The sequence below is a fragment of the Mus caroli genome, unplaced genomic scaffold (assembly GCF_978045245.1).
Source record: "Mus caroli unplaced genomic scaffold, Mus_caroli_1 scaffold_6, whole genome shotgun sequence".
In the NCBI taxonomy this organism is placed as follows: domain Eukaryota; kingdom Metazoa; phylum Chordata; class Mammalia; order Rodentia; family Muridae; genus Mus; species Mus caroli.
The window spans coordinates 32,882,954-33,019,580 of record NW_028227261.1 but is presented as its reverse complement, the minus strand read 5'-3'; the positions used below and the strand labels follow the sequence as shown (position 1 = coordinate 33,019,580).

At 47.2% G+C, this 136,627-nt stretch overlaps 3 protein-coding genes and 1 pseudogene across 6 annotated transcripts; all 4 read left to right on the top strand.

Annotated features, from left to right (window-relative positions):
* The first annotated feature begins 2,825 nt into the window (after positions 1-2,825).
* On the top strand, positions 2,826-19,728 carry Sf3a3 (splicing factor 3a subunit 3). Its single transcript, XM_021159232.3, has 17 exons — positions 2,826-3,028; positions 3,308-3,355; positions 3,690-3,742; positions 3,848-3,953; positions 4,492-4,564; positions 6,637-6,728; positions 10,044-10,126; positions 11,070-11,208; positions 11,861-11,929; positions 12,726-12,793; positions 13,034-13,141; positions 14,796-14,865; positions 15,881-16,045; positions 16,132-16,242; positions 17,271-17,361; positions 18,616-18,671; positions 19,452-19,728. Exons 1-17 carry the CDS (start codon positions 2,933-2,935, stop codon positions 19,527-19,529), a joined length of 1,506 nt encoding a protein of 501 aa, XP_021014891.1. The 5' UTR covers positions 2,826-2,932; the 3' UTR covers positions 19,530-19,728.
* LOC110292117 (PRELI domain-containing protein 1, mitochondrial pseudogene) lies at positions 6,743-8,599 on the top strand (annotated as a pseudogene).
* Positions 19,729-27,491: 7,763 nt separating the features above from the next.
* Inpp5b (inositol polyphosphate-5-phosphatase B) lies at positions 27,492-90,315 on the top strand. Of its 3 annotated transcripts, XM_085838971.1 has the most exons (24): positions 27,492-27,556; positions 28,104-28,224; positions 28,569-28,669; positions 29,269-29,366; positions 29,507-29,536; positions 31,835-31,945; positions 37,570-37,950; positions 64,521-64,617; positions 67,558-67,725; positions 69,508-69,609; positions 70,985-71,099; positions 71,408-71,524; positions 72,305-72,492; positions 73,656-73,767; positions 74,611-74,720; positions 75,966-76,101; positions 80,333-80,443; positions 81,029-81,191; positions 81,959-82,194; positions 84,149-84,262; positions 86,623-86,707; positions 87,049-87,176; positions 88,559-88,670; positions 89,501-90,315. In XM_085838971.1, exons 2-24 carry the CDS (start codon positions 28,174-28,176, stop codon positions 89,614-89,616), a joined length of 2,982 nt encoding a protein of 993 aa, XP_085695097.1. In that variant the 5' UTR covers positions 27,492-27,556; positions 28,104-28,173; the 3' UTR covers positions 89,617-90,315. The 3 variants fall into 3 exon arrangements, with proteins under 3 accessions (XP_085695097.1, XP_085695096.1, XP_029331955.1); XM_085838970.1 differs by lacking the exons at positions 28,104-28,224; positions 28,569-28,669 and having other exon boundaries at positions 27,533-27,556; positions 87,043-87,176; XM_029476095.2 differs by lacking the exons at positions 27,492-27,556; positions 28,104-28,224; positions 29,269-29,366 and having other exon boundaries at positions 28,570-28,669; positions 87,043-87,176.
* Positions 90,316-91,367: 1,052 nt separating this feature from the next.
* Mtf1 (metal regulatory transcription factor 1) lies at positions 91,368-134,461 on the top strand. Of its 2 annotated transcripts, none has more exons than XM_021159258.3 (11): positions 91,368-91,461; positions 93,465-93,920; positions 109,101-109,339; positions 110,145-110,276; positions 113,596-113,669; positions 114,513-114,649; positions 120,920-120,997; positions 127,388-127,490; positions 127,938-128,536; positions 132,088-132,148; positions 133,695-134,461. In XM_021159258.3, the coding sequence occupies exons 2-11, from the start codon at positions 93,516-93,518 to the stop codon at positions 133,889-133,891; spliced, it is 2,025 nt and encodes a 674-aa protein (XP_021014917.1). In that variant the 5' UTR covers positions 91,368-91,461; positions 93,465-93,515; the 3' UTR covers positions 133,892-134,461. The 2 variants fall into 2 exon arrangements, with proteins under 2 accessions (XP_021014917.1, XP_021014916.1); XM_021159257.3 differs by having other exon boundaries at positions 91,369-91,461; positions 132,085-132,148.
* The last annotated feature ends 2,166 nt before the right edge of the window (positions 134,462-136,627 follow it).

Here is a 136,627-nt window from a genome sequence, read left to right as displayed (position 1 = left end):
TGTCTCGAAAAACCAAAAAAAAAAAAAAAATCTACTTATTTATTTTATGTATATGAGTACACTACAGGTGGATACGAGTCACCATGTGGTTGCTGGGAATTGAACTCAGGCCCTCTAGAAGAGCAGTCAGTGCTCTTAACCGGCTGAGCCATCTCTCCAGCCCAAACGACCACTTTTTGATTGTTGGTTTTGATCCTTCGTGATGGAGTCTCTGTGTGCTGGTCCGGCTGGTCTCACACTTACCTTCTTGCCTCAGTCACTCAAGTGGACAGTCTTGTCCACCCCATGCCTGCTCTCTTTCATTCTAAATGTTTTAATGGTTTTTTTTTTACATTTTAAAAAATTAGGTATTTTCTTCATTTACATTTCAAATGCTATCCCAAAAGTCCCCCATACCCTCCCCCCAATGTTTTAATGGGTTTTTTTTTGTTTTTTTTTTTTTTTTCGTCCGCTCGCCTCCGGGCCGCCCCACCCCCGGAACCTCGCCTCCTTCCGCGCCCCCAGTCGCTCTCCTCCTAAACTTTCTGTTTTAATGTTTTATGCCATCATTATTTTGTTTTTCCTTTTTCTTTTTTCTTCTTTTTTTTTTTTTTTTTTTTTTTAGTATAGAATAGAGTTTATTCAGGGCATGGGGAGGGGAGTTAAGAGGGTAGCAGAGGCAGAGAAAGGCAGAGAGAAGGGGAGAACAGAAAAATGGGGGCCAGCCATGGCAATGGAGGGGGGGAGGGAATTGGGAGTAAGGGGGCAAGAGGCAAGAGAGAGGCAAGAGTGTAATAGGGTAGGAGTCATTTTGTTTTTCTTAAAGACTTAGGTTTATGTATATGACTGTTTTACCTGTGTGTATGGATGTGTGCCATGTGATGCTTGGTACCTATGGAGGTCAGAAGGCATCAGGTCCCCAGGAACTGGAGTCATGGATCATTGTAAGGTGACATGTGAGTGCTGGGAACCAAACCTGGGTCTTCTGGAAGATATTCTTAGCCACTAAGCCATTATACCAGTCCCGTCCTTCTTTATGGAGTATGATGCTCTCGTGGTTCCGTATAGCATTCCCTCACTGCTGAACAGTATTGTCTGATAGCATGGTTATCCACTCATTGATGCATTGGGTGTGTACATATGTAAAAGTGGATAGCCTGAGTAGCGTGGGGTGAGGGTGGGGCTGTTCATCCCTTGGATCTGGAGATACAAATGGCTGTGAGCCACCTGACTTGCATGCTGGGACTGGATTCAGATCCCCGGGAAGGGAAGCAAACGCTCCTCACTGCTGAGCCAGCTCTCCAGTCCCAACTAATGGGCCCTTGGGTTATATAGAGTTTTTGTGAATTGTGAATAACAGAAACACAGGGTCAGTGTTTTCCCTTCTCTGCCTAGAGTAGGAATGGAGTAGAGTCCCTTTTCTTTCTTTCTTTTCTTTCTTTCTTTCTCTCTTTCTTTCTTTTTTTGGTTTTTCGAGACAGGGTTTCTCTGTGTAGCCCTGGCTGTCCTGGAACTCACTTTGTAGACCAGGCTGGCCTTGAACTCAGAAATCCGCCTGCCTCTGTCTCCCAAGTGCTGGGATTAAAGGCATGTGCCACCACTGCCCGGCCAGAGTCCCTTGTGTTGATGCTGAAACCCAGTGCCTTGGAGTGTGTGTGTGTGTAAGTGTATGTGTATGTATGTGTGTATGTGTGTGTGTGTATATGTATGTGTGTGTGTATATATATATATATGTATGTGTGTATGTATATATGTATGTGTGTATATATGTGTGCATGTGTGTATGTGTGTGTATATATGTATGCATGTATGTGTGTATATATGTATGTGTGTGTTTGTATGTGTGTATGTGTTTTGTTTGTTTGTTGTTTTGAGATAGAGTCTTATCACATAGCTCAGGCTGAACTTGAACTTGTTCTCCTCTTGCCTCCGTCTCCTAAGCGCTAGGATCACAGGTGTGAGCCACTCTGCATTGCGCCGATGCCGTCTTTCCTGGTGCATGCTAAATGGGCTCTCTATACTGATTCACTCTCTGCCCCTACTCTGTTTGTTTGTTTGTTGTTTGTTTGTTTATGTTTCGTTTGGTTTGGTTTCATGAGACTGGATCTCTATGCAGCCCTGGAACTCACTACGTAGACCAAACTGGCCTAGAACTCACAAAGATCTGTTTGCCTCTGCCTTCTGCCTCTTCTGCCTCTGGTTCTTCCTTTTCCTCCTCTTTTAAGGAAAGGCAGTCTAAATTTCATTTTCTAAGCCATACAGTGGCTAGGTGTGGTGGCTCATACCTGTAATTCCAGCAAGTGGTAGGCGAAAAGCAGAAAAATTAAGAATCAGAAGTTAACCTGTGCTGAACAACAAGCATGTCGTTGCTTGAGTGTACCACGTTTTTCTTAAAGACTCCTCTGCTAATAAACAAAGGTTGTGTTCAAATATGAATATGTATGAGTTTTATTAAGAACAAACCCACCACCATCTCCACTTTACTGACAAACACACTAAAGTCCAGACAAGGGGAAAACATCACCAGAGGTCACACACTGAAAACTACTGCTTCCAGTTCCCATTTCCGTTCTGTATCCTTCAACTTATCCGTTCCTGCTAGTGTGTCCCAGCCGGCCCAGCTGTCTGCAGCAAGCCCCGGGCAAGCCAGCTGTCTCTCACCCTCAGCCTACAGGATTCTTGCAGGCATCTTAGAGACAGCCAGCTTTCAACGCGAAGGCAGCGCGCCTTCAGACCCCCAGCCAGCAGGGGGCAGCGTAGCTACGGTCGCCGATAGGACCAGCTTGCTCTCTTTGTGGTGTTCCTTTTTTCTTGAGTCCCCCAAGCCACTTCCGGGACACGCGGAACTTTGGTGAAGCCGGATGCTGCGCGCTGAGACGCTGGCGTGAAAGGCGGCAGGCGGTGTTTCCGGCAGTGTTAGTGGTCCGCCTTGAAACGCCGTGGCCAAGGGAAAATGGAGACAATTTTAGAGCAGCAACGGCGCTATCATGAGGAGAAGGAACGGCTTATGGATGTTATGGCCAAAGAGATGCTTACGAAGAAGTCCACGGTGAGTGAGCCGTGGTCGGGGCCGCATCAGGAGGCGGGCCTGGGTCCTCTGCCGAGCCCTCGGCGCTGTATTTGGCCTCGGAGCCACTCTGTGCCCCATCCTCACCCTCCTCCTAAGCTGGCTCGGCGCTCTGGCCTCGTTAACGTCCTCCGAGTGCCCCTCAGCCCTCCTGCTTCAGCCCCTGGGACCTAAACCAATAAGCGCATCACCCCTCGGGTGCTCTTTCCAACTGTTGAACTCAAAGTAACAACGTATGTGTTACCGTTTGCCTTTCTGCAGCTTCGGGACCAGATCAATTCCGATCACCGCACTCGGGCCATGCAAGATGTGAGTGCGCCGCTGTCTGCTTCCCCTGGGGTCGGGCTGGGCGGGGAAATGCAGGCTGGGAAGGTTGGGTGGCCCTGCGTGATTTCTACCCCAGGGTTCTTAGACAAGCCCCTCTAGGGTACCCAGTCAGATGTCCTATCTCTGCCTCCCAAGTGCTGGGATTAAAAGTTTATGGAACCACCTCGGGATCAAGCTGTCTCTTAAAAGTGGTGGAACTTTCAAGACCATGTATCTCATGAGCTTTCCTTGGGTTTTGCCAAGACCTCCTTTCTTGTTTACTTAGCCCTGTGGTACAAATTTGCTCCATTCTGATGGCTTTGCGCTTGTGTTTCAGAGGTACATGGAGGTCAGTGGGAACCTGAGGGATTTGTATGATGATAAGGACGGGTAAGTGACGGTCACATCCCTTCTAACAGTTAGTGCTTTTGAGGAGCCCTGGTGAGACGATGGGCTGTGTGCTTTATGCTCTTCGGGTTTGTTGATATCTTACAGACTGCGGAAGGAGGAGCTCAATGCTATCTCAGGACCCAACGAGTTTGCTGAATTCTATAACAGACTCAAGCAGATAAAGGAATTCCATCGGAAGCACCCAAATGAGGTAAGGCCTCCCAACGTATTGTCCTTAGACCTGGCCTTTAAAAAAAAGGGAAAGATGCAAGGGAAATGGAGCTATGCCATGTAGATGTCGCTCCAAGAAAGAACGTGCCACTTCACTGCATGTTAGGCGACATCCTCTTGGCATCCCTCTGCAGTAAGAGAACACAGTGAAGCACTAGGGCTGCTTCACAAGAATGTCTCCTACTCAATATAATGTGCCCCTAGCTCTGCCCTGAAATCTACCAACACAGTGGTGCTCTGCTCACTTGCAGAGGTCGTTACCCCTTCAGGATTCATGTTCAATGCCAGCTCTTTTGTAAAATATCTCTTGGACTACCTCCTCCAAAGGAGCCCTTCCTTAGCATGCTGTGTTTTGTGCCATAAATGTCTGCCCAGCTATGCAGCAAGGGAAGTGGATAACTCTAAGTAGGCAGCTCCTCTGTACACTCAAGATCAAAGCCAAAGCAAGCCTTAGAAGCCCAGGCCTGTGTGCGCCTGAGACATCGCCAGGCCCGCCTGAGCTTTTCTCTTTCCCTCAGATCTGTGTGCCAATGTCAGTGGAATTTGAGGAGCTGCTGAAGGCTCGAGAGAATCCAAGTGAAGAGGCACAAAGTAAGTAATGGCTAATGTTCCTTCCTGGGGCTTCAGGCCATTCTCAGCTATAGAGCTAGGACCTATGGCTTGTTTGTTTTGTTTTGTTTTGTTTTTTTATCTGTTTTTATTTTGTCTGTGTGGGTAATTTGCTTGCATATATGTTTGTATACCATGTGTGTGTGTGTGTGTGTGTGTGTGTGATGGCCTCAGGAAGCCAGGAGAGGAATTGGATCCACTCTGACTAGAGTTACAAACGGTTTTGAGCTACCATGTAGGGACTAGGACTCAAACTCAGGTGCTTTGCAAGAGCAGCCAGTATTTCTAAATGCTGAGCCACCTCTCTAGGCCCTAGAACGTCGTGTCTCAAAAAAACAAAATAAATAAAGGCTGATTGTGGTGGAGTATACATTTAATCTCAGCTCTCAGTAGTTCTCTGAGTTAAATAAAGGCCAGACCTTTTTTTTTTTTTTAATTGTATGGTGAGTTAACATCTTTTTTTTTTTTTTTTAATTTGTTTATTTGTATCTGCATTGGTGTTTTGCCTGCATGTATCTGTGTTTGAGGATGTCAGATCTCGGAGTGGAGTTACAGACAGTTGTGAACTGCCATGTGGGTGCTAAGAATTGATCCCAGGTCCTAATGAAGACCACTCATTGCTCCTAACCACTGAGCTATCGCTCCAGCCCCATTTTTTGTTTTGTTTTTTCTTTTTGTTTGTTTGTTTTGTTTTGTTTTGATGAGACAAGGTGTCTCTGGGTAGCCCTGGAACTCACTCTATAGATCAGGATGGCCTCGAATTCAGAGATGGCCTGCCTCTGCCTCTGTAGTGCTAGGATTAAAGGCGTTAAAAGTGTGCACCACTGCCCAGTTTGCTTTCTCTCTTCTTTTCTTTTTTTTTTTCCTTTTCCTTTTTTTTTTTTTTTTTTTTTTTGGTTTATAAAACAGGGTTTCTCTGTGTAGCCCTGGCTGTCCTGGAACTCACTTTGTAGACCAGGCTGGCCTAGAACTCAGAAATCCGCCTGCCTCTGCCTCTGCCTCCCGAGTGCTGGGATTAAAGGCATGTGCCACCACGACCTGCTTTCCTTTTTTCCTTTTCCTTTTATTCTTTCTTTCTTTCTTTCTTTCTTTCTTTCTTTCTTTCTTTCTTTCTTTCTAAAAGATGGGATCTCAGGGCTGGAGAGTTGGCTCAGTGGTTAAGAGCACTGACTGCTCTTCCAGAGGTCCTGAGTTCAATTCCCAGCACCCACATGGTGGCTCACAACCATCTGTAATGGGATCCAATGCCCTCTTCTGGTGTCGGAAGACAGCTACACTGTACTCATATAAAGATAAGTAAATCTTTTTTTAAAAAGAAAGAAAGAAAGAAAGAAAGAAAGAAAAAAGGGATCTCTACGTGTAGCACTGGCTATCTTGAAACCTGTTTGGACCAGGCTGGCCTCAGACTCACAGAGATCCACCTGCTCTGCCTCTCAGGTGCTGGGATTAAAAGTATGTGCTAATAATCCTGGTTAGTCTGTTTATTAGTTTGTTTGTTTAATTGTGTATGTGTGGTGTGCATACAAAGGCATATGTGTAGGGGCATGTGTGTCAGGGGGCAACTTTATGAAGTTAGTTCTCTCCTACTTTTACCTGGGTTTTGGGGTATGATCTCAGGCCTGAGAATGATCTAGCTGGCTTTTTTTTTTTTTTTTTTTTTTTTTTTTGGACAGGGATGTACTATGTATTTCATACAGGCCCTGAACTCTGTTTGTTCAATGACACATGCCTGTATTCCCAGCACGTAGGTAGAAGCAGGCAGATGAGGAGTCTGAGGCCAGTGTAAACTATCTGAAACCCTCTGTAATCCCCACCTTCTGGGACCTCAGGAGTTGGTAGCTGGGTTCCTAGGCTATATTGACACTCTGATGATCTTGCACAAAACGCTTCTTTGTGCTCTCTAAGCTCAAAGTGAAAACCTACCTCTGTCACTTGATGAGAGTAGAGAGGACATTAAGTGACGGGCCACCTGGTAAAAAGTAGTGCATTTGAAAGAGCAAGTTCAAGAAAGTAGCCTATAACATCTGAATCATTGACATGTGTGATTCCTTCAGACTTGGTGGAGTTCACAGATGAAGAGGGATATGGTCGCTACCTTGATCTCCATGACTGCTACCTCAAGTACATTAACCTGAAGGCATCCGAGGTAAGGCCTGGAGAGTGGAGAGTGAGTCTCATTCTTGGGACTAAGTCAAGATACCAAGTTAAAGCAAGTAGAGTCCCCACCCCCAAGTAACTTGTGTAAATATTAAGTAAATAACTATTTCATGGATTAAACACTATTTATAAAGAAAGTCAGGGTCGGGGCTAGTAAGATGGCTCAGTGGTTAAGAGCACAGACTGCTCTTCCAGAGCACATGAATTCAAATCCCAGCAACCACATGGTGACTCACAACCATCCGTAATGAGAAACAAATAATAAAGAACCTATGAGCCAGAGTGAGTGGGCCCAAGAGCGAACGGGGACTGGAGCAAGAGGAAGGAAAGGGAAGGGGGGAGAAGAAAAAAAAGAAAACAGAAGAAAAAGGAAAAAAAGAAAGTCAGGGTCTTAGTGTTAATATAGCAAGCCCATTATTTTGTTCATTAATTTGTTCATACAACAAAATTACTTTTGTAAAAATAAACTATCTGGGCATGTCCTGTAGCCCCTCAGGGTGGTTGTAGGCACCTGGGCACAGCATCAGGTGATTGAGCCTCAAGCCTGGTAAGCGTACCCCTAGCCACATGCCCCCTTACCCCTGGGCTCAGCACCCTGATGTTGCATGAGTGCTAAGCTATGTTGGATCGATGGTGTAATACTTCCTGGGCCAGAATGTGCTCCGAAGTTCCTGGGACCAAGTGTTCACTGCCTTCTGGCAACAGTACCCAAGTCGCTATAGCAGACATGTCTTGACCAAAGACACAGTGCACCAGGAGGTAAGCCCTGTCCAGAGGCTTCTGTCCTGGAGACTCCTGACCCAGACCAACAAGATGCCACGTTGAGCAGAGTGACTCCTGCCATTGCTGTTCACTCAGCGTTATGTCCTGGAGGACTCTGTTGTGGACCCACAGGATCAGACCATGGCCACCTTCACCTGGAGCACCAACCGTGCCTGGCTGGTGGAGGAGGAGGAGTGATGTGCTTACTGTTTGAGCTCTGACAATAGCTGCTGGGCAGAGATCCGTCGGGAAGCCTGGGCCTCCTCTAGCTTATTTGGCATATTCAGAGCTGTCTAGAAATTTGATCTTGCCTGGTTCACAAGCAATGTGACCAAGACAGTAAAGGGCTTTAAATACATCTTGGCCAAGCTACAAGGTGAGACCCCCTCCAAAACACTTGGTGAGACAGCCAAAGAGGGCAAAGGAGAAGCACTGGCAGCTACAGAGGAGGGCAAGGATCTGACCAACAAGGCCACCACCAAACAGCAGCAGCAGCAACAGCTCGTATAACTCACTTCCTCTCCCTCTCCTCAGTGTACTTAATTATTAAAGATCAACCCGCAGCCCTCTCTGCTGTCTGGGGTGGTACGGGTCAGGGCACTGTCCTGGTCAGCATCTGTCTGCTGGGCAGAGGGGTGCAATGACTTGCCCAAGGTCGCAGCAGGGTGCAGGTGATAGTCTGTATGCTCCGGGAGGGCAGGGCTTCTTGTTTTATTCTCTGCTGTGTCTCAAGTACTTGGAACAATATTTTGCACATAACAGGCACTCAGCAAACATATGGTTTGACCCCCCCCAATAAAATAAAATAAAATATGGGGGGGGTGCTCCTGGGAGTGTGTGTAGAAGCCAGATGTCAACAGTGGTGTCTTTCTCCATTTCTCTGCACCTTTGTTGTTCTTGGGTTTTGGTTTTTTGAGATGGTGTTTATAGGCCTTGGCTGCCTTGGAACTCACTCTGTAGACCAGGCTGGCCTCAAACTCAAGAGTTCAACCTACCTCTGCCTCCTGAGTGCTGGGTCTAAAGGCGTGCACCACCACTGCCTGTCTTCCACCTTTTTAAAAAAATAGATTATTTTTATGTACTTCTTTTTTAAGAGTGTTTTGCCTGCATGTTATCTACACCATGTGTATTCCTGGAGCCCTCAGAGGCCAAAGAGGGAGCTAGATCCCCTGGAACTGTAGTTTCATTACACATGATTGTGAGCTACCATATGGGTCCTGGGAACTGAACCTGGGTCTTCTATAAGAGCATCAAGTGCTCTTACCAGTAAGGTCCTGCCACCTTATTTTTTGAGACAGGGTCCCTCACTGGACCTGGAGTTCATCCTTTCAGCTATGCTGGCCGGCTAGTAATCCCCCAGGATCTCTGCCTATCCATCATTGGGCTTCTGGGTATGTACCACGTGTCCAGCTTTTACATGGGGACTGGAGACTTGTACTTAGGTTCTTATACTCACACTGTGGTTCACAGAACCATCTCACTGCACAAAGATAAACACCTTGTTTCTTTGTTTGCTTGTTTGTTTTCTGAGACAGGGTTTCTCTGTGTAGCCCTGCCTGTCCTGGAACTCACTATATAGAGCAGTCTGGCTTTGAAATTAACAGAGTTCTGCCTGCCTCTGCCTTCTGAGTGCTGAGAATAACGGTTTGTGCCACCATGCCTGGCACATTTCTAAACCCATAAATCCTTTCAGTGTTCTTGTGTTAGGCACTCAGTATGACATATGTAAGACGTGAGGTATCTGATCCTTCAGAGAAGGTGGTGTTTATCTGTTGTTTGTTCAGTGACAAGGTTTAGAATGACAGTCTCGGGTCACTAGGAAGTTTAATAGTAAGTTCATAGGTGGGGCATGGTGGCACTCCTTTAACCAAAGCACTCAGGTGTTAGAGGCAGAAGGATCTCTGTGAGACCTGTTTCAAAAGAAAAGAAAAAAGTTCCTGATGAGGAAATGTCCCCAAGTTCAGCTACTAACCTTGAAGCTCTGCAGGAAGGTACCTTGTCCTCTTCTGCACCTCCATATATGGTTCAGAGATGCCCAATAAGTGGTTGTGTATATTAACACAGCTACCTTTCAAGACCTTATTTTAGAATGGCAAAAATCTTTAGGCAGGATCCTAGCCCACCCTGAATATCCAGCCCAGGTTTTATTAGGGCTAATGTTTGTTAACTTGATCTTGTAGAGTTGGTTTCATGTTGGGCAATCTTGTACTCGCTTCAGTAGAATCAGCCTCCGGGATTGATTGTAAGGCAGGAAGGAAAGCCCTAATGTAAGCCAAGCCTCGATACTTGGTTAGAGAACGCTCAATTTGGACCTTGATTTAAAAACAAAAGTGTGTGTGCCGTGGCCTTCAAATATGGGGGTCACGGAATAACTTAAGGGAGTTGGTCCTCTCCTTCCACAGTATGGGTCTCTGAAATACAACTCGGATCTTTGCTTGGCAGCAAGCACCTTCATCCCCTGAGCCATCTATCCAGCCTTGCCTGATGTTTTGAAGGTGAGCTGACGTAGCACCTGACTCTGTCATTTGTTTGCTCTTTTCAGAAGCTGGATTACATCACATACCTGTCCATCTTTGACCAGTTGTTTGACATTCCTAAAGAAAGAAAGAATGCAGAGTACAAAAGGTAGGCACTCACAGGTTCCAGGCCGTTTGCAGACTTAGGTAGGATTTCATGGAAAGGGTTGAGGTCAGAGCTGTGGCTTTTGCCTGAATACTGCACATGAATGACTTTGGGCTTATCAGAAGGTAAGCATACTGAGTGTTGTGTTTTAGAAATATTTGTGATGCTGTCATGGTGGTGCAAGCCTTTAACCTTAGCATTCCCAAGAGGAAAAGGGCAGGTGGGTCACTGAATTCAGCTGCTCTGCATAGTGAGTTCCAAGCCAATCAGGGATGCGTAGTGAGAGCCTGCTCAGAAGATAAACATGTGGGATGTTCTGGTTATAGACAGAGGTATTTATGGAAACATCTGTGGTCTTAACACACGCCTTCCTTAATTTTGTGTGATTTCGAAAGAAGTCTGTTTGGGGACCTCTGAGGTCTTGGAGTTTAATGGGGAAAGTGTCCAAGCTACGTGATGTGCTTGGATCAGGTATTAAGCGGAAAGTACTGTAGACTTAGCCACACTTCTCATTAATGTTCCCCAAGGTTGCTCCTTCTCATGTTCTGGTTACCTGACTTTCTTCAGTGAGTTAATTAAGACCTAGTATTTGTCATGAAATCTTGAGAATAAAACGAGGTAGGAAAGGTCAGAATTTAAGTAGTAGTTTGAAGAAAAAAATAAAACTCATTTAAAAATTGGTAGTGGGCTGGGAATATGGCTCAGGTACAGAGCACTTTCCTAGCAGCCATAGGCCTTCAGTTCTAAGTCTGTAAGTACAAATGAGCAGGTGTGCACACAAGACTCTCTCTCTCTCTCTCTCTCTCTCTCTCTCTCTCTCATGCTATGAGTTTTACTTTATCAGCTATTATTAGAAATTAAGTATGGTTTGCAGGGCATAGCAGGATGTCACAGGTAGAATTGCTTCCTTTCTATGATGGCTTCCTTGTTGCATGGTTCTCTGCAGATACCTGGAGATGCTGCTGGAGTACCTACAGGATTACACAGATAGAGTGAAGCCCCTTCAGGATCAGAACGAGCTCTTTGGGAAGATTCAGACCGACTTTGAGAAGAAGTGGGATAACGGCACCTTTCCTGGATGGCCGGTGAGCTCCAGTGGGGTTCATGCCAGGGAAGCGAACTCATTATTTTATTCTTGAGTCTCTGCTTCAAGACGTTGGATGTCAGTCCCTCAGTATCAGCTCCACCCTGAGGCCAGCATTCTTTGTACACTAGGAACAAGATTTGTCAGGACCCACTAGACATTGTCTGGGCCCAGGGTTTTTAACAAACATATCCTGATTGCTCTGTGACTCCTGACCAAAATATGATCAGTTTGTATGATTAGAATCTGTTTGTTTTTAAGAATTGTTTGTTTATTTTATTTATGTGAGTACACTGTAGCTGTCTTCAGACACACCAGAAGAGGACATCAGATCCCATTTCATAAGGTTATGAGCCACCATGTGGTTGCTGGGAATTGAACTCAGGACTTCTGGAAGAGCAGTCAGTGCTCCTAACCACTGACCCATCTCTTCAGCCCAAATTTGTGTATTTTTACTTCTGTTGATAAACTTGAGCTTTCAGGAAAAAAACTAGCTGTCTGATACTTTTTTTTTCTCCACTTCTGTATTAATTAATCATTATTTGTAAATGTGTTTAAAGAAAGGGACCAGACAGTCCTGGAAAGTTAGATAGCTCCCTTACCTTCAGTCTTCTCATTAGCCTGGATCTTAATAAACTTCCTCTTCCTGCCAGAAAGAGACAAGCAGCGCCCTGACTCACGCGGGAGCCCATCTTGATCTCTCCGCATTCTCCTCCTGGGAGGTATGTTCTATGACACTACATGACACTGCTCTTGCTTGGCTGCCTTTCTTTCTGACAGTGCTGGTGGCAATAAATGTATTGTGTAGGAGTAGGCATATGTCTCTGCGTGTGCCACAGCGTGCGTGTGTCTCTGCGTGTGCCACAGCATGCATGTGGAGATGATGAGTTGTGGGAGCTGATTCTCCTCTACCACTGAGTGTTGGGGCTCAAACTCGGGTCACTCCTTCCTTGACTGTGGGCATTTTTTTTTCTTGCTGAGACATCTCACTAGCCCTGGCCATCCTTCAGAGGGACTACTTGCTCTCCTGTATCCGGTGTCTTAGACTTGTCACAATACCACTTCTGAGGGCAGGCATGTACAAGGGATCTGAAAAGATCAGAAGGGAAAAATCTTTTAACATCTCTGAAAACTAGATTTCAGAGACCTGTGATATGATGTCATAGAAAGTCAGAGGGAAGCTGAGGCAGGAACATTGCTGTGAATTTGAGGCTGGCTTTAGAGTAAGATCTGTCTCCAAACACAAAGTCAGTAATTCCAAAACGAGGAGCTAGAGACAAGAGTTCAGTTGGTGGAGGATTTGTCCAGGTTCCGAGTTCAGTTCCCATCTCTGCAAAAAATACTGCTATGAATGGTCTTCCTACAGAGAGCCACTGAACACTGCCTTCCCAGTGCGCCTGAGCCTAGACGTGGCAGTAGTCAGTCTCTGGGAACTGAAAGCTAGGGATGACTGTAGGATGTAGTCTTATCTGAGGAGAAAGCTGATCATGTTGTGTTGTAACTGATTTCTCTTTCTAGGAGTTGGCATCCCTGGGTCTGGATAGGTTGAAATCTGCACTGTTGGCTTTGGGCCTCAAGTGTGGCGGGTAAGAACCTGGTTTTGCTATCAAAAATCCTAGTGACTGTTTGGATGATCCTCTAAGTGGCTCTGATTTTGTTGCTTGATTACCCCAAACTGTCAAAATCATTTTGTGCAGTGCATGCTGGTGAATGCCTTTAACCCCAGCACTGAGAGGACAGGCAAGTCTGTGAGTCAGAGACCAGCCTGGTCTACAATAGTGTCTTTTAAAAAGAAAAAAGATAACCTGTACCCCTTACCTCCGAAGGACCCTAGAAGAACGAGCTCAGAGGCTCTTCAGCACCAAAGGAAAGTCCTTGGAGTCACTCGACACTTCTCTGTTTGCCAAAAATCCCAAGTCAAAGGGCACAAAAAGGTAAGTAGCTGGGACGCTCCACTCTGGGTCTCCATTTGTTCCCCATGGAGTCTGCTTTCCACTTCTCCTTTTGCTTTACTTTTCCCTAAGACAGGCTCGCCCTGTCTCAGATTCACTTCAAGCTTGCTAGTATTTGGGCAGGACCTTCAGCTTCCCCCTTGGCAGTGACCCTTTTACCTCCATCTCCAAAAGGATGCTCTTGCAGGCATGTGCTACCATGCCTGGGTTTGTGTGTTTTGTTTTGCATTTTGTTGTTTTTTGAAATAGGGTCTCACTGTGTAGCTCTGACTGTACTATGTAGACCAGACTGGCTTCAAACTCACAGACATCCACCTGCCTCTGTCTCCCCAGTGCTGGGATTAAAGGAGAGCACCATTAAACCCAGCTAAGGATCATATGTTTTTCCTTTCCTTCCTTCTTTTCTTTTCTTTTCTTCTCCTTTCTTTCTTTCTTTCTTTCTTTCTCAATAGAATTTTTTTCTTTTATTGAAGGTAGATTATTGTCTCCTACAATTTATCCTGATTATAGTTTGCCCTCCCTCTATCCCTTGTAGCTCTTCCCACCTCTCCTCCCCTCCCCTTCAGTTTCACTCCCTTTCTGTCTCTTATTAGAGAAAAATAAGCTTCTAAGAAAAAACAGCCAAACATGACAAGACAAAATAAAATATACTAAGGTGAAGCAAAAACTATGATATCGAAATTGGACATGGCAGCCCAACAGAAGGAAAGGAGTCCCAAGAGCAGACTCAAGACTCAGAGATCCCCTCATTCTCACAGTCAGGGGTCCCCTAAAAATCCTAAGCCAATAGCTGTAATATATGCCCAGAGGACCTGGTGCAGCCCCATGCAGGCCCTGTGCTTGCTGCTTCAGTCTCTGAGCTCAACCGCCCTGCTTTGTCGAGGAGTCAGAGGGCCTTTGTTTTCCTGCTATCCTCTGTCTCCCCTGGCTCTGGTCCCTTTCTCTGTCTCTTCTTCATGGGGTTAGCTGAACTCAGAGGGGAGGGATTTGTTAGAGACCTCCTACTCAGCCTCTCTCTCCACAGAGTGTCTGCTGTGGGTTCTGCATCCATTCCCTTCTGCTGTGGGAGAAAGCTGCTCCCATGAGGACTGGATAAAGCACTAGGGTCTAGGTCACATGTTTTAAGGGCACCCTGAGCTAGATTTTTTTTCTCCTTTACTTTTACTAGTGACAGCTGCATACTTATACAGGGTATTGGTTTTTGGTTTGGCCATTTTCCCCCCTAATTTGATAGAAGAAGCCTGGAAAATGGTTGTTACTCTGATTTTTTGCAAGGACTTGGGAAGCTGCCAAATGTAGCCTTCCTTGCAGTTGCAGAGCAGCCGAGTTAGGACTTTGTATCATTATTTGCTTTCAGGGCTTCCTATATACTGTGTTCCTTTGTAAATTATAGTGTTACGGGACAGTTGAAGTGGTCTTAGCAGATGATTCACTGTATACGCAAAGTCCAGAGGAGACACCCTGGCTTCTTTCTAAGAGGTAACCTCAGGATGTAAGCAGAGAGGCTGCCTTGTGTGGCGTCGCTCCCACGCTTGAGACTGTCTTAATTTGATCACAGAGACAGTGTTCCTGACAGGGAATTAAACTTTAGGTGCAAAAAGAACCCTTAATTGATACAGTTTGTTCTTGTTCTCAGAGACACTGAGAGGAACAAAGACATTGCTTTCCTGGAAGCCCAGATCTATGAATACGTGGAGATTCTCGGGGTAAGTGCATTCTTCTAGAGCCTCGCTGCTGCTTGGGGTGGGATTACATAGGAAGGAATTTTTTTCTTTTTTTAATGTTCACATAAGGAAATGGGGTGGGCAGTAAACTAATTCACCTCAAAATGTGGTTCTCTTGAAGTCCTTGGCTTCTTTGGGCTCCTGTTGTGTTGTTAGGTGATATTTCCAAGGCTGCCCAATTCCCTCCAGGCCAGACATAGACAACAGACCCTACCCCATGTCCCCTTACAGCTGGATCAAGAATAATGCAGCTCTTGGCTGAGCCTCAGGGGGTGACCCAAGAAGTAGGCACTCAAAAGACAGCTCAGCAGCGCTTCAGGTGTGATTTACTGTGACACAGCAGTTTGCCCATGTTGAAATTGTGAAGCCTAGCAAGGCTAGAGGAGGGCCAGTACCAAGGTAGCTGTGGATAATCTCCTCTTGTAGTCTCTTAGGAAGTGCCAAGGGTAGCCCTTCATACCTTCCTCCTTGGTTTGAGGTACCCTCTCTCCTGTTTCTGCTGCACTCGATGCTCCAGGCTAGTATGCCCACGGGCTTCCAGGCGATTCTCCTGTCTCTGTCTCCCGTGGCGCTGTGGGAGTGCTGAGGTTGCAGGTGTGGCTTTTTACATGGCTTCTGAGGCATGGACTCGGGTTATCAGGCTGCCTGACAAGGCCTTTTTTTTTTTTTTTTTTAATGGTTTTTTTGAGACAGGGTTTCTCTGTGTAGCCCTGGCTGTCCTGGAACTCACTCTGTAGACCAGGCTGGCCTCGAACTCAGAAATCCACCTGCCTCTGCCTCCCAAGTGCTGGGATTAAAGGCGTGCGCCACCACGCCTGGCTTTGGCAAATACTTCTAAACTAGCTGAGTTGTCTTGCCAACCTGACTTAGCCTTATTTTACAACCAAAACCTTATTTTTGGAAGTGAGGAGCCAGCAAGAGTTAGAGGAACTGTCCCTTCATGTCCTATACTAAGTGCTCTGACTTCGTTTTGCTTTTTCTTCATGCCTCACCTCAGGAACAGCGACAGCTCACTCATGAAAATGTACAGCGCAAACAAGCCAGGACAGGCGAGGAGCGGGAGGAGGAGGAGGAGGAGCAGATCAGCGAGAGCGAAAGTGAGGACGAAGAGAATGAGATCATTTACAACCCCAAGAACCTGCCGCTGGGCTGGGACGGCAAGGTACGTTCTCAGGGCCCTCTGTCCCCTTCCATCGTGGGCACGCGCCCGAGCTCTGAAAACTAATGCAGTCGCTTGCTTTCCTTTAGCCCATCCCCTACTGGCTGTACAAGCTCCACGGCCTGAACATCAACTACAACTGTGAGATCTGTGGGAACTACACCTACCGAGGGCCCAAGGCCTTCCAGCGGCACTTTGCGGTAAGGAGTTGAGAGCCACTGCTCTTGGGAACTAAGTAGAAACACACCACTTTAGAAAGAGAAGAGGACGGGAGCAGCCTGTGAGGGCCACTGGTATCCAGAGCTGAAAGGCATCAGAGGCGTGTTGGCGGGTGTGGGCCATGCGAGCCCCGAAGCCTGGGCTGCTCTCTGGAGCTGCTGCCACTCTGCTGTGGAACTTGGGTTTGGCTTTCCCATGCTCGTCCTTGTACCTTTCCCTCCTGTTTTTCTGTAGCATCTTGGATCATTTCTGGCTTTTGGTCATTTCTCTACATTGCTATTTAAGGGGGCTGAGCAGGTTTTGATTTTTTCAAGTTTTAAATGGGCCCTTGCTTCTTTGCAGAAGAAGTAAACTAAGCTTTGAGATTTACCAACCTGTTGTTGACACGAGTAGACTCTGAGTACCACCTCGTCGGTGGGCTCCCCCTTGCTGCATTCTGCCCTTCACTTTGGGAGGACAGTTACATAATGGAAAAGACATTCCGTATTAGACAAGCATGGCAAGTGATGTGAGCTCCCCTCTCAGACCTGTTACCAGGTCCTTTCTCTGGGTCCCTGAGTGGCCTCTGAGCTTTTCTTAGCTGGGTGGGGCTAGTGTCCAGGGTAAAGCCTGTGCTAGCTTTCTCTAAGAGCTGAAGCTGTGGCTTCATCTCGCTCTCCTTGCTCCTCCATCCTCCATACCTGCTCAGCAGTTTGCTCCTGAACCTCCAGAAATGCCAGTCTGCCCTCACGGCCCTGCAGGGGTTTCTGGGTTGTGCCCGCTTCTGCCTAGTACCGAGTGACGAGTCTCAGGCATACTTCTCTGACACCACTAATCCTAGAACCTGAAGTTTGTCCAACTGAGATAGTGCAGCACTGCTTGGCAGTGTCAGACTGTGTCAGTCCCAGCCCACTGTGTAGACACACCCCAGGAGGAGTGCTGCCTTTCGCTGGGGTAAGGTCTGTGGTAGAATAAAGTGGGTGCTGCCTCAGCCATCCCTGTTTCATGCTGTCCCTCTCCTTCCCTCCAGGAGTGGCGTCATGCTCATGGCATGAGGTGTTTGGGCATCCCAAACACTGCCCACTTTGCAAATGTGACACAGATTGAAGATGCTGTCTCCTGTAAGTAAGCTTGCCGACTGTTTCCTAGCCAGACCAAGTAGCCGCTCGTACAGCTGTCCTAGGACCCTGCTGTCTCCAGGCCCAAGAGCAGGGGTTGTGGCTATAGAAAGCTAAGGCACACATATAATTACTGCATTTTTTATGGGAGTGAGCAAGTCAACAGTACTGATTATATCTCCTTGAAAAGAACCCTATGCTGAGGTTAGAACAGGGCCTTTAGCCTGAATCTATGAGCTTTCCTCTCTGGAGCATTCTGAGTGAGTTATTGTTGCTCTTCTGAAGAGACTTTAATGTGTTCAGAACCACTGATCCAGAAGGTAACAGAAGTGGCTCCATGCTCGGATTCCTCAGAGAGTGACAGCCAGCGAGATACTCATTGGAGGGGGTGGGGGAACGGCGGGGGAATGTGTGCCAGGCGCTTCACCTTGCCTGGCAGCCTCTGCTACTGACACCTTACTGCAGGCTCCTGCTCCTTCTCATCCATCTCTGTTAAGTTTCACTTCATGTGAGCCAGACAGTTGGTTTTATTTATTGATGGGTTTTGTTTTGTTTTAGACAGAGTCTCACAATGTAGCTTGCCTGTCCTGGAACTCACTCAGTAGACAAGGCTGACCTCAAACTCAGAAATCTGCCTGCCTCTGCCTCCCAAGTGCTGGGATCAAAGGCGTGCACCACCACGCCCGGCTCAGCTTACTTTCTTAAAACTTTAAGGACCACCTACCCAGGGGTGGCAGCACCTACAGTGAGCTGAGCCATCCCATGTCAGTTAGTAATCAAGAAAGTGCATGTGTGATGCCTTCTCAGCTATGATCCTGTTCATTTTATCCGAGTTTCTCTAGACTGCTCCACATTGCTTCTTTTGAGAGTGTTTCCTTTTTACTGTTGTAATCGTTTGTTTTGTTTTTGAGGCAGGGATATTCATTTAGCACAAACTGGCCTCAATCTCACTATGTAGCCAAGGCTAGCTTTAAACTTCCTGATCCTTCTTCCTCTGTCTCCCAAATGCTGAGGTTACAGGTGTGTACGCCATCCTGATTTCTAGATCCTTATGAGATTTTCTTTTACAGCAAGGTGAAATCATGATAAATTTCTCAATAAAAGTTTTATCTACAGGTAGTTCTAGATCAGAATTCCATTTGGGGGCTGGCAGTCATTAAGGGAACCTTGGGGGAGCTGGGCGGTGAGGGTGAGAATGATGTAACACTGCACATGTGGACTGTGGGCCCTAATGACTGCTTATCTCCCATCCTGCAGTGTGGGCCAAGCTGAAATTGCAGAAGGCTTCAGAACGGTGGCAGCCTGACACCGAGGTGGGTACTAATGTGGAGAGTGTTAGATGTGGCGTCAAGTGACAGCTTCCTCACCGTGCAGAGGAAATGCTCTGTACTAGCAAGTGTAATGAGACAGTGTCTACAAGGTGACTGTGTGAACCTGCTGTCATGCATCTAAGTCTTTGTCATCAGGCAGTTCTCCCACTGAGGCTGTGGGAATAAGGACACGAGTCTCCTGTGCAACCCTGACGATTTCTAAAGAAGTCTGTCACTCTTAGGTCTCTGAGGAAAGCATCAGGTCAGAGGTAGTTCTCTCTTCAGAGTGGGGATGTGTCCTGGATGTTGGTCTTGACAGGTCTCAGAGGTGACTACCACACATTGAAGGGGTGGCGGTAACATCCTGGTCCTGTGGAGACTGTCAGTAGTCTCCTTTATTCTATGTCAGTATTTCAGTTCTGATTTTTCCCATCAAGAACCCTTCCAGCTGCAGTGTAGAGCTGAAGCACAAGATTGGCCTCCCTGTTGACTCCTGCAGTGGCCTGTGGTCAGAAACCCAGGCTTAGGGACCATTTCACACTGCTGTGTTTGGCCAGCCCTTCCCTGCCAGGCTGCCTTGCCTCAAACACAGGGCGTTACTTGAAAGACTATGTAGGGATAAGGGTGAGCCACAACTGGTGCCACTCTGGATATCTAGAAATAGCACTGGTTCCCTCTTGGAGCTCTGGTTGAGAAAGCTATGTGAAGTTAATGCTGGTTTCCGGGAACCAGAGTTTGCTGTGGAACTCAGTGTGGAGCTAACAGAGAGCCATTCCTTTTCAGGAAGAATATGAAGACTCCAGTGGAAATGTTGTGAACAAGAAGACATACGAGGATCTGAAAAGACAAGGGCTGCTCTAGTGCTCGGCCGTTCCCTGAGAAGCCGGAGAAAAGCTTCCCCAACCAAATGTTCTTAAAGACTTTTTGCTATGTAGTATCTACCTTGTAGAGACCTTGCAAATTGCAGAGTTGAGATGTGTTTTATCTTTGTTTTATATTAAAAAGATCTGTGGGAAAATAAAGCCAGCCCTTGTTGTGGGTGTGTTGTTTCTGAAACCCAGGTTTATGAATTTTTTTTGTTTGTTTTTTTTTTCGAGACAGGGTTTCTCTGTATACCCCTGGCTGTCCTAGAACTCACTTTGTAGATCAGGTTGGACTCGAACTCAGAAATCCACCTGCCTCTATCTCCCAAGTGCTTGGATTAAAGGTGAGTGCCACCACCACCTGGCCCAGGTTTATGAAGTAACTTCGTCCTTTTTGTTCTTTTTTTTTTTTTTTTTTTTTTTTTTAATATTTAATGTATGTGAGTACACTGTTGCTGTCTTCATACACACCAGAAGAGGGCATCTGATCCCATTACTGATGGTTGTGAGCCACCTTGTGGTTGCTTGGATTTGAACTCAGGACCTATGGAAGAGCAGTCAGTGCTCTTATCCACTGAGCCATCTCTTCAGCCCCCATCCTTTTGTTGTTAATGCCTTCTAGCCTTGTTCTCACCAGCTTCCATAGTGGCTTAGATTTAGGAGGTAGTTATTACTGCCTAAATATGATTCTGTATGTGTCTCACTGACAGCCCAGGCTACCAACTCCCATCTACCCTGCCTCAGCCTCCTGTGTGCTGAGATTACAGATCTGTGCTGCCACATTGGGCTTGTGTTAAGTAATTGAGACCTAACATTTCTCCCCGACACTGCCACTTCCCAAATGAGCATCATGCCAGCATGAACTCTGCCCCCAGTTGAGTGCCAGTCATTGGTGTGCATACAAGAGGTTGAGCTAGGCCTTCAAGGTTTGCCTGTTTTATTTGCATAAAGAAATTAGCTATACTTGGCCTTAGTCCCAGCACCTGGGGACAGAGGCAGGTATCTGAGTCCAAAGCCAGTCAGGGTGACAAAGTGAGACACTGCCTTAAAAAATAAAGAAAGTGAGCTGGAGCCAGGTATAGTAGCAGAGACCTGGATTTGAAGCTCCAGACAGCTCAGGCAAGAGGATGGCTGCAAGAAGCATCTGTTCTGGGTTCAGCAATTCCAGATTGCAGAAAGAACTAGGAAGCTCTGTCCAACCTGTGAGGACAGTCACTGAAGGTTGAGTAAAATTACCCAGAGCCCTCTTAGCATGGTGACCCTAGGCTAGTTTGCTTTTCAGGCATTACTTTGAAGAACCCCAACTCTAGCTGGCCACCCTCCATCTTCCTGTTGTCCTTGTCACGCCTCTGGCAGCAAAGGTCTCACCGCTCCTCCTCTGAATTCCATTACTCTGGCCAACCCATTCTTTGTATGGCACCTTATGCTTTGGCTCTGCCAGTCTTTAAGAGTTAGATGAGCAACCTCCCCTGGGCTTGTGCAGCAAGGAGCCCATAATCACATCTAATTGAATCGATTAGAAACTGATTGATGGAAACCAGGCCAAGGTGAAGGGAGATGCAGCAAAGCCTTGGGATAGAAAAGGGGGGAGCTCCCAGGCTACAATTGTAGCCCTACTGGGCTGTCAAGGAATGCTCCATTGCTTTGTAGCTGTCACATCCCGCTGAGTAGGTGCCTGAGACTCCAGGGTTAATGAGATGCCCTGTCGTGGTATGGAGGAGAGGTGGGATCAGAGCCTGAGGAGTCCTATGAATGATGCCAGAAATGACTGGCAAGGAGCCTGAGCTCACTTGTTGCAGCAAAGTCTGCTTCTTCTTTTTTTTTTTTAAGATTTATTTATTATTATATCTAAGTACACTGTAGCTGTCTTCAGATGCACCAGAAGAGGGCGTCAGATCTCATATGGATGGTTGTGAGCCACCATGTGGTTGCTGGGATTTGAACTCAGGACCTTTGGAAGAGCAGTTGGTGCTCTTAACCACTGAGCCATCTCACCAGCCCAGTCTGCTTCTTTTCATTGCTTATATTTCATACATTCGATTTTTTAGACTAAAATGAACTGTATTACCTGTAAAATGAATTGTATTACCTGGCTGTACACTCCTGGGTAGACTTCCAGAGGACTCTTAAGAGTACATCATAGAAATAATTTGCACATACATATTTATTGCAAAGATAGGGAATCAAAATTGCAGACAGGATATCAATCTGGATGTCTGGTAAAAGACAATAAAGAGAATGTATTACAGGCTGGAGAGATGGCTCAGTGGTTAAGAGCACTGACTGCTCTTCCAGAGGTCCTGAGTTCAAGTCCCAGCAACCCCGCAAGGTAGCTCACAACCAACTGTGATGGGATCCAATGCCCTCTTCTGGTGTGTCTGAAGTGTACTCATATACATACAATAAATCTAAAAAAAATATTTCAAATGTGCAATGGAATTTTATTCAGTTATAAAAGAACAAAATAACATTCAGGGGCCAATGAGGTGACTCAGTAGGTCACCTTTTATGCTCTCTCCTGAGAGCCCTCCTCAGCTGTCAGGGACCAATCTAGTCAAATAGACACCTCCCCATTCCAGTGAGACTGGGCTGTTGGTCCTCTGATCTGCCAGGACTGGCTTTATCTTCACCTGATTACAGTGCGGACATCAGCTGGGTTTCCTCATTTGCATGTAGCTTCCGTGAGTCTCCAGAGACACCGTGTCAGAGGATATTCCCCAAAGTGACAATAACCATGCTTTGTCTTAGCATTTTGTCAATCCGAAGCATGGCTTCATCCATGCCGTAAACAGAGGGTCCTTAGTGCAGGCTGCATTCCATCGCCCTGGAAGATGTCCCCAACAGACAGATCTGAGTGTGTGACAGAGGCACAGAAACCTTGGTGGTCCTGGGAATGCTGGGGACCAGGCTATGCTCCGTTTTGAAGGCTTGTGCATAATGGGAATAATGTGTCCCTTCCCATCTCCAGAAGTGTTCTACCCTGCAGGGGAAAGCTCAGGCACGGTTTAACAGATTTAACCATTCCAGGGCAGATCCTATGGAGGCTGGGATCCCCAAACTCAGGATCAGAGACACTTCTGCCCTTGACCCACTCGGGTTTACCTTAGTGAGGGAGGAAAAATCTCCATCCCCCAAACTCTTGGATCTCAGGATAGAGTCTTCTAAGGTCCTCTGTGACCCTGAGTTTTCCTGGCCTGGGTTCCATTCCCCCCAGTTTACCATCCTCCCCACAAGCTCAGATGTTGGAGGCAAATGAATCCCGATTAGAGGCACCAGATACCTACTTCCTGTCCCTGCACCTGCTCCAATGCTGTCTCTATTCAGGCTTGAGATGCTGCTGTTGCCATGACAACATTTAATTCTCAGAGGGGCTGTTTCTAAAATGCAGGTCTCTTTTTGCTTCTGTCTTTTTGTCCCTCTGACAGTATGACTTCCAGGGAGGAAATTGACCTCCTGGGACCTCTTATTCCTTATAGGCTGTCTCCCCTGCTCCCCGGCCTCAATCCATTCATCTGTATAATGCAATCATAAGAACCTCTGCAGCCTCTCCCAAGCTGCTCAGGGCTGGAGCTCCACTCTCTGCAGGACAGTGGTACCTACTCAGAAGACATCTATGGCCAATGGTTACCACAGGACGGCTTTACTCCGAGGTATGAGTCCTCAGCTCTGAGATCCTGGCCTTGCTTGGACCCTGGGGCCATTCCTAGCCTCGGATTTATTGCTAGACCGGAGGATGCTGCTTCTCCCAACTCTTCCATTTAACTCCTGTATAGCTTTTCCCTGACCTGTGATCTTTGATCTAGCCACTTCCTGCTTTGTCACCTGTTCCTCAAGCCAGTTCAACTGCTGGTCTTCCTGGAAGCCCAGAGTCTGACAAGAGGTCAGCTGATCCCTGCTCCAGTCCAAGTAAGCAGCATGTGAAAGAGAGATGCCCTCCACTTGAAATGGGGCCACAGCACTCAACTCAGCCACAGACCTGCTGTAGCTTCCATTGCTTGGGAGCTGTGTTCTCCCAGAAGGTGAGGGGCTCCCACCAGGCGGCAGGGTGGACATCTAGGGAATGGTACTGCAAGGTAGGGGACAGGATGTGATAGGATCCAGAAGAGACACCACTGTAAGGTGAAGGGCGTTAGGGGGTCATTTCAATGGCTGGGGACAGAGATTCTGAAATGGGAGAGAGAAGAGTCCCTCTTGTGATGATGAGAGAAACTAAGATATGCCCTCTGGCTGGCAAAAGCCTCACAGGCCTGGGATCCCACTATGCTTACTTCAGGTGATTCAACTTAATGCTTCCCACTACATACTTGTACAAGGCCTGGTGGGCTCAGTTGTAGGGTGAGAGATGAACGGGGTCTAGCCCTTCTCTGCTGTCCAAGGACTCGGAGTCCAGCCCTCACTCCTGTACTGCTATAGTGGAGAGGCACTCCACCTACTGTTCATTGTGGAACAACTGCCTGTGCTTGTCCAGAGTGGCAGCTGAGAGGGGTGTTGGGTTGTGAGCTTCCTGTACATCCTAGAGGGGCCTGGTAGGGGCTGTGGCTTCACAGAGGTGTTGTACTCCCATCCTGGGGTGTTCCAACACTTCCCCAGGCAAAGTGTCCTGTTTCCAGAAGCAGGTCTCTGAGCATCACAGAGGACAGGCAGCTCCCCATGTCCCCCTTGGTGACCACCACTGAGTCCACTCCTCAGAGAGATGTGTCTTGTACATTGCTGCCTGCTGGGGGAAGTGGAAGGGAGGGCTGGCAGTGGCTCAGACACAGCAGGGCTCCCCCCTACCCCCTCTGTCTAGCATTGACCCTTCAAACTTTCCATTTTCTTTCAGGAAATAACCTATACCCTGGCTTCCTGCAAAAGGGGATGCCTGTTTCAAAGGGCAGGACACTCCAGCCATGTGCCCCAAGGATTTGAACTTCTGTGAAGTGGGCCTACAGTACTTCCTCAGAACTGCCAGACTGGAATAGCTCAGCAGTGGAATCTAGAGGGAGCTACATTTGTGGAGAGCCAGCCTGCCTGGGGTTGAGCAAGCCAGACCCTCTCTGTTTTGCATAGCACCTCAACTTGGGGGAATCAGGTGGAATTTTCCAGAATGTGGCCCCTTATTTCTAACCGACTGGTTTTCTGGGAAATGACAGCCTGACCTCATGGGGAGCTGACCTCATGGGGAAGCTGAGCTCAGCTCAGTTCTAGTTTCACTAAGACTTCTTGCCTTCAAGAGCTGAGGGAAGGACAAGGGTAACATGAATGGTCCTGTCTATTCTTGTAGCTCAAATGGTCCAGCTCAGACTACATCGAGGGCTGGCTGCAGACAGGTCTGCATGACAGACAGGCACACTCAAGAGTCATGGAGCGGGGGCTGGGTCCTGCTACCTATGTACTGTCAAGCTTTGGCCTCAGGCAGCTGCCTCCAGCCAGATGGGACCCTTAACTTCAACAAGGCCACTCCAAGAGTCACCAGGAACCCCCTGCCCTGGATCCCCAGTGTAGCTACAGACGCTCCTCCCTTTGCTCTGTTCCTGTCCCCGGTTCACTACCTGGGCTCAGCAGTTATTAGAAAGTGACATATGAAAAGACTTTGTGGACACTGCAAGCCTTCACATCTCCCTGCTCCAAACCCTGGAGCTGTGTCTTTAGAGAGCATGACTTACCAAGTCCAGGTTCCCCCTTCCCCACTCACAGGGTCTGGGCCTTGAACATGGGTCCTTGTCCCCAATCCCAAGAGGAGGCTTAGACTTTTGGCGGTGGGGAGGATATACTTGTCTGACCTACATTTTGGGAAGACCCCTCCCCCAAATCCTGCAGGGATAGTTCGGTCTGTAAAGACCACCTAGCCTAGCCCATTCCATCCTGCCTTCCTTCAGTGACCTTCAGTGCCTTGATCTCTAACCAGCGCTCTTTCCCCTCATCCTCCATGTAACTTCAAAACTGCAGCCCAATCAACTTGAACTCCAGTTGTGCTGTGGATGTTTCTAGAAAGAGACAACCAGGAAGAGTCTGGAAGGAGTTTGCAACATGCAAGTTGAACTGGTTATCAGAGTTCAATTCAAAACAAAAAGGAGGTGAGGGCAGGTTAAAGGTTACAGGGGTGGGTGTGGGGTCAATGAGACAGTTTAGAGGTAAAATCACGTGCTGCTAAGCCCAATGGCCTGGATTTGATTATTCAGTCCCCATACCACACATAGTGAGAGGAATCAACTCCCACACATAGTCCTCTGACCGCTCTACACACACGCTGTGAGGGGTGTGTGTGTGTGTGTGTGTGTATGTATAAGCAATAAATGCACATAAACATTTAAAATCATTTTAAAAACTTACAATGGCCAGCACTGGAAGCTTGAAACAGGAGAATTATGAGTTTGAGGCACATTTTGGGCCAGCCTGGGCTAACTAGTGAGTCCCTATCTCAAAACAACAGCATTAAAAGTCACAGTGGCCATCCATTCTGCAACACTGGCCCAACTGCTTGCTGTTCCTTTAGGAAAAAGCTGAGAAGCAATTTTAAATCAGTAAAGCTAATTAATTGGATGACCATGTTCTGAGATGTAGATGTGGCTCAGTCATGGAGTGTTTGCTTGGCAGCTGTGAGGCCCTGGGTTCCGGTTCCTAGGTTCCATCCTCAGGACTGCTCAAAATAAATAAATGAAAGTCTCAGAGCCACTATACCAGAAACTGCACAGGAGTGTAAGCCCAGTCCTCAGGGATCCAGCTTACCGAAATAGTCAGCAGTTGAGAAAGAACCAACCATTCTAGACTCTTTCGTCTGAGCTAGCTTCTTTTGTCCTGTCTTGAGCTATATATAGTCTCTTTTTTTTTTTTTTTTTTTGAGACAGGGTTTCTCTGTATAGCCCTGGCTGTCCTGGAACTCACTCTGTAGACCAGGCTGGCCTCGAACTCAGAAATCCGCCTGCCTCTGCCTCCCGAGTGCTGGGATTAAAGGCGTGCGCCACCACGCCTGGTTTAGCTATATATAGCCTTTACCTAGAAGGGAACAATGGAGCCTAGAAGAGAATGGTTCCTGTCAGGGTAAATGGCCAATAGAATGTGGCTAAGGGGCTTGAGGACAAAACCTGCTCAGGGCTGTCTATTTGGGGGTTGTGGTGAGATGTCTCCTTAGTTAAGAGCACATATTGCTCTTTTTTGGGACCCAGTTCCCACCACACACATCAGGTGACTCACAGCCTCCTGTCACCAGCCCCAAGGATCTGATGACCTCTGGCCTTCTTAGGTGAGCGTGCACACACACACAGTGCACATAAATTCATGCAAGCACACACACATACACACAAAAAATAAAAAACTAACAGATCTTTAAAGAAATAAAGAGGCAAGAGGGCCACATCATCCTCCACTGTAAGAAGAGTCCTCCGCGCTGCCTGGTGGTTGTCATTACCGCGTCACAGATAAAGATGCCAAACATTTCAAGTTCCGTGGACAGAAAAGCTAGATAGGCCTTAAGAACATTTAGCAGTTCCTGGACGGAAAAATGACACAGGAATTGGAGTTGGACTTCCCTCTGGGCACCCAACATTTATTGGCTGCGGACTTTGTCAAACAGTTTTGTCTCTCTGTTCCTCTGTTTCTCCACCTGGGAAGTGGAGAAGGTGACTTACATGAAGCCAGGGCACGGTAGTTATCTGGAAGTGTTCTTTCTGCATGTGAAGAGTTGAGGATGGACTTAACTTGAAAATAAAAGTTAACATCATTTTTTCCGTTAGGGTAACATGACCACTTCCTTCTGCCTTGGACAGGGGCCCTAGCCCTTTGATTTAGTGGGCTGAGAAAGGCGTTCCTCACGCAGGCTTTCCAGAACTGGGACGCCCGAGTATGCTTGAAAACAGACTGTAGATTCTAGATTTTTAAATAGAGTAAAGGCGGGGAGACCCACCTACTCGCCCATGACCGACTCGGGCATGCTGGGACTTGCAGGCTGGCTGTCCGTCCTGTGACGCCAGGGCCGCTGGGAAATGTAGTCCCTAATCTGCCCTGGGACGGCGGTGTCCTGCAGGCCCACCGGTGACAGCTCGGGAGGTAGGCTGCAATGACAAGGATCTGAAATAAGTGCAGAGTGGGAGGGGGCTTGCAAGCTGGTTGCTGGGGCCCTTGTCCTGTGGGTGCCAGAATGAACACTCCTAACCTGCTGCTGATGCAACGGGGCCTGTTGGGTGGGGTGAGGGGCAAGGAGCAACGGGACACCCACAGGCTCCGAGGAAAGAGCAGCCGGGCTGGGTTATTTCTCCAGTATAAGACCCTCCTAGCTGAGACTGAGGCGAAGGCTGTCTCCCTATCCCTATTTGGATACACCACCAACCTTTCCCAGAGAAGAGCCAGATGGACCACAACTGCTCCCTGAAGAGGGCATCAGAGCTGTACCCAGAAGCAAGGAGACCAGCGAGCATACCGAACTCCACTGGGAACATCTGGGGCGACTCCGAGCAAGGGGCGAAGGGGTGGAAACCCATTTTCTGGAAACGTTGAGAGACCCATTGTAGGAAAGAGGGGGAAGGACAGAAGGAGAAGAGAGATGACCAGGCTCTCGCTTTTCCCTCCACAAAGGCCCCTTCTTCCATTCCCACAGCCCCCCGAAGCAGCTCTAATACGGAATGGGAGGTTCCCACCTGCCCTACCCCAGGGTTTGACAGCTCAGCATGGACCAGTCTGTGGCAATCCAGGAGACCCTGGTTGAGGGGGAATACTGCGTCATCATATCCTTCCCAGTTGTAGGTTGCCATCCAGATCGTGCCCGCTTCAGCCTTGGGAGGTGGGATGGAGGGTGTGGAAATTTTTCTCTCGAAGCCATATGGGAAAAGGTAAACCAATATTTACCAAGTATTCACTTGGCTCTGGTCTCTCTACCAGGTGCTTTACATAGGTAGCTATTTTCTCAACCAGCTGCGAAGTTGGAGACTATTATACCCATTTTGCAGATGAGGAAAACTCAGAGAGGTGAAGTCGTTTGCCAGTGGGAGGGGGAAAGGCAGTGTGGTGGAGTGAGCCGGATGGGGAGGTTCATCTTTGGCTTTCAGTTTCCCTTCACTCTGAGCAGCAGGCAGTCCAAGGTGTGCTGTGTAAGGGAGATAGCCGGCAGAGCCGCCTGCTCGGGCTGGTGAGGTACCGGCTGGAAAATGACGCCCAGGAGCATGCGTAAGTAGGGCTCAGATTGCCTGTGTGGGCCATGGGTTGTTCTTCAGTATCCTCCAGCCCGACTTCAGTCATTCCGTCTGAGTCTCCTAGACTCATTAACACAATGATAGTGTTCTGGAGCACCGTGTTCTAAGCCTTTAATAATCAGCAAGATGTGATGTGGAAGGTTTTAGAGGAGAGGCAGTTATATCATACTTGGCCAGATTTTGAGTTTGTGTGAGTGCCCGAGTTTAAATCCAGATGCTGCAATCCTATGCAAATTGTTCTTCATAGCTCCATTTACCCAGAGTAAAGTACAGAGGGTTGAACTGGGAACGAGCGCACACACCAGGAAGCTGAGGCAGGACTGTCACAAATTCCAGGCCATCCTGGGCTACATTCTAAGCACAGCCTAGGCTACAGAATGAGACCCTACCTCAAAAAGGGAAGGGATGGGGTTGAGCAGATGGTTGGAATGTGTACTGCTCTTGCATCACTGGACACTGCATGGAAAGGGCCTGAGCCATGCGTATGGCTAGGGCACTGCCAGCTAAGCACTAGGGACCCACAGGTGACCACAAGCACTCTAAGCTGGGCCTTCTACTCATTTCTGCCCTTAGTCTCTTCCTGTATACACACCGGAGAATGGCCATCACAGGAGACGATGTATCTCTGGACCAGATAGTGCCACTCTCAAAAGATTTTATGCTGGAAGAAGGTGCCAGTTGGGCAGGGTGGTAGGCTCTCCTTTGGGTGGCTCCCAACTCATCTCTGCCCTCACTGTAAGGGGGGGGGGTGGCTATGTGGGTGGGACAGGGATGTTCAGTTGCTAAAGACATTCTCCTTTCCTTCCCTCAGTGTCCCCAGATGGTGAACTCTACATCCTTGGTGAGTAGCCCTTTCAATCTGGGTCCCTGTTAGGTCAGTGGGACAGGTTCCAAAGACAGAAAGATGAACGAGAACATGCCTGGATGGGGGTGATGCTAGGTGCCTGAAATCCTAGCATGTGGGAGGCTGAGGCAGGGGGATTGCCTTGAATTTGAGGTCAGTCTGGACTTACATTGTGAGTTCTAGGCAAGCCATAGACTGACAACAAACCAAAAGAGAAAATTCTTGGGTTAGTGGAACAGCTTGGTGGAGAAAGGTGCTTGCTGTCAAGACCAACTTTCCGAGTTCGAGTCCCAGATCCAGCTTCTGGATTTTTACTCTAGAGAAAACTTTCCTGATGTCCATACTATGGTGACTAAGAATCAGATGCTACCCTCTACCAGCTCTTTTTCCTCAATCACCCCTTGTCAGTGCGTTTCAGTCCTCCAGCTGGGCTCCATCATCACCTCAGACACCACAAAGTTGTCACCCTCCTCCTCCTCCTCCTCCCCTTCCTCCTCCCCTTCTTCCTTCTCTTCTTCCTCTTTCTCCTGCTGCTGTTCCTCTTCCTCCTCCTTTCCCTCCTCCTCCTCTTCCTCCTCCCCCTCCCCCTCCTTTTCCTTCTCTTCTTCCTCCTCTTCTTCCTTTTGGTTTTCCAAGACAGAGTTTCTCCATGTAGCCCTGGCTGTCCTGGAACTCACTCTGTAGATCAGACTAGCCTCGAATTCCTCTGCCTCTGAGTGCTGGCATTAAAGGCATGTGCTGCCGCCACTGCCCCGCCAGTTCGCTCTTCTTAAAAAAAACTATCCCATGCTCCTCTTCTCCCCTTCTCTCCCTGTGCCCTTTCTATCTTCCTCTCCCCTGTACCTTTCCCCATGGTGATTTGCCTGGCCTCAGTTCTTTGGACTAGTTAACCCCGCCCCCCCCCAAGCAGCTTCCCAATAAACCTACCTTTAATGTAAAAAAACTTACCACACTATTTAGAGTGTGTGTGTGTGTGTGTGTACTTGAATTACCATGGTGTCTGTGTGGCGACCAAAGGACAACTTGTTCAGGCTTGGCAGCAAACACTTACCTGTTGAGCCATCTCCAGTGGCCCCAGGGTCCCCTGCTCTTGTAAGTGCCACATCTTTCAGCTTGGGCCTCTCCTATGTGTAGTCTTTTCTCCTTATCATGTCATTCTCAGGGCCTGGCTCTACGGTGGATCAGCAGATAGGCAGGTACTGCAGTGCACTTCTGCATGCTTTTCAATTCACAGGACTGGAGAACTTAAATTCACATTACATCCCAATCACAGCAATTTCCCAATCTCCTCTTCCCCCAAATGTAGGAGTGCTCTGCTGCAAGCACACCTACATGCCATCAGATCCCTTTATAGATGGTCATGTGATCATGAGCAACATGTGGTTGCTGGGAATTGAACTCAGGACTTCTGGAAGAGTAGTCAGTGTTCTTAACTGCTGAGCCATTTCACTAGCCCAAGCTTAGGCTTTCTGATTTGCCATTTTGCAGATTCTCTCTCTCTCTCTCTTTTTTTTTTATGTTTTTTTCTTTTTTTCAAGACTTATTATATATACAGTATTCTGCCTGCATGCCAGAATAGGACATCAGATCTCATTATTGATGGTTGTGAGCCATCATGTGGATGCTGGGAATTGAACTTAGGAACTTTGGAAAAATAGCCAGTGCTCTTAACCTCCAAGCTATCTCTCCAGATCCCCTTTAAATGGTTTCTCAAGACAGGGTTTCTCTCTGTTTCCAGGCCTGGCTGTTCTGGAACTTGCTCTGTATACCAGGCTGGCTTTGAACTTACAGAGTTGTGTCTGCCTCTGCCTCCTGAGTGCTGGGATTAAAGGCGTACGCCACCTCCACCAGGCAGAGTCCATTCTTTTTTTTTTTTTTTTGGTTTTTCGAGACAGGGTTTCTCTGTGTAGCCCTGGCTGTCCTGGCACTCACTTTGTAGACCAGGCTGGCCTCGAACTCAGAAATCCGCCTGCCTCTGCCTCCCGAGTGCTGGGATTAAAGGCGTGCGCCACCACGCCCAGCGAGTCCATTCTTTTTTTAAAAAATTATTTATTTTTAACTTATGTGCATTGATGTTTTGCCTTTGTGTATGTGTCTGTGAGGGTGTCAGATCCCCTGGCACTGGGTTACAGACAGTTATAAGCTGCTATGAGGGTTCTGGGGATTGAACTCGGGTCCTCTGGAAGGGTTAAGTGCTCCTAACACCTGAGCCAGCTCTCTAGCTCGCAGAGTCTCCTCTTAATACATTTCAGTATTTAGCTACTGGTGACTGCATTTCTTGTCTCCTCTCTATAGGCTCTGATGTGACGGTACAATTGAACACAGCTGAACTCAGGCTTGTATTCCAACTTCCCTTTGGTTCACACACCAGAACGTTCCTCCAGGAAGTGGCCAGAGCCTGTCCAGGTAGGTAAGAGCCAAGTTTCCTGGAAAGGCTGTGTTGGCTGAGGGCACTGCTGTACTCTCTCGGTAGTGACAATTGACTTTCCAACCCCATTGAGACCATACAACTCAGTTTCCGCACCATCTCAAGGCTGCTGGCGTGGAGTCACAGTGCCTGGGCTCGTTTGTTTTCCCTTTTTGAGATGAGGGTTTTGCTCCCTATTCCTGATCCTTCTGCCTCGGCCTCCCTCCGGAGTGCTGGCCTTACAAGCTTGTGTACCACACCTGGCCGGCATTTGGTTTTCTGTTTCTGGTTACTAAACCTGAATGTTAACTGGGCTGTGACTCTGAGGATTCGGGGCTTCCTCCAAGTTAGCAGAGGGGTCCAAATTCTCCAGTATCCATAGCTACAACCAAGAGAAGTCTGTCAAATGTATTCCGCTCAAACCCTGCTCTGTTCCCCATTGCAGCTGGAGGAAAAAAAAAAAAAAAAAAAGGCTAGCTTTGGCCCAGCAAGAAGAAGTTGGTGCCATATGACAAAATTTGTTTAGATAGGAGATCAGCCAGGCAAGCAGAGAGGTTGTGTACAGAGCAGAGGCCCAGTGACAGAGAATGCAAATTCATGCTGCCAAGTGTTGGGGCTCAGGTGCTCAGCGGGCACCCATAAGGAGGAGTCCCTTTAAAGCCAATGTCTGGTCTCTGCAGGAATCGAGGGTTTGTCTCCTATGACAGCTGCCTATGGGGCCTTAACATCTGGCTCCAAGCATTTCTCTAGGTGTGCCAGGAAGGTGACCGGCTTTGGAGGCAAGTTTGGTAAAAGGAAATCAGGACAAGAATTAATGGAGCCTTGGATGGGTTTAAGTGCTGTCCTGTAAATAGTTAATAATAAATTAATGAATAAATAAGTAAATAAACAAAATGTAACATAATAAAGATAATTTATGATTGTTAGTAGTGGTTGCAAGCAAGGATAATAATAACAATTATTAATATTAATATTGAGATTGGACATCCCTAACATCGAAGTATCAAAGTGGAAATCTTACAAAATCCAAACTTTTTTTTTTTTTTTTTCTGAGACAGGGTTTCTCTGTGTAGCCCTGGCTGTCCTGGAACTGGCTCTGCAGACCAGGTTGGCCTCAAACTCAGAGATTCACCAGCCTCTGTTTCCTGAGTGGTAGGTTTAAAGGCATGTGCCACCATGGCCTGGCATATCTAAAGTTTATCATTGATGTGTCATGCTTTAGACTCCTTCTTTTTTTCTTCCTTTCTCTCTCTCTCTCTCTCTCTCTCTCTCTCTCTCTCTCTCTCTCTCTCTCTCTCTCTCTCCATCCCCCCCATCCTTCTTTCCTTCCCTCTCTCCCTCTCTCTCTTTTGGAATTTTTGAGACAGGGTCTCAGTACACATAGGCCTGGGTATCTTGAAACTCAGTATGTGGACCAGACTGGTCTTGAACTCACAGAGAATCTGCCTCCCAAATGCTGGAATTAAAGGTGTTTGGCACCATATCGAGCTAGACTCTTTTCTAAGCCTGTTAATTCTTTTTTTTTTTTTTTTGTTTTTTTTTTTTTTGTTTTTTTTCGAGGCAGGGTTTCTCTGTGTAGCCCTGGCTGTCCTGGCACTCACTTTGTAGACCAGGCTGGCCTCGAACTCAGAAATCCGCCTGCCTCTGCCTCCCGAGTGCTGGGATTAAAGGCGTGCGCCACCACGCCCGGCAGCCTGTTAATTCTTACCATGCCTTACAAGGTTAGTATTATCAGTGTCTCTTTCTATAGATAAAGGAACTCAGGCCTTAGAGAGGGCAAGGGCCCTGCCTGCCTGTATGGCTAGCAAGCTGGCAAGATGGGTTCCTCCTAGGTGAGGCCAGGATTGCCTGGGTGTCCTCTGCATCCTGAGGCTTTACTTGAGAGCTTCCTTGGCTCGTGCCTTTCTTTTCGTGTTAACAGTTCAGAGGAAGCTTCCCAGAGGAGGTGACGTTGAAGCTCAGACTATAAGGAAAACAAGTACCTCTCCCCCCCACCCCCAAATCAGGCAAAAGAAGGAGAAAGGACATTGGGCATCCGGGAGCAGTGGTTGGTGCTACTCAGCTGGGACAGGTGTGGAGAGCCGTGCCAGAGGATTGAGCAAAGGGCAGCTCGGGAAGAGTAACAAAGTCCAGAGAGGCTTGGACTCTGCCCTGCAGCTTGTGGAGCCCTCCAAAGAGTTTCCAAATGTTTCCAGTAAGATTTGACAGTTTGAGACACTCCACTGGTGACAGGTATGGAAGGCAGTGAGAACCTGGTGCAGGGAGAGCAGAATAGTACGTAGGCAGGTGCCACCATGGTTCAGACATAAAGCATAAGGCTTAGGGGGCTGGATAGGTGGCTCTGCCCTTAAGAACACTAGCTGCTCTTGCAGAGGCCGTAGGTTTAATTCCTACCATCCACGGGACAGCTTATAACTACCTGTAACTCCAGTTATAGAGGACCTGACACCCTCTTTTGGCCTCCTTGTGTACTATTTATGTGAGGTGTAAATGTACAGATTCTGGACAAACATTCATTCCCACAAACTGTTTTTTAAAAATGAGGTTTAGACTAGGGGTGTGGTCACAGGACTTGGGAAGATGGGATAGGTAGAAAGTAAGGAAACGATTCAGATGAGACCCAAGGTACCACCGGGGCCAGGAGTTTGCACTGTGTTGACAACTTCATCCTAACTGGTCAGAACACCGTCTGTACAACTACACACTAAATGAATATTTGCTGAGTGGATGAACAGAATATGGTATTGTTATCTGTGGTCAGGGTCCAGGCTGAGTGTTCCAGGTTCATGGCCTCTTATCCGAAGCATTGAAAAGAGGGGCTCGGGGCTGGAGAGGTGGCTCAGCAGTTAAGAGCACTAACTGCTCTTCTGAAGGTCCTGAGTTCAAATTCCAGCAACCACATGGTGGCTCACAGCCATCCATAATGAGACCTGATCCTGATCCCACTTCTGCAGTGTTGGAAGACAGCTACAGCGTACTTAAGATAAGATATAATAATAAATACATCTTTAAAAAAAAAAAGAGGGGCTCACACAGATTTGCAAAAAAAAAAAAAAAAAAGGCAAGCTAACGTCAGCAGAACAAAGGCATAGGGTAAGTTATAGAGGGAGACACTGTCAAGATGGACTCAAGGGTCCTGGAATATCACCTAGTGTTAGAAGGGACTTGTCACTAAGGGGTCTAGTATTGATTGATTGGTAGGTTAAGTCAGGTACTAATTTTTTCTATTGTGTGTCCTCCTCCCCATAAACCATCTGATTTTAATCATATGCATTCCCAATTATGCATAGGCATAAAGTAGTAAGTAGAGAAATTTCCCCTAAGATATTACCAGAGGACACAATTTTGTTCAACTTCCCACTTACCCAAACTAGTTCAGGCCAGATTAGTCCTTCCATTTTCCATACATAGATTCATTGGGAATAGGATTGAATAGAAAACTGTCTAAATCTGATTGAGGTCAGAGGTAGGAAACCTAACACTGTTGTTCAGAGATGGGTGTTTGTGTATCCCATAGAGATAGGAGGTTGAGGTGGTTCTGAAGTTGCTGGGTGTATTGTTCAGATAGGTGTGTGTGTGTGTGTGTGTGTGTGTGTGCATGGTAAGTGCAAATGAAGGACTTAGGCAGCCAGAGGAATTATTTCAAGAGGGGGGTGTGTGTGTGTGTGTGTGTGTGTGTGTATGAGAGAGAGAGAGAGAGAGAGAGAGAGAGAGAGAGAGAGAGAGATTGATTAAGGATATGTCACTTTTCATGTCTGTCTTGCAGACTTCTCACCTCCTCTTTCCTCTTTCCTCGGGGGTTCCACACCCTGTCTGAGGGTAACCAGCAGGGAAGTTCTGTACCAACTCTTATTGCTCTGACTATCAGGACAGGGCTTCCTTAGGAAGGAGCCTGGGTGACAGGGACAGATCCTTGAATTCCCACCAGCTAACACTTGCACTTTCCATATGAAGGGAGGAGGCTCCAGGGTGAAGGCTCTCCTCCTTAATCCTCCCTGGGTGAGGTAGTGCCTCAGTGAAGAAACAGACAGGTGAGGAAAGGAGCAAGCTCACTTCAAACTGAAATCCTACCGTAAGCCAGACATTTTCCTAGCTATCTAGATGATGCAAAAACAAACTGTGGTTATCTTGTTTCATTTCTGGAGCAAGAATAGTAAGGAGTGGATTTCCTGTTTTATTGATGAGTAAGCTTCTGACCCAAGTTTTAGGACAAAACCCCCCAGTTCTAGGAACCCCAAGAGTCTAGTCTTTCTCATTGACCTCAATTCTGCAATTAAAAAGACTAATAATGGCAAGGTATTGCAACACACACCTTTAATTCCAGTACTCAGGAGACAGGGGCAGGTGGACCTCTGTGTGTCCAGCGTATGCCACCGCCTCCCAGTTTAAAAATATTGTTTTTTTTTTTTAAAGGAGAGGGGCTTTTAAGTATCTTGTACAAGCTGACACAGCAAACATAAGAAACTTATCCTGAGACCATTCATGAGTTGAAGTAACAAGTAGGGTTTTGACACTAAGACCCACAGAATGCCACAATTTTAGTTGAGACCCCAGCTCTGCCACTCTCTGTATGTGAATGTGGATTTTTTTTTCCCACTTTTTCAGACTTCAGCTTTGAAAGCAGTGCCTAGCCATGCCACAACCCAGGACTTGAGCTTAGATTTCCTCAATGCAGTTGGATCTGGTTCATGCAGTTATACAAGCCGAGCAGGCAAGACAAGAAGGGTTTAGCAAGAAGGGTTAATGCTAAGGTCTGAGAGTCAAGACTGGGTTTGAGTCAGAAGTAGAGGCTGCTCAGGAACTTCTGTAGGGGAGGGGTGCACATTGATTAGGAGTACCAGAAGGTTGTCTTTGTGTATGTGTGTGTACAAGGTTTCAACATGTTGCTCAGGTCTGGGATTCACGATCTTCCTTGCTTCCTAAAGCCTGAGATTACGAGTGTAGGCCAGTTTTATGTGGTGCACGCTAGGCAAGTACTCCTAACCAGCTGCATCCCAGGCCCCAGAGGACTTGTCTTAATAGTACATTAAATAACATATGCAATATAGCTTATTTCTAGTTTGTCTGTAGTGGCCAGATTTCAGAAGAAGGATGAGGGAAGTTAAATCTCCAGCCTGTTCTTCTTCTTCTTTTTTTTAAAGGTTTATTTATTTATTTAATAATGTGAGTACACTGTAACTGTCTTCAGACACCAGAAGAGGGCATCGGATCCCATTACAGATGGTTGTGAGCCACCATGTAGTTACTGGGAATTGAACTCAGGACCTCTGGAAGAGCAGTCTCTCTTGCTGAGCCATCTCTCCAGCCCTCCAGCCTGTTCTTTAGTGCTGCATCTGGTTAAGTCTCTACTTTGTGACCTTACATATCCTTCCTGAACTTAGTTGCCTCCTCTATAAACTTGGGATAATAATTCCCCACCTAATAAAGTTTGTTGGATAATGAATCAGTCCTGCTTTGGCAGAGCCCTAGATTCTTCACTTCTGTTAATTGCATTTGGATTTCAGATGCAAACTGAGCAGGAGCGAAGCGGGCTTGGGAAGTCTCCACCACATACAATCTTACAGAAATGCAGCTGCCTTTTCAACCCCGTGGCTCAGTCCGTGCTCCATTGTCCCTGCCACAGGTTTCGACCCTGAGACGCGGGATCCCGAGTTCGAGTGGCTGTCGAGACACAGATGCGCGGAGCCCGATGCCGAGTCGCCGAAACCGCGCGAGTGGAATTCGGACCCGGGTACCCGGAGTGGGCTCGCGCCCATTGGAGGAGGCAGGCATCAGTCTCGGAATGCACGGCGAGGATTGGAGGATGTCTTGCCTAGGGGCCCTGGCTACATTCTGCTTTGGGGCGGAGCCGCTGAGGAGCCGGAATTTCTATTGGCGGAGGAGATGCATGAGGGCGGGCCCGTGAGAGGACGGAGACCGCGCGGCGGGCGGCGGGATGAAGCGCTTGAGGAAGCAGACTGGGAAATGTCGGCAGGCGGCGGCTTTCGGGAGCGCGACTATGCAGGTCGGGCGGTCTCTGCGGAGCCGGGCAACCGTGTTGGGTTTTCGGGAGGACTGGCGGGTTGGCAGGTGGCTGCGTGGGGGCGAAGGTCAAGGCCTTGGCCATTGGCGAGACGGGGATGCTGCGGCTCAAGCTCTGCTGGGAAGTTACTCTCCGCCAGGCGAGAGGGCAACAGGCCGGTGACCAGCGGGTACCCGGGAGTCCTAAGGCAGAGGGGTTAGGGAAGCCCGGTTGGTGGCCGGGTGTGTGACCTCGTGCTGCTTGCTTACTCCCATTGGCGTTTCGGTTTCTCCGGCCGAGGTAGTTCCTCAGTCCTGGCCTTTCGAGGGTGCTGTGTGTCTGTGGGGGTGTGCGCGACGGTGACAGGGTTGTCTTCGGATGAGGCGTGGCGAGTGCTAGCATTTTCTGTGCTCTACAGCCGCTGGGACAGACTGCACGTAGCTGGAGTGCAGGGAGCCCTGGCTACCGTGAGACTGGAGGCCCTCGGGGATGAGGTGAACAGGTGACCCCAAACAGGTTTTTGCCTCTTATCCCTTGGTGGATAATGTGCGGCACAAAGGCTAATTGTTGGACAAGAGAGAGAGAGGCTCGGGGCCGAAATTTGGGTCAGCCCTGTGATTTAGGACTCCCTGGCCTTTGTTTTCCCCAGGGTGTTGTCCATGAAGCGCCAGGCTCCTGAGGGCTTTGGTGCAATCACAAGTACCCATTTCTGTCATTCCAGTCTGTCCTTTGCTAGCGACGAAAGTCCCGTCAAGTAGCCTTGTCAAGTATGGGCCAGGACGTTTCAGTTATGAGGCTTGAAAAGTATGAGGAGTTGGGGCGAGGTGATAGGTTGGGCAAGAGTTTGTAAAATGAGAGGAAACTAGGCAGCAGAGGACTTCCTCAGCCTTCCTCGAAGCTACCACAAGATGCCACCGGAGCCCTTGATGGTGTAGATAGTGTTCATCTTTCTCGGGCTTATCTCAGAGCTCGCTGCACAGCTGTTGCTTCAGTTGTCATGAGCTTCTGGTTTGTGGTACCGGGACTGATGAGTGTTTTAAGATTAACCTCCGTCTCCTGACCTTTACAACAGGCTACCAGAAATGCAGTGGAGCAGAGAACAGGCACAGTGGCAGCACAGAAGAGGTGGCTTCTGTCTTTTGCCCAGGAGCCAGAGCTGGGCTATTGGGAGCTCTTTGGGGCTTCTAGTAGAGAGATATAGACCATGAGAAAGCAGGGCAGCCAGCTCTGAGAAGAGTTATCTGCCCCGGGGTGAAATATGTGCACCGGTCGCAGAAGCATTCATCTCACTTCACAAAGGAAAAACTAACCTCATCCTGGAGAGGAATTACTGTCAAGTACTGTCAAGATTTTGCTTTGACTTTTTGGTTTTTTTGTTTTTTGTTTTTTTCGAGACAGGATTTCTCTGTATAGCCCTGGCTGACCTGGAACTCACTTTGTAGACCAGGCTGGCCTCGAACTCAGAAATCCACCAGCCTCTGCCCCCCAAGTGCTGGGATTAAAGGCGTGTGCCACCACCGCCCGGCTTGCTTTGACTTTTTAACTCCAAAGATTCATCCCCACCATAATACCCAATAGTATCCGAGATTATGGAACTGCTAAGTTGTTGCTGTTGAAACTGGAAAGGATGGTACCAAACCAAACCCCCATTTCTGTTTGGGTCATCTCTGATTCCAGAGTTGCTCTGGTCTCAACAGAGAGTCACTTCTTCTTTAAGAAATGGAAGGAACCCTTTGAGCCACCTCTGGGTGGACACCAGTCGATCCAGCCCCAGGTGGGAACAAGTAGTGGGTTTTAATTCTTCCTATGTGTAGACCATCAAAATACCCACTTCCCCAAAACCTGGGGAACTAACCCAGGGCAAAATGCTGCTTCTCAGGGCTGTTGGTAGCCAGGTGCTGTAGCAGATGCCTGTAATCCCAGCAGGTGAAAGGTGGAAGCTGCCGAGCAAGGAGTTTACAGCCATCTTGTAGGTATACCAGTGAGTGCAAGGCCAGTGGCCGGTTGGGCTACATGAAGTGAAACACCATGCATGTCATTCAAACAAACAAACAAATACCCCAACAACAATGGACTAAAAAACAAACAGCTGTTCTTCAGAAGCTGACATTCTGTTGAGGAAAGGTCTGCTTGGCTAGTGTATAAATAGAACTGAGCGGGTCCAGGGTCAGTGTAGCAGCATGGTGGACCTTGTAAACAGAAGCGTCTTGGAGGTTTGAGTATTTGACTCTGGCATTCAGCCCATTCTTTTGCCTTGTTAAAGGAAGAGCTCACTTTAGTGATTCTCTCCCCCAAACTCCTTTCTTTGGTTCGTCTCAGCTGAATTCCAGAATGCCGAGGTGAGGCTGGGGAGATGCCTGGTTGAGTAAAGTGCTCACCTTGCAAGCACGAGGACCTGAGTTCATATCCCTGGAACCCCTGTAGAGCCAGGCACCATATGGTGGGCATCTATAATCCCAGGGTTCCTGTGGTGTGAGATGGGAGGTGGAGGCAGGAGACTGGCAGCTCAAAGGCCACCTACCTTGCTGTATTCAGGGATGAATAAGGGATTTTGTCTCAAGGGAGGTGGAAAGTGAGGCCTGCATATCCACATGCAGACTCATCACACAAAGATTTAATCAAGAGTTCCAGGGTGGCTTGGCGGGACTGTAGTAGGAAAAAGAGATGGAACTAGTTTCTGACTAAGTCTGTGTCTTCAGGTCATAGATGTGTCAGCGCTGGGCTGTGGAACGGAATCCCAGTGGCTGATGCTCTTGGTTTCTGGAACATTATGGTCTTACTGTGATTTTGGACTGGTCGCTGTTTCAGATGGTAGCTGTTCTGCTTCGTTACGTATCTGATTGCTTTTAACTTTGGGATGCCCCTTTCTTCCTTCCTTAGTAAGAACAGAGTGTGGCTTGGGAGAAATGCCTCATTGTTGCTCTCTGACAGCCTAAACGCTCGGTAACTCATGCAGCCCCACTGGGGATGCTGCGTGGGGCTCAGTAGTGTCCAAGCCCTTTCGCACTTCAGTCTGGGTTCATGGCAGAGTCCTGGGGTTGTATTCTGGAGGATGCACGGGGAAGGAAACAGCTGAAATCCCATGGGGTAATTTAACCAAGCAGCAAGAACAAGAACAGGAGCTGGGGGCCAGCAAAATAGCTCATCAGGTAAAGGCACTCGCTGCTAAGCCTGATGCCCTGAGTTTGACTCCTGGAACTTGTGCAGTAGAAGGAGAGAACGGCCTGGCACACATGTAACATGTCATGCGTGTGCCTGCTCACACCACACACTGACTTCCACACACAAATTCATAATAAATGCAATTTCAAAAAAACCAACAAAGTGGTAATAACAGGTGTCGTCGTCTCCCCCTCCCCCCAAGACAGGGTTTCTCTTTGTAACCCTGGCTGTCCTAGAACTCACTCTGTAGATGAGGCTGGCCTGGAACTCACCTAGATCCACCTGCCTGAGTTTCCTGGGTGCTGGGATTAAAGGCGTGCACCACTACCACCCAACAAATTTTGGTGTTTTGAAGCAGGTTCTTTTTCTTTTCTTCCAGCTGATTCAAAGTTAGGCAGTTTTTTAGTAGCTCAAGTGTGACTGTGTGTGTGTGTGTGTGTGAGAGAGAGAGAGAGTGTGTGAGAGAGAGAGAAAGTGTGTGTGGGGGTGTGTTTGGAAGCTGTAGGTCATCTTAGGTATTTTTTCCTAGGAGCCATCCAGTTTGTTTGTTGAGACAGGGTCTCTCATTGGTCTGTATTTCTGATTAGTGGAGACTAACTGGATATAGAGTCCCAGAACTCAAACTGTCCCTGCCTCTCCGGCCCTGGGATTGCAGGTGAAACCCATCGCTCCTGTCTTTTTACGTGGGTATCTGGGGTTGGAGTCAGGTCTTCATGCTTATGCAGCAGACACCTTACTGACTGAGCTCTCTCTTTAGCCCTGCAACCACATTCTCATAGAAGTATGTTACAAATATTTTCCCCTGGACCCAGGAAGCAAAGCATTAAACTCTGCCTGGCCTGCGAAAGGAAATGACTACTATTTATATCTCAGGGTAGCATGAGGGTAACCTACATCACCAGAGCTGGAGCCAGAGAGAATGTTAGAAAAATAGCCTGCGGGTGGCTTTTCTCTTTCTTTCATCAGGCTTTGTCTGTATTAATAAGTTAAACCTGTGTGACCGACGGATGCAGTCTTTCATCGTGGAGAAGATGAATTTGCCTTTTGTTTATCTTAGAGGTGGAACCCCTGTGTATCATGCCCACTGCTGTAGGAAGTTCCTCAGGCTCCTAAGCAAATTAATTTCTCTGGAGTCACTTGTTTCTTTGGACAGAGCAAAATGATACTCAATCTCTTTCTTTTGTTGTGTCTGTCTGGTCCCATCCAACCTCTTGCTTCTACAACAGGCAAACCTGCTCCTTAATAATTGTTTTCTTACCAAAGTAGTTAGTTTTGGAATGTCTTGTCTGGACCCACAGACACTCAATTAGGAGTGGAGTGTTATGCAGAAATCCTCAAGGCCTGACAGTTAAGGAAGAGGGAAGCATCAATATTTATTAGAGGAAGGACAGTGTTGGGCAGAGACTCCGACTCTGTGTGTGTATATTGTTGTTGTGTTGCCTAAACTACACTGTAACAACAACAACCCAAACAAAAAAGAAAAAAAAATCCCAATAAAACCAAAAGTAGCCAGGCATGGTGGCTCGTGCCTGTATTCCCATCCACCACTTGGGAAGCCACACAGATCCCAGCTCAATAGATAGTCTGTGTGAGGTCCTAAATCCTCAGCGCTAGAAAGAAGTGGGGAAGAAATCCTTTCATCATTTTGTAGACTTTACTGATGATCCATCTATGGATTGAAGTTAGCAAATATTAACAGGAGAGAGACTTTCATTCTTGGCATTTTGATAAGGATTTAAACAAAGTGTGTGTGTGTGTGTGTATGTATGTGTGTGTGTGTGTCAGTGGCCTGGGTATTTTAAAAAATGAAAAACGTGCTTCAACAAGTAACCTGTTTTGGTTGTTCTTTTCTTCCGTCTTTGCATGCATATGTGGTGTGTGCCTGTGTGTTCCTGTGTGGGTGGGCAGGTGTCTTTGTCAGTGTGCGGAGGCTGGAAGAGGGTGTGAGGTGCCCTCCGGTTTGGGTATCTGCCTCATTTCTTTGACCCAAGTGCTTTCACTGAACCTGGTGCTTCACTGGTTTTCTGCTAGGCTGGTGGCCATTGAGTACCAACAATCTCCTTGTGCCCCCAGCCCCTTTTTGCCAGTGCTAGGTTTACCACATACACAGCCATCCTTGTCTTTTTATGTGGGTGTGGGGATCTAAACTCAGGTCCTCACGTTCGTTCAGCTAGTGCTCTTACCTACTGAGCCATCTCCTTCCCAGCCCCTGACTGTGACATGGAAGTAAATTCTTACATCTGTGAAATGGGAGTAAAAGTTTGCTTCCTGGAAGCAGGGATGCTGACTTCCTTCCTTAGTGGTACTTTTGCTTGGGAAACGGACGTTGTATATGTCTACCCACAAAAACGTAGACTCTGGTGGCCCCAGAAGCCCGTCCAGGAGTGGATTTTTCACATGAGAGCTGCAGATCCTTTCTGCCTTGGCCTTCTAACATTCTGACGCAGGGCGCTGCCACACTCAGCTAAGTTTTTACCCACTTGTCGTCTCTCTCCTCCCTTTTTTGGAAACTGAGCTTCACATAGAGCTTCACATAGCCCAGGCTAGGCTTGAGCTCCCGAGGATGTCAGTGAACTCTTGGTCCTCCTTCCTCCAGCCCTCACCTGCTGGGGTTATAGAGCTTGTGTTCTGCCTGCTGTTACAGTGTCTCCTTGTCACCTCATCTTACCTCCTGAGTCTTTTCTCTCAGTGCAACCACTGAAAGCCATGGTTGTTTTATTTTATTGTTACGTTTTTATTTATCAGGCAGAAATCTCACATAATAGCCCAGGCTGATCCCTAGCTCATTATGTAACCCAGGCTGGCACTGAACTCATGGTAAAATCTGTCTCAGGCTCCCTTTTGCTGGGATTGTAGGTCTGTGCTACTGTGTCCCAACTCCTGTGGTTATCCTGGATTCTTCTCTCTCTCACATCTGGTAAGCAAAAGTGTTTTTATTTTTATTTTATTTTTTTTAAAGATTTATTTATTTATTATATGTAAGTACACTGTAGCTGTCTTCAGACACACCAGAAGAGGGCGTCATATCTCGTTACGGATGGTTGTGAGCCACCATGTGGTTGCTGGGATTTGAACTCCGGACCTTTGGAAGAGCAGTCCGGTGCTCTTACCCACTGAGCCATCTCACCAGCCCGCAAAAGTGTTTTTAATTGCAGTATTGCCTGTCTACTCCCATTACAAAATTTTGAGGTTTTCTTCGTCTTCGTCTTCTTTGTCTTCTTCGACTTCTTCCTCCTCCTCTTCTTTTTCTTCCTCCTCCTCCTCCTCCTTCTTCTTTAGACCAAGCTGGTCTTGAACTCAGATCTGACTGCTTCTGCTTCTCAGGTGCTAGGATTAGAGGCCTGTGCCACCACTGCCTGACATTCTTACCTAGACAACTGCAGTGGCTCTGTACTAATCTCCCCCTCCTTTTATTTTTTTATTTTTCATTCTTCAGTTCTGGCCATCAAGCCACCTTGCTCGTACTAGACAGTTGTTCTCCCATTGAGCCTCGTCCCAGCCCTTGCCTTCCTACCTGCACTCAGATTCCCCTCTCCCTCTCTCAGTGCACACTCCCTAACATGTCCCGTTTTTTGAGTCTGGGGTGAGTATTGCTCCACCCCAGTGCCTAGGAATAAAGTTCAGATTCCTCAGTGCTGCGGTCAGGCCTTCACCGAAGCCGGCCTTTACTTTCATCCAAACCATCACTCCCTTTTATTCACTTCAAACGTTGCTTATTGTTTCTGGTTAAAGCCCTGTGCTTTTTTATCTCTTTGTTGATATTTTTTTGAGACAAGGTCTTCACTGTGTAGCCCTGGCTTGCCTTGAACTTACAGAGATCCACCTGCCTCTACCTCCCAATGCTGTGATTAAAGGAGTGTTCTGCCGTGACCAACTAGGCTGAATTGCTGGAAATTGTATTTATTTGTGTCACACACAAACATGTGCACACACATATACACACACACACACCTGCACACACACACACACACACACACACACACACACACACACACACTCCTGCACATACACACCCCTGCACACACCCCAGCACACACACACATACACCTGCATGCACACACACACTCATTCATGTGCCATGGGGCAAGTGTGGAGGTTCTCTCCTGGAGATTAAACTCAGACTATCAGGCTCAGCCACAAGAGCCATTCCTTTAGCCCTGGCTCCATGTTTATAAGCTTGAACTTGAACTTTTGAACTTGCCGTTCTTGGCAGTTTTTGTCAGTAAATTTGGAAAAAAAAAAAAAAGTCTGTCTGAGCCAGCAAGGTGTGGCTCAGGCCTGTAATTGTAAACACTAGGAAAGTGGAGGCAGGAGGACCAGGAGTTTGAGGTCCACCTGGGCTGCTTGAGGCCCTGTCTAAAGAGAAGAGAAAAGTCTGCCTTTGGCTGAGCTGAGGAAACTATAAATTATAGTCTTCACTTGCAGCATGCCCCCCCCCCCCCAGCCCAGCTTCCTGGCTTGGTCACCAGACCACAGACAGTGCACTGAAGGCCCTCTGAAGAGAGCGAGCCCGGAGGAATAGGCAGGTCGCCTCCAGTAGCCCAGCACCCCTGACCTGTGCCAAGTGGTTGTGCCAGCAGAGCCTCTCTCTTGAAAGCTTGGCTGCTTGTTTTCAGTCCTTGTATACCTACTCTGATTTGTACAGGGAACATACCAGACTTTGAATTCAAGACTTACGAGCAAAAAAAAAAAAAAAAAAAAAAAAAAAAATGTGGTTTTTAGACTTGAGTTTCTGTCTCCCCCCGCTACACCTCCTTAAACATTTTGATCTTGATTTTCCTGCATCCACCTAAAGTGCTAAAATTACAGGCATGTACCTCCAGGCCTGGCTTTGTGGTACTTTTTATATAAATAGATCCTTTCTCAGAAAAGACAAAAACCAAGTCCAAACAAACCCGTAACTGTTTGGATTGGTGGGCGGGCTCTTTCCATTCTTTCTAATGCCAGGTGCCCTGTGTTAGTAAATTCACTTAAGAGCTCCTAGCTGCACTGGAGACGTGGCTCAGGGCTTCAGGTGGTTGAGCATCCAACTGGCTGGTCTTCCAGAGGTCCTGAGTTCAATTCCCAGCAGCCACAGGGTGGCTCACAACCATCTGTGATGGGATCTGATGCCCTCTTCTGGCACGCAGGTGTACATGCAGATAGAGCACTCATGCATAAAATAAATAAATCTTTAAAAAAAAAAAAAAAAGAACTCCTAGCTTTGTGTACTGGGTCCTATGTAAACATTAGTTTTCCTTTGTTATAAGAATAAAATTTAAAGCCTGGCATGGTGGCAGAAGGGTTGGGAGTTCAAGGCCAACCTGCTGCTAGAAATAGTCAATTAAGTAGAATTACATCATTCTCAGGAAAATAAATATTGGGCCCTGGGGAATAGCTCAGTGCTTAAAGTTCTTGCTGCTAAGCAAGAGTTGGATCCCTGGCGTCCCACAGAGCTGGGTTGGTGCCGTGGCTCTTTAGTCCCAGTACTGGGGAGGCAGAGGGAGAAGGGTCCCTGGGGCTCACCGGCCAGTCTAGTCTAATCCACAAGCTTCAGGTCATTGAGAGATCCTAGCTCAAAAAGGACACACATGAACACCAGACACACACAAAGTACCCCATGGTTCTTTTGTGCATCCTAGATTTATATGGATAAAGCCATGTGTGTGTAGATGGTAATAATCGATGGCAGGTAGAAGTGAAAGAGTCTAGGGGAATGAAGAGGACTGAGGGGAGGGAGGAAGAAAGAGAAGAGGGGTGGGCATAGGGTATGTGAGCTTGAAGTGCATCATGTGTGTTCATGGAAATGGTCTTATGTAGCAGTATAATATGACAATGAAATAATTAATTAAAAGTGTCCTCTTGTCCTCTGAAGAAGTATAAGGTTTGTGTGGAGTTCAAAGTCTTACCATTTGGCTCAGAATGTGCCACAATTATTATTAGCAGTTATAATTTATTAAGCAATGACTGTGATCTATGGACCCTAATACTGTGCTATAAAAATTTCTGGGAGCTAGGCGTGGTGGCACATACTTGTAAGGTAACAGAGAGATCAGGAATTCAAGGCCATCCTCAACTATGCAGTGAATTCTGAGTTAGAGGCCAGTCCCCTGTCCACCATGAGACCCTATCCGAACAACAGTAAGAAGAGTTCTGGAAGGAAATCCTCATGTTTTATCTTGGGAGCATGTTGAGGTTTGTTTGGTTTGGTTTTTTTGAAACAGAGTTACTCTATGTAGTCCTGGCTATCCTGGAACTTGATCTGTAGAGCAGTATGGCCTTGAACTCACAGAGATCCATCTGCTTCTGTCTCCCAAATCTTGAGATTAAAGGCGTGTGCCACCACTGCCCAGGAAGGTTTGTTTGTTTGTTTGTTTGTTTGTTTGTTTATTTTCTTTTTTGTTTTTTTGAGACAGGGTTTCTCTGTGTAGTCCTGGAACTCACTCTGTAGCCCAGGCTGGCCTCAAACTCAGAAATCCGCCTGCCTTTGCCTCCCAAGTGCTGGGATTAAAGGCATGTGCCACCACTGCCCGGCTATTGTTTGATTTTTTTAATCATCACGACAAAATCCCAGAGGAAAACAACATATAGTGGGCCAGGAGATGGTTGAGTGGTTGAGAACACGTGCTGTTCTTACAGAGGACCTTAGTTTAGTTTTCAGCACTCAGGTTGGGGCAGCTCACAACCACCTGTAACTCCAGCTCTAGGAGACCCACTTCCTTCTGTCTGCGGAGGATACCCATACACACACACACACACACACACACACACACACATTCATTTTGGCTCATCATGGTTTCAGAGATTTAAGTTCATGGTCATCTGCTTCCATTGTTCCCTGCCCCCCACTTCTTTGTTCTCTTTTTTAACATTTCTATTTGCTTTAGACTTAGACTTCTGGTAAAGCAAAACCATCCTACTGGAAGAACACAGTAAAGGAAAGCTGTTCACTCTCTGGCTTCCAGGAAGCCGAGAGGGAGGTGGCGGGGAAGAGAGGGAGAGGGCCTGGGGCAAGATACACCCTTATGCCAGAAGGGGGTGTCTGATCTCTTGGAGATAAAGTTATAGGTGGTTGTGAGCTGCATCTGTGCCTTGATCCTCTACAAGATCTCAAGGTGTTGGTAAATCAACCCAGATCCTTTCTGCAAGAGCGACAAGGAATCTTAACCACTGAGCCATCTCTCCAGCCCATAAGGCATATAGTCCGGTACTATGTCAGGACACGCCAGCAAACACTGTGGGGGTTAGTACTTATGGAGGAGAAGAAAAAGAACAGAACAGAATGTCTTGAGTGCCTGCTATGTACAGACATTGCACTCTTTATTTTGAGACAGGCTCTTACTCTGTAGCCTGGTCTGGTCTGGAACACACAGTGACTTCAGGGCTAGCTTTGAAGAGTCCTGCAGCGTCAGTCTCCCTGAGCCATCATGGCTATGCATTTGATCATCATTTGGCTTCTTGGTCACACTAGAACCACTTTACAAATGAGGAAACAAATTGTCTTTTGCTTGAGGTTTCAAAACATGACGTAATGCACGGAGCTAGGAAAACATCCAGCTTTATTTCAGAACCTGAGGTTTTCCTCTACTGTCTCTTAAAGTACCAGACCAGGCTCTCTGAATTTACAGAGACACCTAATGAAGGCTCACATGTGGGTGAGCAGAGCCTTGTGAATGGGGAGGCAGGAGTTGGTGCTGGGTTCTGCAGGTGAGGTGGAAGTGGGAGGGACTTCATGCTATAGGAGTGAGCCCAGCATGTGTGGGAACCTGTCGTTTTAGATTGAGATGTCTGGGTGGTGGATTCACGAGGGAGAATAAAGCCAATATGCAAAGGGCTTTGGGTGCCAGTAGAACCAGTTTTGGCCTTAACCTGCAGGCATCATCTAACCCTGAATGTTTTGAAACAGAAAGATGAAATCAGAGTTTTATGTGACCAAGACCAGAGATTACATTGGGCAAGAAGTGGGAGGATCTCTTAGACTCAGTGATAGCAAATGAAGAGGTGGTAGCCTGGAGAATAGCGGCTGTAAGGATGAAGAGGGACCCCAGAGGTAGAATGAATGGATGGCAGGATTGCAAAGCCGAGGTCAGGGATGGAGGGAGCTGCTGATTGCACTGAGAGCTCAGGAAGGTGAGCATAGATGTGGGTCACAGTTTTCCCTGGATCCCACCCAAGTATAGAACATCCTGTGGGGACTCAGGAGACAGAGAACGGCTGAGCTGAATGGCCCTGCTTACAGTGACCCATGCATGATGTATGGACATTCTCAGAGGAGGCACCAGGCCTGAATCTACACCAATAGTTATGATAGCTTCCAGCTACCAGTTATATAAAGTAAAATTAAAAATTGAGTTTCTCATTTGTTGTAGTCACATTTAAGATGTTTAGTCTTTTTAATTGTTACACTGTTGGGCAGGGCATCTGTCCACAAACGTCCTCCCCGACCTCCAGATGTATAGCCCTGGCTGGCCTGGAGCTTGCTATGTAGATGAGGCTGGCCTTAAATTAAGAATGAGATCTACCTGCCTCTGCCTCCTAAGTGCTAGGATTAAAGGTATGTGTAGGTATGTTCAATTTGTTTCTGTTTTTATATATATTCATGTGAGTGTATATGGGTGGGTAGGTATGTCAGTGCACCTTTGGAGGTCAGAGGATGGTATGGAGTCAGTTCTTCCTACCTCTATATGGCTCCACAGATTAAGCGTGGCAAGTGCTTTACCCGGCTGAGCCATCTTACAAGCCCAGAAATAGGATTTTTTGACTTGGGTTTAAGTATACATTTTTACTTTCATGTAAAAGTAGAGACTTGGGACTGGAGAGATGGCTCAGCAGTTAAGAGCACCGACTGCCCTTCCAGAGGTCTTGAGTTCAATTCCCAGCAACCACATGGTGGCTCGCAACCATCTGTAATGGGATCTGATGCCCTCTTCTGGAGTGTCTGAGGAGAGCTACAATGTACTCATAGACATAAAGTAAATAAATCTTAAAAAAAAAAAAATAAAATCCAGACTATACATGAGGCCTGGCATCAAGAGTTTGAACGGAGGCTCCTATCTTCACTTTGTAGTTTTGGGCGTTGTGTGACTTATAGAGGGCTACTAAAGGAAGGATAGCTTTAAGTTAATTCTGGAAAAAGAGGGCAACCATAGGAGGAAGATATTGTTCATTTTCTTTAGCTGAGGAAGCAAAGGCTTTAGGTTAAGTAGGTTGTTCTAGGTCATGTACAGTAAGAGGCAGTAGATCTAAGTTTCTGACTCCAAAGCCAGTGTCTCTATATAATATGTAAGCCTCAGATTAGGGCTGGGGATATGGCTCAGTGAAGTAGAAATTATTAAATGGGGGTTTCTACCCTATCTTTGATCATTTAATCCCCAAATAAAAGAATAAAACCTTTATATTTTTAATAAGCCTTAAAGCATTAGAGCTGGGCGGGTATCACCTCTCTATGTTACTTTGTCTACATCCCTGTTAATATCCCTGAGATATAACTTGTCGTGTTCTGCCTGGGCTGCTCCTATTCCAACTGGCCGGTCCTCAAGGCCATGCTCTCACGACCCATGACATCTTCTTCCTTTTCCTCTTCCTCCTCTCCCTCCTCTTGTTCAGACTCTTAGCCTAAACTGAAGCCTTGCCTACCTCTCTTCTGCCCAGCTACCGGCTGTAGACCTCTTGGGAGGCAAGGCTACATAGCACCACTTGGTATACGTGAGGATCTCCTCTTGGGGGCAGCCAGATTTGGGGGCCTGTGTTAGCATTACAGTAAAATAGCAGCAGACCAAACCTCACCAGCTCAGTTGGGAGACTGCTTGCCTCAAGTGCACAAAGCCAGGGGGTTGATCAATAGCCCCGTAACAACTGACTGGATGAAGCGGCACACACCTGCAGTCACAGTTCTCTGTAGATGAAGGCAGGATGATCAGAATTTCAAAGTCATTCTCTTCTACATACTGAGTTTAAGGCTAGCCTAGACTGCGTGAGACCCATCTCAGAAATAAAGCCAAGATAAAATGCAAGAGAGAGCAGAAATAAGCAATGAGTAAAGCAGCATCGCTGAGAAATGACCATTATTAAATAGTGGCTGTGCGCCCTTCTGGGTTTTCTTTGTTTATAGATTTTTATTTTCTGATACTGTTGAAAAATCCCTGGTTGGGTGTGAAGTCACCAGCACATCTCTAATCCCAGCACTTGGAAGGCAGAGTCAGGGAGATCTGACTGAGGCCAGCCTGTTCACAAAAGCAAAACCCCCGAACCCTGATTCTGCATGATGTATAGAGGAAAGCTTTAAAAAGAGACTGAGTTTGAAAGAGTAGGGTTGATTGTATGGAGGGTCTGGACGGAGGAAAGGTGTGGGGGGAAATGATATGTTTTTTAGTTAATTTTTGTTTGTTTTGTTACTATTTTTCAAGACAGGGTTTCTCTGTGTAGCCCTGGTTGTCCTGGTTTTGCTCTGTAGACCAGGCTGGCCTCAAACTCAAGAGATTTCCCTCCCTCTGTCTTCCAAATGCTGGAACCAAAAATGTGTGCCACCACCGCTCGGATTTAGTTAAGATTATTTTTTAAATTACAGTTTTGGTGGCCAAAGTCCAAGTTTGAGCAGCCCCGTCTGTTCAGTAGTGTTTGGCAATGTTTATAGAAGAGGTCACACTGTGAAGGCAGAAAGGTTCAGGGCCAGGGTTGTTCTTTTTGTTGTGACTAGCCATTGAGGGAATTAACCGGTGTCTCACAAGAACAGCCTTACTCCCTTCTGAGGCTAGCATCCCCAGCTGACCGGATCACCTCCAGAGGCCTCAGCTTTTAGAGTTCCATCAGCGCTTACCATTGCTAAATGAAGGGTAACTTTCCAGAGAAACCTGCAGGCAAGCTGCATCCAAACCCGAGCGATATGTCTGTGTTGTCTCCAGACAGGTGTTGGTTTCTAAGTGCCGCGTATGTGAACATAGATTCACAGTCCTTTCTAGCGCATGGCGATATAGCTGGCTGCCTTCTGCGTCGTCACCATTCAGCAGCATCTTTGCTGTTTCCTTGGTAGTTCTGAACTCCCAGAAGCTTTCGGGGCTGACAAGGATTTTTGTTTGGCTCGCGATAGATTTGGCAGTGCAGCTTCCTTTTACCGATACGAGTCTATTTATAGACTTTATTTACCCAAGCATCGCTATTCATAGATTACACTGTGTCTCAGCTTCTACTGGGATTGCTATCAAAGTGGTGTAGGTCATGTCCTATCATTCTTAAGTGTCCCAAATCCTGAATTCCACTGGGCTCGGAGGTTTTGAAGTCAGGCTCCGTGGGTCTGTGTTTGGCTATCCTGTTCTTCAGGCTAAGAGGAACATGTTGCCTTAAAAGGCAACATTATCTGTACAGCAAAGTTTGTGTGGGAAAGTTGTTGCTGTCGTTTTTTTTTTAAAGCTGTTAATGCAGAGTCAGAATTAAGAAGGAAGGAGGAAAGATTGGTAGATACCTCTCCACACCCAGATCAAGCTGCAGTGGTTAGGGCTAACTAGACTCTCAGTGCGAGGGAAGGAGTCATCAAGAATGCATTCAGAGATCAGCCTTAAGAAATGAGCCCAGTGAGGAAAAGACAGGCCAGGTATGCACGGCTTGTTTTGGCAAGCCAGGGGCCACATGAAAGAGTCCTCTGGCTCTCAAACTAAAGAGGCAAGACTTCTCAGACAGCTGAGCTACTTAGGGCACAGATGCAAGCTTGGGAGCTGTGTGTGCAGGGCTCCCAGAAGCTGGAAGCAGGGCCAGCAGGTTCAGTTAGCCTCTGCTGTACAGCAAGTCCCTGTCACAGAAGACAAGCGTGGGGGACAGGGGATCCAAGTTCAGTTTCCAGCACCCACGGACAGGTCACCACTGCTGATAGCCCCGGCTCCGGGGTCTGGATGGGGCAAGAGAGATGGCTCAGCTATTGAGTACTGACTCCTTTTACAGAGGACTTGGTCTCATTTCCCAGCACCCACATGATATCTCACAGTCATTTTGTGTCCCGTTTCTAGGGGATCTGACACCTTTTGGCCTCTGTAGGTACCAGTCATACATGTGGTATGGTCAAATACTCGCATATGTAAAATAAATACTTTTTAAAATTAAAAAACAATAAATCTTTAAGACTGAGCATGGTGGTTACATGCCTTTAACCTGAGCACTCGGGAGGAAGAGGCAGACAGATCTTTGGGAGTTCAAGGCCAGCCTAGTCAACATTGTTCACTCTAGTACAGCCACAGGGCTACATAGAATGATCCTGACTCAAAAATAAACGAACAGTAAACAGATTAAAAATAAAAATAAGCTGGGCGTGGTGGCGCACGCCTTTAATCCCAGCACTCGGGAGGCAGAGGCAGGTGGATTTCTGAGTTTGAGGCCAGCCTGGTCTACAAAGTGAGTTCCAGGACAGCCAGGGCTACACAGAGAAACCCTGTCTCGAAAAACCAAAAAAAAAAAAAAAAAAAAAAAAAAATCTTTTAAAAAAAGCAAACCTCAAAGCTGAGATGTAGAGTAGAGATGGCTCAGCAGATAAAGGCATTTTGCTGCCAAAATTGACAACATGAGGTCAATCCTGGAGGCCCACATGACAGAAGGAGAGAACCAACCAACCAACCACCTCCCACAGGTTGTCCTCTGTCCCCCACCCCCCACATAGGCACATACTCATGTGTGCACACACATGTGAACAAAGAACTAATTAAATAGAAGGCCAACAAGCTGCCTAGGCAGATAAGGCGCTGCTGCTGCTGCTGCTGCTAAGATGTAAGGTGGGATGTGTGGAGGAGGAGAAGCAGCATCAATGAGGGTCTAGGAGAGGACTTTATGGAGGTATTGGTTCTGAGCTGGGCTGTGAAGTGGGAAGGTGAGTGTAGTTTGCCAGATGCTGATAGAATTGGTGCATGGTCTTAGGTGCACACCCTTAGGGTCAGGGTAAAGAGGGCAGTGGTTCCATTGTGAGTGAGTTGAGGGCTTGGAGAGGCAGGAGTGAGGGTGGGAAATGTGGCCGGAAAGGCAGCTGGGGTTACTTATAGAGGACTTTATGTGTTAAATACACGCATGTTCAGGTTTTATTTCTTTTTGTTTTTTTTTGTTTTGTTTTGTTTTGTTTTGTTTTTTGAGACAGGGTTTTTCTGTATAGCTCTGGCTGTCCTGGAACTCACTTTGTAGACCAGGCTGGCCTTGAACTCAGAAGTCCGCCTGCCTCTGCCTCCCAAGTGCTGGGATTTCAGGTTTTATTTCAAAGGTGACTTAAGTCCCCGGGGGACTTAACACACAGGTGATGGGCCGAGAAGGATGACTTCTGCCTGTTGACTGAATAGGTAGGAGGAAAGGACTGCAGGTATAAGCCTTGCAGAAATCAAGGTTGAAGCTAAGGCATGGCAGTGGGGATATAAAAGAGGGTTCAATATAAAATGTTGAAGAAGGCTGGAGAGGTGGCTTAGTGGTTAGGAACACTGACTGCTTTTTGAGAGGTTCTGAGTTCAATTCCCAGCAACCCCATGGTGGCTCACAACCAGCTGTAATGGGGATCTGATGCCCTCTTCTGGTGTCTGAAGATAGCTACAGTGTACTCACATACATAAAATAAATCTTAAAAAAAAATGTTGAAGAGAACCTGGCGTGGCACATGCTGTTAATCCTCGTACTCCAGAGGCTGAGGCTGGTGGATCTTTGAATTGGAAGCCAACCTGGTCTACATATGGAGTTCTAGGCCAACCTGATCTATATATGGGGTTCAGGTGAGCCAGGATTACATTGTAAGCTCCTATATTTAAATAAGTAAGTCAATAAGGATGATACTCCGAGACCTGGTAACTGAACACGAGAAGGAAGGACAAATCTAGTTACCTCTTAGACTGGGTGACAAAGGTTTGGAGGACTGAGGCTGGAGGGGGGCAGAGAGGAACTGGGAAAGCGTCGGCTGAGGAGAAGGCAGGGAAGCTGTGGCCAGAGGGCATAGTGGTACCGCAGAGGAGTAAACGCAGCAGAGAGCTCCTGACAGCTGGCTTCCATGCCAGACGCCAGGGAGAAAAGGTTCCGAGAACTGCCCATAGCTGGAAATTCCCTCAGACAGTGCCTTAAAGTTTCCATCCACAGTCACGAATGAGGACGGTCCATCCCACGGAGAGGACTGGCAAGATGGAGCTGAGCAAGGCAGCTTCCGGCACAGTACCCATCTGTGGCACAAGTCATATCTCCTTAGACTGAGAAACTCATGTACCTCTGTCTGTCTGTTACAGAGTCTCGGGAGGTGACAATGTTAGTGTCCCTGGGTTATAGATATAAAAAGGAAGACCCAAAGAAGGAGGTGACTTGTCGTTACACAGGAAGACGGTGGTGAAGTAGGCCTTCAACTTCAGTTCCCAGGAACTCTCATTCCGAGCCCATGGTTCATGCCTGCTACACTCCAGTGCCTTCCTACGTCTCAGGGAGTGCCCAGGGAGGGACAGCCTGTTTCTCAAGGCTTATCTTTGGTGAGAGTGGCAACAGTGTCTGGTATCCATGAGTGATTACAAACCTTTTTCTTTCTTTTCTTTTCTTTACTTTTTTTTTTTTTGGTGAGAACAGCATCTCATGTAGCATAGACTGACCTTGGACTTGTTATGTAGTGGAGGACAACCCTGAACTTATATCCTCTATCCTTTACCAGCCTCTGTTTGCTGAATGCTGGGTCACAGATGTACACCCACACACAGTTTCATGCAGTGCTGGGGTGGAACCCTCGAGTGAGCGAGTGTGCATATGCATGCATATGGAAACTGAAGGTCAAGATTAGGTATCTTTCTCAGTTGCTCTCTTATTTTTTTTAATATTATTGATTTAATGTATATGAGCACACTGTAGCTGTCTTCAGACACACCAGAAGAGGGTGTCAGATCCTATTGCAGATGGTTGTAGCCACCATGTGGTTGCTGGGAATTGAACTCAGGACCTGGAAGAGTAGTCAGTGCTCTTAACTGCTGAGCCATCTCTCCAGCCCTCTATCTTATTTTTCTTTCTTTCTTCCTTCCTTCCTTCCTTCCTTCCTTCCTTCCTTCCTTTCTTTCTTTCTTTCTTTCTTTCTTTCTTTCTTTCTTTCTTTCTTTCTTTCTCTCTTTCTTTCTCTCTTTCTTTCTCTCTTTCTTTCTCTCTTTCTTTCTCTTTCTTTCTCTTTCTTTCTCTTTCTTTCTCTTTCTTTTTCTTTTTTGTTTTTTTCGAGACAGGGTTTCTCTATGTAGCCTTGGCTGTCCTGTAACTCACTTTGTAGACCAGGCTGGCCTTGAACTCAGAAATCCGCCTACCTCTGCCTCCCAAGTGCTGGTCTTAAAGGCATGCGCCACCCCCACCTGGCTTTTCTTCTCTTCTCTTCTCTTCTCTTCTCTTCTCTTCTCTTCTCTTCTCTTCTCTTCTCTTCTCTTCTCTTCTCTTCTCTTCTCTTTTCTTTCTTTCTTTCTTTCTTTCTTTCTTTCTTTCTTTCTTGTTAAAAATTATTTATTTATTTTATTTATGCATTTATGCAAGTACATTGTAGCTGTCTTCAGACACACCAGAAGCAGACAGCAGATCTCATTACAGATGGTTGTGAGCCACCATGTGGTTGCTGGGAACTGAAATCGGGACCTCTGGAAGAGCAATCAGAGCTCTTAACCACTGACCCATCTCTCCAGCCCCATCTTTCTTTATTTCTTTACTTATTTAGTTATTTTGAGATGAGGGTCTTACTAATGTAGCTTTGATTGTTCTGGAACTCAATATGTAGACCAGGCTGGCCTCAAACTCAAAATCAGCCTGCCTCTGCTCCTAAGTGCTGGGATTAAAAGTGTGTCACATCCAGCTCTTTTAATTTTAAAATGTTGTCTTTATTGGTGTGTGGGTGCACAGCATGAGTGTATGATGTGTGGTGTGTGTACCCTGGCATGTGTGTAGAGGTCAGAGAACCACTTTGTGGAGTTGGTAGTTGGTTCTTTCCTTGGGGAGCGGGGATAGAATTCAGATTTAGTGTCTTTACCACTGAACATCTCCCTGGCCTTCTCCACCCATTCTTTGAGATAGGTTCTTATTGAACCTGCAGCTTGTCCGCTGGCTTAAGCTGGGTGGTGGTAAACTCTAACTCTAGGACCTGCCTGTCTCTGTCTCCTATCCACTCCCAGTGCTAACACTAGCACAATGCTGAGCTTGTATGGTACTGGGGATCTGAACTCGGGTCCACATGCTTGCTTGGCTGCACTTTAGTAACTGAGCCCCAGTGCCCAAGAGAAAAATCTTTTGAAAGTTAGAAGTGTTTCTTAAACTTTTCTGAAGCCTCCTGGGAGGGTATTGGCATAGAGACACAGTGAAAGTTTAATGTTTTCAATGAGAACACAGCTCTGCTGAGCACGAGATTCAACAGTAGATGGTGCTGCATTCCTGGTGATGTGATTCTGTGCGTGGGTTTGTGATTTTGTGATTAAAAGCAAGCAGATGGGGTGAGTAATCATCTAACCTGAATGCTTGGAACCCGAAGGCTTGCTTATGCATCATAAGACATCATGGACGGTGCCCAAGTGAAAACATGACATTTATACACCGTTTGTACATACAGCCAAAGGTGGATGTTTATCCGAACATGTGTGCATCTGAGTGCAGGTGCATGTGTGAAATAATGTGTCACGTTGTGTAATGTTCCATTTGTGAGCACCGTGTTAGGACTCAGAAGTTTTGGGACTCACCATGGTGGCACAGGCTTGTGATCCCAGCTCGTAGGAGGCTGAGGACAGAGATTGCTGGAAATTTGAGGCCAGCCTGCACTAAATATTGAGATTCCGCGCTCAAAAGACAAAAACTGAGTGGTGGTGAAGGGGGGGGGGTGGTTCAGAGGTTGAATGCTCCATATTCTTGCAGAGAATGAGGTTGAGCGCTCCCTATTCTTGCAGAGAATGAGGTTGAGCGCTCCCTATTCTTGCAGAGAATGAGGTTGAGCGCTCCCTATTCTTGCAGAGAATGAGGTTGGGTGCTCCCTATTCTTGCAGAGAATGAGGTTGAGTGCTCCCTATTCTTGCAGAGAATGAGGTTGGGTGCTCCCTATTCTTGCAGAGAATGAGGTTGAGTGCTCCCTATTCTTGCAGAGAATGAGGTTGGGCGCTCCCTATTCTTGCAGAGAATGAGGTTGAGTGCTCCCTATTCTTGCAGAGAATGAGGTTGAGTGCTCCCTATTCTTGCAGAGAATAGTTTGGTTCCTGGCATCTATGTTGGGTACATGTTAGATTCAGTGTCCTCTTCTGGCCTTCATGTGCACCCACACTCATGTACACGTACCTAGATACAGACTCACATACAGACACAGGATAAGAAGTAAAATAAGCCTTTAATTCAAGAGAGAGAAAGAGAGAGAGAGAGAGAGAGCGAGAGAGAGAGAGAGAGAGAGAGAGAGAGTGTGAGTGTGTGTGTGTTTTATTCCTGAGAAATTGAACCTAGGGCCTCAGATGTGCTAGGCAAGTACCCTACCACCAAGCTAGAGATCCTCAGTCCTTTTATCTGTTTTTAAATTAATTAATTAATTTTGTTTTTTGTGGTTTTATTTTTTTAATGGGTTCATTCTGTAGTTCAGGATGACATTCTGATGTTCATTCTGTAGTTCAGGATGACATTCAGGGCAGTGCTCCCACTTGGTCCTCTTAAGTGCTGGAATTTTGAGCATATACCATCACTTAGACATAGAACTTCTGGGTAGTTTTGGTTGTTGTTTTTGGTTTTTGAGACAAGGTCTCCCTATTATGTAGCTCTGGCTGGCCTGGAACTCTCTGCTGGGTATTTTTTGACCCAGAAGTAGAAAGATGGGGTGGGTGAAGTGGGCAAAGATGCCCCCTCAAAGCCTAGCGACTTGAGTTTGAGCCAGGACATACAAGCATCTCCTTCAAGTTGTCCTCTGACCTCCACAAGTGAACTGTGTCACATATGTGTGGACCCCCATGATAAATAAATACACATTTTGACAGCAGGTGTTGTGAGCTAAGGAGATTTAGAAGTTTCTAGAGTAAAAATAAAGGGGTATTTGAGCACCTGCGTGGGGCAGGGTCTGCTACAGTGTCACAGTGACTATCCAACATCTGAGCCCAGGTTTGGATGGAAGGAGTGAGCAGTGTGGGTGGCAGGAGGAAGTGAATCCCAGACAGACGGAGAGAGCAAAGCCCCTGGCGTGGCAATGAGCTTGACACCAATGAAGGAAGGATGGCAAGGCCAGGATGTGTGAGGCCCAGAGGCTTCAGAGGCCCAGGGCAGCCAGGGCCTTCTCAACCCTTGCCTCTGAGGGCAAGGCTTATTCTCAGTGCAATGGGAAGCTATGTGAAAACTTTCAGCAGAGAAGTGACCTCATCTAGTACACTTGTGTACTTTAAGATTTGCTGTGACTGCTCTATGGGAGACCAACAATGGGCCTCATATAAGGAAGCCCAGAAACAGGAAGCTGCTGCTGGAGTCTTGATAAGAACTCCTGGACAGGGTTTTGAAGGCAGAACTTGCTTCAGTTGTTCAGTGAGTTAAATCTACGTGTGAACGAGGAAAGGCCTTGGTGCGGGTTTGTTTGCTTGTTTTTAGGTCAGTTCTAAGTAGCTCAGGTTATCCTCCTACAGCAGTGGTCTCCCAAATACTGACATGACAGGTATGTCCCATCCTGCTAGTTGGAGCCCTAAATCCTTTTATTGTCTTGTTTTGTCAGCTGTGCACGGTTGCCCAGGCTGGTCTCACGAGGCAGTTCTTCTGGCCTCAGCCTCCCGAGCACAGGGATTATAGTCGTATGCTGCTGTGCCTGTGAGTGTGAGATTTTTGCTCTGATCAGCTGGTTGAATGCTGGTGCCTTTTACTGGGATGCAGGAGGTGAAGCCAGGACATGGGAGAAGGAACTGGATGGAAATGAGGTGGAAGGTCTAGAACAGAAATGCAAATCTGAGAGTTTGTTTAGTTGTTATTTGTGTGCCATGAGGCAAGTTTTCTTTTCATTAATCATACAGTTTTCCATAGCATCCCAGGGCAAACTGGAGCAGTCTGACTTGGGGGTTCCCTAAAAGCCCACAGGTCACTGGCATCACACAGAATACCTGGGCTCACAGTGTAGCTTGTGATTTGGGGCTTTTCCTCCAGGGTCTCAAGTGATGTAGATGGAGACTCTTGAGGTATTTAGAAAATTTCACTCTGCTTTTCCTGTCTCCCTGGTGGACAGGTCAGTCTCCTGAATCTCTGTTTTCATTTTATGTTTTATCTGTCTTTGAGGCAGGGTCTTTAGCTCTAGCCCTGGAACTCACTATGTTAACCTGGTAGCCTTGAACTCATAGAGATCTGCCTACCTCCTTTTTTTTATTTGTTTGTTTGTTTTTTTTTCAAGAAAGGGTTTCCCTGTGTAGCCCTGGCTTTCCTGGAACTCGCTCTGTAGACCAGGTTGTCCTCTGCCTCCCAAGTGCTGGGACTAAAGGCATGCACCACCAAAACAAAATGTTTTGGCTAAAACAAAACTTTTCAAAGCTGACTATGGTGATATGTTCTTTATTCCTTGTACTTGGGAATCAGAGGCCAAGTGGATCCTTATGGGCTCGAGGCCACGATGTAGGGAAACTCTGTCTCAGTACCCATGTGGAAATCAGAGGACAATTAGGGGGAGGTAGTGCTCTTCTTTCTCCATGTGCATCCTATGGGGATTGGACTCAGACTGTCAGGCTTGCTGTCAAGAGCCTTTACCTACTGAGCCTCACTGGACAGCGTATCTCCATTTTCCTAGGCAAGGTCTTATCAAAGCTGACAGTTCCTCCATGTGCAACTTGTCTGCCATTTTCTTTTTTTTTTTTCTTTTTTTTTTTTTAGGAGGTTTTTTTTTTTTTTCAATTGTTCAAATCCCAGATCCCTTTTTTTTTTTTTTTAGATTTATTTATTTATTATATATAAGTACACTGTAGCTGTCTTCAGACACTCCAGAAGAGGGCGCCAGATCTCGTTGTGGATGGTTGTGAGCCACCATGTGGTTGCTGGGATTTGAACTCTGGACCTTCGGAAGAGCAGTTGGGTGCTCTTACCCACTGAGCCATCTCACCAGCCCCTGTCTGCCATTTTCTTAAGGCAAGCCACAGAGTGTCACTCCTTGCCTGGCTTTCTTGTGCTCCCAGTTGCATTTATGAAGCAAAGGGCCCATGCGGAGGGGCTAGAGAGATGGCTTAGCGTTAAGAGCACTTGACACTCTTGCAGCGGACCTGGGTTTAGTTTCCATATGATGGCTCACAGGCGTCCTCTAACTCTAGTTCCAAGGGGTTCTATGCTATCTTCTAATCTCCTCTGGCACCAGGCACGGGCACACAGGTGGTGCACATACATACATGTAGGCAAGACTACACACATGAGAGAGACAGAGAGAGAGAGACAGACAGACAGACAGACACAGACTCTGACCAGCTGACCCATGTGTGTAATTTTTAAGATCCAGGGACCAGGGCTGGGGCGATGGCTCAGTGGCTAAGAGTGTTTGAGTCCCCAGCAGTTAAACTCTGAGGGCAAATGAGGTTAGGAGCCGAGCAAGAGAACAGCTAGGGAAGAGGTGCTTTGCTTAGGACCTGGCTAGGGCATCTGGTGGAAAAAGGGAGGAATCCCCAAGGGCTGGTTTCCCAAAGGAAGCAGTGATAGCCACCAGGTATTTACTGAAGGAGGTGAAAGTGTACGATGCTACAGGCTGTGCTAACTGGGCTGCATTTGGCCAGCCACATGCTTATCAGTTACCATGAGCAGCAGTTAATAGAAGATTAGAGATGAGGCTGGGCCCTAAAACCCTGAGACGAGGCTGGGGGCAGAAGATTGAAAAGGCACAGGACAAGAGCAGAGGCTGAACAGAGGTGAGGTTTTGATCTCAGCTCCCAGCTCTAAAATCTTTTATACTCTAGAACTTTTTTTTTCTCTTGGAGACAGGGTTTCACTATGTAGCCCTGGCTGTCCTGGAACTTGCTCTGTAGACAAGGCTGGCAAGGAATTGAAGGGTCTGCCTGCCTCTGCCTTCTGAGTGCTGGGATTAAACTGTGCGCCACATAACTGTCAGAACAGTTTTATTTTTCTGTGAAAACAGTATAGAAAAGCTGTCCACATCAGTTTCCTGCATCACAGTCTTGCACTAGCAGTGGCACAGTTGTTAACAGTATGAGATCTGTGTAGGCAGACTATTGTTGTTGTTATTATATTTTATTATTATTATATTTATTTTATGAGTACACTGTAGCTGTCTTCAGACACACCAGAAGAGGGCATCAGATCCCATTACAGATAGTTGTGAGCCACAATGTGGTTGCTGGGATTCACAGGAACTCAGGACCTCTGGAAGAGTGGTCAGTGTTTTTAACCACTGAGCCATCTCTCCAGCCCTAACAGATTATTATTAACCACAGTGCACACTCAGATTTCCGTGGACTTTTACCGAATAGCTTTCAACCCATCGTCCAACCCAGGACCCCCACGACACTGAACTATCCTGTGTCCCCTTAGTTTCCTCTGATCCGTGACAGTTTCTCAGTCTTGCCTTGCTTTTGATGACCGTGACAGCTCTCAGAGTACTTCCTTTTGTCCTTAAACAGGGACTCTGCAGGGAACAGTGTGTCCATCAAGGATGTAGGTTATCAACATGACTTATCACAGGTGAACCTTGACCACCTAGCTGAGGAAGTGCCTGTCACCTTTCTGTTCCACAGAGCTTGGACTTTCCTACTTTGCGGGCTTCATTGTTTGGAAGGAATGACTCTTCACAGTCCACCCTAAGGAGTAGGGAGTTAGCTTCCTCTATGAAGGGGAAGCTGCTATGTGAGTTATTTAGAATTCTCTTTGGGTTATATATGTCTTCTCGTTTGTTTTATCATCCCTTTGATGATGATGGTGATGATGTTAAATATCGATGATGATGACAATGACGATGATGATGTTACATATTTTTAGCACATTCCTACTTTTTAGCACTGTCAAGTATTTAAAGCTTACTTTGTGTGTTTTTGTTTCTTCTTAGTCCTTATAAAGCAATACTTCTTAGGAGCCCAGTTTTGGAAAATAGTATTAGAAGCTAAGGTCTCACATCAGATATGCATGCTGTTCTTGTGTATTCTTGCTTCTCAGAGGACAGCAAAGGACTATGTGTGTGTTAGGGGCAGGGTGAGGCATAGGTTTCTCCTTTGAGAAAGGGTCTCATGTGTCCTACACGCAAATTCACTGTGTAGTTGAGAGTGATCTTTCAGCCTCTGTCTCCCTAGTGCTAGGGTTGTTATAAATGACCACACCCAGTTTATATGGTGCTGAGGACTGAACCCAGGGCTTTGCATGCTGGACAAGCATTCTTGCAATTGAGCAACATCCCCAGCCCTGTGTGAATTTCAGTTTAGTTTAATCATGTGTATATGTGTGAGTATATGGCCTGTGTTTATTGGTGCCCTGGGAGGCCAGCAGCATAGTTGGAGTTTCAGGTAGTTCTTTCTATAGCTGATCACATGGAGAAAGCTAACTACTAATTCCTACTGGCATTTCTAAGTCATCCCCACATGGATCTTTCTAGCTCTGCCTTTGCTCGTCTGAACCCTCCTGCTTCAGTAGTGGGTCACCTGAGTTACATCAGTCACCATCCCGTTCCGCGGTGCTCGTGGGCAGCAGGTCCACAGTTGTTAATCTGTGCTGCATCTTAACCGCATTCTGAACAGCAGCACTGTTGTTTCCCATTTGCCAGTAGGCTTACAGGCTAATCATCTCTAATGTTCTATGGTTAACACTTTTTTCTTTATCCCCATCAGCGTGATGGTCCCATTGATGTAGTCAGATGCCCGTGTCATTTTCTCCATTCCACTCCAAGAGTCCCTGAAGTCTTTAAGTGATTTATTTTTCCCTTTATTTTTGATGGTGTTAGGGATCAAACTCAGGGCCTTGCACAATCTTGGTAAGCATTCTGCCATTCAGTGGCATCCCCAGCCTATAAGTTTTTGTTGTTTTTGTTTATTTTGTTCATTTGAACCTGAGTCTCACTATGTAGCTCCGGCTGGTCTGGAACTCACTAAGTAGACCAGGCTAGCTTAGAACTCACAGAGATCTGCCTGCTTCTGTCTTCTGAGTGCTGAGATTAAAGGCACGAACGTTGCCCTTAGATTTTTGAGATTGGGTCTCATCATGTATCTCAGGTTGGCCTTGGTGTGTATAAGCAGATCCAGGTGAATGAGGAAGACACAGTGTCTTCTTCTGTAATTGGTGTCTGTAATCTGTGTTCCTAGAAGGGGGTGGAGTAGCTAAAATGGCTTTGTTTTCAGCAGCAAAGCCATTCAGGTGAGCCACCTTTCCTCCTCTGGACGTGCCCTGCGAGACTGCACCTGCACAACAATCTAGACCTTTGCGGGGTTTCTAAGCAGATTGCAGACTGCCAGAGATTTCCCAGTTATCATCCGAGAAGCCTTGGTCTGTGTACTCAAACACACTACTATACTTTAATTCCTTCTCTTTAGGCAGTTCTAACGTGGACAGCTCGAGGCCAAATGGGAGGGGCACGGACCAAACCTCCGGGGCCAGGTGTCCGGAGAAACCAGAAAACTCTCTCACAAGGTAATGCAAGCCTCCCTCTGTTTGTATCTCTTTCTAGTGAGACAGTCTTCATTAGAGAATCAGCCCCACATAACATGTTTTAAGTAGCAGAATCCTAAGAACCGTTCTAATGTATGGACATGGTGGACTTACTGAGTTTGCCAAGCTGCGTTCTCTCACAGGACGGCTGTCTACATGAGAGTTTCATCCTTTAGTGTTTTATAGCTAAGGAGACCCAGGTGACAAGGAATTACGTAATGGGGTGGAGATGTGTGGAGAGCCTCAGCAGTTAAGAGCACTGGTTGCTTTTACAGAGGACCCAGGGTTACTTTCCAGTAACCCTGTGGCTCCAGGGCATCTGATACTCCCATCTGGGGATTGCACTCATGTGTACGTACCCTTATGGAGACACACACATACTTAAAAACAGTAAAATTGATCTGAAAAAAAGAAAAGGGACTACATAGGCTGGGTAGAGAAGATGGCTCAGTAGATAAAGCACTGCCTTAGAACTTGAGGACCTGAGTTCAGATTCCAAGAGCCCATATTGATTTTTTTTTCTTTTACATGGGGCACCCAGTGCCCTGCAATAGCCAGGAACCCCTCTAGGACTTGAGCTTGCAAGCGCTTTAACTCTCAAGTAGAAATTTAGGAAATGATCTGAAGAGATACTTTGGCAGTTTAGAACATTAGGATGCAATTGTGAGACCCAGACCTGCATCCCAACACCCAGGTAATAAACTAGCTGTTCAGTGAACACGTTTGTAACCCACATCCCAGGACTGGGGATGAGGTACTGAGGTATGGGGACAGGAGGATCATTGGGACTTTCTGGCTTCTACCGTAGCTCACAAACAGGAGCCCCAGGTTCAGGGAGAAAGCTATTCCAGTTTCTGAAAGTTAGGCAGAATGGTGAAGGAGGAAACACACATACACACACACACACACACACACACACACACACACACAGAGTTGGGGGGAATGTGTGGGGGTAGACAGTGCGGGGGGGGGGGAGGATAGAGATTATTTTTAAAAAGTTAAACCTGGCACTGAGGCAGGTAGATCTCTGTGAATTCAAGGACAGCTAGGTCTACACACTGAGTTCCAGGCCAGTCCTCCAACCAGCAAAACCCTGTTTAAAACAAACAATAATATAGGAGACTGAACATGTTTGATTCTACCCTCACATTCTTTTCATAACTTGTGCCTTGGAAAGCTTATTTTCCTTCACTCCTTCCGCTCTATGCATAATTATATTTAGTGATTCTTATGTGTCTTATGCCCTCAGAGGTTGGAAGAGGGTGCCAGATACACTGGCACTGGAGTCATGGATGGCTGTGAGCCACCATGTGGGTGCTGGGAACTGAACCTGGTTTCTTCACAAGAGCAACAAGTGCTCTTAACCACTGAACCGTCTCTCCAGTCACTCCCTCTCCCCAAGACAGGGTCTCACTATATAGCCCTGCCTAGCCTAGAGTTTGATGCATAGATGAGGATAGCACTGCCTCTGCCTCCCTAGTACTGAGATTAACATGAGCCGATGTGGCAGGTTAAATAAAAATGGCCCCCATAGACACATGGGGAGTCGTACTGGTAAGCGGTGTGACCCTGTTGGAAGAAGTGTGTCACTAGAGATAAGCTTTTAAGGCCTCAGATGCTCAAGCCTGGGCAGTGTGTCACTGTCTCTTTCTGCTGCCTCCAGATCTGGATGTAGAACTCGCAGCTACTTCTCCAGCACCGTGTCTGCCTGCATACGGCCATTCTGCCTGCCACAGTGAAGATGGACTTAACCTCTGAACTGTAAGCCAGCCCCAATGGAATGTTTTTCTTTATAAGAGTTGCCATGGTCATAGTGTCTCTTCACAGCAATAAAACTCTAAGAGAGTCACCATGCTATATAGTCCTATGTAACCTTACTTGATATGCAAATAACAGTGGTGCTGTTAATACTCAGGTGGTCTCTTAGTTCTGTTGCTGAAAAGAGACTCCATGATCACAGCAACTCTTATAGAAAAGAGCATTTAAAGGGGGTTACTTACAGTTTTAGAGATTTAGTCCACTATCATTACAGTAGACAGCATGCCGGCATGCAGGCAGACACTGAAGCAGTACTTGAGAGCTACACCCTGATCCATAGGCAACAGGAAGAGAGCCAGGGCATGGCATGGGCTTTTGAAACGTCAAAGCCACCTCCAGTGAAATTCTTCCTCCAATAAGGCCACACCTTCTAATTCTTCCAAACCTTTTGCTTGGGAACTATGTATTCAAAAATATGAGCCTTTGGGGGCCACTATTCAAACCACCACACATGCCATTTAGTCAGTGCTGGGAATGGATTTAAGAGCCTTCTACAGTTTAGTCCGTTAAGCCATCTCCAACAAGTTCCTTAGGTTGTAATGTAGGACCCTGGTAGGTGAATATGTCATATTTTTCTTACATTAGCTCTTGAACAGTTTATATCCTGTCTACAAATTCTGCATAACAATGCAATCTAAATTTCATTGCCTTTTTATTTTTACATACTCCAAGGGGTACAGAGGACCTTACAGTCTTGTTCTGCGAGGCACAAAGATGCAGAAAGAACGCTTACATCTGTGTTCCAGCCACTCACTACCTCCAGCAGGATGAGAGAATTTGGCTTTAGTAGTATTGGGGGTTGAACCCACGACCTTGTGCATACACATCAAGTGCTCTGCCTACTGAGCTGTGTCCCTTCCTTTTTTTCTTTTAAGGTCCCTTTGTGACATAAAATTCTATGAATGTAGAAAAAAATCTCTAGACCAATTATACCGTATAATTGACCTATCAGCTTACTTAATCTCCCATTTATTATTAGCAAATAAGTTTAACTTGGGCCTCTTTTGTTCTGGGATACAGGTGCTAATGTGTGGGAACATCTAGTTTTCTATTACTTTTCCATACCATACTCAAAATATGATTAAAATGCTTTTATTTTTCCAGACAGAATAAATCTAAGTCTGAAATGTCTGAAATGGTTCGCTCCGCCACAGTCACAGTATCGGACAAGGCTCACATTTTATCCGTGCAGAAGTTTGGGCTTCGAGACACAATCGTGAAATCACACCTCGTGCAGAAGGAAGAGAATTATACCTACATCCAGAACTTCAGGTAGCTAACTAGGTTCTCCACAGCTTTATTTCCTTTGAGACAAGGGTGTCTCTGTGTAGTCCTGGCAGGCCTCAAACTCACAGAGATCTGCCTGCCTCAGCTTATGGAGTGCTAGGATTAAAGTTGTGCACCGATGGTTTTTCAAAGCAAAACGACCATTCTGCTCTCTGGCACTTCAGCATCTGCCTTACATACATTGGATTTGGAAGCAAATTACTCTGTTAGATTTTTTTTTTTTTTCCTTTCCTTTCCTTTCCTTTTCTCTTTTTTCTCTTTTCTCTTTTCTCTTTTCTCTTTTCTTTTCTTTTCTTTTCTTTTCTTTTCTTTTCTTTTCCTTTCCTTTCCTTTCTTTTCTTTTCCTTTCTTTCTTTTCTTTTCTTTTTTAAAGATTTATTTATTTATTTATTTATTTATTATATGTAAGTATACTGTAGCTGTCCTCAGACACTCCAGAAGAGGGAGTCAGATCTTGTTATGGAGATCTGGTTATGGATGGTTGTGAGCCACCATGTGGTTGCTGGGATTTGAACTCCTGACCTTCGGAAGAGCAGTCAGGTGCTCTTACCCACTGAGCCATCTCACCAGCCCTCTTTTCTTTTATTTTAAAGAGTTATTTCTTTTATCTATATAAATACACTGTAGCTGTCTTCAGACACACCAGAAGAGGGCGTCAGATACCCATTACAGATGGTTGTGAGCCACCATGTGGTTGCTGGGAATTGAACTCAGGACCTCTGGAAGAGCAGTGAGTGCTCTTAACCCCTGAGCCATCTCTCCAGCCCATTTTCCCTTTTCAAAGAGTATCACTGTGCTCACTTCTTAGGGGGTTGGGGATGTGTGTGGGGTAGGGCATTGGGTATCCCAGCTTGGTGTAGAACATAAAGGATCAAGTCATCTTCCTGATGAGTCAGCTATACAAATGCCAGGGTTACAGATACATGCCAGTGTGCCCCACTTCTCGTTACTCTTCCTTGCTGGGTGTCTGGTATCCTGTGTCCACGGGCAGGCTGTGTGGTTGACGGGCAGATGACTGCAGCATAGGGCTGGGGAAGACAGAGCAGAGGGCAATGCCTGAGCCTCGAGTACCTGCCTGGGTTTCTATTCCCTTGCTCGTTCCAGGCCTTGAAGAAAACATTGACGTTCAGTAATCCTGTTAGCTGGGCTCACTGAACGCTAAAGGAATAAAGCTTTCAGAGTTCTGGAGCTTTTAAAAACCATTGCGCTGGGACTGTAAGGTAAACTAACATCGTTTCTAGGCATATGGGGAAGAAATGACCTCTGAGCACTGGTGCCACTTTGCATAGTTTCCCTTTCAATAGCACCCACAAGGCAAACATTTGGTGGCACCCACAATGGCTATTTAATAGCTTGCTTGCTCTACCTACCTACCTACCTACCTACTTTATCTCTCTCTCCATCCACTCACCCACCCACCTACTCACCTATCTAGCTATCTAGCTGTTTATTTAAGACACTCTCTCACCAGGAAGCCATGGTTGCTATAAACTCAGTATGCAGCCCAAGTTGGTCTTGAACTCACAGCAGTCCTCCTGCCTTACTATCTCAAGTGCTGGAACCATAAGTGCGTACCACCACACCTGGATCAGAGAAGACCTATATAATTTCCAGCTATCGCAAAGGCAGACTGTCGATCACCCTTTGGTGCCATAGTCATTGGTCTAGATTAAACAGGGCTTTTCTTATGTCTCAAAATGTCATTCCATAATGACTGAGTCCTGACTTTCTGTTTCCAAATCACTGATTGAACCTCTTTGGCAACAGGTTTTTTGTGGGAACATACAATGTGAACGGACAGTCCCCCAAAGAATGTCTCCGGCCCTGGCTGAGCCACAGCGCCCTGGCCCCCGATGTGTACTGTGTAGGGTGAGTGCTTCTCCTCCATTCTTCCAGGTCTTAAGACTAGAGAGCCATGCTGAAGGAACAGGGTCTTGAGTCTTTGTGGCAGGTGAAGGGATTGAAACATGAGCTCAGCTCAGAGACAGCTGTGTCTCTGTTCAATGTTATTCTGAAACACAGAGGTCTGGCCACATCCTGTGCTTGGTATTTAAACGCTGATACAAATTTAGTATAACCTTCTGTTAGGAATTGGTGTGTCATTACTTGACATTCAGCAGTTTTCGTTACAAAGCAAAGAATATTTTTGCCAGGGAAGGAAGGTTCACTAAAGTCTCCTCAGTCAGTTTTATGAATGTGCGTATGTGTGTATGTACATGCATAAAAGTGGAAGCCATTGGTGAGTCAGTCTGTTATTCTCCAGGAATAAGAGAGACAGACAAATAGACAGGGTCTGTCTCTCTAGGCTGGGATTTGGCCTGGAGGTTATGCTGACCAGGCCACCTTGAAGTCACAAAGATCTGCATACCTCTGCCTTTGCATATGGGTATTAGCGGTATGAGCCACTATGCCTGGCCCTGTGTTTGTTTGTTTGGTTTTACATGGATTCTGAGGATCAAACTCAGGTTCTTGTGTTTGTAAGGCAAACACGTTGCTGACTGGGTCATCTTCTCAGTCCCTTGTTTTATAGTTTTGTGAAAAGGTTTCACTATGTAGTAGTGGTTGGTTTACAACTTGCTATGTGGACCAGGATGGCCCTCCCACTTCTGCATGCAAGTGCTGGCATTATAGGTGTGCACCATCATACCTGGCTTCCTTCTTTCGTTCTTTCGTTCTTTCTCTCTCTCTCTCTCTCTCTCTTTTTCTTTCTTTCTTTGTTTGTTTTTGCAATGCTGTGGATTAAACACAGGGCACCAAAATGTGAGAGGCACGTGCTTTCCTATGGAGCCCACACTCAGCTCAGGCATTAATCTCTCCATACTATCCTTGCGTGACAGTCCTGGGTACAGCTGGTGGGAGTTGTCATGGGAGCCTGAATAACGTAGGGGACAGAGCTAAACCGTAGGGTTTCTATAGACCAGACCAAACCAAACAAAACATGGACCCAGATTCCAACTCCAATTTACCACATAGTCTTTGTTGAACTAATGATTATGGGTGTAAAATGGGGATGGAGGGGTGCTTCTAACTAGTCCAGTGGCCAGGTCCTGGAGAGGAAATGAGCTCACGTTTAGAGAAGCACCTAGTAAGTCCCACAACTTTCAGTTCTCTGGTTCTGTTCGTTTTTATCCCCCTGAGGGTCCTGGCGTTCAGCATGAAAGCTGGGACCCGAGTGCCTGAGTAGATTTTGGAGGTGTTACCTGCATGCGGCCTTTCTCTGGTTCATTGGTTGCCTCTCCAAAAGATTCCAGGAGCTCGATCTGAGTAAAGAAGCCTTCTTCTTTCACGATACCCCAAAGGAGGAAGAGTGGTTTAAGGCCGTGTCAGAAAGCCTTCACCCAGACGCCAAGTACGCAAAGGTAAGTGAGGGGCCTGCAAGTCTGTGATAAATGTTCAGTGAACATTGTGTGTGTGTATTGTTCAACCCCACAGTCCTCCAGAGGGGCCTGTCTGAATGGAAAGACGTGGGGTCGTGACACTTCTAGGTGGGTTAGGGTATCATGTAGCATGCTCAGTGAGTGGAACACACTACTTTGTGCCCTGGCCTGGCGGAGGAGGTGTGTTAGTGGCTCAGCCAGCTCTCCCACCACATTTCCCTTGGGGAATTCTGGTTTTTGAACTTCTCTCTGCGGCAGCCATCACTTGAGAATTGGGCTCTGTGTTCCAGGTGAAGTTCGTCCGACTGGTTGGGATTATGTTGCTGCTGTACGTCAAACAGGAACATGCAGCCTATATCTCAGAAGTGGAAGCTGAGACCGTAGGGACAGGAATCATGGGAAGGATGGTGAGTCCCTGGTAACACCCTACCGCACATTGTGGACCTTGACCCTTAATGATTTGACTCGGCTTCTGATGATGCAGCAGCTGTACGAGTCCACCTAGGATGCTGCTGTTGCAGGACAAGCTGTGCCCACAAGGAGGGCCAGATTGAATAAACAGCTTAAAAATCCAGCCAGTGCATTCTTCATCCTGGGAGTTAGTGCCAGAGCTTCTGGTTGATCCAAGTATACTATGTAGCATGCTACAGACACTGTTTTGGCCACCAAGGAAAAATGAGCCCCATAGGTTTGCAATTTCCTCTTCTTTTTGAGGCTTCTGGAGTCCTGCCCTTGGATCCTCCTGCAAGAGCTAAGCTGGACATGCAGCTGCCTCACCAGGGAAACAGACACAAGAGCGAAAGGTGGAGAGAGGCAGGCTCTGGTCTGAGTCTTTTACAGAAATGGCTGGTCATTTTGCTTGGAAATTTTTTTTTTTTTAAGATTTATTTATTTATTTATTTATTTATTTTATGTGAGTACAACGCTGTCTTTAGACACACCAGAAGAGGGCATCAGATCCTATTACAGATGGTTGTGAGCCACCATGTAGTTGCTGGGAATTGAACTCAGGACCTCTGGAAGAGCAGTCAGTGCTCTTAACCGCTGAGCCGTCTCTCCAGCCCCCTCCCCCCCCCCCAGATTTGTATTCTTATCTATAAGATGTGGATAATAACCATCCTGAAGACAAAGACAAACTATCCTGAAAGTCTGGAGTTTAAATGACTGACGGGAAGTCCTTTCAACAGGGTAACAAAGGAGGAGTGGCCATCAGGTTCCAGCTGCACAACACCAGCATCTGCGTTGTCAATTCCCATCTGGCAGCCCACACAGAGGAGTACGAGAGGCGGAACCAAGACTACAGAGACATTTGTTCTCGAATGCAGTTCCCTCAGGTGGATCCGAGCCAACCCCCTCGCACCATTAACAAGCATGAGTGAGTATGAGTCTCTTTCTTCCTCGTCCCTGCCAGTGACTGCCAGGCTGCGTTCTCCATTGTGCCCGAGACTTGAGTGCTGGAGGCTGGGTATCTGCCAGCTCTTATTTGTTTCTTGGAAATTCCTGGCTTCCTAAATTATCATCTGGAAGACCTGAAGCACCATTACCAAGCACCCTTTGTCCCTGGAGGGGCATAGGGTTTATTTGCCTAGAATTCTGTCTTGATTGAGCATCAGGGGCAAAGCAGCCCAAGAGCTTTCATCTGAGCACAGTTTGGAGCACTGTTTTAGGTTTCCACATCTGTCTGTCCTTCCAGAGCACGCACACTTGAGAGTGGTGCCTGGTGCTTTGTGCCTGCCCTGGCTCATTTCTCCTTGATTCCAATGTCAAAACCACAGTGCCAACCTCACAGAGCAGATTGCACTAGTTTTGCTTGTTCTTTTTTTATTTCATTTATCACCAAAGCTTGCTATTTGTCAAATTTCAAAGCCTTGGATTTTCAGACTTTATGATCACAGATAAAGTTTTTGGAACTTCTTTTATAAAGAGGAAGCCCCTGGGTCCTGTCCAAAGCAGTGGTACTGATTCTGGCTTGTTGGTATTTTGGAAGCTGCTCTTCTCCAGGGTTCCTATCGGGAGCATGTCTTCTCCACTGTGACGCTGCAGCTGGCCCTTTGTCTGCGTTTAGGCTGAGGGTGCATTTGTTGGAGAGATTGTACACTGCTAGGCAGATTACTTAGTGACTTAGTGTTGGCTTCAGGTAGAGTGGTAGAGTTCATGGCGTGTCTCATGTATGTGATCAGGAAGCAGCAACAGGTGAAATGGACCATGTGACACAGCTTATCCCAGGCATTCAGAGTAAGCTGGCCGTTGATGTGGTGGGTGAATCCAGGCTCTACTGTTCAAATCGAGCTTCGCTTCAGAAAATTCCATCTAGACACTGGCTAAGAGTGCATTTGTGGTCCGGAATGTAGCACAGGGTCCCTGGATGACTGGCCCTTTGTGACAATCAAGTAAGCAGTGCATTAGATGTGGGTGGGAAGGAAAATTCTACAACAGCTAAGTCACTGTCCCACCGTGGGGCTTCTGTCCAATGCGTCCTGGATAGGGAGGGTGAAAGCCCTTCCTGAACCCTGTTCCCTCTGTGCTCTGCCCTCACAGTGTGATCTTGTGGCTGGGAGACCTCAACTACAGGATAGAAGAGCTGGATGTGGGAAAGGTGAAAAAGCTCGTGGAAGAGAAGGCCTTCCAAACCCTGTATGCGCACGACCAGGTATACATGGCTACCATGTCTCCTCTACTGCGAGGGCACAGAGCCTAGCTTCTCCTCCACCATCTTGGGAGGATTCCCCCAGGACCCGATGCTGTCCACGTGTGGCTGCATTCCATCTGCATTTCTCTCAGTCGGCTCTGTCCTGGAAGCACCTTGTTTCCCTTGAAGTAAGAACACACACTTTCTCATTCACTCAGGAGATCAGGAGTGGGAACACAAGGACTTGATGTTATCATAAAGTTTTTCTTCAGTAAAGAAACTACTTGGTATATTTTAGGCAACTTAATAATTCTCTTTAGAATGAGTCCTCTGCTCCTGCCTCTTCCTCCTCACCAGTTTTCTCCAGTGTGTGTAGACTCTCCCAGCTCCTCTCTTTACTCTGGTGAGTCAGTTCTGCGGCCTGCTGCTCCTACCATCATTTGATATAGCATGTCTTTCTGAGAGCACCGGCCACTTCACAGGCTGGGAGAAGCCTGCGCTGACTTTCTTGGCTCTCCTCGGTAGATTTGAGACTTCTCAAGTGCTCAGAACTGTCCAGGACGCTGGAGCTTTCTCTCTTTTCTGTCTGAGCTCTTCTCCTGCTCTTGACAGCCTTGGCATCATTAGGTCTAAATCCTTCGATTCTCCATCTCTTTCCCAGCACAGAACAACTGAAGGGGAAGAATTTTAACTTTCTTTCTCTCTTTATGAAATCATTTCTTTATTGATTCTTGGAATAGGAGTAGTTTTCTCATGGGTCCTTTCTCTTTCAGTTAGGGCTTGACTATGGACTGATGTTGTGGCCTCCACTAATCCCAGGTTTGACCCTTCATCCTGAAGGCTTTTTCCTCTTCTTTTGTACAGCTAAAAATCCAGGTGGCTGCCAAGACCATCTTTGATGGCTTCACCGAGGGTGAGATTACATTCCAGCCTACTTACAAGTACGATACTGGCTCTGACGACTGGGATACCAGGTGGGTATGAGGTCACATCAGGGGGCTAAGGAAATGGAAACTCAAGAACTCTGGGAAGCACTGGCCCTTGTGGACCTGAAGAGTATAAGGTCCTTGTGACTCTCCATGTTTTCCATGGTGGCCAAATATTTCCCCTCTAAGCCCACTACATTTCCACATTACTTCTTTCTAACTGCCTTAGGTGTTGTTCCATTATGGATTCGTTTTCCTTTCCCTTTTTAAAAGATGTATTTGTTTTTATTATATATGTGTGTATGTGTGTGTCTTTATCTGCATATGTGTATGTGCACTGCATGCAGGCCTGGTGTCTGCAGAAGCCAGAAGAGGGTGCCAGATACCCTGGAACTAGAGTTACAACTCCAACTGCTTGTAAGCCATCGTGTGGGTACTGGGAACTGAATCCGGGTCCTCTGTAAGAGCAGCAAGTGCTCTTAATAACTGCTGAGCAATCTCTGCGGCTCACCAATTGACTTTGAACTCTGTTTAAGGAAATGTGATGATTCCAGCTAAGGTTGTACTTGGTCTTGACATATTAGTTATATTCCCTCCCTCCCTCCCTCCCTCCCTCCCTCCCTTCCTCCCTTCTCTCCTTTCTTTCTTCTTAATTTATTATGTATACAGTGTTCTGTCTGCATGCATGCCTGTATGCCAAAAGATGGCATCAAATCTCATTGTAGATGGTTGTGAGCTGTCATGTGGCTGCAGGGACTTGAACTCAGGATCTTTGGAAGAGCAGCTAGTGCTTTTAATCTCTAAGCCATCTCTCCAGCTCCATAGTTAAGAATTCTTTAACAACTTTTATAGTATGCCACATAATGCTGGATATATTTGATTTGTATATCTCATTTCAACTTGTTAAGAGCTCATTGGGGTATATATGGTGTATTATGAGACTGCAGACTGAGGCACACAAAGTCCAAGAGTCTCCCAAACAGAATTTGAACCGAGGCAGCAGAAATTCACAGCCTGTTCCCTTAAGCACTTTCTGTTAAGGACTAGAAGGTCCTTATTCTCCTGTTGCTTTCTCTCTTTCTCTCCACTTTCATCAGGACTGGGCAGAGCAGGGAGTCAGCTGAACTGCTTGTTGGAGCTTTCATAGTTGCTGTGGATGATACCTATAGGAGAGCCTTTGGCTGCATGGATGTGAAGGCTCTGCCTCGTGGCTCCCCGCCTGAGCCTTGGCAATCACTGAACAGTGGGCCGTGATGCTTCTGTGAGCATACCAGCGTGCACTTTGTATTTCAGTGAGAAGTGTCGTGCACCTGCCTGGTGTGACCGAATCCTGTGGAAAGGAAAGAACATCACTCAGCTGAGTTACCAGAGCCACATGGCCTTGAAGACCAGTGACCACAAGCCTGTCAGCTCAGTGTTTGACATTGGGGTAGGTGGGCAGCTGGTTTTTATACCAGGGCTGCCTTTTGTCTTTCTGATCTCCTCCTCTTAGCCTTGAATATGAGGAAGCTCCTTTTAGGAATTGTGTAAGGTCCTGGAGAGATGACTCGGCTATTAAAAGCCCTTGCTGCTCTTCCAGAGGCTCTAAGTTTGGTTCCGAGCGTGGTGGTCTGCTCAGAATCACCTGTAACTCCAGCTTCAGGGGATCCAGTGGCCTCTGCAGGAATTGCATGCATGTGGTACACAGGCATACATGGAGGCAAAACACCCTCTTAGTCAGGGTTACTATTGCTGTGATAAAACAACCAAAGCAGCTTGGGGAGGAAAGGGTTGATTTAGCTTACATCACTGTTTATCAGAGGAGGAAGCTAGGACAGGAACTCAAACAGGGCAGCAATCTGGAGGCAGGAGCTGATACAGAGGCCATGGAGACAGAGGCCATGGAGAAGGTTCTCATGGCTTGCTCAGCCTGCTTTCTTGATACAACCAGGACCACCAGCCCAGGGGTGTGTCCCTGCCTCCAATGGGGAGGTTGGCCCTCCCCCATCAATCACTAATTAAGAAAATGTCCTACAGCTTTGTCTTACAGCCCCATTTTAGGTGCTTGCTCTCACTCTTACTCTCTCTCTCTTCCTTTCTCTTTCTCTTCCTTTCTCTCCTTCCTTCCTTCCTTTCTTTCTTTCTTTCTTTCTTTCTTTCTTTCTTTCTTTCTTTCTTTCTTTCTTTCTCCTTCCTTCTTCCTTCCTTTCTCTCTCTCTCTCTCTCTCTCTCTCTCTCTTTCTTTCTATGTATATGAGTGCTCTATCTGCATGTACACCTGCATGCCAGAAAAGGGCATCAGATCCCATTATACATAGTTTTGAGTCACCACATGGTTGCTGGGACTTGAACTCAGGTCCTCTGGAAGAGTAGCCAGTGTTTTTAACCACTGATCCATCTCTTCAGTACAAGGCATTTTCTTTTCTTTTTCTTTCTTTTTCCTTTGTTCTTTTCTTTTTAATTTACATATATATATGACCTCTAGAAGAGCAGTCAGTGCTGTCAACACCTGAGCCATCTCTCCAGCCCCCAAGGCATTTTCTCAATTGAGGTTTCCTCCTCTCAGATAACTTTAGCTTATGTCAGGTCGACATAAGACTAGCCAGCAACATACTCATATACATAAAATAAAAATAACATTTTTTAAAACAATAAATTTAAGTGTAAGGTTAATTACTACTTGCTTTCACATATATCTGCATATTTCCACATCCATGGAAGTTCCCTTTTGTCTCTGGACTTTGTTTATGCATTTGCAGCTGAGTATGTTGGTATTCTGTGTACAACACACAGATATTTCTCCTTTCTTTCCTGAGTAAAAGAACTCACATTATACACGTTCTGAGGACATCTCTTCCCTCCATTGAAAATGTTCCAGGGGCTGGAGAGATGGCTCAGTGGTTAAGAGCGCCGACTGCTCTTCCAAAGGTTGTGAGTGCAAATCCCAGCAACCACATGGTGGCTCACAACCATCCATATGAGATCTGATGCCCTCTTCTGGAGTGTCTGCAGACAGCTACAGTCTACTTACATATAATAAATAAATTTTAAAAAAAGAAAGAAAGAAAGAAAAGGTTCCAGGGTTAGAGAACGTAGCTCATTCATTGGTACAGTGCTTGCCTAGGTTGCATGAGGTGCTGGATTCAGTTTCTGGAACCACACAAACCAGATCCAGTAACACACACTCGTAACCCCAGCACTCAGGAGGCGGAAGGAGGAACAGGAGTTCAAGGTCGTCCTTCTTGGCTACATAGGGAGCTCTCAGGAGTGTGTCCTCCCACCCCCCCAAAAGGTTATGTTTTAGGAAATTGTGCAGTTTCTTCCTCATGATTTTGTTTTTTACATTGTGTGTGTGTGTTCATATTGCATGCATGCTACAGTACTTATGGGAAGGTCAAGGACTTATGGGAATCTATCATGTGTATCCCAGGGATCAAACTCAGGCCCTGTAGCTTGGAGGTAAGATTTTGTGTTTACGGATCCATCTTACAGGCCTGTTCCTTACGCGTTTTAACGGCTGAGAGCTTTTCTGTAGTAGGGATGAGCCATAATGTGCTACTGTGTTTCCAGAGTGTTCATTTCCATTGCATGTGGTGCTACAGTGACCATCCTTCATGTATATTTTTATGTCTGTGCGTATTTCTATAGATAGATTCTTAGTGGTGACATTAGTGGTTCAAGGGGGATTATACCTGAGCAGGGTGGTGGTGCATGTAGTTTGAGCTATTTAGAGGCCTGTGACAGGATTGCTTGAGTCCAGAGTTTGAGACTAGCTTGGGAAACACAGCATGACTATGTATTAAAAAAATTTATTAGCATTTAAGAGGGAGTTCAGTAAATGTATGTGAAGAGACACAGTAAGGAAACTGCTTACAAGTGTACTTTATTATTAGGGAGGTTGTTTGTTTTGATTTGATTTGTTTTCTGAAGCAGGGTTTCTCTGTGTAGCCCTGGCTGTCCTGGAATTCATTCTGTAGACCAGGCTGGCCTCAGACTCTGAGATCCCCCTGCCTCTGCCTCCTGAGTGCTGGGATTAAAGGTGTGCACTACTCTTTTTATTGTGAACAAGAGAGGAAATATCCAGAGGCATCTGGAGTAGCCCAGAGCACAGAGAAAGAAGGCTGAGCAATGCCTGGGTAAGGAATAAGGAGGAGAGTGTCCTGGAGACAGTGAGATAGAAAGGGATAGAGAACAGAGGGAAGCAAGATAGCGAGAGGACAGCAGGAGACAGGGAGAGAGAGAGAGAGAGAGAGAGAGAGACAGGCAGATCCAGGGAAGCAGATGATAGTGGGTTAATAGAAGGATGAATAGCTGGGTCAAAGAACAGGCCAACAGCCTGTTGTGGACTTTGAAATGTGTAACAGGCACTTGTGACACTCAGGGTGCCTGGATGCCAGGCTGGGCCTTGATATTCTCATAGGCACCACAGGTAGCCATGTGTCCCTTCCCCAGAGGTAAGGGACACTCCTTTAAGTAGAAGGGAACCGGCTTCACAAGTTCCTGAGGATGCTTTTCTGTAACCACAGGGAACCCTCCTATAGTCACAGGCTGAGCTCATTTCTAGATATGTGGACTACACCTAAGATTCATTTGTTAGTGTCCACTTCTAACAGCTCTTACTAGTTTTAAAAGAAGATTTGTCTACTTTTAGGTGACAGGGCTCACTATGTAGTCAGGCTAGCCTCAAACTCAGAGATTTGGATTAAAAGCAGATACCACCACACGAGGCAAGATTTATTTTTAATTTATGTGTATGAGAGTTTTGCCTGCATGCATACATGTATGTGCACTGCCTAGTGCTCCCAGAGACAAGGAGAGGGCATGAATCCCCTGGAAATAGAGTTATAGATGGTTGTTAAGCCATCATGTGGGAAGGAAAATCAGGTCCTGTAAGAGAGCCTGTGCTCAGAACCACTGAGCCTAGTTCTCACCATCTTTATACTTCCACCAACTGCATGTGAGCTTAATTTTCCACAACCTTGCCAATAATTCAACCTTTTACAATGAGCAAAAGAGAGAGAGAGAGCGCGCCAGGGGCTTCTGTGTTGCTTTGTGCCATCTACCTGTTCTCCAAGGTGTAGGGTAGATATGAGTCAGAATCTGAAGTTAGAGAAGGCCCTAAGATTGGGTGTGGTGGCTCTGCCCGTTAAGCTGTGAGTTGGAGGCCAGCCTTGTCTACATGCCTCCTGTGAAGGGGAGGAGGGCATGGGGAGGCTAAGTAATGTTGCAATCATTTTATTGTTGAAAATAAAAAGTATTTATAATTAAAAGCCTGACACTCTTCCTTCTTGCTGATGAGCTTGGGTTAAAAAGAGCTGAAAAATACATCTTTGTATCAGAACCAAAGGGGGAAAATCTCCCCTGTTGGCCTTTGGATGGGGGCAAGCAGGACAGAAATAGAAACCCAGTGTCTTTTGGCCAAGATCTGAGCCCCAACAGGAGGAGCCACCAGGAGGCTCCAGGGTCCTCCTGCTGACCAGGAAGTGGGCAACCTTGACATAGCTGGGGGCTTTTTCTGGGTCTGTCACTGATTGGATTAACTATTAATGAACTAAATCTACTTAGCTTTTACTTCCCGAAATGCTGTCAGTTTCTGTTTCTGATTCCCCAAGCACACTCAACACTGAGAAAGAAGAATGGGCAACAGGCTCCACACTCAGTCTCCAATGTTTCCCTCCTAGGTGAGGGTTGTTAATGAAGAACTCTACCGGAAGACCCTGGAGGAAATTGTCCGCTCCCTGGATAAAATGGAAAATGCCAACATTCCTTCTGTGACCCTCTCCAAGCGGGAGGTAGGAAAGACCCAGACCCTCTAAGAGTATTAGTTAGCATCAGGGGTTGGGAGTTGGCTCAGTTGGTAGAACCTGAGTTCAAGTTCTAGAACTCATGTTGGGGTGGTAGCACGGCCTTTATTTCCAGAATTTGGGGGAGAGGAGGGAAGAACAAGTGGATCTTTGAATTCAGGCTAGCCTGAACTACAGTGAGTTCCAGAGAGTCCAGGCCAGCCAGGGCTACATACCGAGCCTGTCTCAGGAAACCCCTGGGGTTCACAGGAAGATGCTTTACGCTGCAGCTGTGTAGCTCGTCTGCAGAGTGAGCTGATTCTCACGTCATGGGGCAGTTTGAGAATGGTGTTTCAGAAATGGTTTTGGATGTAGAAGATAGAAACTGTGCTTCAAGAAATGTACTTATAAAAATATACTTGTGCTTTAGCCTGCATAGGCTACTGGTCTTCAGTGGCCATGTGCCCTCTCAGCTAAATACATTTCAAAGAGATGGTCCTTATTTTCTTCCCAAGACAAATAGTTATTCCCGGTTAGGGTGGGTGCACAGCTCGAGAAGAGAACCCTGATTGACTGCTCCTTGTTTGTTCTCAGTTCTGTTTTGAGAATGTGAAGTACATGCAGTTGCAAACCGAGTCCTTCACGATTCATAATAGCCAAGTGCCCTGTCAGTTTGAATTCATCAACAAGCCTGACGAAGAGTCCTACTGTAAGCAGTGGCTGACTGCCAGACCCAGCAAGGGCTTCCTCCTGCCAGGTAACCCTTCCTAGTCTCTGCTTTCTGAATGCCCTGCCTATCCGTTTCAGTTTTCTAAATAAGTCTTTTGCTTCTGAATGCTTTATTCTCTGCCTAAAGCTTTTATTTGTTCGTTGTGTTTGAGACAGGGTCTATCTATTATGTAGCCCTGACTATCCTGGAACCTCACTGTGTAGCCCAAGGTGGCCTCACAGAGATCTGCCTGCCTCTGCTGGCTCTGAAATCACCCCCACCCCTTCCTTATAACTGAACTCACCCATATATAAAACATGCTGAGGAGCGTGCGCTCAGTTGTAAGAACAGTGTCGGCACTTGTGTGCTCCATAGTCGTACGGAAGGAGCTGCTACTTTAAAAGTCATCTCCATTGCCTTTCTTCCTGTAATCAGCGATGTAAGAAGTGATGGGTAGTCATCTAGAAATGGTGGCATCTTCATCCGGTGGCAGGATTAAGGGTGATTCCTGACCAGTTCCTAGGCGATAACTTCCCCAGATCTGGCCCAGGGCTGGTCCTCTGATCCATGCCTTCTTCCTGGACTGCTTCTCCTGGTTGAAGCCATGCTCCTTAGTACTTGGGCTTCTTGAAGGTTTGTCTGTCCAGTGCCCATGTGTTCTCTTCATGTTTCCAGACTAGACTTCACATTTTGTCCTTATTGGGTGACCTTCTGTTTCCTTCCTTAGCCTTTCTATCTCACCCTCTGCCCGCCTGCCTTTTCCTCCTCGTCTTGACTGCTCCCCCGCTGACCTGACTGTTGCACGTTCTCTGCAGATTCGCATGTTGAGATTGAACTTGAGCTCTTTGTAAATAAGTCTACTGCCACACAACTCAACTCAGGCCAGGACACCATTGAAGACATCCTGGTTTTACACTTGGAGCGGGGGAAGGACTACTTTCTGTCTGTGTCTGGGAACTACCTGCCCAGCTGCTTCGGGTCTCCTCTCCACACATTGTGCTACATGAGGGAGCCCATCTTGGATCTACCCCCGAAAACTGTCAGTGCCCTGGTGAGTAGCGGCAGGCCTGGGACAGACCGAGCACTGGGAACTTGGCTCACACACCTCCTTTCTATACCTACCTTCCTGGACGTAGCATTTCGCAGCTTCCTTGAACTTGACAACAAGCCGCTCCCTGGTCAGAATGACAGTGAGCTGTTTCTCCTGACTCTGGTCTTTTCTTTGCTGGTCCACTTAGACTCCTGGGTGCCAGTGTAACGGAGCGGCAGCTGTGCTGGCCAGGGGTTGAAGGTAGTGTCTCTTGCCTGCATCAGTGTTGGCTGCCCTCTGTCTTCTGCACACGAGCACTCAGCTTTCCAGGAGTGAGCTAGAGGCCAGAGCAGGAGAGGAAAGCTAAGTTAGTCCACGGCGTGGCTGACAGCCCACACCATATCAACTCTGCCTTACTGTGTGTGTGCTTCGGAGCAAGTTGTGAAGCCAGCACAAGATTCCAGCACAGAGAGACTCCCCTGCCTGCTGTGGATGGCTGCAGAAGACGGCCACATTTCCCAGTCTTTATGTCAAACCGAGCATGCACACACGCGTGCAAGTGATGGTGACAGAGCTCCATAGGCTGGCGCTTTATAAAGAACAGAGGTTTGGCTTTCACAGTTCAGGTGGCTGAAGGATGTGATAAACATCTCTGATGACTCACTTTCTCGGTGCATACATGACTGTCTCAGCGTCCCCTTGGTTTTCTTACGGCACATCAATCCCATTTGTGACCACACAGCCCTCGTGACCAGCCACCTCCCAGAGCTACCACTACCAGCTCCTGTCACATTGGTGGTTAAGATTCAGCATGGGAATCTGGGTGGGATGGAGGAGACAGGTTGCATAAACCTTCAGGATCCAGCAGTGCAGTAGAGAAACTTAGCCGTGATCCCGCTTCTACTAAAAGTTTCCATTTAAAAACATTATCATCTGGGGCTGAGAGGTAGCTCAGCTGATAAAGTGCTTGCCATGAAACCATGAGGTCTTGAGTTCAGTTCCCCAGAGCCCACATAAAAGATACATGTCTGTGATCCAAGCTTTGGGGGATGGAGTCGGGTTTTAGACAAATTGGAAGGTTCCAGGTTCAGTGAGAGACCCCTGTCTCAAAGAGTAAGCAGAAGTCAACTGAGGAAGATACTCAGTTGGCCTCTGACCATCATATGCATATGTACATCCATGCACATAACACACACACCCAACAAACAAACAAGTCATCATACAGTACAGTAAGTTTGCGCAGACACTGGAGGCGCCTATGGAGACCATCCTGACACAGGGGAGCATGTCTGGCCCAATGTAGGTAATTGTGCACTTTTTCCTTTGAATGCGTATTTTCAGTTAGGGACTCTTTTTTTTTTTTTTCTCTCTCTCAAGACAGGGTTCCTCTGTGTAGCCCTGGCTGTCCTGGAACTCACTCTGTAGACCAGGCTGGCCTCGAACTCAGAAATCCGCCTGCCTCTGCCTCCCAAGTGCTGGGATTAAACGCGTGCACCACTACCGCCTGGCTCAGTTAGGGACTCTTGAACTAGCCTCTCTATCATTTAATGTAGATGAAGACGGAAATCAAGGAATGGAGTTGTCACAGATCACGTGGTGAGGGGCAGTAGACTTGGAGCTTGGACTTAGAGTTTTGGGCTCACAAATGTGTGCTCTTCCTCACTGGGTCACACAGCCTCTCTGGTTCTCACAGTAGAATGCTAGGGGAAACTTGTTTTCTATGAAGTTGGGGCATATGCCACTCCATTCAGGAAACTGCTTGCCGTTTCTCTCTCCCCATCCTTAAAAATCACCTTTTGGTTACTCAGTTTACCACCTGGGCTTTTTTTTTTTTTTTTTTTTTTTTTTGCCTCTGGAATGTCTGGTTAGTGGATTGAGCCATTGTCCTTTCCTGTTGTTTACTGTCCTATCATGCAGCCAGCCTGGTAGAAGGGCCACCTCATCATGACTTGTCATACTTTTTCTCTCTTTGGAGACGTTGATGTCAATGCAGACTGCAGATGACAGGAGCCAGTTGGAGAACCCCATGGAAATTCCCAAAGAGCTCTGGATGATGGTGGATTACCTGTACAGAAATGCTGTCCAGCAGGTAGGTGGGGCCAGGCTGCCTTGAGAAAGACCTAGAACATTTCGAATGGAAAGTTTTTGTTCCTCAGGATCCACCTGCGGGTCATTATTCTGCCCCCAGGAGATTCCAGGGCCTGTTTGATACTGGGCTGGGATTCTCCAATGGGAAGCAAAGCTGCCTTCCCAAGCCTCTTCCTGGTCCCCTAGGGAAGGACTTCTGAATGCCCCCTGGGAGGTCATTTTGGAGTCTTTTGCAAGAACTCCCACCTGCTTCTGAGAATGGGAGGAGCTAGCTTGTTGACAGTTCAGGCAGGGGAGAGATGGAAACACACCCCCCCACACACACACCCCACCCCCCCCACCCCCCCACCCCCGGCCATGAATCTGGAGGGCTGATTTCTGGAGAGATTTTAGGCAAGCTTCTTGGGCTGGGACTTGTTGGTCGGTTTGGTCAGTTTGACTGACTTGGCTACAGGTTTGTGTGCTCCAGGCTTCAAAGCCAGGAATAGAAGAGCAGTCAGTGCTCTTAACTGCTGCGCCATCTCCAGCCCTCCAGCCCTAAAAGACTATGTTTTAGATATTTTAATCTTGCAGCAAAATATATTCCTATTTTCTCTCTCCCTCCCCTTCCCTCTCCCCTTTCTCTTCTCCCTCTCTCTCTCCCTCTCCGCTCATTCTTCTCCTCCCCCTACTCCTTTTCTCTGTCCTCCAGTGCCGGGGATCGAACTCAGGCCTCATGCATGTTAGGCAAGAGCTCTCTCTACTAAGCTACACTTCCATCCCAGCAACATACATTCTTAGGATATTCTGTTCTCCGTTTAATTTCAGTTTCTCTAGATAGAGTCTAATATTATAGCACAGTCTGGCCTTGAACTTGATGTGTAGCTGAGAATGACTGAACTTTCGGTTCTTCCGCCTCTACTTCCCAAATGCTGAGATTATGCACTCCGTGTGGTTTGTGCTGAGGTTGTAGCTGTGCACTGCCTCACTTGGTTTATGTGCTGCTGGGGATTGAGCTCAGCTTTCCACACGCTAGGCAGGTGCTCTGACAACAGAGCTTTATTTCCCGGTTATCTGTGGTTTTGAGATAGTAGTTCACTGTGTAGCCCAGGCTAATAGCCGACTCACTAGCCCAAGACTCTCTTTGAACTCACGATCCTCTCGCCTCAGCCTCCTATGTGCTAGGACTATAGGTGTGTGTCACTGTGCCTGGGCTTTTTCACAAGTCGGAGTCTGCCCCACCTCTACCCCCACTGATGTTGCAGTATCCCAAGCCGTGTTCTGTTTATCCAATTGCTTCACTTAATTCTTGTAGCATCCTTTGGAGGAAACATATCCTGAAAGGCGATTAATACACAATAGTGAGGGGATTGATTCCTAATTTATTTTTTTAAAATTGAATTTTTAAATATGTGTTGTATGTGTATGTATACTTTATTATTATTATCATCATCATCGTTATTATTATTATTTTGACCCTGATGTTGGAACCCTGGGCCTCAGCTTTCTGCTGAAAGAATGTACCAGTGAGTTATATTCCTAGACCTCAGACTTCACTTCATAAGAAATCTGTCTTCTGTGTGGATCTTTCAAATGTAATTTGAGAGCAATACCTGTGAGATGACTCAGCGGTTAAAAGCTCTGGCTGATATACCAGAGGTCCTGAGTTCAATTCCTAGCACCCACATGGTGGCTTATAACCATCTATAAAGGGATCTGATGCCCTCTTCTGGCATACAGGTGCCTCTGCACCCAAACATTCATATATTAAACAAATAGATAGATAGATAGATATGTTGTACTATTGTGTTGCTTTATGAAACGAATAAATCCAAAGTGTCTTGAGACTAATGGAAATGATGTTTACTGACATATTTTTATTTGCATATATTTACATAGACTTGAGAGATCTTTTGAGCCCCCCCCAATCTCTCTTTTTTGGGGGGTGGTGTTCAAGACAGAGTTTCTCTGTGTAGACCTGGCTGTCCTGGAACTCACTCTGTAGACCAGGCTGGCTTCAAACTCAGAAATCCGCCTGCTTCTGCCTCCCAAGTGCTGGGATTAAAGGCGTGAGCCACCACTGCTGGCCCTGCATCTCATTTTGTTGTAGTTTATTTTGGCTGAGGATCAAAGTAGCTTTTCTGTCTTGTCCATGGCATGTATAACGCCTTAGGACACAGCTCTGTGTGAGCTTTCTCATGTACCAGATCTTGCATGCCTAATGGCCTATAGTGAGGCCAGCTTCAATGACATTGTCCACTGGAATGATTCAGAAATCCCACTACACAGCCTCATTCTGAACTCGTGTGATATGGGTGACTCAAGAAATCACTACCAGTTTTCTGAGAAAATTATTGTTTTGTGTCTTTCTCCCCTTTGCAGGAAGATCTGTTTCAGCAGCCAGGTCTGAGGCCAGAGTTTGACCATATAAGGGACTGTCTAGATACTGGGATGATCGACCACCTCTGTATCCTTCAGAAATGTGCATGTGTGTGTGGGAAAGTGAGAGTTTTTAAAAGAGAGAATATCCCAAAGCTCAGACTCTGCTATTGTAACTTTGGCTAACAGGTTCTACTCACTCATCACCTGTCCATAGAAGACATTACATCTGTAAGCAGTCAGTGTAGCAGGAGCTCAGGAGAGCCGGGGTCACTTGACAAACGGCATGGTCCCTTCGAGATGTGGGCTGGCATCCAAGGTGTGAGGAGAGCCTGACTGAGCAGGCATCACTTCTGGCACATGCTTGCCCCTGGGCCTCCTCCTACCCAAGGGCAACACTGTCACCTGTTCCTTAACATTGAGCCAAAGGTGCTAACAACCATTCTGTAGCCGAAGCCTTGCTGCTTTTCCTAGAGAGCCTGCCAGAGCCTGTCATCTGTTACAGCGCCTACCACAGCTGCTTGGAGTGTTCTGGCAATTACGCAGCAAGCAAACAGGTGAGGGAGAGCACTGAGCCTCAGCGTGCACACCGGCTTGGCCCGGGCATGTGAAGCCTGGCAGAACAGAGTGTGACAGCCTCTCTCGTGCAGTGACTTGGAAGCTTAGCATCATTCCTTCTCAAACCTGCTCTTCCTCTCATGTCCCTTTTGCTTTTAATAGCATCACCCTTAGTTCCCGTGACTCAACCCCGAAACCTGAGTCATTTCTGAGTCCTCCCTCTCCTCACCTCCCGCGTGCCCAGTCCCATTGATCCATTACTTCTCCGTTCTCCCCCATCCTTGCTCAGCTTACCTGGGGCAGTGCCCTGTGCTCTCGCTCCCCCTCCATCCACATCCAGTTGGCATGCTACAATTAGACTCTGAATTTAGAGGTGTCTTCCTGTGGGACAAAACCAAACTTTCCTTTCTCACTGCAGCTTAGTGACTCTTTTCCTTCTCCTCCCTTCCTTTTTTTAAAAAAGATTTATTTACTTATTTATTTCATGTATGTGTGTACACTGTCGCTGTCTTCAGACACAGCAGAAGAGAGCATTGGATCCCCATTACAGATGGTTGTGAGCCACCATGTGGTTGTTGAGAATTGAGCTCAGGACCTCAGGAAGAGCGGACAGTGCTCTTAACCACTGAGCCATCTCTCCAGCCCCCTTCCTTCCTTTCTTTTTCTTTTCTCTCTCTCTCTCTTTTTTCCTCCAAGATCAGGTCTCTCCCTGTGACTCAGTCTGACCTGGAACTCAGTGTGGCCCAGATTGATCTCCAATTCACCATCCTTCTGCCTCAGCCTTTCAAGTCCTGGGATCACCAGTGTTCACCACCACACCCAGTTCCATGATTGATAGGATTGTATAGAACAATTGCGAACAGTACGGGTTCCAGCACCTTCACTTATATCCATTTCATCTGCGTATCTTCTGGAACCTTCCTTTTCCGAGCCCCAGCTCTCCAGCTGATTCTGTCGTGCACATTTGTGGGCTAGTCACTGGCTTCCGGTCTGGCTAACCCTTCTAAGCCTAACCCCTGTGCCGCTGTAGGTTCCTGCCGACTTTGATGGCTCGTGCTCTTCCTACTTAACAGTTTGCTTTCTCTTGCCTTCTTTGCCTCCAATACCCTAATCCTTGCTGCTCCAAGTCTAGTTTTGTCTTGTATTCAAGACCCAAGTAGAAGGCCTTGATTCCCTTAAGTCTGCGACTTTTAGTTTTAGAAGTCTGACTTCTAAGTCCGTGCAGCAGCGTTTGCCCTTTGTTCCCTTTGGATACTTGTGCCAAGTGGTGAGTGATCAGCTCTGTGTGTGTTCTCAGTTCCTGGAATATGAGGGGATAGATAAGGGGCACCTTGTCATGTAACTGAGTGAAGCCGCAAACCCCACCTTCTCCCTCTTTCAGATAATTTTAACCCTCCCCAGCTTCCACAAAAATGTCTTCAACTACTTGATGGCGTTTTTGCAAGAATTGCTGAAAAATTCAGCAAAAAATCATTTGGATGAGAATATTCTAGGTAAGTGGCCAAGTGTCGTACAAGCATCTATCGGTTCAGAATCACTAAGAAAGGAAGCTGAATTAATGCTCACCCTCCCTTCTCTTCTCCCTTGCTCCCCTGCCCCCCCAGCTCTGAGGAAGCTTTGTTTTGTTTTAACTTTTTAAAAGGCGGTCAAGTTATGTTGCTGAAGCTGGCCTCAAACTCACTCTCCTGGCCTTGGACTCAGCATCCTCTTGCCTTGGTCCCGAGTGCTGCATATGTACCATCATGCCTTGTTTTGGGCAAAGTTTATGCAAATAATGTGTTTGGGGGCTGGAAGTATGACTTAATGGTAGAACCCTTAGCTACCATGTGCAAGCCCTTGTGCTAGTTCCTTCTTTTAGCTAGACTAGCTGGCTGGCAAGGCCCCAGGACCCACCTCTCTCTCCCTCCACATCACTGGGGTTACAGGTACATTTAAGTGGGAGCTAGAGATCTGCACTCAGGTCCTCTGTCATGTTTGCATGGCAAGCACTTAACTTGAGGAGTCGTCTCCACAGCCCCTCTTTATTTCTTGAGGCAGCCTCCCACTGTATAGCTTGGCCTGGCCTGGAACTAAAGAGTGGTAGGAATAGAGACTCCCCACCCCCCTCCCCCAGCTGTTTGTGCTTTCAGGAAGGAACTACTACCTGGGCATAGAGGTACATGCCTTAATCCCAGTCTCAGGAGGAAGAGGCAGGTGGAGCCCCTGAGTTCGAGGCACCCAGGTCCTGCCTTTAACACAGAGTGCTTGAGGTAGTCTGTTCTTTCTCCTAGTCACCCCAGTGTCCTAGTTGCTAAGTGGTATTTTCTGTTTCTGTCATGCACAGCTAGCATATTTGGCAGCTTACTGCTCCGGAACCCAGCTCGTCACCAAAAGCTTGACATGGCGGAGAAGAAGAAGGCCCAAGAGTTTATTCACCAGTTCCTCTGCGGTCCACTCTGAGCCTCACTACTCCTCTCCTGTTTTCCTCAAGGCAGCCACAATTGTCAGCCCCACCTGTTTCAGCTCAAGAACTGCCTTAAGCTGGTCTGAGGCTGCTGGAAGAATGGCAGCCGCCTGTTTCTTCTACCTGTTTCTACCTGAGCCTAGACCTGCCCCTTCTCCATGCCATTGGCTAGCACACATGCTGACTTGTGAAGACGTGGGGGCAATCCACCATAGCAGAACTGACGTTCCACATTCAACTCTAGTTATTTAACACAAATAGCTCCCTATTCATTTTTATTTAAAAGTTTTAAGTAACTGTACTTTGCCTTATTCAGCCAGCCTCCAGGACATGCAGTCAGTGAGTTCCCCGTATCCCGTACTGAGCATCTCATGGTCAAATACTTGGACTAACTGAAGTCCCTGAAGGAGAATGGCTTGGGCGGCAGGACTCTGCTTAGAGGTTCCTGGATAAACAACTTTTAGCCATCCCAGATGCTTCCACTGTCCAAGCCTCGAACATGTTCACGCATAGGGCAACTGCTCCCTTTCTACTCAACTCCAAGGCCTCTCAGTCGCCCCCAAAAGCACTGAAGAAAGGGGGTTCTGGTGAAACGAGTGGGATTTTGTAGGATATCCAGTCCTCCCAACTGTATATAATGCAGCACCTCTCATATATGTAATATATTTTAATGATAAATGTATTTTTAATGGTGACTATGTTTCTCTCTTTTTTAGTTATGTGTATGTGTGTGGTGGTGGTGTTACATGCATGTGTGAATGTGCTAGGAGAGGCCAGAGGCTCAGATCCCTGTGAAGCTGGAGTTACAGGTGGTTGTGAGCCATCTAATGTGGGTTCTGGTTTCAAAAGAACTCTAAGGTCAGAGCAGTCAGTTCGTCTTCTCTTCCCCCATCCTCCTCTCTCAAGAGATGTTAGTTCCTGGCAGCTAGTCCTTTGTGGCTTAAGAACAGAGCAGCTGATCTGTGGCATGCTGTGCGCCAGAGTCACTTATTCAACCTTACTCAGAGGGAATGGCATAGCAGTTTGGGCCTGAACCCTGATCTAGCCTCTAAGAGCACTGCTCCAACATAAACGTTCGAGAGAAGTCGTTCATGGGGTAAATAAGCATTAGCTTATGTGAGAGTCTAAAAATTACATTTACAGGAATATAATAGAAACACGAGAAAAGTATCTTCTTGGGCTTTGAAATATTGCTACCACCTAGTGGATTTCAAGGGTGGGTAGGATAAGTGTTAAGAGCTGACAGGGGACTGGCCAGTAGGTGGCACTGACTCTTCCTAGAGCAAAAATCCTCCTTAAGGAAGGTTGGAACCGCTAGCTCCCGCGGGCGCGTGAGAACGAGAAGTGTCTGGAGGGCTCTGCTCAGCGTTCCGGTCCTGGATGGGGGGAAGCCTCAGCCAGGTGAACTATGGGGCGTGGGTACAGTGGAGCGAGAAGAGGGATGCCGCGGGCTGGCCTACGCATCTGGAAGGCGGCGGCTGACTGCAGCCTTCCTACTGCAGCTGTGGACGCAGCTGGGGTTGAGAACACCTCGACTTCACCGCTGGTGTCGCGTACCCTCCCGCGCTCGAAACTGCCCGCTCTCTACGGTCAGCTTCCCCGTGTGGCACCCGAGCGCCAGACTCCACTCGCTCCGCCCACAGCCCGCTGGGGAGAGACGCGGTCTCAGCCCCCTGGAGAGTAGAAGCCAATCACGAACAGCAGCGGGCGCAGGGCTCCCCGGGCCTCTCCTTCCTCCGGAAAGCGGAAGCGGAAGTGACGCTAGGGACAGGTGGGGGCAATCATGGTGCCGCTGGGGAGGGGAGAAGCTGCCGCTGCCGCCGTTGCCGGGAGCCACGGAGGTAAAAGCAGAAGCTGGACTCGGCTGGGGCTGGAACTACCCGGGGGGTGCGGGACTGGGGCTCCCTGCCGTAGCCATTCCCGGCTGAGACTGCATTCCACTCACCCGAGGGACCCCACCCCTCCTCCGTTTCCATGGGGATGGGTATCCAGCCCCCCTTCTCTGTTTCCATGGAGACCCGGACCCTGCCCCTCTTCGCCCAGCTCGTAGCCCCCAGACTGCCTCGGGGTTTTTCTCTGTAGCCCTGTACTAGGGGTGCTTTCCCGGTCAGGGTCCTCATGCCAGTCTCTCAGAGGTGCTGGGTTCGCAGTCCTCGGCCACCCTCACACCTCCTGGTCTTGTTACGGAAAGTTGGTCTCTGCGTTACCGCCGAAGGTGCCGGGGCAGCCCACCTTATCTCTCCTCTCAGACACAGAGAAACGTGTATTTCTGGGGTTGCGTAAGCAAAGGTTCGGGCTGGTTCCTCTCAGATTAGATCCCTTGACCTGTGCCTGGTAACTACCTCGCCTGCTTGTCACTCCGGCTAGTAAAGGTTCACTTTGCCGACTCTTGAGCTGAAGAGAAAGTGCAGAACCAGGTTGAGAACTAAGTGATGTGCTGGTTATTTTAAATTCTCCTTTTGTGTCTGCCAAACCCACATTTGTAGAACCTGTGTGTTTTCGGGTGAAGGAGGAATCACCATTCCAGACCATGAAAGCTTCAAATTTTGGTAATTTCCTCAAGAGACTATCTTCAAAAGGAGACCGTCTGCATGTCTGTCATTCATTTTGCTGATATTTCCTGAGCTGCTCGTGTCAGTATTGCTTATGTTAAGTCAGCCTTTCGGGGCAGAAAGCCTAGTCACTCTGTACAAGTGTGTACTCTCTGGTCCAGATCATGTTTTACGATATAAATAATTAAAGTAATTTGCATCAGCTACTCCTTATTAGGGTTTAGCCCCTCCACCCCATGTGTTCTAGAAATGACAGAAGGAAGCCACCCTCTTTCTATTGTTGGACAGGCTTGTACTTTACCTGCAGTTTCTCTTTCTGTATGAAGCAGGAAGCACTGGTCCCACTGTAGAAAGGCAGGCACGAATGGGTTGCCCAAGCAGTAAAGGGCAAAAGGAGGACTTGGAGATGGTTATGTTTACAGTGTTGTTTCTGCACCACCAGCTACATGAGGCTGTGGCACTGCCTCACGGTGTGTTTGCGGGGAGGGAGGGCGTTGGGACGAGAGCACCTCACTGAAGGTTTGTAGCCACTCTTTCTTTAAGCAGCCACCTGTTTGCTCTTTTATCCTCGTTAGCTGCATAGATCCATCTTTAAAGTATGTGACAGTAGAAGGTCTTGTGAATGCCAACTTTGAATTTTTTTTTGGGGGGGGAGATTTGCTTTTTCCTTGTCAGTGACTGATTGTGTCAGATTTTAAGTATTTCCAAGGAAGAAAAATTTTTTTTTTTTTTTTGCTTTGGTTTGCCTCTGTGTGAGTGTGTGTGTGTATGTTTTTTATTCTTTTTTTGTTTGTTTGTTTATGTTTTTCGAGACTGGGTTTCTCTGTGTAGCCCTGGCTGTCCTGGAACTCACTCTGTAGACCAGGCTGGCCTTGAACTCAGAAATCCACCTGCCTCTGCCTCCCAAGTGCTGGGATTAAAGGCGTGGGCCACCACTGCCCGGTTTGTGTGTGATTCTTACTGTGTATCTCTGGTTCATCTGGAATTCAAGAGGATCCAGCTTACTCAACCTCTCAGGTGCTGGGGTTAAAGACATTCACCACCATTCCTAGGCCTGGATTGCTCTCTCTCTTTGTTTTGAGACAGGGTCTCACCACCAACTCTGGTTGGCTTGGAACTTGATATGCAGACAATGCTGGCCTGGAACTCTGAGAGGTCTGCCTGCCTCTGCATTCCAAAGTCTGGGATTAGCACTTTGCTCTTTAAAATGAGGGAAAGTGGTCCCTAAGGATCCCCTGAGGACATAGGTGGGTCTTGGGCTGTGGTTCTAACTCTGGTGTTATCTATTGCAGAAAGGCCGTTACCTTTTCATTTCTCACAATTGGGCTGAGCACACGTGAGCCATGGGGGAACACAGTCCAGACGACAATATCATCTTCTTTAAGGGAGAGGAAGATGACCTAACCCCGCATGACAAGATGCTCAGGTTTGTGGATGACAACGGACTGGTGCCTTCCTCATCTGGAACTGTTTATGATAGGACCACTGTTCTCATAGAACAGGACCCTGGCACTTTGGAGGATGATGAAGACGACGGACAGTGTGGAGAACCCTTGCCTTTTCTGGTGGAAGGTGAAGAGGGCTTCTTAATAGATCAGGAAGCAATGTCCCAGGGTTACGTACAACACATTATCTCACCAGATCAGATTCATTTGACTATAAACCCCGGTTCCACACCCATGCCAAGGAACATTGAAGGTGCGACTCTTACTCTGCAGTCGGAATGTCCAGAAACGAAACGGAAAGAAGTAAGTAAAGCCGCAGATGAGGGCCCGGTGTGGCTTTGGGGCAGCTCCTTCCACATGGCGCTGGCAGTTTTAACTGGGGGTTAAAGGAGCTCCCGGGCTTAGAGCCTTCTGTAGTCTTACCTGCCAACAACACATCTGCCTCCTGTTTTGTTGCGACTGCTTTCTAGAACTTTCGGATTGTATGGCCACATTGTAATTGAGGAGTACCACACATTGTAATATCTCAGATTTGCCTCTCCAAATCATAAATAAAATAGAAATTTCACCAAAGTGAATTCATGTTTATACTGCGAAAGTAACAGCATGGCTTCTCTGATAGCCAAGTGCCTAGATTTGTGTGTAATAACTAGAGCTGGCTGTAAGTCATTTGTTTTGGAGATGTCTGTAGGAATATGTTTGTTAATTTAGTGAGTATTTAATGGATAGTAAAAGGAACTTTGTATAATCCAGGCAAGAATCCACAAAAGAGATGAGGTAGCTAAAGGTGGTCACACTCACGTTCAGGAACTGTGCATGACGGAATGCCTTTCAGGGTAGCTTGGAAACCGGAAGGCATCTCTCTCACAGGTTGTAGTTCTGCATTTGGATGAAAGGAATGCTATGGCGTACAGGCAGGAGTGGTAAACATCACCCAGGAACTAGTGCTGCAAGTTAATGTGAAAAAACCAGGTCCCTGGCAGTTACAGTGTTGAAGACTAATGCAGGTACCGGCAAGCAGAAATAGGCTTAATTTTCTGAGGAAACAGTTTCCTTTTCTGATGCAATGAAGGTTGGAAATTATATACAGCTTGTACAAATGACTGCCTCATGACATTTGTCTTTTCCTTTTTAACCTTAGAATCTCAGCATTAAGGTTTCAGTTAAGGGTGGAATGCCTGCCTACCATTCGGGAGGGATTGAGCCGAAGGTCGCAAATCAATGAATAAGAAAATACCTCAGAGCTGTAAATACTTAGAGAGACCATCATGTCCTCCCTCCCAGTGCACAAAACAATCCCTATAGCCTTGCTGTCTCTCTTCATGGGTCTGTGCTTGAAATCTTCCAGAATGGCAAGAGCACAGGGTTTTACAGCTCAGACCAGTGCGTTTGTTGGCCTGTTCTGCTAGCTAAGGAGTGTTTGCTTGTGTAGGACTCAAGTCTGCCTTCTTGTGCTGCTCCAGCCTCCGGTTCTGTCCTGAGAACCGTTCTTCTGTGGGGCAACCTCACATACTTAAAGGTTCATCATGGTTTTTGGTACAAGCTAGCCATCTACACTCAAAATATCTTTCTGATGGCATTTCTTCCCAGCCACCCATCAGTTCGGTTGCCTTTAACTGAAGGAATTCTAGTTTTCCAAAGTCCTTTTAAAATCCAGAGTTGAGCATAATCTCCCAAGAGTGAGTCAGCCTGGCCAATCGAGTGGCTCTTATCTCTCTCTTCATCTGGACACTGAACTATAGTGACTCTGTCATCTGTGTTTTATTGTCAATATCTCACTGTTGGCTTGTGCTTGGAAACCTCTAGAAGAGTGGTTCTCGGTTGAGGGCACTTCTCCCCCCCAGGGAAGATCAACCCTTTCCTTTAACAATTTGATTGTCACAATGGGAGGTGCTAACTGGAATCCCTAGGTAGGAGCTAAAGACATTGTCTAGTACATAGGACAGCCTCTGACAAATACTTACCCCAGATGTCTGCAGAGCTTGGATAGAGAGCCCTGTTCTGCCTTATCATGGGCACAGCTGTCAAGTTATGTGCTGGTGCCGGTAGACAGGCTTATTGTAAGCCTTTGGAGTGTCTCTATACTGACCTTCTCTTGTTGGCTTCAGCCGGGTATGTAAGCTTGTAGGGGTTCATCTGCCTTCAAGTGACTGTTGTTGCTGTTCTTTTTGAGATGTCTCATGTATCCCAAGCTGGCTTCCAATTTGCTGTGTGGTTAAGGTTGACCTTGAACTCCAGATCTCCTGCCTTCCACTTTCCAGTGCCAGGATTACAGGCATGCACTGGCCTCACAAACATGCCAAGCAAGGTGCTGTAGGTGATGGCGATTTGCAGGATAAAGATAGAAGGCTGATGTTAAAGTGGTAGACACACAGGGTGCCCGCACTGTATTTGGGAGCTGTGTGGTCAGGCAAGCCTTCAAGGTGGTCATAAAGATATGTTCAGTTTGAAGAAAAGCGGGGCATGGATATTTCTCAGAGATGGAGACAACATGAGCAGAGAAAGGAAGGTAGAAAGCAGAGGTCCCCTCAGGGAGCAGCCAGCTGTCCCCCTTAAAACAGAGTTACTACATATATCTTGTCTTCTGGTTTGAAACAGTATTGCTATGCACGGCCGTTTTTTACAGTGTCTAGCCTGCTCCCCTCTTGTCCTTAAAGACTGTGGTCTCTGTTGCATCCAGTCAACTCTCCCATTATAACCCAGGATCAGTCATAGACAGAGCATAAGTGGGGTGGGGGTGGAGCTCAGTCAGGATATCACGCCATAAAGCCCTGGGTCCCATTCCTAACACCACCGTAAAACAAAAAGATAGTATGTAAATAAAGCCAGAATAGACTTTCTGGCTTTAGTTTGTCAACCCTTAGACTAGAATCCAGAGAGTAGAGGGAATACGGATGGAAAGATAGCAAAGGTTCAAATCTAGAGAGCAATGAAGGCTTGCTGAGGGTTCATGCTGTTTTAGAAGCAGTGGGAGCCTTGATGATTTAGGAGCCAGGAGTAATGTGATTAAAGAAGCAATTTAGAGCCAGGCGTAATGGTGCATGCCTTTAGTCCCAGCACTTGGGAGGCAGAGGTAGAAACAGATGCAGGAGAGTCTCTCTGAGTTCGAGGCCAGCCTGGTCTACATAGTTCCAGGACAGCCAAAACTATATAGTGAGATCCTGTTTCTAAAAAAAAAAACAAACCAGTAGCATTTTAGGAGGAGTGCCCTGGCAGCGGGCAGGGATCTGGGAGGCAAAGAAAGCCAGGACTTCATGGCCTGCTAGAAGACATGAGTTTCATTTAACTGATGAAGGGAAGAATCTAAGACTGGGGGAACTTGGGATGCTGTTGGAATTTGCATAAGGAGCCCTGAGTTGAAAGTCAGTCTTCGGTTTTTTTATCTAAATATTTCATTAAAAGATTCATCAGGGACTAACTAGGCGTGGCGGCCCATATCTTGAATCTTGGCACTCTGGAGGCAGAGGCAAGTTGATCTGTGAGTTCAAGGCCACGCAGGGCAACACAGTGAAATCCTTTCTGAGTTGCTGTTGGTTGATGAGTGGGTGAAGAACCTACCTTGGTGGATAACTTCAGATATGCTCAGGCTGCATGCTGAAGACAGTGGCTCCTCCACCCCCTACCTCCCCACCCCCTGCTTAACGGTGAGTGAGTCTGGTAACCAGAATTGGGTCAAGAAGAGGGAAGTTCGGTGGGGAAATGAGTAAGTTTGTTTGGCGCGTATTGAATGTGTAGCCCTTGGGAATAAGGAGCAGAGGTGAGACTTACTGGAACTGTAGGTCTGAAGTTAAGGAAATGACGGATCCTTAATCCCTGTGGGGCAGCAGTGCGAACAAGGGAAATGGCTAGGGAGAGAGAGAGAGAGAGAGATAACAGTAGTCAAGGGGGTGGGTGGAATGTGCTGTTCTGGACTCTGGATCAGGAAGGCTGACTTCCTGTGTGACCTGAAGAGGGACTGAGTAGCCAGAGAGGATAGTTCTGTTGCTTGTTTGGCTGTCTCTCACATTTTGAAACGGCCTTTAGTTGAGCCCAGGATGCAGAGCGTTTAAATGAGGGAGAAGTGAGCTGGGATGAGAGATCAGGAAGCAGAAAGCATTTTGTTTTTAAAGTTTGTTATTCGGAAGAAGAAGAAGAAAAAAAAAAGCATTGAGACGGTAGCAGTTCACAGGCATTGGAATTTTTAAGTTTAGAAAGTTTGAGCTGGGGCCGGCCAGTGGTGGTGCACTCCTTTAATCCCAGCACTTGGAAGGCAGAGGCAGGCAGATTTCTGAGTTCAAGGCCAGCCTGGCCTACAGAGTGAGTTCCAGGACAGCCAGGGCTACACAGAGAAACCCTGTCTTAGAAAAAAAACAAAAAGAAAAGAGAAAGTTTGAGCTGGCTGTGGCGGCTCACGCCTTTAATCCCAGCTCTGGGGAAGCAGAGGTAAATGGAGTTCTAGGCCAGCTAGGGCCACATAGTGAGACCCTGTCTCTCAACTGATTAATAAGTTAATTAATTAAAAGTTTGGACGTAGTTAAGGACCCAGCTTTAGGCCGCCTGGTTAATGATTACTGCTGAGTGTTGGTGATAAGCACGTGTTTTGAGAAATGTTACGTAGACCCATAGCCACGCTGCTTCAGAATTTATCAGGACATTTGGTTTGGTAATAGCTAAGAAAAAAGAAAATACAGAATTTTCTAATGCTATAAGCTAATGCTATAAAACATTTTCCAGGGCAATAGTAGAACACATTTGGGGGGTGGGGGGGAATGCTGACCTAGGCAGAAGAGAAGCTTGGCGGGAGGGAGAGATTATGCAATCTGATACTAGCTGTCCCCTTCCTGTTTGGTGCTCCTTACCAATTAGTAAACTTCTGTTTGCAAGCCTGACTTGCCCCAGTGGTTTCCTCAGGCCATTTAATCAGGACCAGGGCAGGATCAAGGATGCTATGAACTTTTTGCCAGTGACTGTGGGTGTATGTGCCATCCACCGTAGAGGTTCTTCCGTCAGTTTTAACATCTTCTACGTGAGTCCTAGGTAGAAGAGTCTATAAGCTAGACTTTCTTGAGTTGGGTCATTTCCCTGCAGCTTGGTAGGTTGGGGGCTGCCGTGGGGATCAGGAAGGAGCAGCGGCCGTGGCCCTAGTCTCTGGGAGCCAAACATCCAGGCTTGCCTTCCAGAAGCACACTCTCACCTCAGTCACTGATTGACATGGCTTTTATTTTGGCTTCCAAATCCACTTAGTCAGCTGGAGGAGGCTAGTGTTTACCGATGATAACAGCTGCGTGATCGTTAACCACTCTTGTCCCTGGGACCTGATTTAAGCCTGGCCTTTTTTTTTTTTTTTTTTCTGCATGGCATTCCCAGGTACTGCTCTTGAGAAATGGAAGCCTGTGATAACTACTCAGTCTTCTTGGCTTCCTAAGCCGCTTAGCTTCTGAGTCAGATGTTAGCCTGACTTTCCTGTTTATTCCCCATCGTTCCTTTGTCTTCTTTAGTGTGCCATTGACTTTATTGATTGCTTTATTATTATTGTTTTTCATCATGCTTGTCTTGCGCAAAGACCAAGCCAACCAGAACCTTGCCACATATACCGTCTCTTCCTACCACAGGCCCTCTGGGCACCCTGACTCTTCCTTCACAAAATACGTTCTCAACCTTACCGCTTTCTCCCTGCTGGTTGGTAGCTTTTGAGAGGTTCCGTCAAAACATTATCTTTCCGCTCAGACACCACCCATCTGACTGGAGGGCTTCCTGTCCAGGTTGCTAAGCAGCTGTTCCTCCTGGTGGGTTTGAGTGGTCCCTGGTTCCCCAAACTTTCTTGCATCTCTGTTCTTCCAGAGAACTTGCCAGGGGCCATTCGGTTGCCTGCTTGCCTCCTCTGTCAGCACCAGAGTGGGGAGCACAACGCATCCTCCACCGTTACCAACCTTCCCTCTTTGCTGCTGACCAGTTGGGAGGGCTCGTAGGTCAGACATTTCCATGATGCCCTGAATCTTCCAAGCATAATGAACAAAATATAATAAAGCAATAAGGAAGCCAGCTGCACACTAAAGGAGGCAAAGCACTGACTGGGAAAGAAGGGTCTTTCTTGCAAGAACGCAGTTCAGTGGTCTCGGATATTTTGCTCCCAGGTATTCTAGAGATTGGATTGCCTTCGGAAGCATTCTGAAAGGAGGGAAGAGATCTTTCTCTTGCCTGGTCTTCCTCCTCCTCCTTTTCTTCTTCTTTTTTTTTTTTTTTTTAAAGATTTATTTATCATATCTAAGTACACAATGTAGCTGTTTTTAGACACACCGGAAGAGGGCATCAGATCCCGTTACAGATGGTTGTGAGCCACCATGTGGTTGCTGGGATTTGAACTCAGGGCCTTCGGAAGAGCAGTCAGTTCTCTTAATTGCTGAACCATCTCTCCAGCCCCCTTCTTCTTTTACTTATTTATTTTTTAATTTTAGATTAAAATTTTTTGTTTGGTTGGTTTGGTAGGTTTTTTGTTTGTTTGTTTGTTTGTTTGTTTTCTTGCTTTTTGAGGCAGGATCTCTATGTAATTCTGGCTGTCCTGGTAATTTTGGCTGTCCTGGAGCTTGCTATGTAGACCAGGTTGGCCTCAAACTCATAGATTCTCCTTGTCTCAGCCTCCTAAGTACTCGGATGAAAGGTGTGAGCCACCACACCTAGCTGAATTTCCTTAGCCTGACAGATCTTAAGTAAAAATAAATGGGTCAGAAGTGGCATGCCCTGGACCCACAGTGCCAGCCCCTGGCAGCTAAAGCAGAAATGGGTTTGAGACTGGGCTGGACTACATGGTACTTTCCAGGCCTGCCGGGTTACAAGGAGAAAGCCTGTCCCAAGAAAACAAAAGGGAGCAAAACAAAAGGAAGGGGGTTTGACCCTAGTGGCCAGAGCCTTTTGACAGTTTGTCCTTTGTTTTAGGACTGATTCCAGTCTTGTTTCTCAGTGGTATCCTCCGGGAGTGGAGCCATGCACTCAGATGCTTGCCTGTGCTGGAGGGGAGCCACCCGCCTTCCACTGCACACCACGATTACATTTCTTCACAGCTCGCTGTTCAACTCCCACAGGATTGCCATTCAGACGTAGGGCGGAAGAGCCTGTCACTGACTGGAAGGGTAGTGCTAAGGATCCATTCATTTCCCTCCAAGGTTCGACTTAACCGACGTCAGACGTCAGGACTGATAACCGTCCAGCGCTCAGAGAACAGCAGGGAAGGCTGGTGGGCTCCCTGTGGCTCTGTTAGAGTCCAGAGCAGAATGTCAGTTCCCTGTGCCACCAGGTGAAGCCAGTTTGTTAGCCAGCATGTCTCCTCGGTGTTAGCATGTGTGGTGTTTGTCTCTCTGTCCCATCACAGAGGCCCTCTGGCCAGGCAGAGGGACATGTTGGTTTTACATCACACGGGTTTTTTAAGTTGGTACCTACTGTAGGTGTTCCGGGTCTTAAGCTGATCTTTGACATGGACTGTGTCAGGTACTGCTCACATCTTGTTCATGTGAGAATGGGAGAAAGTGCTTGAGTTTTAGAGCTCGCCCCTTATTTAAGTGGAGCTTTTTCCAAAAGTGGATTCTTTGAAAGATGATTTCTACTTCGGTATCTATCGTCTTTGTGTTGTGGTGTGTTTTAGCTGTGCAGCCTCAGACAGGCTGCTCTCCTTCCTCATTTGTAAAATGGAGATAAAAATAGCCCACTGCGTCCTTCTGTGAAGACTCAGTGAGATGTGTATATATGAAGTGTAGATCAGTATATGCCTCAGATGTCAGGCCCCACGTCTGGTGCATCAGTTGTTCAGTTGTATGTCCTCTTGCTTTTTCTTGCTCACCTGTGCCCAATGGATCAGAGGTCATCTCCAGTTTCAGAAAGGTTAGACATGTTGAGGCTTCTTTGCTAGAAACAGTTTTGGGAAGCCTGCTCTTCTTGAGACAGCTGTAAATGATGTTAGGAGGCAGAGACAGACAAATCTATCAAAGTCAGTCTGGGCTACATAGTTCAAAGCAAGTTTGCAACTCTGTCTTGAAAGGGGGCGGTACAGGTTGGGGATGCGATTGGGTCCTGGGGAGCTCACAGATCTAATAAGCTGAACTTTCGTATTAACACCACTGTCACTGACGGGCTATTTGTTTAGGAGAAGCTGGGAACTGAGCCTAGGGTCGGATGATGCCAGGCCAGGGCTCAACCACTGAGCATACCAGCTCTCTTTTCTGTTTTTTTAAATTTAAGTTTATTTATATGTATGAGTATTTTGCCAGCAGGTATGTCTATGCCTGGAACATGTGGAGGCAGAAGACACCTGGTCTCCTGTAACTAGAGTTGCAGCCTCTTGAAAGCCACTTGTGGGTGCGAGGAATCGATCCTGGTTCCTCTGGAAGAGCAGTCAGGCCTCCTAACTGCTTAGCCATCGCTCTAGTTCCTCTCTGAGACAGTTCTTAGACAGATGTGTGCATGTTCTCCTAAGTTGTTCCGACCGGCTTGGAACTCACGCTGTAGTATAGGGAGCGTCGCGCTGGAACTTCCTTTCTGTATCTTCAGATGAGCCCTCAGACCAAGCTTTTAACAGGGTTAGTGAATGGGGCTGTTTTGCCACGAGGAATCTTTTGTCCTCATTCTTGGCTTTTTTAGTCTCCTTGGTACCAGGCCACCAAAAGTTACTCCCATGGTGGACATTTGGGGCACCAATATCCTATGGCTAAAAGTGAAGGCTTAAGTATAATTCTATATTTCACCCTTTAAACAGCCATAAAATAGACACTTTTAGATGTTACATTTTTAAAGAGGAAAAAAAATTGAAGCCTAGAAACAACAATTCCCAGTACTGAGAGGCAGAGATGGGGGAGGATCCCTAAGTGCTCTCTGGCTGTAGAGTCTGAGAACTCCATAATAACGTGGAGGCCGGGTGTGGTGGCTCACACCTTTAATCCCAGGGCTTAGAGGCAGAAGCAGGAAAATCTCTGTGAGTTTGAGGCCAGCCTGGGACACTTAGTAAGACTCTGTAAATAAATAAGGTAGAAGACAAACAATACCTGATGTCAGCTTCTGTCTTGTGCTCGCTCACACACAAGTGCACACACCCTCATACACACATGCCCCGTGAGCACACACTTGCAAATAGAAGTATCCACTTCAAGTGGTGAAGCTGAGACTTGAACTGAGCACTGTCTGATGCTGAAGTCATTGCTTCTTATGATAACACAGAAGTCTACAAAGGTGGTACTCAAGATGTAGCCTTGTCTGCTGATACCAGGGCTGAAAAAGTGGGCGTCCTTCGTTCTGCACGGGTGGAGGTGTCAACACAGCTCTGGAGAGTGAGGGACGGATGAATTCAGCTCTAGTGGGCATTGAAGAAAGGGAGTTGTTCAGAGCTCTTAGAGTGGTGATTTGGAATAGAAGAAATCACTGGTATTATGGAGAGCAGGTTTGCTGTGGGGAGAAGGGACAGGACGTCACTAGTGATGGAGAAGAAAGGGCAGAGGTTGATGTTTTCCCCGTTTTTTTTTTTTAAGATTTATTTATTTTATGTTTATGAATGAGTACATTGTCATAGTCTTCAGACACACCAGAAGAGGGCATCGGATCCCATTACGGATGGTTGTGAGCCACCATGTGGTTGCTAGGAATTGAACTCAGGATCTCTGAAAGAGCAGTCAGTGCTCTTAACCTCTGAGCCATCTCTCCAGCCCCTCCCCCTGGGGGTTTTTGTTGGCCTGTTTGTTTCTCCTTTTTGGAGACTGGATCTGGCTAGTCTGAAACTTGCTGTTGAGATCAGCCTAGCTTCAAAGTTAGGGCAATCCTCCTGCTTCTGCTTCTGCTTTCTGAGTGCTGGGATCAAAGGCTTACACCAGCAGCCTCAGTCAGGAAAGCGGGTTCTGTAGCTGTAGCCACCATCCAATCGTTAATTTATGAGTGTTCGCCTGCTCTGGGCGCACAACTCCTCTCTTTATTGTCCCGTGTACAGTTGAGTTCTTTCTTCCTGACTCCCTCTTTCTTCCAGCAGAAGTCTAAGCTTTTTTCCACTCTGACTTTGAGAAGTTTTGTCATCTGAAGTTCTTTTCTGCTTGAGCTCATCTGCACCTGTCCTCCTTTGCCCCTGTCTGTCGCCTGAGCTCTGTGATCATCTTCAATAAATGTTTCTGTTTCAGAACTGTTCAGAACACTCTGCAAATCTTAGCCCTCTTGCCTCCTGGACATGCGCAGTGTTACACTCCATGCTTAGCGAACTCACTCCGGCCTCTTAGTGCTCTTTGGCAGAGTCCCCCGCAGCTGTCTGAAGCCACACGGGAAAATTAAAGTCAGAGTTAGAATTTTAACATTCTTTGAAAAGCAAGTTTTCTTCATCTCCAGTGGAGTCTCCAATGAATTATGTCTCCCCATGACAGGTAGTGTCATTCATTTTGACAAGCAGACTACTTGTATGTGACCCTTCCCCGAAGTCTTTGGAATCAGCTGGGCATCTCCTCCATAGATAAGTTTGCTGTGGCCCAAGCCTCAAGTCCTGTGTTTGCATACTGCCCCATGTGCTCATAGCCATATGAGTGCAGCTCAGCTCCTTAGACTGTGTTCTTGCCTGTCCTAATTCTCCTCCTTGACAGCATGGTCCTCTGCTGCTGCTGCTGCTGCTGCTGCTGCTGTTGGCACCAAACCTCGTATAATTCTGGAATACAGTTCCTCAAACCCATAAATGCTGACTTTTAGTCTTATTAAAGGTACTTGATATATGTTGAAGCCATGACGACATGGCAATTTTTTCCCCTGCTCTGATCCCATTTGAGGAGGTTTAGCTTTCCCTTTGTGTGAAAATTGTAGCTGCTTTAAAATAATTCTGAGGTCGCCGGGCGTGGTGGCGCATGCCTTTAATCCCAGCACTCGGGAGGCAGAGGCAGGCGGATTTCTGAGTTCGAGGCCAGCCTAGTCTACAAAGTGAGTTCCAGGACAGCCAGGGCTACACAGAGAAACCCTGTCTCAAAAAACCAAAAAAAAAAAAAAAATAATAATAATAATAATTCTGAAAGATACCCAGTGGTGTTGCCATTTATTCCAGATGAAGTGAAAAGCTGATCATTTATTCAGTTTATTATTGAGAGAAAAGGCATCTAGTACCCAACACCACTCTTTTAACAGTTTTTTTCCTTTTTTTGATATGCTGGCCTTGAACTTGAACTCGTATCCGTTCTCCTGCCTCAGTCATCTTCTGAGTGCCGCCTGCCCGCCCGCCCGCCATCACTGACTTCCACTTTGCCTACCTTTCAGTGCCTTTCCAGTCTGGGTGCCTTCCTCACTTTCTGTCCTTGGCCTCTCTCCCTCTCTAATCTGCCAAGTGTTCCTGAAAGCATAGTTGGCTGACTGCTTACATTCTGGCCACGGCCCTGCCGTTCCCACGCTGGTGCTGTGGCGGGGAGACCGAGGGCTTAGCCATTGGTGGCCTTTGCTACATTTGACCAGGCTGACATCCTACTCAGAACTTCCTTTCCTGCTCGATAGATAGTCTTGGGGTTTGTTTGCATGTGTATGTGTATGGCGTACATGTTTAGTCACACATGTGCAAGTGCACGTTGATGTCCAGTGTCCTCCTTCATCACTCTGAGACAGCGCCTCTCACTGAAGCCGGAGCGCACCAAGTCCAGTTGACCAGCCAGCTGTCTGCCCCTGGCGATCCTGTGTCTGCCTCCAGAGTCCTGAGATTATGGTGCCCGGCCCCCTCCAGTGGCCATGAGGTTTTATGTGGTGCCAGAATCTGAATTCAGGTCTTCTCAATTGCACAGCAAAGCAAGCACCTCACCCACTGAAACGTCTCCCGGGCCCACCACTTATGAGTCTGCCACTACTTTGCTAGCAGTAAGACTTGCTGGGTTTGTTTCATTCATTCATTCAAAACATAAATGGAGTGAGTGCCACTTCTTTGCAAGGCTAATCTCTGAGGTTATGGTCCCTGCTGTCATGCAGTTTAAGTTTAGATGAAAAGCAGTCATTCATTCAATTCAGTAAGAATAATGGAAATTATCTCATCTTAATTGTATCTTCTATTTTAAAGAAAAGCTGGTGTCTCTTGGCTGGGGATTATTTCTGGAAACACTACTTCTTCTCAAGCATACGTGGATACTCTGTCTTCTTATGTAAAGGGATTGCAGTGTTTGCATGCAGCCTGTGTACATTCTCTTATACACTTTAAATATTTACAACATTTATTTGTCTGGAGGCACATGTGGAGGCCAGAGGTCAATTTCATGGGTTTGTTTTCTTCCACTTTTACATGGTATCCCAAGGATTGAGCTTGACAGCGTCTGTCGCTGAGCCATCTAGCTGCTGGCCTCCTTCTGTTTACGTACGTTAGCTTAGTCTACTCATGATGTGTTCAATACAGTATAGACGCGTTAGACGTTGCTGGGGGAATAATAGGTGGTTCTGTACATACTCTGCACAGGTACTTCTTTGTAACTGTAACTATTTTCAGTCCCTAATTGGCTAAGTCCATGAATGCAAATTTGGAGGGCTGGTGGCCCAGGGAGCTGTGAGGGCCTGTCACACTGGGACCTGGGGCTAAGGACCAGTCTCTTAGAACCATGTCAGCTGCTGTGGCAGCTGAAGAGTGAGGCTCTGCTCTTCTCTCAGCACGGTGATGAACTTTATGATGGAGATAGTCCCTGCTCTTATCCTTCAGTGATGGTTGAAGTTTCCGTTGGTAAAGTTAGTACACAGTCATGAGAGGGAGATTCCCGATGTAAGTGAAGTGTCGGGTGTGCAGGAAAGGGACACGGTACTGGCTTTTAGAGGAGGGCGCTGTTGTGTGGACATGGAGAGGTTGTGGAGGACCTGGGAGGCAGTGAGACTTGAATTAAAGCAAGAGTCTCGGAAGCCAGAGAAGGGACTAGACCTTTCCAGGGATAGAGCACAGGCAAAGAGGTGGGAACTGAGACTCCCTGGGGACCAGTGTGCTGGGGTGAGTAGCTCTAGGCCTGCCGTTCTGCTCTCCTGGATCCTGGGTCACGGAACAAACAGAGCGTCGGAAGGCCTGGGAATACCCTGACTATCCTGCCTAGACACTGGGACTCTCTCCGGGAGAGGCCATGTGGGGCATTGTTTTAGAGTTGCTCTGGCAATGACTTCAAAACTAGGCACCAAGACTCACGCCTGAGTGATTGACTTCAGGGAACACAGAGCATGACCTGTGTGGCAGTGAGAGGCTCCCGGTGACTCTGTGAGCAAGCACTTGTGTAAGGTCCTGTCAGTGGTTGGAGGGAGGAGAGGAGGAGAAGGGGCGGGGTAGGAGGAGGAGACAAGGCCCCTCCCATCCCTATCTAGCCAGCTAGCTGACAGGCTCAATCCTGTTTAAACCCAGTTTGTTTTCATGTAGCACTGGAACAGTGAGTGGTTCTCAGCCTGTGGATCTCGGCCTCTTTGGGGGTCAACCAGCTCTTTCACAGGGGTCGCCTAACGCCATCAGAGACCACAGATACTTACATTATGATTCATAAAGAAGTAAAATCCGTTAGGAAGTAGCAATGAAAATTACGTTGGGGGCTGGTCACCACAGCGTGAGCAATCATATTACAGGGTCTTGGTGTTGGGAAGGTTGCCCTAGAGTGAAGTAAGAGAGCTGTTTGAGGGGAGGGGTTGTTGAGATTTCTGTTTGTTTGGTTCATGGTGAGGGAGTGATTCAAGACAGGGTTTCTCTGTGTAGCCCTGGCTGTCCTAGAACTCGCTCTGTAGACCAGGTTGGCCTCTAACTCAGAGGTTCACCTGCCTCTTCCTCCCAAATGCTAGGATCAAGTGTGTGTACCACTACACATGACTAACTTTTGATTTCGTATGTGTATGTGTGTGAGCATCTGCTGAGGGCAGAGGCTTCAGAGTCCAGGAGTGCCAGGGCCTGACCACAGCTCCTCTGCAAGAGTAGTGTGCGCTCTTACCATGGAGATCTGTTCAATTCCCGAGAGTGGTTTTTATTTGTTGTTTTCTGTAAGGATTGAACCCGAGACCCCAAGCATGCTAAACAAACACTGAGCCACAACTCTGGCCTCAGAGTGTTCATTTTTAAAGAAAATCTCTCAGGCAACCCAGACTGGTTTCAAGTTTTCCGTATAGTTATGATGGTGGCATGACCTTGGTTTATTATTTTATTTTTGAGGCAGGATCTCACTGACTGACCTGGAACTCTTCCTAGTAACCAGAGTGACACCAAACTAAGAGAAACTCCTCTGCCTCTGCCTCCGCCTCCGCCTCTGCCTCCCAAACGCTGGGTTTAGGGTGTGTGTAACCACACGTGGCTAGCCTTGAACTTTTGATCTGACTGCCAGGATTGCTGACACACCCAGTTTGTGTATGTCTTCTTGGGGATGAACCCAGGGCTTCCTGCAGGCCGGGAAAGCACTCTACCCACTGAGCTCCACCTCGGCCCAGCTCTTACATTTTTATTGCTTTTTGAAAAATCAAAATAATATTTTATAACATAAAATTATATGAAATTCAAACTTGTGTCCATGTATGGACATTTATGTTTTGGGGACATGGCAGTGTTTGGTAATTTGCTTGTGACTGCCTTAACATGGAGGGCAAGTCTTGCATAGTGACAGAAACCATAAAAAACAAAATATGCTCTCTTTAACACTTGAAAGGAAACTGTTCACCCTTGCCATCAACCATTCTTTGATCAAGCACCCTTTCTGAGACAGTGGCCATCTCCTCCCTGAGGCTTTGTCCCTCCAGCCAGACTATTTTGTCATTTCTGTTCCAAGAGCAAACGCAGGGTTCCCATCATGTCTGTCTGTCTGTCTTATTTTGTGTGTGTGTGTATGATGGTGGCAGTGGTGGTGGTGGTGGGTCAAGACAGATTCCTTTTGTATCGCCCTGGCTGTCTTAGAACTCCCTTTGTAGACCAGGCTGGCCTCGAATTCACAGATATTCACCTGCCTCTGCCTTCTGAGCACTGGGATTAAAGGTGTGCACTACCACGATCTGGAAAATTATTCCTAATTTTTACAGTAACTTTTATTTTTTTTTAAATTCATTTTTATCATTTTTAGTTACGTATTTGTTTATGACTGTGTGTGAATATATGCAGGCAGGTGCAGGTGCCTGCGGAGTCCGTAGATGACAGATTGCCCTGGAGCTGGAGTTATGGGCAGTTGTGAGCTGCCTGATGTGGATTCAGAGAATGGAACTCGGTCCTCGGCAAAGCGTGCTCTTAACTGTGGTGCCATCCCTCCAGCTTTAATACAGACAGATTTAGGGCTTGGGTTGTAGCTCAGTTAACCAAGTGCTTGCCAGAGTTCACTCCTCAGCACGGCATAAGAACCTAGGTGGGTGATACATGCCCATAAGTAAGCACTCGGAAGGTGAAGACGGGAGGATCAGGAGGTCATGGTGGAGATGGGAGGATAAGGAGGTCGTGGGCTCCAAGTTTGCTGTCAGCTTGTGCTTTATGAGACCCTGTCCCAGGGTGGAGAGGTGAGACCTGGGCAGTTGTTTTGTCTCACTGATGAGGTGTCCCCTGTCCTCCGTCAGGTAAAGCGGTACCAGTGCACCTTTGAGGGATGCCCTCGCACCTACAGCACAGCAGGCAATCTGCGCACCCACCAGAAGACTCACCGAGGAGAGTACACCTTCGTCTGTAACCAGGAGGGCTGTGGCAAGGCCTTCCTCACCTCCTACAGCCTCAGGATCCACGTGCGAGTGCACACAAAGGAGAAGCCATTTGAGTGTGACGTGCAGGGGTGTGAGAAGGCGTTCAACACACTGTACAGGTCAGCCTCCCCGTACACACCGCACAGGTCAGGGGCCGCAGAACGCCCTCCTTGCGTATGACAGCTTTTGGGACTTTGAAGAGCACCGCTGTGCTCGCCTGCTTAAAATGCAGTCAGAACTTACTACTTAAAGATAGATGTACCGTGGGTTGGGTGGAAATGTCGGCACATCTGTATGTGGATTTGCATCTCAAGGAGGGACTTTGTGCCCTTGGGATGTTCGTAGTTGATATAGAGTAGTCTTCACATCGGCACTAGCTCAGGCTGGCACAAACCTCTGCCATAGCCTTCTATCCTGAGAGGTGGGAAGGTGCCCCCTTGATGTCTGTGTCTTTCTCCATGTTTGTGTCAGGAGACTACACAGATCTTTAATATTAGGCACAAAATAGCAAAATAACAGTAGCTAAGACCATCATTCTGAAAGTGCTTGCTCCTGTTTGATGCTAGAAGCCAAGCAGGGTTGGGCTTGGTTAATACTTGGCGTGACAGATAATAATGGAAAACATGTATGTGTGCACTGTGCAAAGGCATAATTCTAAGTGTTGGTCCCCAGAATAGCTGCTAAGGAACAGAAGTAGATACGTTCTGTACGGTCCTGGCTTGTAGTTCAGGGCCAGGACTTGAACCCAGAGGAGTCAGTCTCTGGTTACTGCTTGTTTTCATTTCTCTCTGTGTGAGTTTCGGATGCTAATGTGCTCTGGTACAGCATTCTGGTGCGCTCGATCCTATGGTGTGATAGGCTGACACTTGGACGCTCCATGGTGCATTCTGTAAGGAACATTTATTTCTCTGGGACATTTTGCAGGTTGAAAGCACATCAGAGGCTTCACACAGGGAAAACGTTTAACTGTGAATCTCAAGGCTGCAGCAAATACTTCACCACACTCAGTGACCTGCGGAAGCACATTCGGACCCATACAGGAGAAAAGCCATTTCGGTAGGTCTCGCTGCCTTCTGCCTGTCACTGGGCAGTCTCGGCTGCGGTCCTGTTAGGCTCTAGGGAGTTTTCACTGTAGGGAGAAAACTCCCTTGCCTGTTTCCTTCTCTGGTGGTGTCAGCTTGCCACAGGGGAGCTCTGACCAACTGCTGCGGGTCAGAGGAGTGCAGGCAGACTTGGTGGTGGCCATTCTGCCTCGTTTTGTTCTGTATTCTTAGAAAGGTGTTTGTTGAAGCTGACTCATATGGAGGATACTTTTCTTTGTAGTAGGGAAGTACTGAGAGCCTGAGTCAAGGGCTGGGGATGTAGCCCGGGCTACAGAGACAGATCTATGTCCACATCCCTTCCTCCTAAACAAAACAAAATATCATATCCTTAGTTAAATGGGGAAGAGCCACAAAGTTATAGACAGTGTCTGATGCTGTCAGCCAGAGAGCCTCGAGCATGGAGAAGGGGAGACCTACTAAAGACAGGATTCAGTTGTTTCTGAGGGTGCTCCTGAGGGAAGGTGAGGGTGGGAGGCTTGGCTCAGGGTCTGTGCACTCCACTCTTACTTATTGCTGCTGCTGTTAATAGCTCACGTCTGTGCACATACATGACCACATGGTTTTTGTATAGCTATGTCAAAATCCATATTTTTTATATTTTATTTTTATAAGTATATATCTGTGAGTACATGTTGTCTGGGTACTGATACTCTCTCCCAAGGCCAGAAGAGAGCATGAGATGTTCTGGAGCTGAACTAAACTCCGGTAGTAAATGTTCATGTCCCCAGCCCCAAGCTCCTCGGAGACAAACGTAGATCTGTAAGTCTGCTCTCTGTACAGCTACGCACCGAGGAGGATTATGGCTAGTTCTTGACAACAGGAAGCACGAGGTGGCTGGCTACAGGCACCCAGTAAGTCTTCAGAAGCAGCCTGGATGGTTATATGACATTTTTATGAGTTAATCAGTCTGTAAGGCTTCCCATAACTGGGTTGTAAGTATTGCTGAAGATAGCCCATAAGGAATGTCCCTGCTGGGCGTGGTGGCGCACACCTTTAATCCCAGCACTTGGGAGGCAGAGGCAGGCAGATTTCTGAGTTCAAGGCCAGCCTGGTCTACAGAGTAAGTTTCAGGACAGCCAGGGCTAGACAGAGAAACCCTGTCTCAAAAAAAAAAAAAAAAAAAAAGTCCCTGAATTCTCATGGGGTACTGTTTAAAGTTAGGGCAGCAAGCATGCCACCCATTCATTTTGAAGCCATTCACCCTCCTTCGCACACTTAGAGGAGCTGAAAATTCTTCCAGAGCAGCCAGCTCTAAGACACCAATTAAATGAAACTGGGGTTTTAAATTACAGGTAGGTTCCTGAGTCTCGGCCCCTTTAAGAACAAGAGGTTAGAGACCAGTTAGTTACAGATGCTTAACCCTCCCCTTGCCCCCACCCATCAGGTTGCTAGGGGACTCATTTCTATATACACATGCATTTAATTTTGTGATGATTAAAATAGTTTTCTCTTGAATATTAGAGGGGACCTAGATAGATACAGTGATGCATATATGTGATTAACATCGAAGGGCTTTAAAGAAACTTTCCCTTTAAAGAAATAAGGTAATAAGATATATAAGAAAATCTATTGGTCACATATTTACATTCTTGCTGTGTAAGAACTAAAGCAATGTTAAGAACTACACAAACCCTGCCCTTGAGAAAAGCAGATTAAGAAAAACCATCACACATCTGGCCTGGTTGTACAACACCTTTAATCTCAGCACTGAGAACACAGAAGGAGGCAGATCTGTGAGTCCCAGACCAGCCAGGGCTACATAGTGAGACCCGGTCTCAAGCAAACAAGTAAACACACGCACACATGTGTGCACACACACAGCCTCTCCTGTAATGTACACAGAGAAGAAATAAAACTGGACATGAGAGATGCTCGAAGGAAGCAGGTGGTGACTGCATCCCATCAGTCCTGAGGAGGTGGGGATTGTCTCTGGCTTTGATTATTGAGAAAGTATTCAGGGGCTAGGAATGTAGCGCACCAAGCATTCACAATGCCCTGATCTTAAGCTTTAGCACTGTGTAACCCAGGCATAGTGGTGCGTGCCTGTAATCCTAGCTACAGAGCCAGTTGAAAGGCAGCCTGAGATGTGAGTCCTTTCCTGATATGGGGAGGGAGCTACTGCATGCTGTGGATTATGGCTGATTCTGGACCACAGCCGCACCCACGCTCTCACTGAGTTTATGTCCTTCTGCCGTCTTCCCAGCTCACTTTCATTTTCTCTACTTTGAGGCAAGGTTCATTTTTTATCCCAGGCCGGACTATTTGTGAAGTTGTGAGCCTCCTCCTGGCTCAGCCCCCTCTTGAGTGCTAGGACTATTGACACGGGTCTACAAGTCCAGCTCTCTTTACCCAGCCTTGATGGACATTGTAATTCAGTCCTTCGTGTAGGTTTTCCACGAAGGCTGTCACTGCCAGCACAGTTGTGCTCAGTGATTGGTCAGATCTTTATCCCTGGGATGCTCTCAACACTTGCCTTACCTACAGACCTGTCCTGGACTCTGAGTCACATACGCCATCTTTCCTGTCCTTGTTTGTTACATTTATTTATGTAGTGTGTGAATTGTGTCCCAGTACACATGTAGCAGTCAGATGACAACTTGCTAGAGCTGCTTCTCTCCAAGCCTAGGACATCAGTCTTGATGGCAAGCACCCGGCCTAGCCGTCTTGCCACCTCCCGTGTTTTGTTTTTTGTTTTGTTTTGTTTTTTGTTTTGTTTTGTTTTATTGTTTTTTTTTTTGGTTTTTCGAGACAGGGTTTCAATGTATAGCCCTGGCTGTCCTGGAACTCACTCTGTAGACCAGGCTGGCCTCTAACTCAGAAATCCGCCTGCCTCTGCCTCCCAAGTGCTGGGATTAAAGGCGTGCGCCACCACGCCCGGCTTTTTTTTTTTTTTTTTTTTTTTTTAAGATTTATTTATTACATGTAAGTACACTGTAGCTGTCTTCAGACTCTCCGGAAGGGGGCGCCAGATCTCGTTACGGATGGTTGTGAGCCACCATGTGGTTGCTGGGATTTGAACTCTGGACCTTCGGAAGAGCAGTCGGGTGCTCTTACCCACTGAGACATCTCACCAGCCCCCGTGTTTTGTTTTTTGGGTTTTTTTGTTTTTATTTTTATTTTTCTAAGTCTTCTCATTCCCATCTCTAAAACCACTATGACTAATCTGATCTTAGTGTTCCAAAACTTTGCTCCAGCTTGCATGCACGAGATGTTTAGGATGACTTCTCTTAGCTACTGACTCTTGTTTGTCTTTGCTTAAACAACTCACTTAGATGTGATCACGACGGCTGTGGGAAAGCGTTTGCAGCGAGCCACCACCTTAAAACTCACGTCCGGACGCACACTGGTAAGTTTAGTCTGATTTCCGTGTTTCATTTCACCCACCCACCCACCCACCTACCTACCTACTTACTTAGTTACTTTCTTTCTCTCTTTCTCTCTCTCTCTCTTTATTTCCTTTGTATTTTTTGTTTCTTTGATTTTTTTTTTAAAGATTTATTTATCTATTATTATACATAAGTACACTGTAGCTGACTTCAGACACTCCAGAAGAGGGAGTCAGATCTCGTTACGGATGGTTGTGAGCCACCATGTGGTTGCTGGGATTTGAACTCCGGACGGGTGCTCTTATCCACTGAGCCATCTCTCCAGCCCGTTTTTTTTTTTGTTTGTTTGTTTGTTTGTTTTTCAAGATAGGGTTTCTCTTTATAGCCCTGGCTAACCTGAAACTACTTTGGTAGACCAGGTTAGCCTAGAACTGGAGAGATCCACCTGTCTTTGCCTTCCTAATGCTAGCATTAAAGGTGTGTGTCACCTGCCCGGCCCAATTTCCATTTTCCCTTTAAACCTTTGGCCTGTTCCAGGTTCCTCTTGAGACCTGTAAAACTTAGGAGAGCAAGTGAGCACTGGTGGTGTGGCCTTCACCTACAATTCTGTTTTCCATGATTGACTGAGTCAAGAATTCATCCTTAAACCATAAAACCAGACATACCCTTTAGAAACAGCCACGAGGAAGCCAGCTGCCTTCCCTCCAGGCACAGGCACAGGCTGCTGTTGCCGCTGGCTTTCCTTGGCTCTGGGTTTGAAGTCTGAGAAAGTCAGCACCTTCCCTTGCTCAGACCCGCCCACCATTAGAAGGGGAGAGCTTTCCTGGTGATGAAACTAACACGGCTTCTTCTTCATTCCTCAGGTGAAAGACCCTTCTTCTGCCCCAGTAACGGCTGTGAGAAGACATTTAGCACTCAGTACAGTCTCAAAAGTCACATGAAAGGTCATGATAACAAAGGCACCGCGTACAGTGCACTTCCACAGCACAATGGATCAGAGGTGTGTTCTCTTCCTGTTCTCATCTGGGCGGACCCAGCGATGTGTGCTGCTGCTGTGTCCTTGCTTAACTAGGGGACAGAGAGACAGGATCAGCATCTCTGTGTCTCTGCATTGGGAGGCTGGAAGCCAACAATGTCCCCAGTCTCCCTGTTCCTCTGCTCAGCCCTGCTTATTCCCATCCAGCAGGTATGGGGGAGAACTGGCTGTTGACTGGCTTTGCAGGGCCCAGGTAGAGCCTCTTCTACGTGCGCACATGTGTGTGTGTGTGTGTGTGTGTGAGTGAGAGTAAGGGTCCATATTAGAGAGCACACTAGTGCACACCTGCTGGCAATCAGAGGATGTCCTTAAGTATTGCTCCCCAGCCGCTGTCTGTCCCTCCCTTTTATTCTTTTGCGACAGTCTCTCTTATGGGCATAGAAATCTCTAAGCAGGCTAGGCTGACTACCCAGTGAGCCTCAGGGGTCTTCATGTCTGTCTCTCCAGTGTACAGGTCACCAGTGCTCACCACACCCCAGCTTTTTCTTTTTAAATGTAGATTTGGGGCTTGAAATCGACTGACTGAGCTAACGGCCCAGCCCCAGTGATTCTGAGTTTTCTTTTGAGACAAAAACTCATCAACCGAACCACCATAGCTCTCTTGTCTTGTTGTAGTCCTTTGTGTGCTGGGGTTGTGGGCATGCCGCCGCCCCCCCCCCCCCCACCCCCGTGCCTGGCTCAGAACTCCTGGGGTTTTTGGTTTTTGTTTTGTTCTGTTGAGATGGAGTTTCTCTGTATAGCCCTGGCTGTCCTGGAACTGTCTCTGCAGAGACAAGAGATCTGTCTCTATCTACTCCTGGGTGCTGGGATTAAAGGTGCACCCCCATGTCCAGCTTTTGGAGCTCATATGTGTCTGTCATTTTCCCATCTGTGGCTGCAGTGGGTGATAAGCCTGCACTACATTTGGGATGGAAGCTAACGTTGCCTCACACATCTGTCAGCATCCGAGCGCCAGGCTTCGTCTGGAAGGTACCCTTGCCCCTTGGATTGTCTGCAGAGACACTAAGCCACACAGAAGGCCTCTGGAAGGCAGTTTGGTTTGTTCTTTTTTTTTTTTTTTTTGGTTGTTGTTTAGATATTTTTTACTTTATGTGAATGTGTATTTACTTACAGGAATGTATGTATATATACTGCTTGTGTGCCTGGTGCTCTTGAAAGCCAGAAGAGGGCATTAGATTCCCTGGAACTAGAGTTATAACTGGTTGAGAGCCGCTGTGTGGGTGCTGGCAACTGAATCTGGGTCCTCTGCAAGAGCAGCAAGTGCTCTAACCACTGAGCGGTCTCTCTCTTAAATCCTGAGCCCCTGTCAGTCCCTGTCCATCTTGCTCTCCTCCAGTTCCATTCTAAAAAGACATTGGGACATGTGCTGTTGCTTGCTCTTTCTTTTTTACATTTGTTTGTTGAGTGCACTCAAGTACATAGTCACGGATGTTGTTGGTTCTCTCCTTCCACCATGTGGGTCACAAGGATCAAGGTTAGGGTTAGAGTCGCCAGCCTTGGCAGCAGGCACTTTGACCACTGAGCCATCTTGCCAGCCCTCTTGCTGTTTATAGCTTAGTAGTATTCACTAGCCTGTGTCTGTTAATCCTGGAAAGTGAGTAATACCATTATCTTATTATTTGGGGGATAAAGAAATGGAAGCTGGTAGAGGAATCCGCCCGTTCTACCTTGAGAAAGTCTTTGGAACTGATTTGATATATTTTTGTCCTTTCCTGGTTTTTGTTTTGTTTTGTTTTGTTTGTTTTTTTGCCTGAATTTTTGCAATAAGTTGCTAAATGGTTTTTGTTTCGTTGTTGTTTTGGTTTAGTTTTGTTTTTTGAGACAAGGTGTCTCTGTGTAGCCCTCACTGTCCTGGAACTCATGTAGACCAAGCTAGCCTTGAGTAGGCCAAGTGCATGCTGGGGTTAAAGGCATACACCACAATGCCTGGCTAGGCTAAGTGGGTTTTAGCATCTTTTCTACCCCCTCCTCAGACTTCTCCTCCCTGTCCACTCTGCACCAGAGGTGCTCTGCTCTGGCCTGAGGCTGCAGGGGCCATTCACAAGGCCTTTAGGCCTCCAGCCTGAGATTCTCCCAGCACCAGGTTAACTTACTCAGTGAGTCCCTTCGGAAGAGTGGAGTTCACAAAGTATAAAATAAGGTTTATATTTTTGGAGAGACAGCCTGCTCAGAAGTCTGTGGTTTCTAAGTTTTTAACAGTGAAGGACCCTTTTAAAACGACTCTCAGTGCTGGTTAGAAGGCTCAGTGCTTGCCCCAAGCCTGGTGGCCTGAGTTTGATTCCCTGACCATGGTGAGTGGAGAGAGCCCACTCCTGTAAGGTGCTCTCTGACCTCCAGGTGTGAGCTGTGGTGCCCCCTTCACACACCAAAAATAAATAGAAGGCTCCGAGTTGTTAATGGTAATTAATATTTGTTGGGTTTAAGGACGTGCCCCAGGCTGAGCTAGGTGCTGCCTCTCCCACAGCTCCGTGAGGTCACTTTTGTCACCATTCCCATGCCACTTATTGAGAACCGTGGTGCTCCTTGCTATTGAGGACTCAGCTTTCTTCTTTTCTTTCTTGTTTCTAATTTTAATTTTTATTTTTCTACTTACTCACTTTATATCCCCCACACTGCCCCCCTCCCAGTCAGCCCCTCCCACAGTCCTTTCCCCCTCTCCTTCCCCTTCTTTTCTGAGCTGGTGGGGGCTCCTCTGAGAATCCCCTCAACCCTGGCACTTCAAGTCTCTGTGAGGCTAGGCGCTTCCTCTCCCACTGAGGCCAGACAATATTTTAAAAATCTGATATTTAAGCCGGGCAGTCGTGGCGCATGCCTTTAATTCTAGCACTTGGGAGGCAAAGGCAGGCAGATTTCTGAGTTCGAGGCCAGCCTGATCTACAGAGTGAGTTCCAGGACAGCCAGGGCTATACAGAAAAACCCTGTCTCGAAAAAGCAAAAAAAAAAAAAAAAAAAAAAACCCACACCTGATATTTACTCCAGACTTTTAAAAAGTATTTGATAAATAAAACTACACATAGTTTTATCATATATATTGATATATAACATATATTGATTTTTATATATGCATACATATACATGCATACATACATACGCATACATACCTTGGAACAAAGAGAAATTAAATAGCTTTCCGAGCTCTGCATAGCTTGTCACTAGTATGACTTAGGCAGTGTGACTCCAGAGCCAGCCTCCTAAGGTCTGCATTGTTAGAGACAAGGTAGTGTTAGTTGGGAAGAGGGTGACCTCTGGTGCTCAGCAGTCTCAGTTCAAACCATTCTTCTGTCACTAAACACATGTCCTTAGGCACATGACTTCCTGCCTCCTCCGTTTCTTCATCTGATAAAACCAGGCAAAACTGCTCATCAGGTCAGACTCAGTTTCTCGTTTTGTAGCAGTGCACACAGACTTGAACTACAAAGAACACTGAATGTAGTAGCCAAGAGTTCCCTAGAAAGAGTAACAGAACTTATAGAATGAGTACACACACACACACACACACACACACACACACACACACACACCTTGGAAGAAGGTCCAAGCATCCAGTACTCATTCAGTGTACGAGGCTGGATGTCTCAGCTGGTCCTCAGTAGAGACCAGAATCCTGAAGAAGTCGGCTCTAATGCCATTGATGGAATGGACTTGGTAGCAAATTTTCTCCAGGTGAGTGTTTCCACCTCAAAAGAGCCAGATTGGGAGCTGGAGAGCTGGCTCAGAGGTTGCTTTTCCAGATGTCCTGAGTTCAATTCCCAGTAACTACATGGTGGCTCACAACCATTTGTAATGGAACCCAATGCCTTCTTTTGGTATGTCTGAAGACAGCTTCAGTGTACTCATATAAATAAAATTAAAAAAAAAAAAAAAAGATCTAGATTAAAGGTGTGTCTTCCCACCTCAAAGATTCTGATTATAAATGGATCACTTCCCACTTCAAATGATCCAATTAAACAAAAAGTCCCTCCAGGGGCTGGTGAGATGGCTCAGTGGGTAAGAGCACCCGACTGCTCTTCCAAAGGTCCAGAGTTCAAATCCCAGCAACCACATGGTGGCTAACAACCATCCGTAACAAGATCTGGCGCCCTCTTCTGGAGTGTCTGAAGACAGCTACAGTGTACTTAGATATAATAAATAAATAAATCTTAAAAAAAAAAAAAAAAAAAAAAAAAAAAGTCCCTCCAGGCGTGTCCAGCTTTTTTAGGGGTTTTAGTTAATTCTAGATATAGTCAAGTTGACAACCAAGAATATCCGTCACACTGAGCCTCAAGTCCACCAGTGTTAGTCTTTGGGGTGCGGCTCTGCCTCCATTTGCTGTTCAGCCAGGAATGACTCCTGGACTGGGGCTTGAGAGGCCATCTGTAGAGCCCAGGTCCAACAGTGCCAGTGCCAGCCTGGGGCTGTCCCTGTCCCCAGCCTTGCATGTCCAGCCTCCCACTGACGTCTTCACCCAGATCCCGCAGATCTTCTGCAGTTTGACCTGTCCAGTCCTGCTCCTCCTGCAGCACTCATGGAGTAGCACAGGCCGCTGGCTTTCTCTAGAGGTGGAGGCTCAAGTCTTGGTTGTTGAAACTGGAGAGCAGAATGTGGTTAGGTGAGAATGTCTGCGAGTGTTGAGTGTGTGCACAGGTGGGAATATCTGACCCACTTGGATAGAAGAAGGGTCCTAAGATGGAGGTCAGGATATGACTCATGTTCAGGAATCCAGAGCTCAGCACGGCCTGAGCAGCAGCTTTGGAGTAGTTAACCCTCAGCAGCACTCTGAGGAGCCCCTCTGGAGACGTTAGTGAAGGAGAAGGGACTTCTCAGTCAGAGCTTGGCACTTGCCCTCTCTTAATTAGCTATGGATATGGCATAGCACTCCCCGTGATAGCATTGCTTTTCCTGTATTTCACATAAGAGTATAAAGAATACTTCTTCAGTTTACATGAATAGCAAATGAGTCATGTGAAATCACTTTGTAAACAATGAGAGAAACGATATAATACAAATATTCGTAATTTCATGCTGTTGCAGCTTTTGTTTTTTGTTTTCGTTTCTGTTTCTGCAACTTAAAAAAAATTATTAGCCACTGGCTGGAGAGATGGCTCAGAGGTTTGGAGCACTGGCTGCTCTTGCAGAGGACCCGAGTTTGATTCCCAGCACCCACATGGAGGCCCCCTGCCATCTGTAGCTCAAGTTCCAAGGGATCTAAAGCTTTCTTCTGGCCTCCTTGAGCACCAGGCACACACAAAATACAAAAACATACATGCAGGCAAAACACAGACATGTAAAATCAAACCTAAACAATAGCAACAAGCAGCTGCTAACCACTTTGAAGAAATCACTAAGCACGGTGGTCACCCCTGTAACCCTAGCTCGTGATTGGCAGGGCAGGGTGGCCCATCACCCCTGTAACCCCAGCCCATTGGCGGCGGGGCAGGCTGGTCCAAATCAAGGGCATCAGTGGCTAATAGAGAATGGGAGGCTGTGCTGAGCTAGGGGGCATCATGCCTCAGAAGGGCTGGAGGTGGGCAGATGGTCTAATGAGAATGGAGGGGTTCTGTGTAAAATTGTCTTTGTTTTCTTCTTAATGAAACGATATACTTGGCCCCTACTTTGGATGTGTCTGACCTTTCTTTTTTCTTTTGTCATCTCTTTTTTTTTTTATTACATATTTTCCTCAATTACATTTCCAATGCTATCCCAAAAGTCCCCCATACCCTCCCCCCCACTTCCCTACCTACCCATTCCCATTTTGTTGGCCCTGGCGTTCCCCTGTACTGGAGCATATAAAGTTTGTGTGTCCAATGGGCCTCTCTTTCCAGTGATGGCCAACTAGGCCATCTTTTGATACATATGCAGCTAGAGTAAAGAGCTCCAGGGTACTGGTTAGTTCATAATGTTGTTCCACCTATAGGGTTGCAGATCCCTTTAGCTCCTTGGGTACTTTCTCTAGCTCCTCCATTGGGAGCTGACCTTTCTCTTTTTTGTTTGTTTGTTTGGTTGGTTTTTTGAGACAGGATTTCTCTGTATATCCTTGGCTGTCCTGGAACTCACTCTGTAGACCAGGCTGGCCTCGAACTCAGAAATCCACCTGCCTCTGCCTCCCAAGTGCTGGGATTAAAGGCGTGCGCCACCACTGCCCGGTGTGTCTGACCTTTCTTAAGTGACATTTTGACCTTAAAGACTGGGTGATCAAGTATTAATAATTTTTATTTATTGTTTTTGTTGCTCAATTAGGATTTCTTTCTTTCACAGGATACAAATCACTCACTTTATCTGAGTGAGCTGGGCCTTCTGTCCACAGATTCTGAATTGCAGGAAAATTCCAGTTCGGTAAGTCCCTGAGTGATTGTCTTTGAGACAGCGCAGCCAGTTGGAAGACTCCTGTATTTAACTGTGTCAGTTGATGATGTGGAGGACTCAGGTTCCTTCCCTGGGATTCACTTGGTGGCCTTGGGTCCCAGAAGGTTCCTTGTGTTGTTAATGTAAGCAGAAACTCCTTGAGCACTGTTCCCACCATGGAGCAGAGCAGCGAGCAGTGCTGCTGGCTGGGCCTCAAGGATGATTCCGAATCTCAGAGTTTCAAGGTCACGTCATAGGACGTGTGAAGAGGGCGCCTGTGCAGACCTCCACAAGAGGCAAGCCTGCTCCATCTTGTCTCTGCGGCTCCATCATGGGCTAACACACCACTGCATGGAGTCTGGCTGCTCCGTGGTTTCTCTGCACTAGCTTTGAGGTGTGGGCTAGGCCTAGGTTTTCTGCCTTCTTCACAGTGAATAATGTCATTGAATGTGTTTAAACACGGGCTGATTGACTTAGCGGTGCTCTGGGAGAATGCTTCCTGTTATCAGTTGTCTTGTATGTTGAGACAGTACCCCGCAATATAGTCCAGGCTGCCCTCAAACTCAGGACAGGCTCCCTGCTTTAGCCTCCCAGATGCTGGGACTACCGATGTGAGCTAGCATTGCTGGACTGGAAAACTATTTCTTGAAGTGTGGGGGTTAATAGAGTCAACAGTAGTACTTATAGACTGTAGGTTCTTATTTGGGTGTGTCAGTTCACCTCTCACTGGTAGTAGACTGAGGCAGGGGGATCACCCGAGATAGCACTGAGATCCGTCTCTAAGAAAGAAAAAAATAAAGTGTGTGTGTGCTCTGCTCACCTTACAACTACACAATCAGTTGTTTTTGGGGGCTGGACTTAGGCAAACACAATACCCTGATTCCACCCTCACCGTGTGTGTGTGTGTGTGTGTGTGTGTGTGTGTGTGTGTGTGTGTGTATACGTACATGTATACACTCACACATGCACACTAGTGTGTTGTAGTACTGGGGACTTTAACTTAGGTCCTGATGCATGCTAGGCAAATATCTGTTCCTGAGCTAAATCCTGAGTCCAGAGAGATAAATTTCATAGCTAACATTTGCTCGTGAACATAAATGAATATATTTACGCAAATAGAAAATTTTGGTTGAGAAAAAATGAAACCAGGCATCCTGGTATATGCGTCTAATCCTGGGACTTGGGAAGGTGAGGCAGGAGGATTGCCAGAAATTGGTGGTAAACCTATACTGTATAAGTGAAAACTTCTCAGATAAATAAATAAAATAAAGTAAGCCAGGTTTGATACATGGGCATTAAAGTGAGTACCTATAGTCCTAGCACTTGAGAGGTACAGGCAGAAAGATTACAGAGGAACTGTGCTACAAACAAAACAAAACCCAAAAAACAAACAAAAAAAAAAACAGTATTGGGGACATTTAGGACTGAAAATTAAATAAATTTAAAGCCAGGGGTGTCAAGACAGACAGTTCAGTGGATAACGTGCTCCACACTCAAGCCTGGTGAGCTCAGTACAGTCTTGGGAATCTCGATGAAAGTTACAGAGAATTGCCTTCCCAGAGCTGTCCTCTGATCTCCATGATATCCGTGGCTCCACTGCATGTTCGATTTATGCAAAGAAGCAACACTGGAAAGATCCCTCCGTTAGACTTAACAGTGAGTCAGCAGAAGAGAATCGGTTTAGTCAGAGATAGCTTCATCCAAGGACAAATGCAAAGAGAACTTAACCTTTCCATCTCATTGTCATTCATATTACACAAATGTCCTAGAGCTTGCTCTCCAGAAGTCCAGGGTGCCCTGAGTTACCTAAGACTTCTGGGTACAGGATGCCTTTAATGTGTATTCACTCCACACTCGCGCACTTGTGTGTACAAATGCACACCACTGTGCACACTTGGGAGTCAGAGGACACTGGAATTCTGGGGATTGAACCAAGAACCTCAGAGTCGCATGAGCAGCCTCCTTTTTCCACAGGGCCATCTGTATTACATGGCAGAGAAGTCCAGGCTGGCCAGGACCAGGACATAAGACTTAGATTTGGGGAGTTCTGAGCCACCAGGGAAGATACCTGATAGAAGAGAACCATAAGGAGTTTGTGAGAAGTGAGGCCACCTCCAGACTATTATCTTTGTCAAGAAGAATCCTGTCCCCTCGTCTGTCTGCTATGCTCCTGACACCCAGCCTTTATCCCAGACTTGGAAAGAGTTTTTTAGTCTTTCAAGCCAAAGACACAGACCTTAAGGCAATAGGACCAATGTGATGCTGCCTAGTAATGGGGACTTGGTACTGTCAAGTGGTAAATCTGTGTGAGATGATTGTCGTAGGGCGTCTGTATAAATGTGTCCTAGGGATGAACTTGATCTGCTCCAGCCTTTTGAGAAGGGGCTGCATCCACCAGGCTGGGCCTTTCGGTTGCTAGGCTCATCTGGACCTGGATAACTCCGTTTCTCCTGCACTGACCCAGAGCTCAGCCTGCACTCACCTCTATTTTGGGGAGTCATTCCCATTACTTGTGCAGCCAGGGACTTCAGCACCCACCCTTCCGCCCTCATTCCTCCTCTCCCTATCTCCCTCTTTCTCGCTCTGTTTTGGAACCTTTATTGAGGTGCTTTGTCCACGCACAGAGGGACACGGACCATCCATACTGTGAGTCAGTGGCACCAGCACACACAGATGACCTCTCCTGTGTGGCCTTTATGCTTGGGGTCACATGCTTCCTTCCATTTGCCTTTTCTCTTGGAACACTCAGTTTAAGAAATTCATAGTAGGCCGGGCGGTGGTGGCGCACACCTTTAATCCCAGCACTTGGGAGGCAGAGGCAGGCAGATTTCTGAGTTCGAGGCCAGCCTGGTCTATAGAGTGCGTTCCAGGACAGCCAGGGCTACACAGAGAAACCCTGTCTCCAAAAACCAAAAAAAAAAAAAAAAAAAAAGAAGAAGAAATTGGTGGTAGTTTTGTGTGCACACCTGTAATCCCAACTCTTGGGAGGCAGAGGCAGGAGGATTACTACAAGTATAGCTTGATTTTATATCACAGCCAGCTGGAGCTGTACAATGAATTCAGTCCTCTGGAAACAAGAACAGAACAAAAAACTTGATTTATTATACAATACCTTCTTTGAAACAGGATCTGGCTCTATAGTCAGTCCATGCTGGCATCAGACTCACAGTGAGCCTCCTGTCAAGAGTTCTGGAATTACAGGCTTGAGCTACAAAACCCTTCTCATACAGAACTCTTGTTCCATCCCCCCTCCTCATCCCCCTCCCTCCCTCCCTCATTCCCTGATTCACCACTGAGATCTCTTAGAGCATTGGTGCCACTGTGCACTCGCAGGTCAGAGCACAGGCTAAGATGTTGACGCTCACCTTCTGTGTTATTTCAAGGCAGAGTCTCTGTTGTGTTTCCATTAGGCTTGCTGGTCCCTGAGCTGAGGGTTCTGTCTCTTGTTTCTCTGGCTGTGAAAAGCTCACATTGCATAGGCTCATGCTGCTCTCTGCACCCTTTTCTGGGTCTTCTGCATATTCAGACTCGGGTCTTCAGGTCTTCGCACTTGGGTGGCAAGCTCCTTCACCCCTTGAGCCCCCCTCAGATTTCCTCCTTTCCGCCTTCCCCCCCCCCCTTATCTTTAAGTTTGTTCTTTTGTGACAGGATCTCACTCTGTAGCCCAGGCCAGCGGTAACAGTCTGCTCTCCTCAGCCTCCAGGACCCTGTGATTACAGGCGAGAGCCGACCATGCCTGGATAGACTGCTTTCAGCTACTTTCATTTACAGTTCACATCAAATACTTTAGCCAGACAGTGATGGAGCACACTTTTACTTTCAGCACTTTGGAGGCAGAGACAGGCAAATCTCTGAGTTCAAAGCTAGCCTAGTCTACAGAGTGAATTCCAGGATAGCTAGGGATACACAGAGAAACTCTGTCTCAACAAACAAACAAACAAACAAACAAACAAACACAAACCCTTTATTTTAACCACCACTTTACGTTGGGGAGTCCTTGGCTTGCACTGTTCCAGGATGCATTTGACTGAAGCCTTGAGGCAACTCCGGCACATCCACTCCAGGGTGTCACAGCTGTCCCTACCTGCTGTCACCCTAATTTCTCTTGCTTTCCTGGACTTTTATTGCCATATAGAGTTCTGAGATGGAAGTCGACTGTAGATGGAAGAATTAAAGCTTCTTCTCATTTTGTTAACTTGTGTCGGAGGGGGAGGGGCGTGAGGTGTGTACCGATAGCTGTGGAAGTCAGAGGCATTCCTCTGAAGCTGGAGGTCAGGTGGTTGTGACCATGGGTCCTGGGGACTGAGCTCCGCAAGAGCAGTGTGTGCTCTTAACCACTGAGCCATCTCTCCAGCCGGCTCTAAATGCCTTTAGCCTATGGCATTTGTTAAGTATAAGGTTTTCACAGATTTTTGTCACTGAGGCTTTTAGGCTTGATTTCTTACTGTGGCACATTAGAATGTCTACTAACAACCTTGGAAGATAATATGTCACTACTGCATCAGAGGGTAAACTGTAGGGAATTGATGATCTTGGTCTGCTTTCTGTCCTGACAGTGTAGGGCCACAGTTTTACAGAAGAGAGGCTACCTTTGACTCACAGCTCTGGAAGCCCAGAGTTGATAGGCTGACGCGTGTGTTTCTGAGTGTGCAGGTATGCGATCGACCTGGCTGATGCTGGTGAAGGTCGAGGGTCATTATCAGGTGCCTTCCTCTACTGCTCTCTACTTCAGTTGTTGGGACAGTCTCATACTGACCCCAGAGCTCACCATTGTGACCAGCCTGGCTGGTCAGTGAGCCTCAGGAATCCTCCTGTCTCTGCCTCCGCAGTGCTGGGACTGCAGGCATGCACCTCTGTGCCTGCCTTTTATTGTTACCGTGCTTGTATTTATTCATTCATTTGGTGAGGGTGTGAGCACTAGGCATCCAAGCTCAGGCCCTCTGCTTGCATGGCAAGCTTGTTACAGATTAAACCCTTAACTCGACTCCTTTATTTTGGGGGACAAGATTCTCTGCATGTGGCCCAGGCTAGCCTTAAACTTGGGCTGCCCTTGACCTTTCTATCTGCTTGTCAAAATCTCTTGTATTCTGGGTGACAGATGCTTGCTTTGGCGGTGGCCTTTCTGGCAGAAACATTGAGTATGAGTGTCCTGGTCTCTTCCTGCCTTTTTTGATTTTTAGCACAGGCCAGCCTGGAACTGACAAAGATTCACATGTCTGTGCTACCCCAGTGTTTGGGTTAAAGGCTTATGCTACCATGCCTGGCCTCTTCCCCCTTTATGAAGCCAGTAGCAGTGTTAGCCCTTGCTGTGGCGGCTTCTCCTGACCCTCACCTGCCTAAGCTTTATGGGGATTAAGCCTGCATGCGTTTCATTCTCTTTAAAGAGGGGATCACTTTGGCTTAATTAACATGAGTTTCCATGACGCAAATTACAGAAATAATGTACAGATTACAATCTCATTTGTTTGTAGGATTTGGTCTTTTAAACAGGATTTATAAGATTTAGATTTACTATTGTGTACATGAGTGTTTTGCTTGCACACTGCATGGCTATAGCCCATGGAGGCCAGGAGAGGGTGTTGAGTCCCCTGGAACTAGATTTACAAATGACTGATAGCACCACATGGATCCAGGGTGCACCCTACTCCCAGACCCCCTCCTCTTTTTTTCAGCTCTTCCCTCCAACCCCCTTCCCTTCTCTGGTTTGCTCTGGCCCCAATCACTCTGGCCTATAGGTTTTTTTTTGTTTGTTTGTTTCTCATTACAAATAAAAAAAAAATGGTTGTGAGCCACCATGTGGTTGCTGGGATTTGAACTCATGACCTCCGGAACTGCAGTCAGTGATCTTAACTGCTGAGCCATCTCACCAGGTCCTCCCCTCCTTAAGTGCCATAGAGTAAACATTTTAGGCTTTGTGGAGCCCGTAGTCCCTGTCACAGCTACTTGTCCCTGCTGTTGTATTGTGAAAACGGCATCTCTGTGCACATGTCTGCATTCCAGGAGAACTTTAAACATAGTCACTGATTCTTCATGTCTCAGTTTTAGGGAAAGGTGTTCCTTTGCAGAAGGAGGAGACAGAGATAAATGCCAGCAACAACGGCTCACACCTGTGGTCCCAGTGCACAAAGACAGTAGGATCAGCACTAGCAGTAGGATCAGCTAGTTCAGCTCCAACCTGAGCAATTTAATGAGACCCTGTCTCAAGAAACAAAGAGTACTGGGGATGTAGGTTGGAGTGGAAGGCTGGGTCAGTCTCCAGTACCTACAAAGAAACTAGGGGCAGGAATCACATCAAAGATCATTCTGGTTCCCCTCTTGTGTGTGCTCTTCAAAGGAAGGACTTTGTCAAGATGGCAAATCTCACAGCTCTCTCCCTGTCAGACACAGGACCAGGACCTCAGCACAATTTCACCAGCAATCATCTTTGAATCAATGTTCCAGAATTCCGACGACCCTGGGATTCAGGATGACCCTCTGCATACAGGTGTGTTCATGTTTCAGTCCACCCGTTTACAACGCTGTGACACTTGAGGAAGGTCTCCTTTTCTGTCTCTTGTTGGCTTGAGGCTCCTTACGTGTGTAGGTAGCACTTGCTAGAATGGAAGTGTCTGTGCGATACAGCTCTCCAAGGCCAGGTGTCTCCTGACTAATCATGCCACAGAGCTTACCTCTTCTCTTGGCAGGAGAAAAACATGACACTTTTGTTCTAGTTAAGTTTGCTTAGTGCCTGTCTGTCAAATGTGTATGATTAGGAAGCCTGGCACTAAACCTGGCACTAAGCCTTGGACCTAAGGCAGAAAAGAAAGCAGGAGGCAGGCAGTGAAGTGCTGCGCAGGCCAGCTAGCAGTGACGTAATTGGCCCATAAAGACTTTCTCTGTGGTGCCTCTAAGGCTTGAGATGTGGATACATGTTTCTTCTTTTCCTTGACAGCTGCCTTGATTGACAGTTTTAATGGTGATGCAGAGTCCGTCAGTGATGTCCCACCGCCTGCAGGAAATTCAGCATCTTTATCTCTTCCCCTCGTACTGCAGCCTGGCATCTCCGAGCCACCCCAGCCTCTGCTACCAGCAACAGCTCCGTCCGCTCCTCCACCTGCTCCCTCCCTGGGACCTGGTTCCCAGCCAGCTGCGTTTGGCAGCCCCCCTGCTCTCTTACAACCTCCAGAAGTGCCTGTTCCCCACAGCACACAGTTTGCTGCTAATCATCAAGAGTTTCTTCCGCACCCCCAGGCGCCACCCCAGACCATCGTACCAGGACTTTCTGTTGTTGCTGGGGCTCCTGCATCGGCAGCAACAGTGGCGTCAGCCGTGGCAGCACCAGCCCCACCACAAAGTACTACTGAGCCCCTGCCTGCTCTGGTCCAGACTCTGCCCCTGGGCGCCAACTCTGTCCTAAGTAATAATCCCACCATAACCGTCACCCCAGCTCCTAACACGGCCATCCTGCGGTCCAGCCTAGTCATGGGGGACCAGAGCTTACAGTGGGTACTGAACGGCGCCACCAGTTCACCGCAGAACCAAGAACACATTGTAAGTATTACTCGTAAGCACATGCAATATAGAGGACATGTCTGTCTATCCATCCGTCCCTCTTTCTTCCTTCTTCCCTCCCTCCCCCACCTCTGTCTTCACCTCCCTCCCTCCCTCTCTTCCTTCCTTCCTTCCTTCCTTCCTTCCTTCCTTCCTTCCTTCCTTCCTTCCTGCAGTACTGGGAATTGAAACTAGGGCTTTACACATGCGAGGCAAGTGCTGTACCACTGAGTGTATCCCCAGCCTTCAGTTTTTTATTTCAAAAGGGAAATGGCTAGCATGGCTGCCTGGAAACACGTATCCATGTATCTGTTTTCCCCAGTAAAGTATTGCAGATCCAGAGGAGAGGATGCATCTAAGATAAAGACCAAAAAAAAAAAAAAAAAAAAAAAATTAAAGTTGACCTGTCGAATATTCCCTCTGAAGCTAATCACATCATGTATGCCACGCAGGCCTGCCCAGCCTGTGGCCTGAGGGTAGCATGAGTCCCAGGAGAGCACCGGCTTTGAATCAACGTTAGTAGATCACAACATTCGCTTTATAACATCAGAAGGTTGGACTCTCCTTTCAAGGGAGAACACCCATGCAATGCCACACGCGTGCTGAGCACATCCAGGCCCCAGGATACCTTTCTTTCTTTCTTTCTTTCTTTCTTTCTTTCTTTCTTTCTTTCTTTCTTTCTTTCTTTCTTTCTTTCTTTTTAAAAAGATTTATTTATTATATGTAAGTACACTGTAGCTGTCCTCAGATACTCCAGAAGAGGGCATCAGATTTCGTTACGGATGGTTATGAGCCACCATGTGGTTGCTGGGATTTGAACTCGGGACCTACAGAAGAGCAATCGGCGCTCTTAACCACTGAGCCATCTCACCAGCCCCCAGGGTACTTCTCTAAGAATTTGTCCTTAATGACTCTGGAAATAACGTGGTCACCGTGTCCTTGTATCCTGAGAGCCTAGTTGCCAGGCTTTATGCTGGAGGATACAGAAAAGTGAAAAACATGATTTATTTTAAGATGCACATCAAGTAAGGAGACTAAAATATTAATATTACCAACAGGTAAAGAGCCTGATAATACCAGCCATAAGGCCAAGCTGAGCAAAGCCCTTCTGTGGAGCTCTTCCCTCTGCCAGTGGGCTCTCTTAGGATGCTTATTGGTTTTGAGAGGAGGAACATGGCACACCATCTTATTATGTGTGGAGCACTGTTCTGGGGACATCTCTTGGTGGCAGTTGTCTGTACCTGCTAGCTTTTTTTTTTTTTTGAGATAGCGCTACAGGGCCCTGGCTATCCTGGAAATCACTCTGTAGACCAGGCTGGTGTAAAACTCACAAAGAACTGTCTGCCTCTGCCTCCTGAGTGCTGGGATAAAAGGCCTGGGTTACCAGGCCTAGCTCCACTAAGCTGTCTTGCTTGTCTTTTTTTAATGTTTTTTTTTATTTTTTTCAGATTTATTTTTAATTTTGTGTATGAATATATTATCTGTATGTCTGTCTGCCCCAAGCCAGCCTGGTGCCCTCACAAACCACAATAGGGTGATTGGCCCATCATGGCAAAGTTGAGGTTTGAAAATCTGCAGGCTGTCCTCAGAGCTGTGCTTCCGCTGGAGAGTTCAGCCCCTCAGAGGCTTGCACGACCACACAGATTAAATGGGCCCTGAGCCCTGGCTTTAAACAAACTGAAACTGCTGTTTGGAAATGGCTGGGCAGCCACCTGTGGAGGCCGCTTGTTTGCCTGTTGGATGGTTAGAGTCACTGGAATAGCCTTTCCAGTATCCTGTCGCAGTTGGCCACCTAGAGTCTTCATTGTTTTTCTGGATCTGCCCTTGGGGAGCTGTTAAAGCAAATGCTCTTCTTTTCCCATGTGAGTCGTTACTTATATTTAAATCTGGGCCTCATGCTTAGGGTGTATGGGCAAAAGCATGTTTAAGGCTTACCTGGGCTATAACGCCAGGTCCTGTGTGTTCATCCCCACCCAGAAGTAAAGGGGTGGGAGAGGACCAAGCACTGGTACCTCCCTCCATCCTTTCTTTTTAAGCCCATGCAGCTGCTCTACTACTGGCTACACTCTGCGGCCTTGCATCAGTTCGTTTTATGGTTCTGTCTGTATCGTAGCCAGAAATCAGAATTCTCCCTAGACTCACCCAGCATATTTTGTTGTGCTTTAAATAGGAGAGAGGGAGAGGAAGGAAGGAAGGACAGTCGCCTAGAGCCAGGAGATGGTGCATGACTTTAATCTTAGCTCTTGGGGGGCAGAGGCAGGCAGATCTTTGTGTGTTTAAGGCCAGCCTGGTCTACAGAGCTAGTAAAGTTCCAGGACAGCCAGCGAAACCCTGTCTCAAAAACAAACAAACAAAAAAGGATGCCCCTTTAAGACAAGACTTGAAAAATACAGAAATATTAATATTTTTATGTGAATGGGTGTTTTGCTTGCATGTATGTCTGTGTACCACAGGTGTGCAGTGCCGGTGGAGGCCAGCAGATGGCATTGGGTCCCCTGGAACTAGAGATAGAGGCTGCCATGCAGATGCTGGGAATTGCACTCTGGTCCTCTGGAAGAACAACCAATGCTCCTAAATGCAGAGCCATCTCTCCAGCCCCTAGAAACCCTTTAATATAGTAGGAAGGACAGTAGAGTTCTAATACAGGTTGTTTTGTTTGGGAGTTTTGTTGTTGTTTGGTTTTGGTTTGGTTTGTTAGGTCTGATCTCAAACTCACTATGTGTAGCTAAGGCTGGCCTTGAGCTTCTAGCCTCATGCATACTGTATGCCTGTGCACAGTTTATGGTCTTGATGGTAACAGTTCAGAGGCTGATATCTACTGGTTGCTCTAAGCTGAGTGTTCTGTACCAGCTCGTTCATCTTCAGAGTCTTTGAGAGGCTCTTGTGTCATCACCCCAGCTTCTATAGGGAGCCGTGGTTCTAACAAGTTAAATCACTTGGCTATGGTCTCAGCTTGGGAGGCAGAGGCAAGTGTATCAGAAGTTCATGGCTAGCCTGGGTTATACAGTGAGAACTTGTCTCAAAAGACAGAACAAAAACACATGACAAAGTCCAAATCACTGGACATGAATCTCGGTTAGCAAAGTCCCAAGACCCACAGTGGGACTGTCCTGAGCCTTGGAGTTCCTGTGTGCTGATGATGGATAACTTTAGGCTGCCCTGGGTGAGCACTCTAGGCCCTGGGGAAGCGGGGTGGAAAGAACATTATAGCTTTCACAGGAGAATCGGGGAGGACAAAACTATCCCAGACCTCTCTCTGAGAAGGCCATCGTTTGAGAAAAGCAACCTTGAAGGGGTCTCTGAACACATACAGTTCAGTGGACTAAGCAGCTGCTGGGAGGAGAGAAGTAACGGGGACAGAGCTATAATAATGTTAGTGTGGAGTGTCAAACAGGCCAGTGACCTCATATCAATCAGTGCACAAACAAGAAGCTAGAACACTGAGGGGTCTGTCTTCTTGGGTGAGCACTTCAGCTGGGGCTTTGGAGCCTGAGATGGTTGCCCTATTAGAGTGGCCATTGATGTGATTTTTGTTGTGTTTCCCTCAGCAGCAAGCATCGAAAGTGGAGCAGGTGTACTTCACCACCGCTGTACCAGTGGCCAGTAGCACAGGTATGGAATCCGCATAAAGGAAGTTCTCTGGCCTCTCTGACCTTGCTTCACTTGTTAATTTTTTAAGTTGACATTCTGTAGTTCACTGAGTAGCCCACGTTCTCATGGTGACCAGAAGCCAGCATGCTGCTGGTGAAAACGTAGGCTCCAGCCTTTATGTAATCCAAGGGTTTCCTCTTGGATAGAGCTTGTAAGCAGAACTGGGGAGAAGGTTAAATCAGTTAACCTAGGAGGGCAGTGGACTCTCGGGGCTCTTGTCTAATGACCATAAGCAGCAGCAGCATCTGGGTCAGAAACAGAGCTGGAAGGGACCCTGCTCCGTCGGAGTCCTCCTTTTCTTTTTTACTGGTACTGAGGACTGAACCAGAAACTCACACATGTGAGTCAGCTCTCCCACTGAGCTGTATCCCCAGCCAGAACTATCACTGGGAACTTTCTTTCTATGTCTTAGACCTGGAGCCAGGTATGGTGGTGCATGCCTGCACTGCCAGCACTGTGGAGCTAAGGCCAGGATCATTGAGAGGATTTAGGTTAGCCTGGACTGCCTAGTGGCTTCTAGGTCACTATGCAGTGGCAGTTTCAAACTGAAATAACTAAGGGGGGCTGGGCAGTGGTGCCATGTGCACTCAGGAGGCAGAGGCAGGCAGATCTCTGTGAGTTTGAGGCCAGCCTGGTCTACAGAGTGATTTCCTGGACAACCAGGGCTACACAGAGAAACCTTGACTTGGAAAACTACAGGGGCCCAAAGAGATTCATTGCCTCCTAAAGGCCATAAATGAACCTGTAGGAAGCCCTCTGACCACCTCATCCCACCCTGTGTCCTCTTAGTAGCCTTCAGCTCTGTCGTACACAGAACCTGGTTGAGGACAGAGCGTATGTGTGAGTGACACACGTGGGGGTGAAATGAGAATGGATACGAATGGGCACACGTGCCAGGCTGGCTGGGGAAGAGATCACTCCACTCGCCATCTCCCACACGTCAAACATGAGCCACATAGAGAAGCGCAGTGACCTCAGGAGCTGGGGTTGGAGCAGGTCCTGTGCTGTGTGGAGAGGGTATGGAATGCAAGCAGCAATGCTGTGTGCGTGCGCCTGGTGCTCAGTACTGCCTCCAGCGGTTAGTCACTTGCACAGCCCGCAGGGGTCACCACCTGGGGCAGGAAGAGAGCTGGGAGCCAATTGGTCCTTGAAAGATGCGGGCACTGTCTGCTGCAAGTTTAAGCAAAAGGGAGGGCTCAGAGTATGAAGAGGAGAAGGGTGGTGTCTGCTGTGGCTGCAGACACGGCACAAAGGGACAGGGTGCATCTAGATTACGTGGGTGGCTCTTCTGAGAAGGAAGCATCATCGTGGATGGGAGAATCCGCACAGGCTTTTTCCCTGAGAAAGAACCCGGACCAGTTTAAAGCATAGCAAAAGCCAAAGCATGGCGTCTCTCCTGCCTGTCACTCCTGCCTCCCAGCAGTCAGGTCCCCCCTGTCCTTACTCCCCTGCCCCTCATGCCTGTTCCTGGCCACTTGAAGAGCAGTCTCTCTCGCCTCTCTCACAGGGAGCTCTGTTCAGCAGATTGGCCTCAGTGTTCCTGTGATCATCATCAAACAAGAGGAGGCCTGTCAGTGTCAGTGCGCGTGCCGGGACTCTGCGAAGGAGCGGGCGGCCGGCCGGAGAAAGGGATGTTCTTCCCCACCCCCTCCAGAGCCGAACCCCCAGCCTCCTGATGGGCCCAGCCTGCAGCTGCCACCCTAGACTTCTCCCTCATCCCTGCCCCCCCCCCCTCCGCTGGACCCTCTTCCTGTGAGCACAGCAGACAGGCTGAGGCTCCTCAGACCCTCCGAAACGTTAAGTGCCATGGATGTGTCAGAGTTCCTGTCCCTCCAGAGCCTGGACACCCCGTCCAATCCGGTTCACAGTGAAGCACTACTGCAGGGATAGAGGAAAGAGCCTGGCCGGCAGCTTCTCCAGGGGAAGGGCCTGTGCGCACACCCCTCCAGGAACAGGGTGAGCAGGAAGTACCGGGTGTGATGCTGCCGTCATGGGGTCAGAAATTGGAAGGATGAAGAAATCTGCCATCTGAAAGCTCCCCTTTCAGACGTATTTTCTTTACTCGTATCCCAGGAACATCCATTTTAAGGAACTGATCTTTGGAGGAAAAAACAAAAAAAAAAAAACAAAACAAAAAAAAGAAAAAAAAAGCTAAGTTATAAGTGAACTGTCTGGCTGCACTGTGTGTCACTTTTGCTTATTGTTATGTGAACTTGGAAATTAAGGTTACGTGTATGCATAAAAGTTCTAAATGAAAGGGTGTGGTTTCCATCACTTTGGTACTGCCCATCATTTGCACTGGGGTCACTGTGGATTGGGCAGGAGAGGTCACTGTGCCTGCTGGGTGTCGCTCCTCTTCTGTGTCTGTTTAATCTGAGGCAGCACCTGGAGGGCCAGACCACCTCTCTATGAAAGCGGGGAGTGGCAAGGGCAGGCAAGAGCGTGAGTTAGACTGGGTGAGTTGCTTTGTTGTCGGTGCTTGGTTTCTGTGGAGCTTGGGGTAGATGCAGAGGGGCCTGCCCTGTGTCCTGCTCAGACCTAGCGGGCAGCTGCAGGCCTCCTGGCCAGAGGGAAGATGTGGTTCTGCAGGGCCCCGAGGCAGTTGTTGACAGCTCTGTTGATAATGTGCTAGACCCTAGAGCTATCTAGCACAGCCACAGTCTTGCCTTCTTGGCTCTTTCCATCTCTCAGTGCTTGTTAGTGCTTGAGGCTTGGAGTTCATCTCTCCGAAGGAAGCGCCCTGTTTTATCCTAAAGTGAATGAGAGGCTTCTGGCCAGTGGCTGCCAGGGTCTTCCTGCCTTCGATGATGTTTGTTTCCTCAGAGCAGAAGGGCTGCTTTTCCAGAGAAAGTGCAGAGCGAAGGGAGTTAGATGGTGAGGCAGCAGGTGGTCGGCAGGCATTCTGGTACCCAGTTCCAGCCAGGCTCTGGTTATCCTCTCCCATCTGCATGTCTCATGTCTCTTAGATTTGCATACAGCCTCATACAGTGCAAAGGAGGATGTGATCTCTAAACAAAAAGGAATAAAAACCTAAAATGATGATATTCTACTCAGGGTAAAACAAACAAAGAAAAAATCCCCTTCCACCAAAAAGCCTGAAGCTTGCAGTCAGTTTACCTCATTTGGAATGTTTTGTTGAGTTGTGTTACAGGAATTTTTTTTTAGTAGTATATAAAATTATACCCATCTCCTTGCCTTTGGCTCCTGGTTCTTACCTCTTCAAACATAAGTACAATCTATAGGAGAATGGGGGTGTGGCTGTCCTTCGGCTATTTACTGCAGCCATCAGTGCTTGGCAAGGTCAGAAGGTAGCTGGGTCTGGGACTGGAGGAGGCGTCTGTCTCCAGCAAAGAGCAGGGTCTGGTGCCCCAACAGGACAACCAGAGAGCTGTGTAGGTTGCCCTCCTGCAGTCTGGTCCTTTCCTCAGAGCCAGCTGGGATGGTGACGCTTGTCTTTAGGCAAGGTATTTAGGGACAATTGGCCAAGAGGGTCATGGCAGCACTATTGAGAAATGGCACAGGTACAAGCAGCTGATCTCCCATTCCAGGATTGGACCAGGAGTATGACTTTCTGATGTTCTACACCCCCACACCCCACACACACCCAAAAAAGGTTGATGGATTTGGGCAACCATGGACCTCAGCAGGAATCTGCACGGTGTGAGGAGCCCTCTGTTGGCACCCACCGTGGTTAGTCCTTCTGGGAACCAGCTGCTTGGGGGTAGACTGTCCTCAGCTGTCTCTAGGACTTGCACTCACAGGAAGCTTTGCACTGGGGCCCTCACTCGTTTCTCTTCTCTGAGGAGAGCAGTGAATGGAACCCCAAAGTGAGCTTGTAACAAGGGGTAGTAATGGCCCTCCCACTCACTCTGCTTATGTCAACCTGGGAACTGACAGAGGAAACAGGAGCCTAGGGAGGATGTATGGAAGGTTTTAATGGTTTAAATATGACTTCTTGGTTTGCTAGGGCTGTGCTCTTAATGGTCTGTTCCTAGGTCATTGGCTTTTCACCCTCCACATTTGGCGTGGTGAAGAAACATTTGAGCAGTGTTGAGGCTGAAGTGTTGCTAGGTGAAGGAGCTAAGTGATTTTAGAACACAAGAGACTCTCAGAGCCTAAGAGCTATTGGAAAGTGAGGGCTCTGCTTGCATTCGGTGGTTGTGGAGAGCCAGTGTGTGAAACAGGGTAGACAGATGCTTCGGCCATGCTGTACCAGTGGTCCTTCCCCCATCTTTCCACAAGCCCAGCCTCTAATGCTAAGGACCTTGGAGAAGAGGGAGCCTCCTGGCTAAACTAGAACCACGAAGACCCTTCATGGAGTGGTTTCTCCAGGGAATGACCTTAGGGTAAGGCCAAGAAGAGTGAATTCTGGCAAGTCGATTAAGCCTTTCCTACCACGACAGCCATCACCACTGTCACCCTGTAGACAAGACTTGGGTT

Excerpts from the sequence above, each read along its gene's own strand:
- Sf3a3 (XM_021159232.3), top strand. The coding sequence starts at position 2,933 with ATGGAGACAATTTTAGAGCAGCAACGGCGCTATCATGAGGAGAAGGAA. Across the intron at positions 6,729-10,043 it reads TTAACCTGAAGGCATCCGAG|AAGCTGGATTACATCACATA; the intron begins GTAAGGCCTGGA and ends TGCTCTTTTCAG. Across the intron at positions 16,046-16,131 it reads CGCTGGGCTGGGACGGCAAG|CCCATCCCCTACTGGCTGTA; the intron begins GTACGTTCTCAG and ends GCTTTCCTTTAG.
- Inpp5b (XM_085838971.1), top strand. The coding sequence starts at position 28,174 with ATGGACCAGTCTGTGGCAATCCAGGAGACCCTGGTTGAGGGGGAATAC. Across the intron at positions 37,951-64,520 it reads TCGGGAGCGCGACTATGCAG|GCAGTTCTAACGTGGACAGC; the intron begins GTCGGGCGGTCT and ends CCTTCTCTTTAG. Across the intron at positions 76,102-80,332 it reads GCTCAGTGTTTGACATTGGG|GTGAGGGTTGTTAATGAAGA; the intron begins GTAGGTGGGCAG and ends TTTCCCTCCTAG.
- Mtf1 (XM_021159257.3), top strand. The coding sequence starts at position 93,516 with ATGGGGGAACACAGTCCAGACGACAATATCATCTTCTTTAAGGGAGAG. Across the intron at positions 110,277-113,595 it reads ACAGGAGAAAAGCCATTTCG|ATGTGATCACGACGGCTGTG; the intron begins GTAGGTCTCGCT and ends CAACTCACTTAG. Across the intron at positions 120,998-127,387 it reads TGCAGGAAAATTCCAGTTCG|ACACAGGACCAGGACCTCAG; the intron begins GTAAGTCCCTGA and ends TCTCCCTGTCAG.